Source organism: Hemiscyllium ocellatum, chromosome 28 (genome assembly GCF_020745735.1).
Source record: "Hemiscyllium ocellatum isolate sHemOce1 chromosome 28, sHemOce1.pat.X.cur, whole genome shotgun sequence".
Taxonomy (NCBI): domain Eukaryota; kingdom Metazoa; phylum Chordata; class Chondrichthyes; order Orectolobiformes; family Hemiscylliidae; genus Hemiscyllium; species Hemiscyllium ocellatum.
In genome coordinates this window covers 41,420,431-41,548,510 of record NC_083428.1, presented here as the reverse complement: position 1 = coordinate 41,548,510, position 128,080 = coordinate 41,420,431, and the positions used below count along the sequence as shown (strand labels likewise).

The 128,080-nt window shown below is 44.6% G+C and overlaps 2 protein-coding genes and 1 non-coding gene across 3 annotated transcripts; all 3 read left to right on the top strand.

Annotated features, from left to right (window-relative positions):
• Positions 1–9,332: 9,332 nt before the first annotated feature.
• trnag-ucc (transfer RNA glycine (anticodon UCC)) lies at positions 9,333–9,404 on the top strand. Its single transcript has one exon. It is a non-coding gene; the product is annotated as a tRNA-Gly (tRNA).
• Positions 9,405–34,805: 25,401 nt separating this feature from the next.
• Positions 34,806–65,919, top strand: LOC132829006 (procathepsin L-like). The gene is made up of 8 exons (XM_060846266.1): positions 34,806–34,843; positions 39,028–39,163; positions 47,369–47,491; positions 48,954–49,106; positions 50,364–50,588; positions 55,333–55,498; positions 64,336–64,441; positions 65,344–65,919. Exons 1-8 carry the CDS (start codon positions 34,821–34,823, stop codon positions 65,441–65,443), a joined length of 1,032 nt encoding a protein of 343 aa, XP_060702249.1. The 5' UTR covers positions 34,806–34,820; the 3' UTR covers positions 65,444–65,919.
• A 6,707-nt stretch (positions 65,920–72,626) lies between these two features.
• LOC132829004 (procathepsin L-like) lies at positions 72,627–111,530 on the top strand. Its single transcript, XM_060846264.1, has 8 exons — positions 72,627–72,727; positions 87,699–87,837; positions 90,181–90,303; positions 92,741–92,893; positions 96,905–97,129; positions 100,069–100,234; positions 106,230–106,335; positions 110,871–111,530. The coding sequence occupies exons 2-8, from the start codon at positions 87,706–87,708 to the stop codon at positions 110,968–110,970; spliced, it is 1,005 nt and encodes a 334-aa protein (XP_060702247.1). The 5' UTR covers positions 72,627–72,727; positions 87,699–87,705; the 3' UTR covers positions 110,971–111,530.
• The last annotated feature ends 16,550 nt before the right edge of the window (positions 111,531–128,080 follow it).

Sequence of the window (128,080 nt, the reverse complement as noted above, 5' to 3'; positions counted from 1 at the left end):
GTAGGGAAGAAGGGGGTGGTTCACTGAGTCAGACAGGTGGTATTTGTCATTTGCTCTGAAGTGTTCCCTTCGACCCTCATCTGGGTAGCAAGTGTGCAATGGAGATGGAGGAGGCTGCTACATCTTTTGTCATCTAAAAGAATGGCTCCATTTTCATGTGAAATAATGCCTTTCGAAAGGGGATAACATTAAACAGGCCCCCACATGGTGCAGGTGAAAGACAGATCACAAAATATGCTGTAAAGCATTGGCTTACTGTGTGGAATACAATCCCTAGCCATTGAGGGATCAATGCCAATAATGCTGTGACCTACAAGCAATGTATTGACGTGGAAAGATTCATCTAGTTGGCAAAATAACAAAGATCTTCTAAAGCCCCACAGTCTGTTTATGGTTTTAGGTGCTGCTCCCTTCACTCCCTAAACCATAAAACATTGGTTCGGCTTTCTACCTTTTTTCCTGTGGCTGCAGTTAGAATAGCATTCATTCTCTCGCTGAAGAGGTGAACAAATTTGGGAATGTGTTTGTGGCATATCACCTGTACCCTATATGGGTCCTCACTATTGTCTTCCTTTCCCTCATTATGTCTTTGTGCACTCTCTGGTCCACCCTATAGACCATAAGATGTAGGAGAAGAATTAAGCAGTTTGACGGGTATGTTTCTCAAACCCATTCTCCTGCATTTTCTTCATAACCTTTGATCTGCTTAAAAATTAAGCTATCTACCTTTGTCTTAAATCCACTCAATGACTAGGCCTTCACACCCCTCTGAGGCAATGAGTTCCACAGATTGACCACCCTCTGGTTGAAGAAACTCCTCCTTATCTCAGTTCTAAAGGGTTGTTTCTTCACCCTGAGGCTGTGCCCTCAGGACTTGGCCTCTCCTACTAGTGGGAACATCTTCTCCACGTCCACTCTAACCAGGCTTCTCCATATTCTTTAAGTTTCAATCAGATGCCCTTGTCATCCTTTCAAACTCCATTGGGTGCAGACCCAGAGTCATTAACTGCTGCTTATACAACAAGCCCCATGTTCTTGAGACCATCCTTGTGAATCTCCTCTGCACCCTCTACAAGGCCAGCACATCCTTCCTTTAAATATGGGCCCAAAACTACTCAATATTACAAATGCAATTTGACCAGAGCCTTATAGTGTCAGTAGTACATCCCTGCTCTTATACTCTTGGCCTCTCGGTGTGAATGCTAACATTGCATTTGCCTTCCTAATTGCCAACTGAACCTGTGTTTTAGGACTCCTAAATCCCTTTATGCTTCAGATTTGTGAATCTTTTCCCCATTTAGAAAATAGTCTAGGCCTCTTTGTACCAAAATGCATAACCTCACACTTCCACACATTATGTTCCATCTGCCATTTCTTTGCCCACTCTCAGCAGTCTCCCTGCTTCCTGAACATGAGCCATCCCTCCACCTATCTTTGTATCATCTGCAAATTTAGCAACATTGCCTTCAATTCCTTCATCCAGATAGTTAATGTATAATATGAATAGTTGTGATTTCCAACATGAACTCCTGCGAAAATGGTTAGCCTGACCTCAGTCATTGGTAAGATTTGAGAGTCCATTATTAAAGATGAGATGTTGGCATACTTGGAAGTGCACAGTAAAAACTGGGATGAGCCACCATGCCACCTCTACCTCCACAAACACATTTGTCAGGCATGACTTCCCTTGACGAAGCTATGCTGACCCTATCCTATTTTACTGTGCACTTCCAAATACTGTACTCCATAATCTCATCCTTAATAATGGGCCCTCAAATCTTACCAACGACTCAGGTCAGGCTAACCAGATTACAGTTTCCTACTTTCTGCCTCCCTCCCTTCTCAGAGGTGGGTGGGGTTACATTAGCCATTTTCCAGATCTCTGGGACCCTCCCTGACTAGTGATTCCTGAGAGATTGCCATTAATGCCTCTACAATCTCCTTCACAACCCTGGATGTGGCCTATCTGGTCCAGGTGACTTATCCATCTTCAGACCTTTCAGCTTCTCCAGCACCTTTAGTAATGGTCACTGCAATCCCCTCTGCCCCCGACTCTCTTGAAGTTCTGGTATGCTGCTTTTGTCTTCCATAAGGCCTGCCGAACCTATTGGCCTAGGTCTTTTGCTCATGTGACCTAGGGATGTTTGCGTCTCAGAGCTACAGGTGGCCAACCCAGAGGTAGGTGTACACTCTTTCAGTTTGAGGGTGACAGGTAGGGTGGAGGTGGAGGGCACGACCACCTCTGGAATGTCCTGCAAGATGACTTCTGGTGTTGGGAGAAGGGGCTGTTTGTGATTCTGGATAGGTAGCTCCAAGCACAGCCCTATCTCATGAGGAAAGTGTTCCTTATCCCACTGTTACTGTTGGTGAAGAGTACCAATGGCTTGAGCGATGGAAGGACAGGTTTGTGTATATATCCAACAGACTGAGACTGCAGTACCTTGCTGTCCATGGCAGCTGCCAACTGTCCATGAAAGCAGATGACACGTGGCACAGGCAACTAGCTACCAATAGCATTGGTGAAGTCTTCCAGCTTTCAACCCTGGGGCCTGATGGGATCTATCCCAGGATACTGAGGGAGGCAGCAAGGAAGAAGATTCTTGGGGCCTTGACAGAGACCTTTGTATCCTCTTTAGCTACAAGTGAGGACCCAGAGGACTGGAGAAAGTCCAAAGTTGCTCCTTTGTTTAAGAAGGGCAACAGGGATAATCCAGGAAATTGTAGGTTGGTGGAGCCTTACCTGAATGATAGCGAAATTATTGGAAGAGACTTGGGGACAGAATTTACTCGCTTTTGGGGAAAAAAATGGACTAATTAGAGATCGGCAGCATAGGTTTGTATGTGGAGGTCTTGTCTCAAATTTTATTGAGCTTTTTGAGGAAGTACTAAAGTATTCAGAGGGTGGAATCATAAAGATGCACAGCATGAAAATAGACCCTTCAGTCCAACTCGTCCATGCCATCCAAATACCCTAACCTAATATACTCCCTTTTGCCAGCACATAGCTACATTGCTCTTAAATCCTTCCTATTCATATACCCATTCAGCTGCCTTTTAAATGCTGTAATTGTTCCAACCTCCACCACTTCCCCTGGCAGCTCATTCCATATACGTACCACCCTCTGTATGAAAAAGTTGCCCCTTGGGTCCTTTTTCTATCTTGCCCTCTCACCCTAAACCTATGCCCTCTGGTTCTGGACTAACCCACCCCAGGGAAAAGACTTTCTCTATTTACTCTCTCCACGTCCCTCATGATTTTATAAACCTCTATAAGATCACCCCTCAGCCTCCAACACTCCAGGGAATGCAGCCCCAGCCTATTCAGCCTCTCCCTAAAGCTCAAATCCTCAACCCCGGCAGCATCCTGGTAAATTTTTTCTGAACCCTTTCAAGTTTCGCAACATCCTTCCGATAGGAAGGAGATCAGAATTGCACGCGATATTCCAGGGTAGGGCAGAGGATATTGTCTGCACTGACTTTACAAAAGCATTTCACATGATCCTGCATGGTAGGCTTGTCCAGAAGATTAAGTGACATGGGATCCACAGTGAGTTGGTAAGTTGGATACAGAACTATTGGTCACAGAAGATGGAAAGTAGTTGTGGAGGGATGTTTTTCCTGACCTGAGGTCTGTGACCAATGGTATGGTCTGTTTAGTAAGACTGTAGGCAACTTGCAAATTGGTGGAGTTGTGGTTGCTGAGGAAGATTGTTAAACGATACAGGATATAGATCAGTTGGGAAGACAAAAGGCAGGTGGACTTTGATCAAATGAGAGGTTTAGATTAGATTACTTACAGTGTGGAAACAGGCCCTTCGGCCCAACAAGTCCACACCGACCTGCAAACCACCCATACCTCTGCATTATGGGCAATTTAGCATAGCCAATTCACCTGACCTGCATATCTTTGGACTGTGGGAGGAAACCAGAGCACCCAGAGAAAACCCACGCAGACACGGGGAGAATGTGCCAACTCCACATAGTCAGTCACGTGAGGTAGGAATTGAACCCGGGTCTCTGGCGCTGTGAGGTAGCAGTGCTAACTGCTGTGCCACTGTGCTGCCCACAAATGGGAGGTGTTGCATTTTGGGAGGTCAAATGCACAAGATGAGTATACCGTAAATGGCAGGACCCTTAGGAACTTGATATACAGAGGGATCTTGGGGCGAAACTCCACAGTTTCCTTAAAGTGGCAACACAAGTGGATGAGGTGGTAGAGAAGGTGTACAATGTGTTTGCCTTCCTCAACTGGGACACTGAGTATAAAAATTGGCAAGTCATGTGGCAGCTGTATAAAGCTTTACTAAGGCCACATGTGGAGTACTGTGTGCAGTTCTGGTTGCACACTATAGGAAGGATGTAGAGGCTTTGGAGTGGATGCAAAAGAGGTTCACCACATTGTTGCCTGGATTGGAGCGTATCAGTTACAAGGAGAGGCTGGACAAACTTGCACTGTTTTCGCAAGAGCATGGAGAGACCATAAGACCACAAGACATAGGAGTGGAAGTAAGGCCATTCGGCCCATCGAGTCCACTCCGCCATTCAATCATGGGGTTGAAGAGGGCAATCAGACTGCGGTACATAAAATTGAGAGGCATTGCTCAGGTGTATAGTCGAGAGTGTTTTTCCCAGGGTGGAATTGTCAAATACTAAGGGGCATAAGGTTTAAGGTGAAAGAGAAGTTTTTTTTTAACACAGTGAGGTAGGTACCTGGAACACACTGCCAGGCGAGGTGGGAGAAGCAGATACAATAGCAACATTTAAGAGGCACTTAGACAGACACATGAACAGGCAGAGGATAGAGGACCATATGCAAGTACATGAGATTAGTTTAGAATCGCATCATGGTTGGTGCGGACATAATGGGCGGTAGGGCCTGTTATTGTACTGTACTGTTCAATGTTCATGTGCCTGCTTGTGTATTTCAATGACATTGCTCAAAGCTGACACTGCAGGGTCTCTGCTGCGTGGCACTGAGCAAGTGCCTGCTCTGTGGGAGTCTGAGTGCCGGCTGCAGAGACGTGACAGTGATGTTCTCACCAGCAAGTGTACCCAACTCTAATCCAGATAAAATACCCACTGAGGTCTCAGTACCCAAACTGGTGGAGGGTGCATAAGGCAGCTTTGTCAAGGGGCATTGTCTGAGTGGTCCAACCTCCTGTCCTCACAGGCGGGGGAGGGGATATCTTTTTGGGCCACCATCTTGATGACAGAGAAAAACCAAAAAAAAATGCATAACTAATGAGGCGGGTTTCGGCGTATAACGTGAAAAATCCCTCCAGGGTTCACCAAGAGAGAAACCCTCCATGAAACTCACCAAAATTGACAGCCGATTTCGAGTAAACATTCAGCCCTTGTGTTGGTATAATCTGAACCTGAGACAATGGCTATTTAGCAATGTCTTTCATTCTTGGAACTAGCAAATTATATCCAGCCCTTGAGTTCTTGGTGAATGGATGTTTCTCTGATTTGTTTAATCATTACTGGTTTTTGAGATGATGGGAAGGAATTTGCGAGTCTCTTAGTCCTTAATGTTACCAATCTATTTGATTTTTATCTGTCTGCTCGTCTGCCAAGCAGCTACTAAAATATGATTCATTTGTGCATTTGTGAATCTGGCTTCATTGTCTTTTCAAGCTGAATAGTTGTGGGCAACCTTTCACGGTTCAATCTGTGCAACTGAACAAACTGAGATCCATATTGCTTCCTTTTTAAAACAGCCTTAGCCCTTATTCCTGATGAAGGGCTTATGCTCGAAACGTCGAATTCTCTATTCCTGAGATGCTGCCTGGCCTGCTGTGCTTTGACCAGCAACACATTTGCAGCTGTGATCTCCAGCATCTGCAGACCTCATTTTTTACTTAGTCCTTAAAGGTTTCAGTTATTTCAAAAACACTAAGTTCTCCTTCAAACCACTCAACCTTCTGAATTGGAAATATATCACTGTTCCTTCTGTGTCACTGGGTCAAAGTCCTGGAACTTCCTGTTTCACAGCATTGTGGGTTTACAGGTATTCCCTGCTTTTTGTATGGTCGCTTTATGCCAACTCACTTTTATGAAAGACTTACTTTAGTGCCTGTTTTCGCTAACTGAAAGAGGATTTTTGCTTTTACGAAAAAGTGCACGCAGTGAGAGTGGCGCCACCAAGTGTCTTCCCCAGGAACTACACCCAGCATCTTAGCATCAAGCTGCCATAGTTTTGAACTGTGTCTGTGAGCAGCCGTGCTTTATCTCGATTTTTTGTGCATCTGTTAGCTACCCTAAGGTATTCTGTACCTCCCACCACCCCAACATCTGACAGCCTTTGCTCTATGTTAGTGTTAGTTTAGGTTTTGTGTGTTATTTGGTTTGATTTGGGGGGCTATGTTTTGGGTCTGGGAACGATCAAATATTTTCCTCATATAAATTAATGGTAATTGCTTTTTCACTTTATGCCACTTTGGCTTACGAACGGTTTCATAGGGATGCATTACTTTCGCATAGCAGGGGACACCTGTGCCTACACCAAATGGACTACTGCATGCCAAAACAGGCAGCTCAACACCACCTAGTTACTCAAGGGTAATGAGGGTCTCGGCAATAAATACTGGTCCAACCAGTAAAATCCACATTCCATGAATTAATAATAAAGTTTCAAAAATCATGATGCAGGTTGAAAGTTAGTGGTCTATATTTTATCGTCATGTTCCCTAGGGTGTGGTACTAACCTGATACTTTAATTGATATGTGCATTATTAACTTAGACTTGGGTTGTATGGCATTATTTTAGAATTTGCAGTTGGCGCAAAATTTGTATTTACACTGAATTGTGAGGACGATAATAATAGACTGCAAGAAAGCAGCTTGAATAGGTGGAGATGAGGCAGATGCCAGTTTTACAAGAGCCTTGAAGCATGGAATTCAAGTCAGAAGGTGGAGAGGAAATCTAAATTAAATCACACAATTCAACAGAGATTGGGAGAACAGAGAGGCTTGCTCGTATGAGAACAAATCACTAAAGAAAATGGGGTAATTTTGAGAATCTGGTTAATAAGGCAAATGGAATCTTGGGGTGTTTGAAATAAAGGTGTAAGATATAAAAGTGAAGAAGTGAAGAGGATTTAGGAAGAGCTGAAAGTTACAGAAAAGATCTGAGACTGGTTACAGATCTAGTTCCACAATGATTCAGGGAGGATTTGGGATAAAACCTTTTCACTCAGTGGGTGGTGGGAATCTGGCACACACTGCCTGGGAAGATGCCGGAGGCCAGAAACCTTTAAAAAATATTCGGATGTGCACTTCAAATATCATAACGTTCAAGGATATGGGACAAGTGCGGGAAATTGGGATTAGCACACTTTTATTGGTATTTATGTTGTTGCGACTTGATGGGCCTTTTCCGCACTACATGAATCTTTGGTTCCAGACATGGAAAAGTTCAGATTGAGGAAGCAGGGGTTATTCATCTTGGAGAACAGAAGGTTCAGAGGAGATTGGATAAAGCTGTTCAAGATTGTGAGGAGTCTACACAGGTTCAACAGGGAGAAACTATTCCGATTGGCAGCTGGATCAAGAACAGGAGGATAATAATTTAGTCACTGTCCAAAGAACCAGAGCCAGAATTTTTTTGAAGCAGAATATGGCCAGGGTCTAGAATGAACTGCCCAAGAGTCTAGTGGGCACAGATACCATTGAAGTTTTTCAAAGGTAAATTGAAGATATAAAGAGACTGCAGGGTTACATTGTTAAGGCAGAGATTTGCACTATCTAAGCTGTTCTTGCAGACAGCATTTGGGGCTGAGGGGCTGAACTGCCGTCTTGAATGCTGTAACCATTCAATGATTCACTAACTGCAGTGGGATGAACTCAATGTTTCTCCAATGTCTCAGAACTGATATAATAAAGAAAAAAAAATTATAACGCTATAGAATCAAAAGCACCAATTCTGTTATTAGCTACACGAGCATCGAATTGCAAAGGCAAGTCATGGGTGTGTATGGGAGACAGAATGGTGAAATAAAAGGAGTGATGGACGATTTCAATCCTCAGGGATGTGTCCTGGGTCCAACCACCTTCAGCTGCTTCATTAATGACCTTCCTCCCACCATAAGTGGAGATGTTGGCCGATGATTGAACAATGTTCAGCAACTCCTCAAATACTGAAAACAGTCCGTGTTCAAATATAACAAGACCTGGTCAATATCCAGGTTCGGGCTGGCGAGTGGCGAGTAACATTCACGCCACACAAATGTCAGGCAATACCTACCTCTGATAAGAGAGAATCTAATCATGTTACCTTGACATGCAACAATAAAAACATCTGCACTCTGGTTGGGGAGGGAGGGATGGTGTGCAATTGACCAAAAACTGAATTGGAACAGCGACAGAGTGAAATCGTGAACCACAAGGTGAATCAATATGATGAGTGCAGGATTAAAAACGTGGCTGTAAGAGCAAACCGGTAAGTACATGTTCTGTGGCTAGTAACTCATCTCCGGCCTCCCCAATGTTTTATCAGCATCTACAAGGGACAAGTCAGGAGTGTGATGGAATATTCCCCACTGTTGTGGTTCTGTTCGCCGAGCTGGGAGTTTTTGTTGCAAACGTTTCGTCCCCTTTCTGGGTGACATCCTCAGTGCTTGGGAGCCTCCTGTGAAGCACTTCTGTGCTGATTCCTCCGGCATTTATACTGGTTTGTCTCTGCTGCTTCCGGTTGTCAGTTGCTGTCCGCTGTAGTGGCTGGTATATAGGGTCCAGGTCGATGTGTTTGTTGATAGAACTGATTCTATTGATTGTAAAAAATATTGTGAGTGGTAAAAATAAATGTTGTTAGACTGGTGGGATGGCTGGATGAGGAGGTGGTGAAGTGAGGAGCCTTAGGCAGACTAGGAGAGGGTTAACTGAAAAATGGTCAGGGGAGAGATGGAGATTGGGAGGGATGGAGTGTAAGGAAAGGAATGGAGTAAGAGTGAGTGAACTTGGGAAAGGAGAGAAGGGGCATGTTGGGAAGAAGTGAGAGATGGAATAAAAGACGGATGTTAATAAGATGGAAAGAGAAATGGGATGCAATTTGGAGACAGTGGGGTGAGAGCTGGAGTGGCAGATAAGGAGGGCAAAAGAGAAAGATGAAAGAGTGAGAAAAAGAGAATATTGGGAGGAGGAAGGGGTGTGATAGAGATTGGAGGGAATTATTACAGGCAGTTCACGTTTTGGTTCCCTTACCCACGTGCCATCTTTATAAAATTGAAGTAATCATAAGCAAACCACTTTTACAACATTCAGTTTCCACCATGAATGAAAACAGATGTAAGCGTATCGATATGATAGCTATACTTACCACCTTCTTCAGCGCTGCGATGGTGGTATAGTGGTGAGCATAGCTGCCTTCCAAGCAGTTGACCCGGGTTCGATTCCCGGCCATCGCAAGTATTTTTTAACAAAAGCAGATTTGTATGTAATAGATGTTTTGTCTCATTCACTGGGAGCGGGATCGCGGCGCCTGATGTTTCATTAAACAGTAACATTGTAACAGCCGCCGATATTGTTCCATCCCTGAACTACCCACTGCCACCCGGTGGCTGCTGCTGGCATTGCACCCTATCAGCGGCGGCGGCAGGAACTTGATCCCGGATTCGCCTCAATGCTGCAGCTTCGGGAAGATGAAACAGTTGTCCAAGGTCCAGGCCAGAACCCGCCACCAAACCCAAACCCTTTTGCTTCTCCCTTGATAACTGTGGCAAGATCTCATCAACTGCGGTGGCTTCAGAGTTGGGCTGTACCTAACCTGTTCACTATATAAATTATCCAATTCAATGGGTAGGGAAGCAGTGTTTAAATACTCCCCTCAGGAGAGCACATTGAGTGCTTCCCTAAATCTACTGTGGCTTGTTACAGTTTTGTGAAAGTGAGATCAATTCGGAGCAGTGCAACAATAATTTGAGTGACAACTCGCCATGAAAATCTTTATCTGTAAGAAACCAAACAGCACAACATTCAGAAAGGGAGTGTATTTATTTTAACTAATGAACAAATATTTATTGTCTCTGCCTCATTGGCGTCAGAAGGTTGTGGTAAGCCTTCTTCTTAAAGCTGTTGGGCCACTTGTGGAGAAGTTGAACTCTGTTTTGCGGGACTCAATCAAGTGTAGACCTTGGCAAGTCAGGATAACAAATTTCCTTTCTTGAAGGATGCCAGATGGATTTTTATGACAATCTGACAGCTTCACAATTTTGTTTTTCCCTCATTCTACAAAGTGCTGCAGTTTACTATTAAAGTGGAAATGAGCGTGCTGAAATGTGGGCTGATTATTAATGATGGTGCGAGTACAACAACTTTCTTTTATGCTGAAGTGTTGGGTGTCCTGCTTTATTTGGGCTGGAAGACACTTCCTGACCCTATGGTGCTGAAGGGATTGAAGCAGTTTCAGTTCAGTGAGTTAAGGGATAAATGTGCAGTCATATTGCAAAAGCAAACGGGGATTAGAGATGTACAAAGGCTAGAAGGTGTAGAAGCTGCACTATCAGCTGGGTACCATTGGCCTTGGATGAAATGCAGACCATGCCTGTTAAAACAGTCAATAACATTCCTGATGAAGGGCTTATACCTGAAACGTCGATTCTCCTGCTCTTAGGATGCTGCCTGACCTGCTGTGCTTTTCCAGCACCACACTTTTTAACACTAAACTCCAGCATCTGCAGTCCTCACTTTCTTCCTAATAATTGTAACATTCATGTTGTAATGTTTTATGAAAAGCTTGGGGGCGTCCTAAGCCAGGAGTGTTGGTTTTTCACTTCATGTTAGATAGAAATTGCCTTGTTGGGCAGGTGCAGTACGGATTCATGAAAAACAGGTCATGCTTAACAAATCTTTTGGAATCCTATGAAGATATTATGAGCACAGTGGACACGGGGACCCAGTGGATGATGTGGTGTACCCAGATTTCCAAAAGCCTTTTGACAAGCGGCTGCTGCATAAGATCAGGTTGCATGGCATTATGGGTAAAGTAATAGCATGGATAGAGGATTGGTTGACTAACAGGAAGCAAAGAGTGGGGATAAATGAGCGGTATTCTGGTTGGCAATCAGTGACTCATGGTGTATCGCAGGGATCGGTATTGGAACTGCAATTATTCACAATTTACATAGATGATTTGGAGTTGGGGACCACCTGTAGTGTGTCAAAGTTTGCAGATGACATTAAGATGAGTATTAGAGCAAAGTGTGCAGAGACTGTGAAACTTTGCAGAGGGATACACATACTTTGAGTGGGCAAAGGTCTGGCAAATGGAATACAATGTTAATAAATGTGAAATCATCCATTTTGGTCAGAGTAACAGTAAAAAGGATTATTACCTAATTGTAAAAAGTTGCAGCATGCTGCTATGCAGAGGGACCTGAATGTCCTTGTGTAATGTTAAAAGGTTAAATTGTATTCTCTCTCTGGTCATTAATATAATGTTAAAGGGTTAAACTGTACTGTCTTTCTCCAAGAAGCTGAATATTCTGGAAGTGGGTGGGGGCAACATTTTGTCTCACAGACAGCATGCAGGAATGTGGATGATGCAGGAATGTGGATGACTCTCCATTGTAATCCACACTTCATTCAGGCAGCCATTCACTACGACTCTCCTGCTACTATCGAATTAAACTCTCATCCAGTGCCTTCCATTCAGAAATACTTTCATAGCCATCCCCAGCCAATCAAGTTCATTTTCATGATCAGCAGACAGAATAACAAACCAGGATTAAAGCACCAAACCCAGCCACCGGCTGAGAGCAAAACAGAGCTACCTCAGGACATGTCTGATCTGCCAATGTTGCAAATTGACGGCACTCTTGAGTAGGAGGAGGATTGGCAAATCCCGGCTAGTGCCCTTGCCGGCCACCCCCATATCGGCCACTACACCCTACTCCCCTGTGACACCCCAACCTCAATCCACCAGCCCACTACCACCACCCCTACCGTACCCTTCACTGCCGCCTGTCCACCCACCCACGCTCTATCCCTCAGCCCCAGGGGAGTATCGATCCCGTGTCCTGCCCAGAACCAGGCCTCTGAAATCTTCGCTGACCCAGTCGCTTTCAGGATGCAATCAAATTCTCAGAAAGACAAAGAGACAGGCCCCTTTTGAGATGCGAGTAAAAAGTGAGGTCTGCAGATGCTGGAGATCAGAGCTGAAAATGTGTTGCTGGAAAAGCGCAGCAGGTCAGGCAGCATCCAAGGAACAGGAAATTCGGTGTTTCCTGATGAAAGGCTTATGCCCGAAACGTTGAATTTCCTGTTCCTTAGATGCTGCCTGACCTGCTGCGCTTTAACCAGCAACACATTTTCAGCCCTTTTGAGCTGCACAGAGAACAGGGCACATTGTCCTATAACTCCACCACAGACAGTGGTAGCAAGTGTGACGGGTCTCACTGTTATGCCCTTAGGAGCAAGGACTGGCCCAGAGAGGTGGCAAATGATTCAGTTAACCCCGGCCCTTCTAACCAAAACAGAAAAGGCAAAGACGCCCATAGAGACAGTTTGTTCCTACCCGGACAGTCCCTAACCCAAACCCAAACTATACACGTTTACACCCACTGGAAACCCCAAGAGATGTTTTTGATCATGTCCCAACCGAAAGATGAGTCCAGAGGATTTCACTGATTATGTTACAGACACAATCCAAATGGATCCAGCCACATCTCAGGACCTGCTCAGTCTTGTGCTGCATGGCTTCAACCCCAAGCGAGGTTTCTAGGTGGAAAACCCAGTTGGGGGTTATATTGATCGGGAGGCCTTTTCCAGAGCCGTTCCCCAGCCTGGGGACCAAATCCAGGTGATTAGAGGGGGCTCTCCAGGGAACCCTACAGGTAGGGTAGCAGGTAGGTATAACCAGAGTCTTGGAGTGCCACTCAAAGTAGGAGGGGGCTGGTTCAAACTACTGGGATCGCTATTGCTCCACATACCCCACCCATGCAGGAGATACCACTTATAATGCAGGGAATCCCTCGCCCCTGGTTAATGCCCTCCTATTACAATGTATCCCGGGGGTAGCTACTGCATACAGATTGGCTGGATAACACCCGTTCACAAATGAGGACAGCACTCACTTAATACTGGCGTAGTATTAGGGACCCTAAACAGGCTACAGTCAAGCATGAAATGATACAGCGTTCCCCCCCCCAGTTGCCCCCTCACAAAGATTCTCATGTCCCTGTTGCAGGCCCGGATGCCCTCAGGAACTATCCAATGGAACCCCAGCATTGTCCCCAGGGGTGGGTCAATGGATGTGACCATGGATACGCTACTCACCCGAATGGCCTCAGTGTACCTTTTCATCGCTCCCCTCACACCCCTCCCCCCACTCTCCGCGACTATCACAGTCGCCCTCGGCCCCATGGTGGTCCACACCCCAATGGACAAGGACACAGCCAATGCAGACCTGTTTCTCTCTGCTGCGGATGGTCATTTGCAGTGGGATTGCCCACTGTTGCACCTGCAATACAGAGCCCCAGGCAGGGGGATGGGTGGCGATGCTCACTACACTGGAGACCCCTTCCCAGCCTGACTAACCTCCCGTCCACTTCACCCTGTCCTGACTAAAGACCCTGAGGATGAACTGGTAGTCTGCTTGACAGCTGAGGGAACTGATTGATACCAGTGCCACCGCCTCAACACTTGAGTCCTCCTGTGAGCCAACATGGGTTTGGACTCTTACCCAGCTCTATACTGTACACCTGAATGGTCTAACTGGGCAGGAAAGGCAGTATCCCCTAACAGAACCACTCACAGTTCAGTTTGGCCCCCAAACCTGTACTGTCCAATTCATTGAAACCCCTAATTTAGGCATTAACCTAGCAGAGAGGGATTTGTTGTGTGGCCTTTGGGTTGCGATTCTCTGCCTTGATGAGACCATTACAATTAGAAATGATCCTACCAAGAGACGGTTCTGGATCTATTTTGCCCCACCCCCAATGGTGGGCTGTCACATTACAGCCAGAGGATGTTATGCCTCCTCTGCAAGGCCCTAATCCCCGCATAATCCTTTGTTTTGGTTCCCCCGGAGCCTCCACTGAGCTGGCAGCCATCTTTCCCCTTCCCTCGAGCCCACTGTCGCTGTTACATGTAACGGGGCACACTGACGATAAACAGGGATCTGCCCTCTTGGTAGACATTCCTGTCTACCTGTGGAACCAACCAGGGTTAGTTTCTCTCCTCATTACCTTGTCTATGAACAAGGGATACAAAGTGAAGGTCCTGGGATTTTTATCATACCAGTCAGACCCCGGTATCACCGAACAGACCCAACTGCTGACCAATGGGAAGCTAACGTATTCCTCTAGCCCTTTCACTGTTGCAGGTTGACTTCACCATTATCAGCTCCGACATGACCCCTCAGCAAGAACCTTTCCCTGACCTCTGGTTGGCCTTTCACCATGAAGTGCACTCCTATGGATCCTATCAAGATCCAGATTACACCAGGAATAGAACTGCCTTCGATACCTCAATACTCCCTCAGACCAGAAGCCAAAGAGGGGATATCAGCTTTGATAGACTCATTCCTCCAACAGGGAGTTCTAGTTCCCTGCCAATCACCCTGTAACACCCCCATTCCACTAGCCCTGAAGCCAGGACACCCAGAGTGGAGGTTAGTACAGGATCTCCGACAGATCAACAGAGTACAACAGTCACTACACCTGGTCAGGTTGAACCCTGCGACCGTTCTCAGTAACATCGCTGCCAGCGCCTGGGTTTTCACCATCGTTGACCTACAGAATGCTTTCTCTGCTCTCCCCCTGGCAGTGGGGTCTCGATATTTGTTTGCTTTCACCTTTAAGGGTCAGTGGTGCACTTGGACACAGCTCCCCCAGGGATGTGTCCATACGCCCAATCTATTCTCCCAGGTATTACACCGGCAGTACTCTGAGCTTCACCTCTCGGATGGCTCGACAGTTGTCCGGTATGTGCATGACCTACTCCTAGCTAGCCCCTTGGAATCTGCTCACATTGTTGACACCAACTGTTTCCTAAACGCCCTCACTCTTGGTGCTACGTGATACCATCCAACAAGGTTCAGCGCACCCAGCACCAACTTACATTCCTGGGGACATTGCTCAGCGCTTCAGACCAGCAGTTAACCCCGAACCGCATCACGGCCATCCTGGAAACCCCTCTACCCATGCGCGCTGAGCAGGTGCATGCCATTTTAGGCTTGGTCAACTCCTGGTGACAGTGGCTCCCCCAATGTAACGTTACTTACCAAACAGCTAACCTCGTTAACCTCCAATAAGGCCTCAGGGACTTTCACCCTAGCGGAAGACCAGAAATCAGCTTTCAAGGAATTAAAAGCAGCACTTGCCATTGCCCTAGGCCTTGGGAGACCACTGTATGACAGACCCTTCCAGGTGTATGTCAGTATCCTAGAGGACTGTGTGACCTCTGTTTTAACTCAGCCCCAACGGAGATCGCAGGAGGCCAGAGGTCTATTACTCAACTCAACCTTGTCACCATGGGCAACACTCCCTGGGGCCTCACCATTATGTCAGCAAACTAATGCAGGTCAAGGGTGCAGTGTGTAACAGCGGGTCCATTTGAACGTATTGAGCATGATTTTATTGAACTTCCAAGTGTACATTGCTGTAAGTATTGCGTTGTTGTTATTGGTGTTTAGTAGATGGATTGAGGCTTTTCCCACGATAATAACACGGCCTCAACAGTGGAACGATTACTCCTAACAGAGATCACATCGAGGTTTGGGGTGCCCCGACAGCTCAGTTCAGACTTTGTCGGGAAAGTTAACACTGAGCTGTGTGAAGTGCTACATATTCAGCAGCAATTCCGTTGCGCCTACCACCCCCAGGCGGGCATAGCGGAGAGGGCAAACGGGACCCTTAAAACCAAATGGACTAAGCCGACATGTGAAACGGGCCTGAACTGGTTGAAGGTCGTGCCTTTGGACCTGCATCACATGAAGATTACCCCACACTCAACCACTGGGCTGTTGGCAGCAGAGATAATCCATGGCTGACCCAGGAGGACCCTTTGAATGTACCCACCCACATAGACCTGAATATTTTGGGAGAGGAAATACAGGTGTACTTTCGGCAGCTAACCTGGTCTCTAATGTTCCTTCACTCACCGGTTAGAAACGCCTTTGGATCACCTCCACAAACAGTGCCCCAGGACTCAAATGACCCGAATGATTTTCCCAACCTGCAGGCAGGAGAACTCGTGCTGACCAAAGACTGGCACCGCCCTCAAGGTCAGACTCAGGTGGAAAGGACCGTAGCCGAGTGCAGTCAAAGTCCCAGGACAAAGCAGAGGGGTCCATTTAAGTGACTGTAAATGATGGCCCCCCCCTCAAACAGCCTGACAACCGTACTCGCAGTCCACGGCACCGTAGCCGCCATTGCGGCATTCGGCCCTAAAGGACCGTTTGTTTTCTAAGGCTCGCATGGGTTTGCACGGTAATTGGACTGTATGTTCCCCACTCCCCAGTCAGTAGATGCATTGTTTGTTGCCATTCCCAGGTGGCATCCCCATAACCTATACATGGTAGATACCTCAGACACCCCTGACGAGGCCAGAGCGGGAGGTTTAGAAGGATGGCTACAGGTCGGTGTGTGGAGCTGATAAATTCAGGTAACACTCAGTCCCCTAACCCCATGGGAGCCCAGGGATGAGAAGGTACACCTTCCCCCTGACCCCACAAGCTATCAGCTTTGCTTCTCGGGGTGGGGATGGGGGTGGGGAATGGGGTTGTGCCTATGCCTTGGTCCCCATGAATGCCTTTTGTGCCCGGCAGCAATGTACCCGCAGGCTTTGCCAGGTCAGCCATAGAATGTTCACCTGCACCTATGATGAGCAGAGCTGCTGAAATGTTACTGCAGGACGGCAGTTCCTTTGCAGCATCACAAACGGTACCCATGTCAGCTTGGCCTTTTGGTCATACCCGTTTTCTGATTACCAGCTGATCGGATTGGGGGAACCTCCAGCCAGGACAGCAGTGGGTGGTACATGCAGTTCATGGCTGACAGCCACAAAACAGGTCAGTACTACCAAGCTAACAGAGGGTTTGTGTTCCTTCTCAACGGCCACCCTGGCTTTCCTTATCCTATTCACTGTAGGGACAGTATGACCACTCACTGTCCCATGCAGCCCACCGCAGCCCCTTACCCGCTGCAGGATAGCAGCCAATTGGTTAATGAGAGATTCTGTGCGGACTGGAGGGACCCAGTAAATCCGGGTTCGTCCATGGCCTGGGAGTTCCTGGGGACACTGTCCCGAGGGGATCGGGGGATGATCACAGCAAAGAATGGAAATGACCTCACTTGTGAGTTGACCATTCTTGGAAACAGTACCCTAAGGGGACTAAATGTAGTTGATTGTGAACTGACAGAACTAAGGCTGTACGCACAACAGACCAGATATGCTGTTTGCTATTTACTGGCCCAACAAGGAGGTGTCTGTACAATTATGGGAATATAAATACATTACCCACATTACAGATGAATCATACAACATAACACACGCCATTTAGTCCACTCAGCACCAGTTAGAGGATTTCAGACAGGGCACTCAGAATGTACAGGATTGGCTCGGGTGGTGTTTGGGGGATCCTGGGGGATCCTATCTGCTTCATGGGCTGGTATTTTTTGCTGTTCTACTTGCTCTATGCTGCATCTCAATGAAACACTGGCTGTGGGATCCTCATGAATAAGCTGCTGAGGACCTTCTCAGCCCCCAGCCATGGGTAAAAATCACACAACACCAGATTACAGTCCAACAGGTTTAATTGGAAGCACTCTAGCTTTCAGAGCGACGCTCCTTCATCAGGTGATAGTGGGGGGCTCGATCGTAACATGGAATTTATAGCAAAAATTTGCAGTGTGATGTAACTGAAATTATACATTGAAAAATTGATTGTCTGTTAAGCCTTTCATCTGTTAGAATACAGTGATAGTTTCACTTCTTTCATGTGTAAATCACAAATTAACTGCTGCTGAATATGTAGCACTTCACACAGCTCAGTGTTAACTTTCCTGACAAAGGTTTAACAATCAATTTTTCAATGTATAATTTCAGTTACATCACACTGCAAATTTTTGCTATAAATTCCATGTTACGATCGAGCCCTCCACAATCACCTGATGAAGGAGCGTCGCTCCGAAAGCTAGTGCTTCCAATTAAACCTGTTGGACTATAACCTGGTGTTGTGTGATTTTTAACTGTGTACACCCCAGTCCAACACTGGCATCTCCAAATCATGACTCATCCATGGGAGTTATCATGGAATGATAAAAGGGCGGAATGTAATGTTAAAAGATTAAATTGTACTCTCTCTCTGCACATTAATATAATATTAAAGGGTTAAACTGTACTATCTTTCTCCAGAAGGTGAAAACTCTGGACGTGGCTGGTGGGGGCGACATTCTGTCTCACAGACATCATGCAGGAATGTGGATGACTCGCCATTGTAATTCACACTTTATTCAGACAGCCTTTTACTACTACTCTCCTGCTATTATCAGATTAAACTCTCATCCAGTCCCTTCCATTGGCCATCCCCAGCCAATCACGTTCATTTTTGTAATCATCCCCCAAAACTGAAGTATTTCACACCGACATTGTGTGGGGAAGTAGCAGAGCCAGAACTCTTTTATAGGGCTGCCCCGAAGCTAAGACAGATCACACTTACATTGTCTTGGGGGATCACAGAGTCAGGAAATCGTTTGCATAAAGATTCCCCAGGATTAGGGCGTTTGAACGTTCAAAAACTGATTGGGGAGGGGCAGATGTTCACAGGAAAGTGGACGGCTGGAAAATGGGAAGCCTTCAGAAATGAGATAACAAGAATCCAGAGAAAGTATATTCCTGTTGGGGTGAAAGGAAAGGCTGGTAGATGTAGGGAATGCTGGATGACTAAAGAAATTGAGGGTTTGGTTAAGAAAAAGAAGAAAACATATATCAGGTATAGACAGGATAGATCGAGTGAATCCTTAGAAGAGTATGAAGGAAGTAGGAGTATACTTAAGAGGGAAATCAGGAGGGCAAAATGGGGACATCATGAGATAGCTTTGGCAAATAGAGTTAAGGAGAATCCTACAGGCTTTTACAAATACATTAAGGACAAAAGGGTAACTATGGAGAGAACAGGGCCCCTCAAAAATCAGCAAGGCGGCCTTTGTGTGAAGTCACAGAAGATGGGGGAGATAATAAACAAGTATTTTGCCTCAGTGTTTACTGTGGAAAAGGACATGGAAGATATAGAATGTGGGAAAATAGATGGTAACATCTTGAAAATGTCCATATTACAGAGGAGAAAGTGCATTAAGGACAAAAGGGTAACTAGGGAGAGAATAGGGCCTCTCAAAGATCAGCAAGGCGGCCTTTGTGTGGAGCCGCAGAAAATGGGGGAGATATTAAATGAGTATTTTGTATCAGTATTTACTGTGGAGAAGGATATGGAAGGTATAGACTGTAGGGAGATAGATGGTGACATCTTGCAAAGTGTCCAGATTACAGAGGAGGAAGTGCTGGATGTCTTGAAATGCATAAAGGTAGATAAATCCCCATGACCTGATCAGGTGTACCCTAGAACTCTGTGGGAAGCTAGTAAAGTGATTGCTGGGCCTTTTGCTGAGATATTTGTATCATCGATAGTCACAGGTGAGGTGCTGGATGACTGGAGATTGGCAAACGTGGTGCCACTGTTTAAGAAGGGCGGTAAAGACCAGCCAGGGAACTATAGACCAGTGAGCCTGACATCTGTGGTGGGCAAATTGGTGGAGGGAATCCTGAGGGACAGGGTGTGCTTATATTTGGAAAGGCAAGGACTGATTAGGGATAGTCAGCATGGCTTTGTGCATGAGAAATCAAGTCTCACAAACTTGATTAAGTTTTTTGAAGAAGTAACAAAGAGGATTGATGAGGGCAGAGCAGTGGATGTGATCTATATGGACTTCAGTAAGGCGTTTGACAAGGTTCCCCATGGGAGACTGATTAGCAAGGTTAGATCTCATGGAATACAGGGAGAACTAGCCATTTGGATACAGAACTGGCTCAAAGGTAGAAGACAGAGGGTGGTGGTGGAGGGTTGTTTTTCAGACTGGAGGCCTGTGACCAGTGGACTGTCAGAAGGATCGGTGCTGGGTCCTCTACTTTTCATTCATTTGCATAAATGATTTGGATGTGAGCATCAGAGGTATAGTTAGTAAGTTTGCAGATGACACTAAAATTGAAGGTGTAGTGGACAGCGAAGAGGGTTACCTCAGATTACAACAGGATCTTGACCAGATGGGTCAATGGGCTGAGAAGTGGCAGATGGAGTTTAATTCAGGTAAATGCGAGGTGCTGCATTTTGGGAAAGCAAATCCTAGCAGGACTTATACACTTAATGGTAAGGTCCTATGGAGTGTTGCTAAACAAAGGGACCTTGGAGTGCAGGTTCATAGCTCCTTGAAAGTGGAGTCACAGGTAGATAGGATAGTGAAGGCGGCGTTTGGTATGCTTTCCTTTATTGGTCAGAGTATTGAGTACAGGAGTTGGGAGGTCATGTTGTGGCTGTGCAGGACATTGGTTAGGCCACTGTTGGAATAATGTGTGCAATTCTGGTCTCCTTCCTATCGGAAAGATGTTGTGAAACTTGAAATGGTTCAGAAAAGATTTACAAGGATGTTGCTGGGGTTGGAGGGTTTGAGCAATAGGGAGAGGCTGAACAGGCTGGGGCTGTTTTCCCTGGAGTGTCGGAGGCTGAGGGGTGACCTTATAGAGGTTTACAAAATTATGAGGGGCATGGATAGGATAAATAGACAAAGTCTTTTCCCTGGGGTCGGGGAGTCCAGAACTAGAGGGCATAGGTTTAGGGTGAGAGGGGAAAGATATAAAAGACACCTAAGGGGCAACTCTTTCACACAGAGGGTGGCACGTGTATGGAATGACCTGCCTGACCAAGTGGTAGAGGCTGGTACAATTACAGCATTTAAAAAGCATCTGGATGGGTTTATGAATAGGAAGGGTTTGGAGGGAGTGTTTGGGCCAAGTGCTGGCAGGTGGGACTACATTAGGTTAGACTATCTGGTCAGCATGGATGTGTTGGACCGGAGGATCTGTTTCTGTGCTGTACATCTCTTTGACCCTATGATTATGACGTGTGTGTGTCTGAGTGTGGATGAGGGGTATGTATATGTGTATGAGAGATGTGTATACAAGTGAGTGAATGTGTATGAGGGGAGTGTATACGCGTGTACATGTGTGTGAGGGATGTATTCATGTGTGTGCATGAGGGATGTGTGAACATTCGTGGTATGTACGAGGGATGTTTGTACGTATGTGTGTGCATGACGGATGTGAGTATGTGTGAACATTGTATGAGTGATGTATGCTGGTGTGTGCATGTAGGAGGAATATGTGTATGTGTTTGTGTGTTTTTGTATGAGACGTGTGTATGTGTGTGTGAGGAATGTGCGTAACTGCATGTCTGAGGGATGTGTGCGTGTGTAGATGTGTTTGTGTGTGAGGATTGTGTGTACGCCTGTGTCTAGAAATGTATGAAGGATGTGTGTGCATGTGTAGATGTGTTTGTATGTGAGGACTATGTGTACACCTGTGTCTGGATGTGTATGAGGTATGTGTGTACATCTGTGTGCTTATGAAGGATGTGTGTACGTGCATGTATGAGTGCGGGATATGTGTGTATGAGGAATATGTATATGTGTGTGTGCACAATGGATGTGTGTATATGCATTGTGTGAATGCGCGATGTGAGTATGTGCGCGGGTGCATGTGTGAGTATGAGGGATGTATGTGTGTGTAGGAGGAATATGTGTACATGTATGTGTTTGTATGAGGGATATTTGTACATGTGTATGAGGGATTAGTGTACGTGTGTGTGTATACATGCATGTATGATGGATGTGTATACATGTGTGCATGCATGAGGGATTTGTATACATGCATGGTGTGTATGAGAGATGTGTGTATGTGTGTATGAGGGATGTTTGTACATGTGTATTCATGTATGAGAGACGTGTATGTGTGTTTGTGCATCTGTGTATGAGGGATGTGTGTACGTGTGTATGTGCCTGAAGGATGTGTTTATGTGTGTGTGTGTGTGTGTGGGTGTGTGTGTATGAGGGATGTGTGTATGTGTGTGTATGAGGGATGTGTGTGTGTGTATGAGGTATATGTGTGTGTGTATGTATGTGTGTGTATGAGGGATGTGTGTGTGTATGAGGGATGTGTGTGTGTGTGTGTGTGTGTGTGAGGGATGTGTGTGTGTGTATGAGGTATATGTGTGTGTGTATGTATGTGTGTGTATGAGGGATGTGTGTGTGTGTGTGTATGAGGGATGTGTGTGTGTGTGAGGAATATGTGTGTGTATGAGGGATATGTGTGTGTGTGTGTATATGTGTGTATATGAGGAGTGTGTGTGTGTGTATGAAGGATGTGTGTGTGTGTATGTGTGTGTGTGTATGAAGGATGTGTGTGTGTATGTGTGTCAGTGTGTGTATGAGGGATGTGTGTGTGTGTGTGTGTGTGTGTGTGTGTGTGAATGAGGGATTTCAAAGAGAACAAAGAATAAAGAAAATTTACAGCCCAGGTACAGGCCCTTCAGCCCTCTAATCCTGAGCCGATCCAAATCCAAACCTGTCGCCTAATGCCTAAGCATTTATATCCCTCTGCTCCCCACCTACTCATGCATCTGTCCAGATATATCTTAAATGAATCTACTGTGCCTGCCTCTACCAGCTCTGCTGGCAACCCATTCCAGGCACCAACCACTCTCTGTGTGTATCCCCCTTAAACTTTTCACCTCTCACCTTGAAAACATGACCTCTCGTTATTGAATCCTTCACCCTGGGAAAAAGCTTATCTCTATCTACCCTGTATATACCTTTCATGATCTTGTAGACCTTATCAGGTCTTCCCCCCTACCAATCTCCTTTTTTCTAATGAAAACAAACCTAACCTACTCAACCTTTCTTCATAGCTAGCACCTTCCATACCAGGCAACATCCTTGTAAACCTTCTCTGCACCCTCTCCAAAGAGTCCACATCCTTTTGGTAATGTGGCGACCAGAACTGTACACAGTATTCTAAATGCAGCCAAACCAATGTCTTGTACAATTTTACCATGACCTGCCTGCCCTAATACTCAATACCTGATCCAATGAAGGCAAGCATACCTTCTTGACCACTCTATCCACCTGTACAGCAACCTTCAGGGTACAATCGACCTGAACTCCCAGATCTCACTGCTCATCAACTTTTCCCAAGGCTCTTCCATTTACTGTATAATTTGCTCTCGAATTAGACTTCCCAAAATGCATCACCTCACATTTGTCTGGATTGAACTCCATCGGCCACTTCTCCACCCAACTCTCCAGTCTATCTATATTCTCCTGTATTCTTTGACAGTCCCTGATGCTTTCTGCTACTCCACCAATCTTCATATCATCTGCAAACTTGCTGATCGTACCAACAATGCCTTCTTCTAGATCATTTATGTATATTATAAACAACAGTGGCCCCAACACTGACGCCTGTGGGACATCACTGGTCACCTTTCTCCATTTAGAGAAACTCCCTTCAACTACTACTCCCTGTCTCCTGTTGCTCAACCAGTTCTTTACCCAACTAGCTAGAACATCCTGCACAACATGTGACTTCACTTTCTCCATCAGTCTACTATGGGGAACCTTATCAAATACCTTACTAAAGTCCATGCATATGACACCTACAGCTCTTCCTTCATCTATCAACTTGGTCACTTTCTCAAAGAACTCTACTAAATTGGTAAGGCACAATCTTCCCCACACAAAACCATTTTGCCTATCACTGATAAGCCCATTCTTTTCCAAATATAAATATATTTTATCTCTCAGTACCTTCTCCAGCAACTTTCCCACCATTGACGTCAGGCTCGCTGGTCTGTAGTTACCCAGAATATCCTTACTACCCTTATTGTACAGGGGGACAACATGAACAACCTTCCAGTCCTTCGGCACCTCACCTGTATTTAAGGATGCCACAAAGATATCTGTCAGGGCCCCAGCTATTTCCTTTCTCGCCTCCCTCAGCAACCTGGGATAGATCCCATCTGGTCCTAGGGATTTGTCCATCTTAATAACCTCTAGCCTACACAACACATCTTCCCTACTTATGTCAACGTGATCCAGAGTAATCAAACTTCTATCTCTAATCTCAACATTCATCATGATCCCCCCCTCAGTGAACACCGATGCAAAGTAATCATTCAGAATCTCACTCATTCTCTCAGGTTAGACACATAGCCTTCCTTCCTTATCCTGTAGTGGACCAATCCTTTCTCTAACTACTTGCTTGCTTCTTACATAAGAATAAAAGGTTTTGGGATTCTCTTTAATACTGCTCGCTATTTCTGTACATGTTTGTGTGTATGTGTGTAAGGGATACGTGTACATGTGTGTCTATGGGGGATGTGTATATGTGTGCGTGATAATGAAGGATGTGTGCGTGTGTTTATGTGTATGAAGGAAGTGTGTACGCGCGTGTGTGTGTGTGTGTGTGTGTGTGTGTGAGGGATGTGTATACCTGTGTGTGTGTGTGTGTCTGTGTATATGGGATGTGTCAATGTGTGCCAATCAGGACTGTGTGTTTGCATGAGGAATGTGAGCGTGTGCATGTGTGAGCGTGTGTGTGTGTGAGCGTGTGTGTGTGTGTGAGCGTGTGTGTGTGAGTGAGAGAGGGAGAGTGTGTGCATGCGCGCCGCGCACGCGTATGTGCGTATGTGTGTGTTTTCCTCTTCTGTCTTCCATAGAGTAAGGGCTTTGTGACAGAAAGGTCCCCTGCCTGAATCTGCAGAGAGACAAAACCTGCAGATGCTGGAGCCCAAGATGGACAAGCAGGAGACTGGGAGAGCACAGCAAGCCAGGCAACATCAGGCGCTGGAGAAGACAATGTTCTGGATGTAACCTTTCTTGAGAAACAGCTTGTGGATTATTCTTCCTTAAACACAGAACTGGGAACAGATTTTTCGAATCACTTGACACAGTGTTACCGTTGCAGTTCGAGTTGATAATCGTTGAAATGCCTTTGACAAGTCCCACAGATTCTGCTCTGTCAGTAGACCCTGTAACGTTCAGCTGAAAACCTGCACAGTAGATGTCAGGACTAACTCCACCACCGTTTAGTGTATATTTAAAATCCCTGGCGTGGTGAACCTGATTTAAGGACCCAAATGTCCTGGTCACAGGCAGCACCCACTCACTCTGGAAAAGGTGAAACCTTCCCAATGTTACCAGGGGCTTGGAAAGGCCAACCCCAGGCCAAATGAGAGAAGGCACAGCAGGTAACAAATGGTCAAGACAGAGTCAACCGGGCAGCTGGGGGGAGATGCTCATCCAATTCATTGTTTGACCAAAGCTGTCAGAAATATCACAAACATTTTAACTCAATTTCAAGTGTGCAAATAAAAAATGTAGAGAAAAAGTACATTTTGCGCCCATCTGACTGGATTCCAGTAATCCAGGCCATTACATAGTAATTATTCGTTGGTGAAGCTTGCCTGAAATGTTGACTCTCCTGCTCCTCGGATGCTGCCTGACCTGCTGTGTTTTTCCAGCACCACACTCTGACGCCATGACTCTGACTCTCCAGCATCTGCACTCCTCACTTTCTCTGAACATTATTCACACTGATTCTCACCTTACCCAGTGAGTGTTGACCACTTTAACCTAGAGTCTGTAAGGTATCCCCTGGTTAATCCCAGGGTGGAGGACTTTTACAAAAGCATTTCAGAAAAATGAGAACAACTCCCAAGTCCCTTTGTGTTTCAGAATTTTGAAGTCTATCCCCATTTAGAAAACAGTCTATGTCTCTATTCTTCTGACCATAGTGCATAACCTCACTTTTTTCCAGATTGTGTTCCATCTGCCATTTCTTTGTCCACTGTCCAAGTCTAGCCAAGTCTTTCTGCAGCCTCCTCAGTTCCACAACACTACCTGTCCTTCCACCAGTCTTTGTGTTATCTGCAAACTTAGCGACAAAGCCCTCAGTTCCTTCATCCAATTTGTTAATAGTTATGGTCCCAATACAGGCACCTGTGGATCTCCACTAGTCATTGCATGCCATCCTGAAAAAGACCCCTTGATCCTCACTCTCTGCCTTCTGTCAGTTCAGCCAATTCTCTATCTATGCCAGTGCCATGCCCCGAACACCACGGACTCTTTCTTTATTTAGCTGTCTCATGTTTGGCACCTTGTCAAACACCTCGGATAATCCAAATAAATCACGTCCACTGGCTCCTGTTTGATAACTTACTCTGTTTGTCTCTTGCCTCTCTCCCACCTTTTAGATATAAAAAAACCTCTTGAAATCTTCTTTTATATTAAAAGCTGGCTCACTCTTACATTTCTTCTCTCTATATATCTTCTCCCGCTTATTGCCTTTTTTCATTATCCTCTCCTGAGTTTTAAAGTCTTCCCGACCCTCTGGCTTCCCATTAACCTTTATCCCATGTTCTGCTTTCTCTTTTGCTTTTATTGCTGTCCCTGACTTCCCTTGTCAGCCATTGTTGCCTTGTTCTCCCCTGAACATGTTTCTTCTTCGTTGGGATGAAGTTTCGAATTACCCGCAGAAACTCCTGCCATTAAGCTCCACCATCTTCCCTGCTTAGCTCCCCTTCCAATCATCCCTGGCCAGCTTCTCCCTCATGCCTTTTTACTGACCTTTACTCAACTGTAAAGCTGTCACTATCGGATTCCAGCTTCCCCCTCTCGAACTGCAGGGTGAATTCGATCACATTATGGACACTGTCCCCTAGGGGTTCCTTCACCTTTGGCTCCCTAATCAAGTCTGCCCCATTACACTTCCCCAAATCCAGAACTGCCTGTTCCCTTGTGGGCTCCACCACAAGTTGCTCAGAAAAAAATTTTGTGACATTCCACAAATTCCTTTTCATGGAATCTACTACCAACCTGATTTTCCCAGTTCACCTGAATATGGAAGTCCTCCACGATTATTGTAATTGTTACATCCCTGTTCCATCTCCTGATTTATTTTCTTCCACACATCCTGGCCCTTGTTGGGAGGCCTTGCAGCAGGGTCTTTTCCTCCTTTGCAGTTTCTCAACTACTCACACGGAGCCTATGCCTTCCGACTGTATGTCATTCCTTGCTATTGATTTAATTTCATTCCTTCCAGCAAGTCAATCCCGCCCGCTCTCGCAATCTGCCTGACTTTGCCACAGGATGATCTCTGGGAATTTGCTTCCCAGCCCGAATCCCCTTTCAGCTCTGTCTCTGTGAGACCCACAACATTGTAGCTGCCAATTTCAATCTGTGCCACAAAGCACATTCACCTTGTTTTGTACAGCATCACCACTTAAATACAGCACCCTCAGTCCTGCATTGCCTGTCCCCTTCTCACAGTTGTCCCTTTATCTCCTGTCCCTGAAGTTACATTTCTCATCCATTCCATGTCCTCTTACTTGTTATAGAGACACAGAGTCTTGGAGATGTACAGCGTGGAAACAGACCCCTCGGTCCAACCCGTCCATGCCTACCAGATATCCCAACCTAACCTAGTCCCACCTGCCAGCACCCGGCCCATATCCCTCCAAACCCTTTCTATTCATATACCCATCCAAATGCCTCTTAAATGTTGCAATTGTACCAGCCTCCACCACTTCCTCCAGCAGGTCATTCCATACACGTACCATCCTCTGTGGGAAAAAGTTGCCCCTGAGGTCTTTTTTAAATCTTTCCCCTCTCACCCTAAACCTATGCCCTCTAGTTCTGGACTCCCCCACCCCAGGGAAATGACTTTGCCTATTTACCCTATCCATGCCCTTCATGATTTTGTAAACCTCTATAAGGTCGCTCCTCAGCCTCTGACGCTCCAGGGAAAACAGCCCCAGCCTGTTCAGCCTCTCCCTGTAGCTCAAATCCTCCAACCCTGGCAACATCCTTGTAAATCTTTCCTGAACCCTTTCAAGTTTCACAGCATCTTTCCGATAGGAAGGAGACCAGAATTGCACGCAATATTCCAACAGTGGCCTAACCAATGTCCTGTACAGCCGCAACATGACCTCCCAACCCCTGTACTCAATACTCTGACCAATAAAGGAAAGCATATCAAATGCTGCCTTTACTATCCTTTGTGAAAACTCTAATAATTGTTGCTGATCGCTCCCTCCCCCTTTACCTTTTCCCATAATTTTCTAGGTAACTCATCCCCAACTACCCCAAACCCCCTCCCCACCCCTCCAACTATTTAGTTTGAATCCCTACCTGCAGCTCTATTTATGCGATTCACCAGGACCTTGGTCCCAGCAAGTCTCAGGTGGAGCATTGGAACAACTCCCTCCTTCCCCAGTGCTGGTGCCAATGTCCCATGAATTCAAACCTGTTTCCCCTACACCAATCCTGGACCTCTTTAATCTTGTTGACAGTGTGTTCATTGGAGGGGCTCAGTGGTTCAGATAGTAATCTGGAGATTAATACCTTTTTGGTTCCGCTTTTCAATTCAGACCCTAATTGCTCATGTTTGCTCGGCAGAACCTCTGCTCTCTTTCTACCGATATCGTAGGTCCCTACGCAATCTGAGACAATGGGATCTTCCCCCTCCCACTCCAGGATCTTCTGCAGCCCAGATGGGATACCCTGAATCCCGGCACTAGGCAGGCAACACAGCCTTCAGGACACTCCAGGCCACAGAGAACGGTGTCCAATTGCCCTGACTATACTGTCCCAATTACACCTACATTTCTCTTGCCTTCCCCATTCTTGAATGGCTCCCTGTACCATGGTGCTTTGGTCAGTTTGCTCATCCTCCCTACAATCCCCACTCTCATCCACATGATAAGCAAGAATCCCAAAGCTGTTAGACCAGCTCAAGTCTCCTTCCGCACTATCTCCCGGATCCCTCTACCTGCTTCATCCCAAATCACACCCTCCTCTCCCTGACCACTGACTGAATTCATGGTAGAGTCATAAAGTCATACAACATGGAAGCAGACCCTTCGGTCCAACTTGTCCATGCTGACCAAGTTTCCCAAACTAACTAGTCCCACTTGCCTGTGTTTGACCCGTATTCCTCCAAAACCTTTCCTATTCAGGTACCTTTCCAAATGTCTTTTAAATGTTGTAACTGTACCCCCAACTACCACTTCCTCCAGTAGTTCATTCCAAGTACAAACAATGTCCATGCAGAAACGTTGCCCCTCTGGTCCCTTCTAAACCTTTCTCCTCTCACCTTAGGGAAAGGATTTTTGCTCTCTAATTTATCTGTACCCCTCATGATTTTATAAATCTCTATGAGGTCAACCCTCAACCTCCTACACTCCAGTGAAAAAAGTCCCAGCCTATCCAGCCTCTCCTTATGTTTCAAACCCTCCAGTCTTGGCAACAGCTTGATAAATCTTTCTGAACCCATCCAATTTAATGATATCCTTCCTAAAGCAGGACAACCAGAAGTTTACCTCAGGGTTGTGACTACATTCTGAAACACAGGGTCCAGGTAACTCTCCCTGTCCCTGATGTGTCGCAATGTTTGAAGCTCAGATTCCAGTTCATCAACACTGAGCTGGAGTTCCTCAAACAACCAACACTTGCTAAAGATGTGGTCACATGAATCACAATGGGGCCTATCAACTCCAACATCATCCAGGTGCAAGTGTAATAAGAAAGGCAGATAGAATCCTGGCGTTTATTGCAAAAGGACTGGGTTATAAAAGTAAAGACATGTTGATACAGTTATATGTGGTGTTGGTCAGACCACACTTGGAATATTGAATGCAGCTTTGGTCTTCTTACCTGAGGAGGGATAGAACAAAGAAAAAAGAAAATTTACAGCCCAGGAACAGGCCCTTCAGCCCTCCAAGCCTGGAGGGATGTGGTGGCATTGGAGACAGTTCAGGGTAGAGTCACCAGATTGATTCCAGGGATGAAAAGGCTGTCGTTTGAGGAGCTGTTGTATAACTCGGGCTAGTATTTGCTGGAATTCAGAAGAACAAGGAGGATCTGATGAGATGTACAAAATGCTAAAGGGGATTGATAAGGTGGATGTTGAATAGAAGACCCCCCCCACCCCTCCCCCATTGTGGGACAGTCTTGACCAAGAGGTCAAAGACATGGAATGACAGGAGGTTGGTTCAGAGCTAAGATGTGGAGAAACTGCTTCTCTCAGAGGGTTGTGAACCTGTGGAATTCAATGCCTCAGACAACAGTGGGAGCAGAATCAACCAACAGTTTCAACAAAGTAATAGACATGTTTTTGATGAGAAGTGGGATAAAGGACCAATGAGAGTAGGCAGGAAGATAGAGTTCACTCCAGGATAAAATCAGCCATGATCAGGCTAAATGACAGAATGGGGCACATAGGGCTGTATTGCTTACTCCTGCCCCTAATTCCAATGTTCTGATATTCCAACCCAGTAAGAACCAGTATTCATCCCACCATAACTCTCACATTAACCCCCCCACCCCAACCCTGTCAGGCTCGCTGCTCCTGACCAGGGGAAACATTGGCAATGCTGCCCCCTGGGCCCTTCACCAGCTCAGATACTGAGGCCTCAATGAGTGTGGAAGCATTAGCTGGTGAGCGCTACCAATTTCGCAGTTGGCCACGGAGGAAATGCCCCAGGTCGCTGCCACTTGGAGGACTGCCAGGGACCAGGCTCCTGCTCAGGTCCAGGCAGGAGAGCACTCTATGGTATTGGTAATCTCCAAGCACAGAGGAGCAGATAGAAGTATGAGACACAATGGAGCTTATTGCTCAGGAGCTGCAGGAGTGCTGTTACGCTGTGGGGAACCCATCTGCTGTGAACATGTGACCATGATGCCAATGGAGAGCCAGGTTCAATACCCTCACAGTCTGCTGGAGACACGCTATTGGTCCTCACCCATGCCACCGGGTTGCCCCTTCCTCACAAAGAGGCCAGCTGGTGCCAGGAAATACCCAACCAGGGGAAGAACCACACAAAGGCCCCTCAGAAATCTCCTCTCAGGACACTCCAGAGGTGGCTTGTCCCTGTAGCTAGTAGGACAAGGACAGCAGATACATGGGTACACCACTAGCTGCCCGTTCCCCTCCAAACTACTCACTACTCTGCTTTAGAACCAATGCCTGCCATTCCTTCACCATTGTTGGGTCCAAACCCTCCAATTCCCTTCTGAACAGCGCTGCGGGTCTAACTTGAATCCTAAGGACTGCAGTCATTCAAGAAATCAACTCACCAGCGCCACCTCCTGAGCATTTGGGGATGACAATAGAAACCCAAACAGTGATGACCACATCCTGTGAATGAATGAAGAAACCAAAATGGCCACCAACATTGAGTGTTATGGATATTGAGAGAATTATGGTTGATGCTAATGCCGTCCTCACGCACTTCACCACTAACAGCCCTTTATCAGGGGTGCTGGATATATTTACAACATCAACACTGCTCATATCAGATCATTGGGCCTTGGGTAGGACACAACAACAACAACAACAACTTGAATTTATATAACCCCTTTAACATCGGAGAGTGTCTCATGAATGCCTCATCCTTCATTGGATTAAATTTGAATAGCGAGCTAAAGGAGGAGACATATCCAAGGACAATATCTTCATCAAAAGAGTAGGTTTCAAGAGCATTGTAAAGGGGGACAAAGAAGGGGAGAGGGGTAAAGAGGGAATTCCAGAGACTGGGTCTAGGCAACTGAAGGCACAGTCCCCAGTGATGAGAAGGAGGAAGGATGTTGGGGATGAGAAAGAGACCAAATGCTGTGTTACGTTGGTGAAAATATCAGAACCTCAGCATCTTATGAGATAAACTTCCTCTTTAAAATAGATCGTGACGTGAACTTGGTTTTGCAATAAAAGAAAAATTGTGTCTGCTGACACATCATATGATTGAAAACCCATTTCACTTTGTTCACACACTGCAGGCTTCGAGATCAGCAGTGGGATAGTTTGAGTCAGCAGCCGTTGGGACCACAAGCTAAGCTGTGAGGAAACATCTCAAGCTGCTCTCACTGGAAATTTTAGCAACCTCACGGACTGATTCGAAACTATGAATTGGTGGGAAATGTAAGCAAAATCTATATGACCCGAGAGAGAACCCATGCAGGTCTGAAACAGCTCTGAAGAAGTTACACAAGACTCAAGTGCAATTGCAAAGCAGTGTCATTAGGGCAGCATATTCTAGAGGGATAATTCAAACACCTCATTTATTTAATGGCATCTGTGAGCTGTGTTCCGTTACAAGTCTGCACAATTACATAAAAAGATCTAGAAATGTTTTTTCCTGTTGGCTGAAGTTTGTCACCAATCATCATCACAGCGCCTGGGACCCAGGTTTGATCCTATCCACGGGTGACTGTCTGTTTAGAGTTTGCATGTTCTTCCCATGTGTGTCTGGGTTTTCTCCCAGAGGTGTGGAGGTTAGGTGGACTGGCCATGCTAAATTGTTCACAGTGACTAGGGAACGTTTGATTAGATTAGATTACTTACAATGTGGAAACAGGCCCTTCGGCCCAACAAGTCCACACTGACCCGCCAAAGCGCAACCCACCCATACCCTTACATTTACCCCTTATCTAACACTACGGGCAATTTAGCATGGCCAATTCACCTGACCCGTCGGAGGAAACTGGAGCACCCGGGGGAAACCCACGCAGACACGGGGAGAATGTGCAAACTCCACACAGTCTGTCGCCTGAGTCGGGAATTGAACCCGAGTCTCTGGCGCTGTGAAGCAGCAGTGCTAACCACTGTGCCACCGTGCCGCCCAAATGTGAAGGCTAGGGATCTGTAGGATTATCAGGAGAGGTCAATCATCTATTGTCAATGCTGGGATGAGGGGGCTGGATCTGCATGGGAATATTCAGAGAATAGGGAATCATACAGCACGGAAACACACCCTTTGGTCCAACCAGTCCACGCTGAACATAATCTCAAATTAAACTAGTCCCACCGGTCTGCTCCTGGCCCATATCCTTCCAAACCTTTCCTATTTGTGTACTTATCCAAAATACTTTTAAACATTGCAATTGTGCCCACATCCAGCACTTCCTCAGGAAGTTCATTCCACACACAAACTCTGTGTAAAAACAAAACCCCATGTCTTTTGCGAATCTTTCCTCTCATCTTAAAAATGTGCATGTAATCTTGAAATCCTCCCATTAAAGGGAAAAGACAACTACCATTAACTCTATCTGTACCCCTCACGATTTTGTAAAAATTCTGCAAGGTCTCCTCTCCACCTCCTACACTCCAACGATAAAAGCCCCAGTCTATTAAAGCCTTTCTTTCTTTCTGTGCTGTAGGGGCTCTGTGATTTGAAATGGTTTATACAAAGCTGTGGGTGGTAGCTCTGAAACCTTCAGAAACCCACCTGAGCCAATGTGAAGCTGACATCTCATTCTAAAGTCAAACTGCTTGGAGGTTAAGGCAGTTTGAAGGGGTGATGGAAGTGGAGTCTATTCTGAATCATGGAGTTAATGGCAGGGCAGATGGTAGGAATGACATTCAGAAAGTGGAATCGCAGGTAGATAGGATAGTGAAGAATGCTTTGGTATGCTTTCCTTTATTAGTCAGAGTATTGAGTACAGGAGTTGGGAGGTCATGTTGCGGCTGTACAGGACATTGGTTAGGTCACTGTTGGAATATTGCATGCAATTCTGGTCTCCTTCCTATCGGAAAGATGCTGTGAAACTTGAAAGGGTTCAGAAAAGATTTATAAGGATGTTGCCAGGGTTGGAGGATTTGAGCTATAGGGAGAGGCTGACTAGTCAGGGGCTGTTTTCCCTGGAGCGTTGGAGGCTGAGGGGTGAGTTTATAGAGGTTTACAAAATCATGAGGGGCACGCAGAGGGTAAATAGGCAAAATCATTTCCCTGGGGTTGGGGAGTCCAGAACTAGAGGGCATAGGTTTAGGGTGAGAGGGGTAAGATATAAAAGAGACCTAATAGGCAACTTTTCCACACAGAGGGTGGTACATGTATGGAATGAGCTGCCAGAGGAAGTGGTGGAGGTTAGTACAATTGCAACATTTAAGAGGCATCTGGATGGGTATATGAAAAGGGAGTGTTTGGAGGGATATGGGCCAGGTGCTGGCAGGTGGGACTAGATTGGGTGGGATATCTGGTCGGCATGGACCAGGGTCTGTTTCCGTGCTGTACATTTCTCTGACTGTGTGACTCTAAGTGGGAGAGAGGTGCTCAGAGGAGTATTATGGAGAACAACAGCAGGAACCAAAGTGGCACTGAGGAAGTGAACACTGCTCTGAAGGTCATGTACCCTCATACACCAGAGCAGAGTTGTCTAATCATAATTCATTGATATTGGTAGACCTTAAGTTGGCTCTTTGTTTTGTCATAGAGTCATACAGCACAGCAGACCCTTCGGCCCAACGTGTCCATACCAACCAGGTTTTCCCAACTAAACTAGTCCCATTTGTCTGTGTTAACCCTGAGAATTAGAGGTCACAGTGGGTCAGACATCCAGGGTGAGAGAGCAAGCTAACTCCAGGACAGTCACCTCGACCTGAAGCATTAGTTTGCTGTCTCTCCATGGAGTCTGTGATCTCCAGGGTGAAGTTCTCCTTCATGGGAACCGTGCAGGGTCTACTGTACAGACTCAGGGAAAACTTGGTTTCATTGAATTTCATAATCTGTTGCCGCAGGGTCTTCACAAGGAGGGTGGGATCTATGGGATTAGATGGTCAGATCTTGGAATCGATTGAAGTGAAGTATCTTTCAGCTTTAAGACCCAACTCATTGAGGGCCCTGAATATAAAACAGGGAATGGGGAATGACCATTCGCTGTAATTCATCCGAGTCACTGTTGGAATTTAAAGTGGTGTCGAGTGACTTAGAGACCCTTGAATAAATGTGTGGAGAGCACAAAAAATGGTATGGAAATTAAATGTTTCAATTCCTATGTTTCTTTTTTCTCGGTACATCAGTTAGTGTAATCCTTTCGTTACTATCAGAATCTGAAGGTTTCTCAGAGAGAGAGAGAGAGAGAAATCTCAGGGGCTTCCTGTTAACGCAGCGTGTGTGTGAAAGTGAAACAGGAACCAGCGGGTTGTGCTCGGGACAATTTCGGGCAAGGGCCAAGTCAGAAAGAGGAATCTTTGTACCAAGGGCTGTTCCACTTGGAAGGGAGCGAATATTTCGCAAGAGCAGCGCCCAGCGGTCCCAGGGAGCGGAGTCAGCTCGGGAGGAGTCACACAGAGAGAGGGAGAGAGCGTTAAAACCCAGCAACTGGTGACTGGGAACCAGTGTCTGCAGCAGGTTGCAACACACAGGAGAGAGAGAGAGAGAGGTAAGGGTTTCATAGAGGGGTATGGTCTCTGGGATAATGCTGTGTGTTTTGGGGAGCACTCCGCCCCCTTTCACTCTGGGTTTTTTTGTGTGTTTGAGGAGCCAGTCCAGGAAAGACGGGCCGAACGAGCTCCCGCGCCGCCGGAGTAATTCAAGAGTTTCAGGGCAGAATGGACGGGCTCCGAGGGGGCATCCAGGTCCCTCAGCTACCCCCGGGTACTGTTCCTAGGATCTGCCCCCTGTCCCTGGGCACTGCCCCCAGGATCTGTCCCCTGTCCCTGGGCACTGTCCCCAGAATCTGTCCCTGGGCACTGTCCCCAGGATCTGTCCCCTGTCCCCGGGTACTGTCCCCAGGATCTGTCCCCTGTCCCTTGGGCCCCAAGGATCTGTCCCCTGTCCCCGGGTACTGTCCCCAGGATCTGCCCCCCACCCCGGTACTGTCCCCAGGATCTGCCCCCCCTCCCTCCCCCTCGTCCGTGGGCACTGTCCCCAGATCTGTCCCCTGTCCCCCGGCACCCGGGTTCAATTCCTGACTCAGGCAGCTGACTGTGTGGAGTTTGCACGTTCTCCCCGTGTCTGCGTGGGTTTCCTCCGGGTGCTCTGGTTTCCTCCCACAGTCCAAAGATGTGTGGGTCAGGTGAATTGGTCATGCTAGATTGCCCGTAGTGTTAGGTAAGGGGTAAATGTAGGGGTATGGGTGGGTTGCGCTTTGGCGGGTCGGTGTGGACTTGTTGGGCCGAAGGGCCTGTTTCCACACTGTAAGTAATCTAATCTAATCTAATGTCCCCAGGATCTGTCCCCTGTCCCTGGGCACTGTCCCAGGATCTGCCCCCCGTCCCCGGTCACTGTCCCCAGGATCTGCCCCTGTCCCCGGGTACACTGTTGGGTTTGTACACTACTGGTTTGATACATTGGCCACATTGAGTACAAGGGAGCTGATCGTGGGTGTACAAGTAGGTGCCAAGTCTAGATAGTTACAAGTATGGGACATAAAGTTTAAGGTAGTGTACTGGGGCATCAGGTACAGGTTATGGACAATAAGGGGAGGGGACAAAGGGTGTACTGTTATGCCGGAGTGTGGGGCCTGGGGTCAGTATATCCAGCTGTAGGGCCTTGGGACTGTATATCGGAGTGTGGAACATTGTGTTGGTATAATTGGGGGTGTTGAGTGAATGGCTGTGCCTTTTCTTAAGATCCAAGGAAGAAGTTGCATTTTGAACTTCACTCGAGCTCAATTATGGTGCTGTTTATCACTGAACCGAGTACTGTAATGGGGCAAAACAACACCAGCTTGTATTTATAAAGCACCTTTAAATGTAGTTAAATGCCCATCACACTTCTCCAGCCCCATAAGGTGGTATTAACGTCACCAACCAAGTGATTAGTCAGTGAGATTCATTTTAGAGAGAGTCGGGACCAAAGAAAGGGAGGCAAAGAATCAGTTCCAGAGCTTCAAGCCTTGGTGACTGAAAAGACAGCCGGTTTATTTGGTCCATTTATATTCCCACCGTAGGTTGGTACATGGTCCAATATAAGGCCAGTTACAAATGGGTTCAATCCGTGTTCCAGCTGAATTCGATTGGGGGCCTACCTTCGTTACGAAAAGCACATAAACTATGATTTGCAGACCGTTGACTAATCAAAGATGTTATCTAGAGAAAAAAAACTCTCCCATGAAATACCTTGGGATGATTTGCTCCATTGAATGGACAATGCCAATGTTCTTATTAATATGCAAAATATCCTCGTTGCAAGAAATACATTTTAATTAGAAATTGAGAAGACTTTAACTCAGGAGAATGGTCGGCTTTTGAATATTCGGGGGAATAAATAGGTTTCTGAAAAAAACAAGATGCTGGAAATCGGAACCAAAAACAGAAATTGCTGGGGCAACTCAGCAGGTCTGGCAGCATCTGTAGAGAGAAAGCAGAGTTAACATTTTGAGTTTTCAGAACTGAGATATGGATAAATCTGCATGAACCACTGCAATCATTTGTTCAGATGATTTCTTGATTTTATCTTTACTTGCAAGAGCCAGCAAGCACTCTACAACATTTGAGCAGAGTGCAGGAATCTGGTCGGTTAGTTGTAAGGTTTTGCTGTTAGTCCATTTGTACTGGTTTCCTGCTGTAACAACACATAGGCTAGTTTCTTTGCAATGTTATATCATACCGAGTAAGTTAGAATGAGTCTGGTCTGAGGTTTTCTGCCCAGATAACAATGTGTGAGCATTTTGTGAGAATGGTTAGATTCTATTGAGAAAGTGAATGTTTTGTTTCAGAAGTTTCCATGACTATTAACAGATGTCGAACCATCACTATTTTATCTACTGTTACACTCTATCCTGTTGTTGATGATTATACAATGGGTAATTTGGACTTAATTTTCAAAAAACTTGGCTTAATAATCACAGTTAAAGTTTTGATTCCATTTTAAGGTGGTTTAACCACTTTGTTCTTATTAGCACCAATTTTAAAGGTGCCACATTTTCTTTGATAGTCTCAAACATGCGAAAACTGCCAACAAATATTTGCATCTCAGATTCTGTTGAAAACAACCTTGTTGTTAAACTGGTATCTGGCAGGTTTGGTATGTATTGGAAGGGTAATTCCAATCCAAACCTGTTTGGTTTCCTTCTCTCAGATAATGACTTGATTCTTGTCTCAATCTTTGAACACCTTTTAACTAGAATAATATTAGAACAGAACCTTTTAAAACAACTCACAAAACTGCAGGAGTGTTAACAAACCAAAACTAGGTATTAAGGCACATAATGGAGATGTTAAGGTGGATGACTAAAAGTTGCTCAAACACTGTGACAGTGCATACACCCCTTCCTTCCTGCAGTCCTCTGTCCCTGTGTGGGTAGAAGGAGGAAGGACATTGTCTCAATCAGTTCTGTGCTGGTGTTTATACTGCACACGACTATACACCCACACTGTGGTGTCCTCCAATCCTGCCCTATTTAAATTTTACTTCCTTCTGCTTGCACCTCTCTTAGAATGCTTGAATACAAACTGCTGTGAACATATCATGTGACAGCATGTTCTACATTCACATTACTCTCAGTACAAGGAAATTCTTCATTTGATTTGATGCTAGATATTATGGTAACCAACTGCAAACAATAAAATGTCTGATCCACAGTGTTAACCCGGGTTTCATTCTGGGATCTGACTTGTCCAGTATCGCCATCAGCTGGGATCGTAACAGGGGGCACAATAGCTACAATAACAACTTGCAGTACCACCTCATTCATATGTACTGAAACTGCTGTTTAATGTAGATGCACCATATAAGAACTGAGTTTCTTTGCCTTAGAGATTAGAACAAAGCAGTCACAAACACAGTGGCTCAGTGGTTAGCACTGCTCCATTACAACACCAAGGTTCCAGGGTTGATTCCACCCTCGGGTGGCTGTCTGTGTGGAGTTTGCACATTCTCCCCAAGTCTGCGTGGGGTTTCCTCCCACAGTTCAAAGGATGTGCAGTTTAGTTAGATTGACCACGCTAAATTGCCCTGCAGTGTCCAGGGATATGCAACCTCAGTGGATTAGCCATGGTTAAACGAGGGATGGGGTGGGTCTTGGTGGAATGCTCTTTGGAGGGTTGGTACAGACTTGATTGGCTGAATGGCCTCTATCCGCACTCTATGAATTTGATAGCATTAGATACAAACTGAAATCTCTCTCAAGCATTTCATTCCAAAGGAATGTACATGAATAGTTGTTGACCATCTCTCGCTGATAATTGTGTGTGAATTCTATTTAGGTTAAACACAATGAAGACCTCCTTTTCCATTTGCTTGCTGCCCTTCCTCGCTGTTGCCTTTGTGCATACATTTGAACCTTCATTGGATGAAGCTTGGTTGAACTGGAAGTCATTTCACAATAAAGAGTATGCTGAGGTAAGTGATTTAAAACAGGAACTTCAGCCTGAATCCAATCTCTGACTATTTAGGACAATAGGCAGCACAGTGGCTCAGTGGTTAGCACTGCTGCCTCACAGCGCCAGGGACTCGGGTTTGATTCCAGTCTCAGGCGACTGTCTGTGTGGAGTTTGCACATTTTCCCTGTGTCTGCATGGGTTTCCTCCGTGTGCTCTGGTTTCCTCCTGCAGTCCAAAGATGTGCAGGTTAGGTGTATTGGCCATGCTAAATTGCCCGTAGTGTTCAGGGATGTGAAGGTTAGGTGCATTAGTCAAGGGTAAATGCAGGAGAATGGGTTACTCTTCGAAGGGTCAGTATGTACTTGTTGGGCTCAATGTCCTGCTTCCGCACTGTCGGGTTTCTATAAATACCCTTACTCAGAAACTATGTCTCGCTCCCATGACTAAATCCAAGGTAGCCAGTGATGATAAAAGAAGGAGTGACATTGTTCTTCTCTTTATTCAACATATTCTATTATTTCTAGAATCCTCGTTGTTAATTTTTCACTTTCTGGGCCTGGGAGAGTTGCTTTGATGGTTATGTATCACATTGGGCCAGGCGAGCTCTCCACAATGGAGGTATGGAAAGGCCTGCATTGTGGCAGCTCAGCACAGTGCGATATGGGTTCGAATCCCACCATGGCAGATGGTGAAATGTGAACTCAGTAAAATCTGGAATTAAGAGCACATCTAACGGCACCCATCTAATACTCATGAACTCTAGTAATGATTCACTAATCTGAATCACTAATGTCCTTTTGGGCAGGAAATCTGCCATCCTGACCTGACCTGGCCTACATGTGAGTCCACAGCCACGATAATGTGGTTGACTGTGAACTGCTCTCTGAAATGGTCAAGGACCACTTTGGTTGGGTAACAAATGCCAGCCTTGCCAGCAATGTCTATATTCCATAAAGTAAAATTCACAACTCCTCACTATTATCTTAACTTATCTCATATTTGACACGGGGCAGGGAGGGGGGGGGGGAGAGTTACCCCCATTTAAAGCTCCCTGCAGGGCCAGCGGTTTAAATGAAGCTCTACTTAAAGTTGGACAGGCAAGTCTTTTTCTATTTGTAATCTTCCCTCATGGGTGGAAGGTAATCGAGGAGTATATAAAGTTCCAGGCTGCATCATAGAGTCATACAGCACGAAAACAGACCCTTTAGACAAGCCAGCCCGTGCTGACCATAATCCCAAATTAAATTAGTCCCTACTGCCTGCTCCTCGTCTATATCCCTGCAAACCCTTTCCTATTCATGCATTTATCTAACCATCAGCTCAGTGTGAAACAGCAAGTTTACTCAAAGCCCTAGGGGTGGCAGAGGAAGAATTTTAATGTGTTGAAAGCAATTCAGAGAAAATAGATTAATATCAGGACTGAAAGGGTTGTCTTCATGAGGAGAGACCGGTCTTCAGAAAAATAAATTTGATTTCCTACAGTAGGGAAACAGACACTTTGCCCCAATAAGTCCACACCGACCCTCCGAAGAGCAACCACTCAGATGTATTCCCCTGACTAATGTACCTAACACTATGGGCAATTTAGCATGGCCAATTCACCCTAATCTGCACACTTTTGGATTGGGGGAGGAAACCGGAGCACACCCATGCAGACATGGGGAGAATGTGCAAACTCCACACAGTCACCCGAGTTGGGAATTAATGCTGCTCCCTGGTGCTATGAGGCAGCAGTGCTAACCACTGATCCACCATGCCACCCAATAGAAGGTGTCTTGATTAAAGTGTATAAGATTCTTTTACTGCATTAATGTGGCGAAGATGCTTCCTTATATGGGAGAATTTAGAATTGGAGGTCCCTGTTTAAAATAAGGGACTCCCATTGAAGACAGAAAGGAGGAGAATATTTCCCTCTGTGAGGGTGATAAGGCAGTGGAACACCCTTCCTAAAGAGCCCATGGGAGCAGCTCTTGAGCAGAGGTGGATAGATTCTTGCAAAACAAGGAAATGAAGGTTATCAGAGTGGAGGAGAATGTGGAATTGAGACCACACTTATGACAGATATGATCTTACTGAATGGTGGAGCAGGCTCAAGTTCTGCCACTAGTTTGTGTGTTTTGGAAATATTAGTGAACACCAAACCGAATTTACACAGAGGCTGTATTACTGTGTTGTTACCTGCAGCATTATGTCCGATCTTTATCAGTTTGTAATTGTCAGAATATGGGTGTTGCCGGGTATTTATCATCCAGCCCTGATTGTTCATAGTGGCTTCCTAGATCAGTTCAGCCAACAGTTTAAAGTTATTTTATTTAATTTAATCTATTGTCATGTATCGTTTGTTACAAAACACAAAGAGAAGTGTTGTATAGTGTCATCACTCTCCAGCACCATCTTGCCTCCACCGACACCACTGCCACCATGATCCTCACTGGGCCTTGTGGCTGGGTCACATACTGGGCCCAAACAGGGTTAAGCAGGGAGACCGACACACCAACAGGAGATTGGAATCACTGGGAAGGGATCAACGGGATAAAAACGCCCGATTGGGTCAGAGAATGGGTACAGTGTGGTCTACCACAATGGCATTAATGTCACATAAAGAGCTGGAGCTTTAAGATTCTTTAAAGGGACATTCACAAACCATTGGGTTTCCTGAGCAACGTGACAGCTTCATGATTTCAGAACTAAAGTACTTGTCAAAAGAAGCAATGGTGAAATGAGGAAGTGAGTGTTTAGAGTCTGTGTGTTGTGGAGGGAGTTTTACTCGAAACATTGAAGAGAGAATTTAATTACTATTTATAAAGGATGGATGGTGCAGGGATACTGGCAGAAGGTGGGACAGTACCTGAGTTGCTCATTCATAGAGCTGCCACTGTGGAAGTGGGTTGAATGATCACATTTTATGCTGTAACTAGCCCATGATTCTGATTCTGTAAATCAATTGAAAATGTCAGCTTACCCCCATGGTGGGATTTCATTTTCAAGTTCGCGAGGAAGTAACAGGTGGAGTGCAGGAGCCTCCATTGCTACTGGAGCTTCAAAGTGTTTATGAACTAGATCACTGACTTGGATGAAGGGACTGATTATATGAAGTTCAATTTGGTGACGGTACAAGGATAGGTAGGAAAGCATGTTGTGAGGATGATACCAAATGTGTTATTTAATGCATATGATGCAACATGAGCCCTGGGACACCTCCTTTCAAGAAGGGCCACTATATCAAGTGGTACTTAAGTGGACACCTGACTTTGCCTGAGATCAAAGTCTGAACGAGTGACCTGCCAAGAGCTGCCAGGCAGTCAGAGGTTGACCAGATATTCATGACATGATGGTGTCTCTGGGACTGGGAAGAGATGGCTGTTTCCAGTAATACCTCTGTGGCTTCAATCCCAGGCACAGGTTAGTGAGGGCACTATGCAGTCCATAGACCTCCTTGGCTGATCTGGTCTGCTATTACTCAACCGCTGCCTCAGCGTAAGAACATAACCTGAAATGGAAGGGGTTTTCCTGGCTTCACACCTCTATTCCCTGCTCTAGGAGAGAAACCTAAAGGAGGTGGGGAATGTGTTGGGACTGACTGTCGGATGGCTGGCTTTTATGTATCCTTTCCTCAGGATCACACTGTACTGGACAAAAGCAGCCAATCACTATGAACACATGTAGGCATCTCTCTCTCAACTGGTGCAGCTTAGATTGGATAGGGAGGACAATTGGCTTTAGTAACCAGACAAACATCGAAGTTCTTACCTGGAACATTCTAGAGTTTCATCAAACAAAATAAACCCCTCTCCAAAATCTCATATGGTGTTGGCATTATCTTAAGAAGTGAAAATATGTTGCTGGAAAAGTGCAGCAGGTCAGGCAGCATTTTCCTGAAGAAGGGCTTATGCCCGAAACGTCGAGTCTCCTGTTCCTTGGATGCTGCCTGACCTGCTGCGCTTTTCCAGCAACGCATTTTCAGTTCTGATCTCCAGCATCTGCAGACCTCACTTTCTCCTCGAAGATTATCTTAAGAAGACATGCTAAACTGTCCTTGTATTGTAGAAGGTGCTTTTTTTCTTTGACAACTCAGTTCCCATTTGAATTTGGCCAAACAGGAAAATATAAAGTGGCTGAAAGGTAGTTTCACTTCCTTACTTTTTACCAAAAAAATTGAGCTTGGTGTATCAGATTTTCAGTCCCTGTGTATTTAAGGCACGGCTCTGTAACAATAACCAGGAATATGTTGCAACTACAGGGAAGTGTTTTTTTTATTTTTAGCTTTGTTTTTTTCTGTTGTTGAAGACCCAGATTGTCTGCTGCTAAGCTACAGTTTCTATTAGCACTTGCATAACTCAAGCAGTCATTTTTCAAAGGGGTGTTCCGATGCGATAATTTACTGTGGGGAAATCACAGTTGATCTCAACTCTGTCTTGTCCTTGAGCCACACAGATGCACAATTTCCTTCCCATAGATGTTGCTAAAGAGAAAAACTCGAGAGCAGGTCTCTAATCCATTGTTAGCTCATACCAGGGACGAGACCATTAGTGATTGTCTCAACAGGGGGCAAATGTATGTCAAACGTTGAATGGGGCAGCAATTGGCAGAAAAGCTATAACTGTAAAATAAACATAAGTAATAGAACATAGAACATTACAGCGCAGTACAGGCGCTTCAGCCCTTGATGTTGTGCCAACCTGTGAAACCAATCTGAAGCCTATCTATCCTACACTATTCCATTTTCATCCATATGTTTATCCAATGACCATTAAAATGCCCTTAAAGTTGGCGAGTCTACTACTTTTGCAGGCAGGGTGTTCTACGCCCCTACTTCCCTCTGAATAAAGAAACTACCTCTGACATCTGTTCTACATCTATCATCCCTCAATTTAAAGCTATGCCCCCTCGTGCTAGGCATCACTGTCTGAGGAAAAGACTCTCACTGTTCACCCTATCTAACCCTCTGATTATCTTGTGCCTCAATTAAGTCACCTTTCAACCTTCTTCTCTCTAACAAAAACAGCCTCAAGTCCTTCAACCTTTCCTCATAAGACCTTCCCTCCATACCAGGCAACATCCTAGTAAATCTCTTCTCAACTCTTTTCAAAGTTCCACATCCTTCCTATAATGCGGTGACCAGAACTGTACGCAATATTCCAAGTGCGGCCACACCAGGGTTTTGTGCAGCTGCAGCAAGACATCATGGCTCCAAAACTCAATTCCTGTATCAATAAAAGCTAACACACTGTATGCCTTCTTAACAACCCTATCAATCTGGGTGGCAACTTGCAGGATCTATGTACATCAACACCGAGATCACTCTGCTCATCTACACTACCAAGAATCTTACCATTAGCCCAGTCCTCTGTTTTCCTGTTACTCCTTCCAAAGTTAATCACCTCACACTTTTCCGCATTAAACTCCATTTGCCTCCTCTCAGCCCAGCTCTGCAGCTTATCTATGACCCTCTGTAACCTACAACATCCTTCGGCACTATCCACAACTCCATGGACCTTAGTGTCACCTACAAATTTACTAACCCATCCTTCTATGCCCTCATCCAGGTCATTTATAAAAATGACAAACAGCAGTGACCCCAAAAATTATCCTTGCAGTACACCACTAGTAACTGAACTCCAAGATGAACATTTCCCATTAACCACCACCCTCTGTCTTCTTTCAGCTGGCCAATTTCTGATCCAAACTGTCAATTCACCTCAATCCCATGCCTCCGTATTTTGTGCAATAGCCTACCGTGGGGAATCTTATCAACGCCTTACTGATATCCACATACACCACTTTACCCTCACCCACCTGTTTGGTCACCTTCTCAAAGAACTCAATAAGGTTTGTGAGGCACAACCTACCCTTCACTAAACCGTGGAGACTATCCCTAATGAACCTATTCCTTTCTTATAATTTTTCCAAAGCTTCCACACCCTTCTATATTAACAATTTATATTAATAATGGTGTGTTGTTCAAGAAACATCTTTGCAGTCCGAAAGCCAAATTGTGGTCTTAGTTACATTGAAGAATTCGTATATTTTAGATTTAGATTTAGATTCTGTTCGCTGAACTGGGAATTTGTGTTGCAGACGTTTCGTCCCCTGTCTGGGTGACATCCTCACTGCTTGGGAGCCTCCTGTGAAGCACTTCTGTGATGTTTCCTCCGACATTTATAGTGGTTTGTCTCTGCTGCTTCCGGTTATCAGTTCCAGCTGTCAGCTGCAGTGGTCGGTATATTGGGTCCAGGTCGATATGCTTGTTGATAGAATCTGTGGATGAATGCAATGCCTCTAGGAATTCCCTGGCTGTTCTCTGTTTGGCTTGTCCTATAATAGTAGTGTTGCGGCAGAAACAAACCACTATAAATGCCGGATGAATCATCACAGAAGCGCTTCACAGGAGGCTCCCAAGCTCTGAGGATGTCACCTAGACAGGGGACGAAACGTCTGCAACACAAATTCCCAGCTCGGCGAACAGAATCACAACAACGAGCAGCCGAGCTACAAATCTTCTCCCAAACTTTGCATTTAGATTTAGACTTTATTGTTACGTGTACTCAAGTGTAAAAGTGTAGGATTACTGTGAAAAGTGTATAATGTCACTGCATATGCATCATCTTATGTTCAAGTAGACAATAGACAATAGGTGCAGGAGTAGGCCATTCAGCCCTTCGAGCCTGCACCGCCATTCAATATGATCATGGCTGATCATTCCTAATCAGTATCTGCTTCCTGCCTTATCTCCATAACCCTTGATTCCACTATCTTTGAGAGCTCTATCCAACTCTTAGTACCTAAGTACAAAGACTTAAGAGCAAGGTTGAAAGAACCAAGGAACAAAGTTAAACGTTAAACATTACAGTCACTCTTAATATAAAGCAGAAAAAGAAATAAAGCTAAAAGTTTATACGTTATAGACTTTCTTATGTGCTTAGTCATGCTGGGACCGTATTCCTTAGTGAGTTCGAAATCTTACCCTTTGGCTCACTTTCCCTGCACAGGGCATTGCAAGAGTCCCACTTTGGGGCTGAGTAATCAGGTTATAAACATGCAAAACTGTAACAACTGTGCAGTCATAAACAAATTCAGCAGGTAATAGAGAAGTGTTGAATAGATGATCATAAGAAGAGTAAAATTGGATTGGAATTATCTTAGAATCACAAGCAAATACGTTATTACTTCATTCCAGGTACTAAGGTACACAAACATTTCACCACCAATGTAATTCTCTGAGGACCTGGGCCATGTATGGGATGGGGCTACTCACTAACATTCCCCACCTCAGCATTTGAATATAATTGACTTTCTGAGTTGCTAAGATTGTTCTGGGTGTGGTGGGATTCTGAAAAGGAGTGGACTGTGCAAGGGATTTTCCAAGCTGAGTATAATTGTTAACTCAGACGGAAATTGCTGGAGAAACTTAGCAGGTCTGACAGCATGTGTGGAGGGAAGATAAAGTTAACATTTCAGGATCAGTGACCCTTATTAACTCCAGTTGTTTGCAGCATTTTGAACTTTGTGGCTTGAACAATGCAGTTGTACATTTGGGTCTGGAGGTCAAAAAATCAGTCTCAGTGAATTTTCCTGGATTGTGGACAGTTTGTGTGTCTGAGAAGTGTCAGATGTAGATATAGCTAATGTAAATGGGTAATGGTTCATGTAAGGCAATTTCATGAGGGCTCTGACCATGAACAGTTGTTTATTTGCTTTTAGTATACTGTCCTCTTGACCATCTCACTTCAAGTCAGCTTGAACGTGTATTCCCAAGATGTTCAAAATATTTATCGTGTCACAATATAATTGCTTAACTTTATGTAAAGGGACTAGTACTCATGGCTGTTCTATGTCTCTGGATCAGTGGTGCTGGAAGAGCACAGCAGTTCAGGCAGCATCCAACGAGCAGCGAAATCCACGTCTCAGGCAAAAGCCCTTCATCAGGAATCTGTTATATGTCTGTTCATGTGGGATTACTTTGTGTCTAGTAGTGTTTAGTGTTTAACCTTCAACCTTCCCTTTCCTTTTGAAGCTATGAATATCTCATCACTTTCCCTCTCCGTGCCCCAGAAGGGGTTGGAGGTACCAGGTTATTCCCGGGTTTACCAAGCCTGGACAGGAACATTTCAAGGCTGAGAAGGGGTGCAAAGATTAAACAGCACCTATACCTCAATCGTTAAAAGAGTTTTATGAATGTAAAACCACTATGTTTCACATGACCAATTTCATTTTCTCTTTTAAGGATGAAGGCAATTATAGAAGGATGGTGTGGGAGAAACATTTGAAACAAATTCAGCTTCATAATCTCGAGCACTCGATGGGGAAGCACACGTACCAGCTGGGGATGAATCACTTCGGAGATCTTGTGAGTACAAATGCAATTGTTGTGTGTCACAGTAAGTAGTTTGGCTTCTCTGATAGAGTCCAGCATTGGTGGATGTGAGACATCAATCCTTAACCTATACTGCATATTGGGGGAATTAGTAGGGGCAGTGCACTTGACATCCATGTCCCCCAGAATGCTTCTCACTACCCAGTGTTTAACAGCTACCCTCAGGTGAGTGGTCAGCTCTGTCAGCTCCATGGTTGATATGGAGACAGTTCTGCTGCTGATATTGACGCGAGACCCGCTCAATTTTCATACTGGAGTCTTGTTTGACTTTCAGAGGCCAAATTCTGGAGTTTTTGGAGTTGCTGACGGGGAGCTCAGTGTTTGAGAGGTTAGGAAATATATCGCAGCCCTTTAAAAGTGGCAGCATTTGGGGTGAGGGAGTGGCAGCACCCATTGTCACAAGATGTAAATTTTGGAAACCTTTAAGGCTCAAAACACTCAAGGGACTGAAAAAGGAGTGAGGGTCACTCCTGCCCCTGATATTAACTGACTGTAGTTAAAGAGCCTTTTAAGTATAATTTATGCTTCCTGATCTTTCCCGATCTTTAGTTGGTCATGGTGGCATTAAGAAACTGTTAACTCTGACTTGTCATTTCTGAGCCAGGAGTATGACCTCTCCAAATCACGATCTGCCCAAAGATCAGATCAGCTAGACCTTCAGCAATAAACTGGATTGGTTTGCTGGATTTCTCTCCCAGTACAGTCATGTTAATGTTTAAAAGTGCACAGTACACAGATGAAAATCGTTCCCCATACGTCAAACTTGCCCCATGACACTTGAACTGTCTGATAATTTTGACCCAAAAGGTTTCTGAAAAGATCCACCCTCCAACCATTCCTTATCTCCAACCTTCCCTTTTCCTTTTGAAGCTATGAATATCTCATCACTTTCCCTCTCCGTGCCCCAGAAGGGTTTGGAGGGACCAGGTTATTCCCGGGTTTACCAAGCCTGGACAGGGACATTTCAAGGCCGAGTTCTGGCTCCTGATTCCCATTGAGAAGTTCCCAGTGAGGCAGTAGCAGGGTTGGTCCCAGCTGTGGTGCCAACCTGGTGAAATAACCTGCTCACTTGAGGCTTACCCTTAAAGAATGGCTTCTCAGAAATAGCCAAAATATGAATGGAAATATGAGAAGAAAAGTGGGGAAAACCCAGAGCTGGGAAAAATTCCAGTCTCAATACTCACACGAACTTATTGTAATTGTGCATGGAGGAAATAATTGAGATATTAAATGGGGAATGCTGGTTAACTGGTTCTGGGCTGTATTTGGTCGAAGTTCAAGTTCCATTCTACTTGAATATTTCCAGCTGTAGACTTGACCAATTGCAAGGTGTTTATGGCTGTAACATTACAGAGAGCTGTTGTGCTTGAAATTAGCTGCTTTGTGAGTCTAAGTTTTTTTTGATGATGATTCTAACTAAATGACTCGATTACAGACAACTGATGAATTCCAACAATTCATGAATCAAGTTCACCGGCTTGAAATGATGAACTCAACCAGGAAAGAGCATGCTGGGCCCAGACCATTCCGCCTTCCTCAGAGCATTGACTGGAGGGCCAAGGGTTATGTTACTCCAGTGAAAAACCAGGTAATGTGGCGAGAGTGCGAGCTGAACTCTAGGTCTGGCAGAATGTGTGGAGAGAAATCAAAGTTAATGTTTTGAGTCAACATGTGGGTACAGTAGGTGTATTGTAAGTGGTTTAGCACCTGCCTGGTTTCAGTTCAGATATTCAGAACATGGAGAATCCAGAGAAAGTGAGGACTGCAGATGCTGGAGATCTGAGTTGATTGTGGTGCTGGAAAAGCACAGCATTTCAGGTAGCAAGCAAGGAGCAGGTGAATTAATGTTTTGGGCATAACTCCTTCATCATTTGGAGAATCAGGGACTTGGTTATTTTACACTTCTGTCTGAATTGGGTCTCCCAAGATCATTTGAAGCTATTTCATTGATGTGCAGTAAGACATTCATCACTTTTTCATTGAAAATGGCTCATTGTAGAGTCATCAATGTAGCATTGTCTTTGACACGCCGTTCCAGGGTGTTCTGCTAAAATGCGACAGTTGCGTTCCACTGCAACCTCACATTATAGAAAATCACGCTATGGAAAACCACTATAGAAAATCGTGCTATGGAAAACCACTATAGAAAATCGTGCTATGGAAAAGTGCAACAGAACATTTGCGCTGTAGAAGATCACTATACCCATTCAGTAAAAAGTTTGCATTATCCAAACAACGTCTACAATTTGTCAATCGTGTTAGAGCCAAGTGGGTGGCACGGTGGCACAGTGGTTAGCACTGCTGCCTCACAGCGCCAGAGACCCGGTTCAATTCTCGCCTCGGGCGACTGACTGTGCAAACTCCACACATTCTCCCCGTGTCTGCGTGGGCTTCCTCCAGGTGGTCCGGTTTCCTCCCACAGTCCAAAGATGTGCGGGTTAAGTGAATTTGCTGTGTTAAATTGTCCTTAGTGTTAGGTGAAGGGGTAAATGTGGGGGTGTGGGTCTGGGTGGGTTGTACTTCGGCGGGTCGGTATGGACTTGTTGGGCCGAAGGGCCTGTTTCCACACCGTAAGTAATGTAATTCGTGCTCACGAATTGTGTGTTATAGCAGAACGATCTGTAATCCCAGAGGAGAATCAATGTAATGCAGATTGGGAGATTATGGATGTTTAATTAATTTTCATTGCCACTTGCTGGATCTCTAACATGCTCTGACCTTAATGCTCTTTCTAAACTTACAGTATGTTTACTGTGTCACTCTGAAGCTATAAAATAACTGAAAGTTTCACTTGAGGTGTTGCCGTTAGTACTGTATTAACAAGAATTGTTATCATTGCTTCCAGTATGCCTGTGGCTCCTGCTGGGCTTTCAGTGCAGTTGGTGCCCTTGAAGGACAGACATTCAAGAAGATAGGAAAACTAATTTCCTTGAGTGAACAGAACTTGGTCGATTGCTCCAATGCGGAGGGTAACCACGGATGCAATGGCGGGCTGATGGAATTTGCCTTCAACTATGTTCAGTCTAATGGTGGGATTGACACAGAGGATTATTACCCATACACTGCAAAGGTACGGTTTTATTCTCCAAATGTTCTCCCATTGCTTTCCTCCTTTTCGGAGTGTATTATTTTGTGCTGGAGATCCATAATCCCCAGCTCTTCAGCAGGACATCATACAAACATCTCTGTTATTCATCAGTGAATCTCAGTATTGGGCCCATTCAGAGTGGCATCATGAGAGTAAAGTTTGCTACTGTCTCCACTCAACTCCACACATGAACTTTTCATCAGGTAGGAGTTATAGCAAGATGTCCAGCTGATTTATTTCTGAGACACTGAGGGCAGTTGTATCACTTTGCCAATGGAGGTCAGTCAATCCTGTTAGACTTCCCAACACTTTATAAAAGAAGAGATCAGATGTTAACCTTTACAAAATATCACCAGTATCTGTAGATGTCTCTTCATACTCACTGAGTGAATCAAATTGACTGAAGAAACATCCTTCAGGGGCAGTGTAAGGAAGACCAAGCATTTTAATGGAAACTTATCAAATTAAGTATGTTTGCAAGATGGTTAACAAGCAATAATCCTCCTTAATTAGTAACTCGCCACTATCACCTGAGAACCTTGCTGTGCCACTTGTCAAGAACAGAACGAGGAGCAGGAGTAGGCCGTGTGGCCCTTTGAGCCTGCTCTGCCACTCAATAAGATCATGCCTGATCTTTTCATGGACTCAGATCCACTTACCTGCGCTCTCACTGTATCCCTTCATTTCTTTATTGTTCAAAAAAATCTATCTTAGCTTTAAAAACATAGAATCACCTACCTCCCTGGGCAAGGAATTCCATAGATTTACAACCCTCTGGGTGAAGAAGTTCCTTCTCAATTCAGTCCTAAATCTGCTCCCTCTAATCTTGAGCCTATGCCCTCTTGTCCTAGTTTCACCTGCCAGTGCAAACATCCTCTCTACTTCTATCTAATCTATTCCCTTCATAATTTTATATGTTTCTATAAGATCCCCCCCATTCTTCTGAATTCTAATGAATATAATCCCAGTCTACATAGTCTCTCCTTATAAAGCAACCCCCTCAACTCCGGAATCAATCCAGTGAACCTCCTCTCAAAAGCTTAAAAGATCTAGCGAACAGCTGTTATTGTCAAGATAGACCTCATCAGACCTCTAGTGTAATTCTGCCACACAACTCACCATAGGCCTGTAAGATTCGGCCAATTATTTTTACTGATCTGAATAGATCAGGAAGGATCAGGTATGATATTTCTGAATACAGGTTGTTCAGTGCCTTATCTTAAGTATGTTCTCCCGGTAATTGACTCCTCAACTAAGGAGGGAGGTTTATTTTGACATTCCGAATGATGCCACTCACAATGTTGTAGGCCTCAATCAGATCTACACTCAGAGTTCTATGCTCCAAGGAAAGCAGCCCTAGCCTATTTAGTCTATGTAGCTGAAACATGCAAAATGCTGCAATCTAAGCCCTTAAATAATGCTGGTCTATTTAATGGATAGATATTTTTCATCAACCTGCTCAGATATGTTACAACACACCTCAGTGCAGGTGGGACTTGAACCCAGATCATCTAACCTAGAGGTTGGGAACACCATCACTGTACCACAAGAGCCCTCTAGGATAGGACCTGATGATTAATCATTAACTTGATGAGAGATTATTGAGTACAGGAGTAGGGAGGTCATATTGCGGCTGTACAGGACACTTTTGGAATATTGTGTGAAATTCTGGTCTCCTTCCTATCGGAAAGATGTTGTGAAACTTGAAAGGGTTCAGAAAAGATTTACAAGGATGTTGCCAGGGTTTTCAGATGGCATCTGATTGGGACATGTGAACCTTTACACCCACCTGTTAAAAACTTCCCATGTCCAAAGTACATTTCCCCCAGGGTTCACGAACTGCTCAACCATACAGGATTCACACAGCTTTTAAGAATCCACCCACCTCCAGGGAAAACAACAAGGGAAAGTAGAATTTGGAGTGAGCATTGAAGCAGCAAATCTGACAACACTTTAAGAATATAAGAACTCGGAGTAGGAGTAGGCCTTCTGGCCCTTAGAGCATGCTCCGCCATTCAATAAGAAGCACTTTGATTGCTTGCTGAGTTGCAATCTGCTGTATTTCCTGACCTGCGGGGAATCACGGGCAAGGGGAATCGAAGAGTGACTGTGAGATTGCAGCCCCAGACACCTCCTACATGTGCTGAGCTCAAACTCAGGAGATAAAAATTCAGCCGTAGAACTAGGTGGCAAATTTTGTGAATGTGCCTCAAAAGGATAATTTTGTCAGGAAGAATAAGAGCATAATAAAATATTCTTCACAGAAGTATTTTGAAGAAATTATGTGGATGTGAGCATAAGAGGTATAGTTAGTATGTTTGCAGAAGATGCCAAAATTGGGGGTGTAGTGGACAGCAAAGAAGGTTACCTCAGATTACAATGGGATCTTGATCAGATGAGCTAATGGAGGCTGAGGAGTGGCAGATGGAGTTCAATTTAGATAAATGTGAGGTGCTGCATTTTGGGAAAGGAAATCTTAGCAGGACTTATACACTTAATGGTCAGGTCCTAGGGAGTGTTGCTGAACAAAGAGACCTTGGAGTGTAGGTTCATAACTCCTTGAAAGTAGAGTCACAGGTAGATAGTTTAGTGAAGAAGGTGTTTGGTATGCTTTCCTTTATTGGCCAGAGTATTGAGTACAGGAGTTGGGATGTACAGGACATTGGTTAGGCCACGTTTGGAATCTGCGTGCAATTCTGGTCTCCTTCCTATCTGAAGGATGTTGTGAAAGTTGAAAGGGTTCAGAAAAGATTTACAAGGATGTTGCCAAGGTTGGAAGTTTTGAGCTACAGGGAGAGGTTGAATAGGCTGGTGCTGTTTTCTCTGGAGCATTGGAGGCTGAGGGTGACCTTATAGAGGTTTACAAAATCATGAGGGGCATGGATAGGATAAATAGACAAAGTAATTTCCCTGAGTTGGGGGAGTCCAAAACTTGAGGGCATAGGTTTAGGGTGAGAGGGGAAAGATATAAAAGGGACCTAAGGGGCAACATTTTCATGCAGAGGGTGGCGTGTGTATGGAATGAGCTGTCAGAGGAAGTGGTGGAGGCTGGTACAATTCCAGCATTTAAAAGACATCTGGATGAGTATATATGAATAGGAAGGGTTTGGAGGGATATGGGCCAGGTACTGTCAGATGGAACTAGATTGGGTTGGGATACCGAAGATTCTGTTTCCGTGCTGTACATCTCTATGACTCTAAATCGTTTGATTTCTTAATTACTGATGATGGGCTCAAGCCATTAACTCTTCTGTAAGGGTGATTTCACATCTGCAACATAGATTGACAGGCTGCAAGCTCCTTTAAACAGCACAGAAGTGAAGCCAACACCTAATATAGCATTAGGTTAAAGCACCGATAATAAAGAAAGAGGTTAAGAATAACATCCATGAAGCACTTTCCAGAATGTCTGGATTTCCTAGCACACTTCATGCGTTAAGTTTTTTTTTTGAAAGTCTGTGTCTTTACTTTCAAACATTTTTAAACACAATTTTTTTCACGTCCGTGTATCCTCGGCCCGTTGAAATGTAAGTTTTCTATGATCTGTGGTATTTTCTAATTAATCAGCATTGATATTCCTCATTGCATTGAGGGTAAAGGCTTTCTTCACAACTGCACATTGAAGGCTAGTGAGGAGGATCCCTGCATAACACAATCCCCTTCTCACTCACTTTCTCTCTTTTTATTTACTTGAGATTAATATTGGACATATCCACAATGTCATATCCATCTACATTGTTCAGTATGCTGCGCCCAGATAGTTTCTCAACTCAAATGCAATCCACAATCTCTTTTGCTCATTAGGAGTGCACTTCAGTCTCACTTTTGGACTTTCGACATGCTCAATAATTCAGAAACGTTTACTTTTTGTTCATCATTCACAGGAATTGGGCATCGCTGGCTAGGCCAGTGTTTATTGCCCATCTCTAATTGCCCAGAGGACAGTTAAGAATCGATCACAGGCACAGCAGTTTCCTTCCCTAAAAGACATTCATGAACAAGATGGGTTTTTCCGACAATTGACAACAGTTTCGTGGTCAACATTAGATGCATGATTCCAAATTGTTTTTATTGAATTCAAATTCCACCAACTGCCAATGCAGGATTTGAACCCAGTCACCCCAGAACGCTAACTGGGGCTCTGAATTAACAATCCATTCAAAATACCACTAGACCATCATCTCCCCAGTCCCCTCATGCTATCGGAACTGATTGAAGTTCAGAATTCAACACAAAATGTGTCTATCTCTCATTTATAGCCTTTGTAAGAAAAATAGTTAAATTATAGATAATAAATTTTACACCTGTTTTAAATTGGAGTGGAAGTTTTACCAGTTCAAATTTTGACTGGACGTTAGCTTTGAGTCTGAGTGATGGAAATGTAACAGGTCTTCCATTGCTATGTTCATAAGGACTGTCTGCATAAGCATGGCTTTTATTCCTTTGGGTTTAGAAGGTGATCTAATCAAAGTGGGCTTTTTCCCAGAGTGGAAAGGTCAGCTACAAGAGAGCACATGCTCAAGGTGAGGTGCAGGGGTGGGGGTAGAGTATGGGGGAGAAGTGCAGGGAAAACTTTTCACCCAGAGGGTGGTGGCTGCCTGTGGAGATGGTGGAAGCAGGCATGTTAGAATCATGACTGATAGTTTGGGATTAGGTTTACAGTGAGGATTTGGCTTTTGCATATGGTTAAATGTTGCTCCTATCATTTTTTTTCTCTCTGCTACAGGAAGGCACCTGTAAATATAATCCCAATTACAGTCCAACCACTTGCCATGGCTCCAGGTTTGTAGCCAGAGGTAATGAAACCGCGCTAGCTGAAGCAGTGGCCACTGTTGGACCAATATCAGTCGCTATTGATGCAAAACAACCATCATTTCAGTTTTACAGATCAGGTAAAAAATGTAACTTTGTTCTTTGATACTTCATGTTTGTCTAGTTCATACATCACGACAATGGGTAGGTACCTGGCAACATCAAAGATCTAGGCCACATCCTGAAGCTTGAGTGATTTCTAATAGTCATGTAAACTCTGGTCTGTTAGACTATCAAGAAATTGCACCCACCTCTAATCCATGAAGAGTTTTACTCATTTAATAGGAAAAGTAATAGGTCATTCAGTCTTGCCTCTGTCATTGTATTAGATAGTGGCTGATCTATACCTGGACTCAATTTACCTACCGTTATAGTATGTCCCTTGATATCCACACTGAACAAAACTAGCAATCTCAAACTTGAACATTTCTACTGAGCCAGCATTCACAGTCAAGTTTGATAGAAAATATCAGATTTTCACAGCCCTTTGAAGTTTCCTGCTGATTTTACTCCTAAATGGTGGGATGGTGGCTCAGTGGTTAGCACTGCTGCCTCACAACACCAGGGACCTGGGTTCGATTCCTGTCTCGGGCGACTGTCTGTGTGGAGTTTGCACCTTCACCCCGTGTCTGAGTGGGTTTCCTCCGGGTGCTCCAGCTTCCTCCCACTCTCCAAAGATAGGCAGGTAGGTGAATTGGCCCTCAGAAATGCAGGGTTACAGGGATTGGGTGGGATGCTCTTCAGAGGGTTGGCTTGGACTCGATGGGCCGAATGGCTTGCTTCTTCACTGTAGGAGTTCTTTCATATGATTCTATGACAATGTTATAAAATGTTTAAAAATGGGTAGCACAGTGGCTCAGTGGTTAGCACTGCTGCCTCAAAGTGCCAGGGACCCGGGTTCAATTCCTGCCTCGGGTAACTGTCTGTGTGGAGTTTGCACATTCTCCCGTGTCTGCTAGGGTTTCCTCCGGGTGATCTGGTTTTCTCCTACTGTCTAAAGATGTGCAGGTTAGGTCAATTGGCCATGCTAAATTGCCCTTAATGTTAGGTGAATTAGTCAGGGGTAAATGTCTGCGTGGGTTTCCTCCGGGTGCTCCGGTTTCCTCCCACAGTCCAAAGATGTGCGAGTCAGGTGAATTGGCCATGCTAAATTGCCCGTAGTGTTAGGTAAGGGGTAAATGTATGGGTGGTTTGCGCTTCGGCGGGTCGGTGTGGACTTGTTGGGCCGAAGGGCCTGTTTCCATACTGTAAGTAAACTAAACTAAATACAGGGTAGGGGAATGGGTCTGGGTGGGTTGCTCTTCGGAGGGTCAGTGTGGACTTGTTTCCATACTGTAGGGAATCTAATTAAAAAATGGACTCGTATTATAACTCCTTAGGATGGATTGTCTGAGAAAAATATTTCTTTGCATCTTCCTTAACAAATTCCTTTATCACTTTGAACAATGCAAGCCCACAAACCTGCACTATTCCCTAATCCTTATTTAGAGCCACTATTTATTGCCCATACATGATTTCTATCCATCTGTTCACCTCCCGTTCATGTATATATTAATTATGCCTTAATGTTGTTAACCTGCCTGTTTCTATCACCTCCACAGGCAGTGCGTTCCAGGGCACCCAACATCCTCTCGGTGAAAAGTTTTCTCTTCACTTCTCCCCCATGCTCCACCCCCACCCCTGTGCCTCACCTTGAGCCTATGCTCTCTTGTAGCTGACCTTTCCACTCTGGGAAAAAGCCTACTTTGATTAGATCACCTTCAACCTTCGAAACCCAAGGGAATAAAAGCCATGCTTATGCAGCCAGTCCTTATGAACATAGCAATGTAAGACCTGTTACTTTTCTGTCAATTGTTCTGTATTGCCTCCAACTCTATCGAATCGTTTCTAATTTTGGTGCCCGACATTGAGTATAGTTCTCTAGATAAAGTCTGCCTGAAGCTCCGTACATACATTTGCCCTCTTAAAATAAATACCAACATTGCATTCACCATTTTGATTAATTCCTGTATGACTCCCCTTCCTTTTAGTGAGAAGTGCACATAGCTTTAACTATTCAAAATATTTTATGATTTGCCCTCCTCGGGTTCGAAGTATGTAATTTTACTTCTTCCGATAGGAAACTCCACTTGCTATAGCTTCTCATTTAGTTTGACTACTTTTATAACTTCTTGTTCCCATCTGCAAAACTTACTGAGCCTAACTTAATGTCACTTGCAAACGTGTATATACAATCCAATATTCATTCATGTATGTTATTAAGATTGATGGTGAATACATGGGGGCCTGGATCAGATCTCTGGGCAGCACCATTGCCTTTTTCTATTAACCAAAGCTCATTCCTTTTAACCCTATTTCTGTGTTGTAATCAATTATAAGCCATATCACTACTCCACCTTTAATTCCATGTTGTTTTCATTTTTGCTATAAGTTTTGAAACATATGTGAGAATGGTTTCAATGATGAAGAACTTTAGACATAAAGACAGATTGGAGAAATTGAGGAGTCTGAGAGGTAACTTGTTTGAAGTATTCAAAATCATGAGAGTTGTGGACAGGAATAAGGAGGAAAAAATTTTCCCCACTTTGTATGAAAGGCTGGAGAGTGAGAGTGGAATGATTTCAGGTGGTTAGTGGAATAAGCAGAAGTGATATGAGGGAAAGCTTTTTCACACAGCAAGTGGTTTGAATACTCTCCCTGGGAGTCTGGTGAAGCCGGGTTCAATGGAAATGCCTGAAAGGGAATTTGATGGTTATGCAAAAAAAAAGGGTGCAAGGTTACAAGGAGAAGGCTGGAGAGTGGCTGTAATTTAGAAGGTGGCCTCTTTCTGTACTGTATCAATTCTGTGATTCAGTGAAACCTTACCAAATGTGTCCTGAAAGCCCACATAGATAATATCTCAACGTCCAGTGACCCCCCCCCCCCCCACCCCCACCGCAAATTTTCAAAAGTGCTAATTATTTTTTGAATGTTATTTTTTTTGACCCATAAAATCACTTCTAGACCGTCACTGGAGGTTAAAGGTTACTGCTAATAGAGTCATAGAGTCATTGTCACAGCTCAGAAATGCACCCTTCGATCCAACCAGTCCATGCCTAACATAATCCTCAACAAAAACTAGTCTCACCTGCCTGCTCCTGGTCCATATCCCTTCAAACAGTTTCTATTCATGAACTTATCCAAATGTCCTTTAAATGTTGTAATCACATCCACCACTTCCACAAGAGGTTCAGACTCATGGTACACAGGAACAAATTTATTACTTTATCTGGTGTGATAAACCACATAAATGCAGTGGCGCCAAGAGTAGTTCAGAGGCTAGGATCACTGTGACGAGTAACTTACCTTCTGACTCCCCAAAGCCTGTCCACAATCTACAAGGCATAAGTCAGGAGTGTGATGGAATACTCTCCATGTGCCTGGAAAGGTGCAGCCCCAACAACACTCAAGAAACTTGACACCATCCAGGACAAAGCAGCCCACTTGATTGTCACCACACCCACAAGCATTCACTCCCTCCACCGCTGACGTTCAGTAGCGGCAACGTGTACTATCTACAAGATGCACTGTAGGAATTCACCAAAGATCCTCAGACAGCACCTTCCAAGCCCACGACCACTTCCATCTAGGACAAGGGTAGCAGATATATGGGAACTCCACCACCTGCGTGTTCCCCTCCAAGTCACTCACAATCCTGACTTGGAAATATATCGCCGTTTGTTCTCTGTCACTGGGTCAAATCCTGGAATTCCCTCCCTAAGGGCATTGTGGGTCAACCCACAGCAGGTGGACTGCAGCGGTTCAGAAGGCAGCTCACCACTACCTCCTCAAGGGGCAACTAGGGGCAGGCAATAAATGCTGGCCCAGCCTGTGGTGCCCACATCTCACTAAATGAATAAGTAAATAAATAGGAAGGAAAATGCTTTTTCTTACTGGAATCAATTGAAAAGAACCTTTTTAATACTGTCATATACACATCCATTCAAATTCTTTCAATAAAGATATATACGCTTTCCATCTCAATATCTTAATGGACTAAAACTTGCATTTATATAGTGCCTTTTATGGCCGCTGAATGTCTCAAAATACTTTACAATGACGTGCTTTTGCAATGGACTGTTCGTTGTAATACTGGAAACACTGCAGCCAATTTGCATGCAGCAAACTCAAGTATGTTTTTGCGATGTGGATTGAGGGGCAAATGTTAGACAGGCCCCCAGGGATAACTGTCCTGCTGTCCTTTTGAAATAGAGCTCAGGGACGATTTACGCTCATTTGAAAGGCAGATGTGGTCTTGGTTTAGCAGCTTTTCGAAAGCAGCATCTCTGACAGTGCTGGACTCCCTCAATAATGCATTATGAGCTTGGATTTTGTGCTTGAGCCCAGATGCCTACCTCATAGAGGTCTGAATGCCACCAGTTGGGCCACAGTTAACAACTAAATAAGCATGTTGGTCTTTTGTTTCTTTCTGTGCTTATTCTCGTCCCAATTTTTCTGGCCTGTTCTTTTATATCTTTCGTTCAAATATCTACTCTGTGGCAGGGGTCTAATCAAAGCCATCAGCAATGCTCCAGTTTGTATGGAGGCATGATTCTTCCTTTCGGAGGGGTCTCACTCATTTTTAATCTAAGAGGGCCTGACTTCATATCCTGTACAAGTTCCAAGTTAGCAAAATTGAAGCTACTAGATTCAAAGTGTTGCTTGTACACAAGAGTAGGAGAGAGCTGTTGTTTCCCAGTCTGGAGGGGTGTGTAGAGTAGGGTCCCCACTGTGATTTTGCAGGTTCTGCCCTTTTTGATACATACTAATGGCATAGACATAGCTATACAGAATATAATTTTGATGTTCTCAGCTAAAATATAAACTCAGAAATGTAGTGAACAGTGTGAAGATTAGTTACAAAAGGACCTAGATAGTTTGGTGAACTGGAAAGACTCATGGCAGATTAAATTTAACGCAGAGAAATGCGAAATTATTCATTTTGACCGGAAGAGGATAAACAATATAAACTAAATGGCTCAATTTTAAAGGAACAGAGAGAACTGGGAATGTATGTACAGAAGTCTGAAGGTGGCAGGATAAGGGGAGAACAAGACAAGCACTTGGTGTTATATTCCACCCAAATTTATTCAGCTCTGACCGGTGTATGATGCCTGGTTCTGGGCTGACATTTAAGGAAGATGTCAAGTCTTTAGAAAGGAGGTAGAGGGAATTTGGAAGGATGTGATGAGGACGGAAAACTTAAGTTACATACGAAGATGAAAGAAGCTGATGTTCTTCTTTGGAATCTAGAAGACTAAGTATAGTTTTAACAGAAACGTGAATTAGTCATGAATGTTTTGATCATATACAGAGGGTGAAACAATTCCCAATGGGTCTAGAATATTTAAATTGATTGTCAAAAAAACAGGGAAAAATATTCCTTATACAATTATTCATGTTGAAATTCCCCATCCTGAGAGGATGATGGGAACAGATTGACTGCATTTGAAATGAGATATATCACCTGAAGTGAGACAATTGAGTGGCTTATGAGGAAGGAAAGGACACTGGGACTAATTGTTGGGTACCTTGTTTCCTGAGTATTTCCAAGCCATAAGTAACTTTGAAGGTCTCACTTATTAAACCTACACGAAGGAATGTCATGGGAATGATGAAAGCATGTGTATGACTACCCTCACACCCTTGGCTACATTTATGTGATCCCAGAGGCAATGAGGATCCATTGGGAAATCTGCCAGCTGGAATGAATGGAAAGGACATGATGTGCTCTGCTTTTGCCCTTTGCTGCTGACACCACCAGAGGTCATTTACCATGGTTTCAGCACAAGATGAGGAGGTAGTCCACCAGAGCTACCTCAGCCAAGATAGGATTTTGTTTCTTTGCTCCTGGGATATGGGCATCGCTGGCCAAGCCAGCATTTATTGTCTGTTCTTAATTAGTACATAGAACATTACAGCGCAGTATAGGCCCTTCGATCCTTGATGTTGTGTTGACCTGTGGAACCAATCTGAAGCCCATTGATCCTACACTATTGCATTTTCACCCATATGTCTATCCATTAACCATTTAAATGACCTTAAAGTTGGCGAGTATACTACTGTTGCAGGCAGTGCGTTCCATGCCCTTACTTCTCTCTGAGGAAATAAACTACCTCTGACATCTGTCCTATATCTATCACCCCTCAATGTAAAGCTATGTTCCCTCATGCTAACCATCACTGTCCAAGAAAAAAAGGTCTCACTGTCCACCCTATCTAACCCTCTGATTATCTTATATGTCTCAATTAAGTCACCTCTCAACCTTCTCTTCAACGAAAACAGCCTCAAGTCCCTCAGCCTTGCCACATGAGACCTTCCCTCCATACCAGGCAACATCCTAGTAAATCTCCACTGAACCCTTTCCAAAGCTTCCACATCCTTCCTTTAATACGGTGACCAGAACTGTATGCAATACTCCAAATGCGACTGCACCAGAGTTTTGTACAGCTAAAGCATGACTTCATGGCTCTGAAACTCAATTCCTCTACCAATAAAAGTTAATACACCATATGCCTTCTTAACAGTCCTATCAACCTGGACAGCAACTTTCAAGAATCTATGTACATGAATACCGAGATCTCTCTGCTCATCTAGACTATCAAGAATCTTACTGTTACCCCAAAATATATTCCTGTTGTTCCTTCCAAAGTGAATCACCTCACACCTTTCCACATTAAACTCCATTTGCCAACTCTCAGCCCAGCTTTGCAGCTAATCTGTAGCCCTCTGTAACCTGCAACATCTTTCAGCACTATCCACAATTCCGTGGGCCTTAGTGTCATCTGCAAATTTACTAAACATCCTTCTATGCCCTCATCTAGGTAAAGAGTGTACTGTGAGGCACCTTATCAAACACCTTACTGAAATCCATATACATCACATCAACTGCTTTACTTTCAACCACCTGTTTGGTCATCATTTCAAAGAACTCAATAAAGTTTGTGAGACACGACCTACCCTTCACAAAACCATGTTGACTATCCCTAACCAACTTATTCCTCTCTAGATGATTATAAATCCTATCTATTATAACCTACTCCAACACTTTACCCACAACCGATGTAAGGTTCACAGGTCTATAATTACCAGGGTTGTCTCTATGCTCCTTCTAGAACAAGGGGACAACATTTGCTATCCTCCAGTCTTCTGGCACTATTCCTGTTGACAAATACAACATAAATATCCAAGCCAAAGGCTCCGTAATCTCCTCGCTGGCTTTCCAGAGAATCCTAGGATAAATCCCATCTGGCCCAGGGGACTTATCTATTTTCACACTTTCCAGAATTGCTAACATCTCCTCCTTGCCAACTTCAATCTCATCTAGTCTAGTAGCCTGTATCTCCATATTCTCTTTGACAACATTGTCTTTTTCCAGTGTGAATACCGACAAAAAAAATTCAGTTAGCACTTCTCCTATTTCCTCAGACTCTGCACACAACTTCCCACTACTACCCTTGGTTGGCCCTAATCTTACTCTAGTCATTCTTTTATTCCTGATATACCTATATTTAGGGTTGTCCTTGATCCTACTTGCCAAGACTTCTCATGTCTCCTCCTGGCTATTCTTAGCTCTCTCTTTAAGTCTTTCCTAGCTAACTTGTAACTCACAAGCACCCTAACTGAGCCTTCTTTTTCCTCTTGACAGAAGATTCAACTTTTTTAGTAAAACACAACTTCCTTGCTCAACCACTACCTCCCTGCCTGACAGGTACACTGTTATCTAGGACATGCAGTAGCTGTTCCTTGAATAAGCTCCACATTTCAATTGTGCCCATCCTCTGCAGTTTTCTTCTGCATCCTATGCATCCTAAATCTTGCCTAATTGCATCATAGTTGCCTTTTCTTCAGCAATAACTCTTGCCCTTATTATATAGCTATGCCTTTCCATTATTAAAGTAAACATAACTGAATTGTGGTCACTATCACCAAAGTGCCCACCTCCTTCCAAATCTAACACCTGGCCAGGTTCACTACCCAGTACCAAATCAAATGTGGCCTTGCCCCTTGTTGGCTTGTCTACATAAACCATCCTGCACACATTGGACAAAACCTGACCCATCTAAAGTACTCGAATTATAATATTTCCAGTCAAAATTTGGAAAGTTAAGGTCCCCCATAACAACTACCTTATTACTCTCGCTCTTATCTTTGCTACCCTTTCCTCTACATCTCTGGAACTATTTGAAGGCCTACAGAAAACTCCCATCAGGGTGACCTCTCCTTTCCTGTTTCTAACCTCAGCCCATACTACCTCAGTAGATGAGTCCTCAAACATCCTTTCTGCCACCGTATTACTGTCCTTAACCAACAATGCCACACCTCCCCCTCTTTTACCATCTTCCTTGTTCTTACTGAAACATCTAAATCCCAGAACCTGCAACAACTATTCCTGTCCATGCTGTACCCAAGTCTAGTTGCCCTGGAGAAGGTAGTGGTGAGCTGCCTGTTGCTACCTTGGGTGAAGGTAGCCTCACATTTCTGTTAGGGAAGGAGTCACAGGACTGAAGAGAATGACCAAGATAGTTCTGAGTCAGGATAGTGTGTGCTATTGACAGCATCACACTTCTTCAGCTGAGCTAACTTCCCCCAGGCATTCTTTCAAAAAGTTGGTCCAAGCATAATGGGATGATTGATCTTTTGTGCTGTTTAATCCTACATGGGATATATGAGAATGATCGAAGAGAGATTTTAAACAAAATTGTTGACCTTAAGAAAGAATGGCCTAGTACTGTTATAGGGGCATTTGGTTCCTTAAATGGATTAATTTGATCCATGTATTATCTTACAACTCGATATAAATTGAGAACTGTGTGTATAAATATTTGCTGAAGTTATAGTCGCTAATGCTTGTTAATATAAATGTTTATCATTATAGGTGTTTACTACGAACCAAACTGCAAAAGCATTGATATCAATCATGGAGTGCTGGTAGTGGGATATGGAACTGAAAATGGTCATAACTACTGGATCGTTAAAAACAGGTACAGCTGAATCTAGCATCTAAGATACCTATCCATACAATCAACCAGATGTAGGCACTTATGCAACAATAGATAGAAATGAACACATGAGATTTCTACTTCTATGTTAATATTCTATGCTAGTAAGAATGGTTTAATAGGTAAGATTTCTATTTATCACATAAAAGTACAAAGTCAAATTGTTATTGGGATAAAATTAAGGCCTTTTTAGAAAATGATGGGGGTAATTTTCTGCATTAGTTGTTGGAATACAGGCAGTGTTGAATACCTATTCTACTTTCAGGCTGACTTTCATTATTTTGGTGCTAGTTTAAAACAGACTGATTCTCTACCATCATCATTCCATCCCTGCTGTCATTGGAAAGACCCCTTTATATACTTTCTGTTTCGTACTGCACTCATTCTAGGTGACCTGCAGTGAGGCTCCTGCTAAAACTGCTCTATTAACCAATTGCTGTGATCACCCTCCCATATGGGCATTGCCTAATTCTACATCCTTTGTTCTTCAATAGGGATACTTTCCTCTTGTCTCAAAGTCAATTGGGATTAGGAGGCATAATGTCCAATCTAAAGTGCAACATGTTGGAGCTCTGCAACATAAAGCAGAGGTGAAGTCTGTGAGGTTGTGATTAGCTAAAACACACACAGCCCAGCAGCCTTGTAGAGTCTCGGTTGTTCTAAGTGTTTTTCCCTCCTCTGTTAGTCACTTAGCCTGTGATAACATTATGGGGAAGGGCAGGATGTGATTATAGTGAAGGCTAACCTCTCGGACTGGCCAGGAATTAATCCACACTCACCTGCTCAGCTTCATCTCCACAAATTACAATCCAGTTCAGCAGATTTGTGACAAACCAATGTAATTGGCTTGAATTTTAATTCATCTTTAATGTTTCTGCCCACAGTTTTGGACTATGGTGGGGTGACAAAGGCTACATCAAGATGTCCAAGGACAGAGGCAACAACTGTGGAATTGCTAACTACGCAGTGTACCCTCTTGTTTAGAAAGCCGAAGAGAGCAATTTCTCTATAAAACAAAACTTCCTGCACTTTTTACAATGTTAAACATTTTTACTTGCTACAGTATGATTGTTCCCTTATTACAGGCCCTGGATTATGAGGAAATTCTGGCTTCTTCCCTGAAAAGATCACTCCAGTTTATGTGATGTTATTCTGGCAAAGTTAATGATTTCAATTGTGGACTCACTCAGAATGAACCTGTTGTTAAATTTGATATGAGATAAGCCCCTTCCAAGGAGTGAAGTTACCATTAAATGTACATTTCTTTCAAGAATGCTGCAGTGAATAGACCACATTAAATTTAAGCAGTGGAAACGCCAAGCTACTATTTTCAGTATTCCTGACCATTTATCTTTCCTTTCAATTTTGTGAAGTCATTCCGTACTGGAATCGAGAGTCCCTCACAATGACTTTGATAATGAATTAGGGATCTGTATATAAATAAAAAGAACCAAATTACATTTTGTCAAATGCATTCTACATTAAGAGCTTGGCTGGGTGTGTGAGCTACTGCATTTAATTTGATAATAAACAGCATATGTGGGATTCCCAGAAATCCCTGACTAATGTAACTTTTTTCTAAACAGACTTCACCCTGTTCAATGGAAAATGTTTGAGGCAACTGGCAGTAACTTAGCAGAACTCTGCCCCCAAAATGAATGTTTAAAAATGAACTCTCCTGTCGTTGGATAATCTTGTGTGGCACTGAGACATACACAGCAGATAAGTGTCACAGTTGATTCCCGGTTGGGTTAATTATATTGGGTGAGGGCAGTGACAAGGGATTTCCATTTGTTCTGAACATTTCATGACCAGGAAGCAGTTATTCAGTGATGACTCATGCTCCCAAGCTTTTTATAGATTCTCCGGAAATGTACCAAAGTTTTAAAATCAGTTGGGACAGCTTTTGTTGTTTTCACTGGCATTGGCCCCACTCAGCACTTGAGCATATACTCGAAGAGTAGCCTCTTGGGTGAGACATTGGAAGGAGCCTTGGGGGTCAGACTGTGAGTTGGGAGTTCAGCAGTAACTAATGTCTCGGTTAGTTTTCATGCAGAACTTGCTTGATCTTGGTTTTTGAGTCATAACACGTCTCACTTGCGTGTGCCATGGACCCACCAGTGGGCTCTTCAAACTAATGATATCTTGGTCAGCAAGTTATAGGAGGACATTATTATGATGTAGGAGGGAGATTCAAACTGCCTACAAGATCAAGTGAAAGAGATAGAAAGCAAATTGAATGCTGTCTACTCATTTCTACATTTTTACATGAAAGGGTTAATCATCGAACTAATCAAGCAAAATGAAATTGATGTGCAGCCTGTAGCAGTAGCAATTGTTATGGGGGGTTAATTATGCATCATGATCTCTGTGCCTGTTTTCCATTTCCCCCACTATTTAAAAAATGATTGTACATTTCTAATAACCACCATTGTGAAATAACAAGATGAAATTCACAGTATCTGGGGAAAAGAGAGAAAAGAATTAGAATGATTTGGAAGTAATACTGAGCTCCCTAAACAGCCAGTCTCTTTCTTGTCTTCACAAAGCAGATCAAGTCAACATGATCTAGATTGATATTTTACTCATCTTATGTCATTTTATATGGAAGTAGTACTGTTTCTTACTAGTGTTCTCTGATCCATGTTTTGTAAAATAAAGATCTTCAAAAAAAAAACTAGTTGTCCTCCGTGTAAATGTGTAAAGTGTCTTTAATCAAAGTGATTTGATTTTTAAAAAAACACATTTCTCCACTCCACTCCTGAATGTGATGTGAATTTTGCTGGTTCATTGTGCACTGAAAGCTTTCTGGTATCTCTTCTGTGACAATCCTTTGGCTTTAAGATGTGTATTTTGTCCATTTTTTTTCAATGAAGAGACATCGAGACAGAGGTAGCAAGTGGTCTACTCCAAGCCAGTGAGGTAAACAGTTGTGAGGCCTCCGGTTTTTAAAAAAATTTGGAACAATAGAAGCAGCCTGAATGGGTGGAGTCAGGCTCCTGCAGAAACAGTTTACAGTTTCGCTTTCAGTAGTTGCTGGGATTTTGAACCTGGATTTGGAAGCTCTTATTCCTCTTTCTATTATAGCTAAAAGCTGGAGTTCCCTCTGTCTCACACACAACAATCTGTTTCACTGAATTTGCCTTTGCCAAGAGTGTGTTTGTGGGACGTTACTATATTGGAAGAATCGTTGTTCAGTAGTTAAATAATCTATCATGCCATTAAGTTTTCCAGTAGAGGTAAGTTATTCTAATTCTCCTTTCCTTTGTTTGTGATTTAACGATAGTGTAAGAATAAAGTGCACTTAGCTTAAAGTCTGGTAGTATAACATTCGAACTATATCTGGAACACCACACCTTACACTTACCTTTAAGTAAGAAAATGATAGGGCCTTGGTTATATCTTTGACATATTTGAAGTGGGTTTGGTCTGGTCCATAACATATCCTTTTGGCTTGCGACAGTGAATTGTATCAAGCTCTTCATTCTGTTCTCTTTCTACACCCTGGTGTTCCTGAAAGATGCCACTGGATAGTGATCAGAAATTCAGAGCTTGGGTTGATTTTTTTCACTCTCAGACCCACAGCCGCTTCATGGCACTGACCCAAGAATTGGCTCATTGAGGCTGATTGAACACAGGTCAAAGACCTTACCATAGGGTTAACTCGTGTCACTCACATCACCATCACCATCTTGATGTTCTCCTCCACACAAACCTGCAGTTGGAATATTGGAATATTTTAGAAACATGAAGGATTTTAAAACTAAGGTTGCCTTAACTGGAACTTGGTCAACAAGAACACTTTAGCTTCATGTAGTTCAGACTCATCTGTGTGTGATACAGGATTCTTCTTTAGCTAACCGAATCTTAGTGCTTTACAAACCAGACTTACATTTTCTTCAAGTATCCAATGCATATCAAAGGAGGAATGAAACATTAGAGCATAAGCTTTCATCTCCATTGCCTGGGGGCTAACTAGGTGGAATAGATTGTCTGTATACCCCACCACAGGAGTAGATTGTGTAAAGATTGGATGCTCTGGCCTGTGGCTGCTTTGTCAGAGGTGGAGGAGGAGATATTGGTTTCAATCACCTTCTTGTGGCAGACCTTCTCTCCAGACTACCAACACCGTACTGTGCCGAGAAGCAAGTTCTGACCAGGTTGTCAGGATCTGGTCTTGTGTTCTCCTCTGGTGAACACTCTTCACCTCCTGTCTATCAGGACCTCCAGGTCTCTCTGTCAGTGATCCAGGGAGCCGGAATCCCTTTCTCAGCCATCTCTGGAACAATCTTATTTTTAATTTTATGAGCAGAATGGCTGCTCCCTACCTATTCTATCCAGTCTGCTCATGATTTTGAAAAGCTCTACCAAATCTCCTGTCAGCCACCTTCTCTCCATGGTGATATCAGTCAGATCAGCCACAATCTTATTGAATGGCCCATCAAGTGTAAGGAGCTGAATGGCCTCAATTTACTAAGCTGCAAAACGGGTGAAAAAGGAAATGCAAATCAAAGAGGCGATGGCTCAGTGGTTAGCACTGCTACCCCACAGCACAAGGAACCAGGGTTCAATTCCAGATTCAAGTGACTGTCTGGAGTTTGCGCATTCTCCCCGTGTTTGTGTGGGTTTTCTCCAGGTGCTCTGGTTTCCTCCCACAATCCGAAGATGTGTAGGTTAGGTGAATTGACTTTGCTAAATTGCCCATAGTATTCAGGGATGTGTAGATTAGGGGCTTTGGTTAGCGGAAATGGAGAGTAATAAGGTAGGGGAATGGGTCTGGGTGGCATAATCTTCGGTGGGTCAGTCTGAGCTTGTTGGGCCAAATGGCCTGTTTCTCCAGTGTAGGGATTCTATGATAATCAGGTTTACTTCCAGAGAGAGAGAATTGTAAAGATGTTGTGTTAAAATAACATTCTGTGTCTGTGCACTTCCCTCCACTTCACCTGATGATGGGGCAATGCTATGAAAACTTGTGATTTCAACTAAATCTGTTGGACTATAACCTGGTGTCGTGTGACTTCTGAATTTTTTACGTTGCAAAAATATACTTTATTGATAAGAAATCTTTATCTAGTACATTCATAGGTACTAAAGTAGGATCTGGAAGCTTTAGAGAGCATGTAGAGGAGATTTACCAGGCTGCTGCCTGGACTGAAGGGCATGTCTTATGAAGGAATGTTGAGGGAGCTAGGGCTTTTCTCATTTGAGTGAAGAAGGATGAGAGGTGACTTGATAGAGATGTACAATATGATGAGAGGTATAGACAAGAGTGGACAGCCAGAGACGTTTTCCCCAGGGCGGATATGGCTATCACGCAGAGGCATAATTTTCAGGTGATTGGAGGAAGGTTTAGGGGAGATGTCAGAGGTAGGCTCCTTACACAGAGAGGTAAAAACAATGACTGCAGATGCTGGAAACCAGATTCTGGATCAGTGGTGCTGGAAGAGCACAGCAGTTCAGGCAGCATCCAAAGTGCAGCGAAACGTCTTTGGTGGGTGTGTGGAATGCACTGCCAATGACAGAAGTAGAGTCAGATACATTAGGGACACTTAAGTGACTCTTGGATAGACACATGGATGATAGTAAAATGAAGGGTATATAGGTTCATTTGACCTTAGACTAGGATAAAAGGTCGGCACAACATTGAGGGCCGAAGGTCTGTACTGTGCTGTACTGTTCTACGTTCTATGTAAAGTAGTTCTGTACAGTCTTTGTGTATCAAGAAAAACAACATTGGAATCTGACTTTCCCTGCAGTTGCAGAAACCAAAAGCATTTCCTACTCGTGCAGGACACTATCTCCATACATTGGGGCAGCAGGAGGGTCTGATCCCAATTATATTTTGATTGAAAGAACTTAGACGGTAGTCTTTCCCCACTAAGCCTTGATGGCAGCTGCCCCAAGCTTCAGTGCATCCCTCAGCATGTAGTCCTGTACCTTGGAATGTGCCAGGCTACAACATTCGGTCGAAACCAACTCCTTGCTCTGGAAGACCAAGACATTTCGGATAGAACAAAGAGTGTCTTTCACCGAGTTGATGGTCCTCCAGGCGCAGTCAATGTTTGTCTTGGTGTCCGTCCCGGGGAACAGATCGTAGATCACAGAGTCCTGCAGCAGGAAGCTGCTCAGGATAAATCTTGACAAAAACCACTGCATATCTCTCCAGGCTTCCTTTGCAAAGGCACGTTCCATCAGGAGATGTGTGACAGTCTCTACCTCCCCACAATATTTCAGGGGCAGCATGTGTTGACACATAGAGTCCGGATGTCCATAAAATATATGACAGGCAGTGCCCTCCTCACCACCAGCTGAGTGACGTCTTGCTGCTTGTTGGAAGGTTCTGATGAGGCATTCTGCCAAATGACTTTGACAGTCTGCTCAGGGGACAATCTGACCTGTTCATCAACACTCTCCTTTTCCTGATGGTCTTGCTGACACTACATGCTGACCACTTCCTGATGGACTGGTGCTCGAAGGTGTTGCTCTTTGTAAATGTCTCTGCAAAGGCCAGCTGGGATATTCAATGGTTCACCTACTTGGAGCGTTCCACGGCAGCAAGGCCAGGCCCATCCCTCCCAAAACCAGGAACAGTTGGAACCTCAGTGACACCTGGTGTTTGGGTATTGAGGATCTGTACATAGCTTGTTGCAGCCAAACACAAAGGTAGTTATCAGAATAAGGGCACTGTTGGGTATACCTAGGTGATGGAATTTTTTAATTTCAAAATTATACTTTATTCATAAAAAAACTTTTATCTACGTACTCAGTTACTAAAGTAGTTCGGTTCTGTATAATGTTTACACAATAAGGAAGAAAGAAACATTGGAGTTTGACTTTCCTGACAGTTCCAACAAACCCAAAGGCATTTCTTCTGTATGCAAGATACTATTTACATATAACTGAGGGTCTGGTAACGAAATGGATCCCCATTGTATTGTAGTTGAAAGACCCTTGGTACTGGTGTAATGGTGCTTGAAGCAGTCAGCACAGACGGTGCAGCTTTATCATTCTCCAGGGAGCAGTGCAATGAGTCCAGCTCCACTTTAAAGTCAGATTTGTCCGCTCTGAGCCACACTTACCCAAGCTCGCAGTGTCCGACTGGACCTTCTAGTCACTGCCCATTTCAATTCCCTTTCCCACTCCCTTTCCGACATGACCATCCTTGACCTCCTCCATTGCCACATGAACCAAACTGCAAATTGGAGGAACAACACTTCATCTTCCACCTGGTTTGGACTGGGGTATACAAAGTTAAAAATCACACAACACCAGGTTATAGTCCAACAGGTTTAATTGGAAGCACATTAGCTTTCGGAGCGACGCTCCTTCATCAGGTGATAGTGGAGGGCTCAAACCTAACACAGAATTTATAGCAAAAATTTACGTGTGATGTAACTGAAATTATACATTGAAAAATTGATTGCCTGGCTTGCTGTGTTCTTCCAGCCTCCTGCTTGTCTACCAGGGAGAGGTGCAAACATTGCAATCAATTTTTCAATATATAATTTCAGTTACATCACACGTAAATTTTTGCTATAAATCCTGTGTTAGGATCGAGCCCTCCACTATCACCTGATGAAGGAGCGATGCTCCGAAAGCTAGTGTGCTTCCAATTAAACCTGTTGGACTATAACCTGGTGTTGTGTGATTTTTATCTTCCGCCTGGGCAGCCTACAGCCGGTGGACTCAACATTGAGTTCTCCAATTTCAAATAACCCCTCTTCTCATCCCCCGATTCCCACCCCAGCCCCTCTCCCTCCCTTCTACTGCTCCCTGCCACCAATCAGATTCATTCCTCCCATTGACCAACCGGATAGTAACCTCTGCCTATCACCCTGCCTCCTCCACCCTCTTTATCTGCAGCTCCACCCCCACCCACTCCCAGAACTGAAGAAGAGTTACATCCAAAACATTGACTTCTCCACCTCCTGATGCTGCCTGGCTTGCTGTGTTCTTCCAGCCTCCCGTCTACCAGGGAGAGGCGCAAACATCCAGAGGTTCATCCACACAGGCACTGGGACCACAGAGAGCTGCATTCGCGTCGCTGATACAGGGGGGAGGTTTATGCAATATGCAACTCTGACCTTCACACACACAATGCATATTCATGAGAGGGTTAATCACAGACTGACGTGAGAGTTTGGAATTTCCCTGTCACATGAGGACGGGGAGAGGAAGTTGTTTTATTGTGTGCTTGCACAGTATTGGTCCAGTCTGGAGAATTTAATTTGAGAGGAGACGTTGTGGGGAGAGGAAGTCGACCACAAGGTAAGTGCTGGCTCTCTGCAGTACTGACAGCTGAGAGACAGATACTCTGATACTGACGGACTGTCTGTCTGACTGACTGGGGAAGCTTAGTGATTTACTGCTCCCGTAACATCTCAATTAACCAAAGTTGGAACTTTGGAAAAGTCAACTTTCTCTGTATCTGGTTCTGCAGTTTTTAAGTGTAAATGTTTGAGAATCAATGGAGATTTTGTTTTAAGTTGATTTTTTTTTCCCTACAAAATCTTACCTTTGAGAATTTTGGGATTTGTACATGTTTTTAATTCACTCCAGTTCCCAGTTAAAGTGACTATGAACATTGGGCTAAGAGTCTAAATCTTTGAGGGAGTGTACTCTTCGTTTTCTTAGTTTCACAGCCAGCAGACTATGCAAACTGCTGTCCAGTCGATGGTGGGGTGGGTGGGGGGGCGGTAATTAGCTTCGTCACTATTACAATGTAGTAAATGGGCACAGCAATCCAATGTGCTGAATCTGTGCCAGGCAACAGGACAAAAGCAGAAACTGCTGGAGAAAATCAGCACGTCTCGCAGTATCTGTGGAGAGGGGGAAAACAGTTAAAGTGTCAAGACCATTAGTCAGACTTGAAAGTAACTGGGAAACAATGGTATTTATGTCGGTGAGTTAGTGGGTTTGGAATGGGGAGTAGGTGAAGGAGTGAGTTGTATACTGGATATGGAGAAGGTGCCCAGGGAGAGCAGACTAAAGGCTGGCTGACAGTAAACCAGGGAAGAGGTGACTGCTGAGGAGGTGATAATGGGAAATATGAGGAGTTAGAATGGGTTGGTAGTGCTCGGAGCAACTTGCACAGGACCAGAGCTATGGAGGTGGAGAAAACATTAGAGGGTGTACCCTCTGAAATTATTAAACTCCGTGTTGAGTACAGTGTGGAAGCAGGCCATTCAGCCCATTGAGTCCACACTGGTTGTCCAAAGAGCATCCTGCCCAGATCTAGCCCCTGATCCTGTAACTCTGCATTTCCTGTGGCTAACCCACCTACCCTGCATACTCCTGTAAACTACGGGCAATTTAGCATGGCCAATCCACCCTGATCTGCACATCTTTGGGCTGTGGGAGGAAGCCGGAGCACCCGGAGGAGAACATGCACGGGGAGAACATGCAAACCCCACACAGACCGTCACCTGAGGCTGGGAATGGACCTGGGTCCCTTTCCTGTTGAAGGGCTTTTGCCTGAAACATCGATTTTCCTGCTCCTCGGATGCTGCCTGATCTGCTGTGCTTTTCCAGCACCGCTCTAATCTCCAGTATCTGCAGTACCCACTTCTGCCTGGGTCCCCGGTGCTGTGAGGTAGCTGTGCAACCCCCACTCCCTGAAGGCTGTGTTGTTCTTGAAGCTTGTGTTGAATCTCACCAGAGCAGGCCTGAGAGAGCAGTGTTGACTTGAGAACAGTGGTCTTTTAGGCAGCTGAAAGCTTGGGGTAGTTTCTACAAATAGAGAGAGGGTGTTCTGCAAAGTAGTCACCCTGTCCGTGTGTTGTCTTCCCGGTTTAGACAAGACCGTGCAATAAAGTGGCTATGGCCTTGTGAAACAAAAACACACAAATAGCTGGAAAATCTCTGCAGGGAGAAGGTCAGGACTGCAGATGCTGGAACTCCGAGCCAAAAAGTGTCGCCATGGAAAAGCACAGTGTGTCAGGCAGCATCCGAGGAGCAGGAGAGTCGACGTTTTGGGCATGAGCTCTTCATCAGGAAACTCTGCAGGTCTGGTACCATCTGCGGTGAGAGATGGAGAGTTAGTGTTTCAGATCCAGTGAGCTTTCTTTAGGACAATGTTCTTGTGATGTTGGTTGAAGGATAATATATCAGTCAGGAGACTGCGGAGGACTTCCCTTTTTCTATGATTATAATGGTATGAATCAATGAAATCTGTTTGCTGGAAAGTCTGTTTAACATCTCACCTAAAAGGTGGCAGCTCTGACAGTGCTGCACTCTCTCTGCTCACCAGTGAGTTACCCTTGATTTCTGTGACTCAGCTTCACATTGGGATCAGATGTCAGCCTGAATTTGCTGATTTTTATTTTCCCTCCTGGGTACTGGTAGCCAATATATAACTGGTGGGGTTCAGTATTCCGGCCCCAACTGTTTACAATCCCATTAGTGACTTGGATGCAGGGATAGAAAAGACTAAAGCCAAATTTGTAGATGACATTAAAATAGGTGGGAAGAATGCAATGAAGAAATAAGTATTTTACAAATGGATATGGCCAAAATTTGGCAGATGAAGCTTAATGTGGATATTCACAATGTGAGATGATGGGAAGTAGAAAGACAACCCATCATCTAAATTGAGAGAAACTTCAGAGTGATTGATTGGGTGCAGAGGGATTTGGTTGTCCTAGTGCCTGACTCCTGGAAAACTGGTTACAGCAGGTGATAAGGAAGGCAAATGGAATTTTGGCTTTCATTACTGAAGGAGTCCAAAAGTAGAGAAATTTTGCTGTGACTAGACAAGGCAGTCGTGCGACTATAGCGTTGTGTGTACAATTTTTTTTTTATTTTGGTTCCCTTGCATGAGGATCATTGAATCTCCACAGTGTGGAAACAGGCCCTTTGGCCCAACAAGTCCACACCAACCCTCTGAAGAGTATATCACTCAGATTCATTCCCTGAACCTATTACTCTACACTTTACCCCTAATTTGCATGTGTCTGAACACAATGGGAAATTTAGCATGGCCAATTTACCTAACCTGCACATCTTTGGGAGGAAACTGGAGCATCCAGAGGAAACCCAACCCATGCAGATGCAGGGAGAATGTGCAAACTGCACACAGACAGTTGCCAGAGGCCACTGGGATGTAATTGCATTGGCAGTTCAGATAAGGTTCACTTCGGATAGCTGCTCCTTTAACTTTTTTATGTTCTCCAAGTCAATAAGTGGGGCAGTAGGTACCTGCCTGGGTCGCAGATCTGCCTGGCACTCTATGGATAGATGGAAAAGTCCTTGTTCTACACCTCCTCAGGCCCACATGCACAGTGCCTTCTCCAATACACTGATGATGGCTTTGGGGCTGCTCCCTGCTCTCTCCCAGAATTGGAAAAATTAATCCCTTTTACTTCCAATTCCCTTTCTTTTGTCACCATTACCTAGTCCATCTCTGTCTCTTCACACCTTAATTCACACCCATTTCAAACCTTGTTCTCTTTCACCACCTTTGTCTTTTGCATTGGGTGTCTCCATCATTGCTGTAAATGTGTTGCTGGTTAAAGTGCAGCAGGTCAGGCAGCATCCAAGGAACAGGAGACTCGATGTTTCGGGCATAAGCCCTTCTTCAGGTTACAGAGATAGGGCTGGGATGAGCTGGGTAGCTATTTGGGGAGCTGGTTCAGGTGTAATAAATGGAATGATGTTACAGTACAGAAGGAGGCCAATGTTAAAAAGGTATCAACATGGCTTCTTGCCTACACCTTGTGCAGGGGGTTAGGTTTCAGGGTGACTTTCAGTACATTGTAAAATCACTGGTAGTGTAATCTGACAATGGAGCACTCTTCCTCCATCTACCCATTACAGTTAGACTCTGTTATTAGCTGTCATCATAAGGGGGATCATCTTTCCCCATCCCCATTGATTAGTGGATTTTAAGCGAGTTTCCATCAGTTACTGATGGAATCAACTTCCCTTTTACCCCTGGATATTTCTCTGCAAATCTTTTTTCTTTCTCTCACACCCACCTTGAATTTATTTGATTTGTTTCTTTGGGCATTGCTGGCAAGGGCAGCCCAGGATTCTGCCATGTTGCTGTGGGTCTGGAATCTAGAGTAGGCCAGACCAGGTGAAGATGGCGGATTTCCCACCATATGACAAAGGCCAACCTTTTACTCCCTGTCCTCTGGACCTATCTACATCAGAGGCAGTAATTAGACTTGCCCTGTGCTCATCCATCTCACTATTAGTATTGTAGCATTTTATTTATCATTAGTGAAACATTCTAGGAAGTTTTTAATTCTGATATAATTTACATGGAGCTTATGTTGGATGTGGTTTCTTTCAGAACTGTGGTAGTTACAGAACCATTAAGATATTTCACTAAATGCGTGATGTGCAAACAGTTGGCAATTACCATGTGATTAAACATCATGTGGATGGTATCACATGCACACTGCCATGGGATCAAATGTCACATGATCAATCTTCTGGGGATCTGAATCCAGAGTCAGCAACGTTACCTTCCAACCTGTCTGTTACTGACGGTTGAGGGAAGGGAGGGGAACTCAAACTTTTCAATGTTTGACCATTGACTTTTTGAGTTGGCAGCAAAAAGGTGAAAGTGTTTTTTTAGCATATGCTTTGGGAGGAAGTGATGCACCAGCTTTCTGGTAACTGCTATTCCACTTACCCAGCCCCTGTCACCCATTCAGCACATGGGGCTCAATGTTACCAGAAATCAGAAGTGTCCATTTTGGTGAATTTCATAGAGGGTTTCTCTCTGCGACGAGAAGGAAGTGTTCTCACATGAGCTTCCAAATCTCTCCTCATTACTGAAAGACTGCACCTTTATGGTACCCGGCTCATCCTATTCTCTCATTCACTGGCGCTGTGAGGATTCAGGGATACATGTAGTGGGAGAGCAATCACAGACCAGCAGTCACAATCTAACCCCCATCCCCCACCCCCACTGATACCTGCTGCAATTGTGACAAAGTCAGAGGACTAGGGTCATACAGCAGACTGTGCCCTGTCCAGACTGGTCCAATTGTTGTAACGTCACCTTCAGACATTTCAATGGCCCTGGGTGGGGAGAAAGGACTCTAGTTTTCATACTCTGCCCCAGTCAGGGCCAGATGGAAGAGTTGTCAGTCCTGCTGGCACTGGGTAGCCCTGTCTGCCAGGAAGTATTCTTGGTTTAAAAACAAAGAGTGCAGATGCTGGAAACCAGAGTTGAGATTAGTGGTGCTGGAAAAAGCACAGCTGGTCAGGCAGCATCCGAGGAGCAGGAAAATCGACGTTTCGGGCAAAAGCCCTTCATCAGGACTAGAGGCAGGGTGCCTACCGGGTGGAGAGATAAATAAGAGGGGGGTGGGGTTGGGGAGAAAGTAGCTTAGGCCCAGGAAGTATTCTGTAGAGCATCCAGCCCTTTGAAATGAAGCAGGAATGTGGGAGTTCTTAATGCAGCTCCCATGGTGCCTAGTACTGACATCTCCGATGTGGTACTGACAATCGCAGCTGAAGTTTACACTGATGGAATGGGCTCCTTTTTTCTATTGATGAGCTCCTCTGTTTTTATGATCTAGCTCTCTCAATACAATGTGCGTAAGTCTAGCATGTCCTCTCTCCGGTCAGGGGTGACAGCTATAAGTCCTACTGTCCAATGGCAGCGCTGACATTGTCACGGGGAAATGAGATGGAGTGTTGTGATCTGGCACCAGATTGCATTGCTAAATCTTGGTGCATTTATAGGTTGAGGATTGAGAGATCCAGTGGATTCTTGGTAGCAGCCAGTCCCAGAAACGTTTGGCACAGTTGTCAGCCACTAAGCTAGGATGTCACCTAGTCCTTCTTGGAGTTATACAGCATGGAAACAGGCCCTTCGGCCCAACCTATCCGTGCTGACCAGGTTTTCTAAACTGAACTCGTCCCATTTGCCTGCATATCATTCTAAACCTTTCCAATCCATGTATCAATCCAATTTTTTTTTTTTAAAATGTTGTAATTATAACAGCCTCCAAAACTTCTGACAACTCGTTCCATACGTGCACCACCCTCTGTGTGAAAAGCTTGTCCATCAGGTCCCTTTTAAATCTTTCCTATCTCACCTTGAACTAATGCCCTCTAATTTAGGACTCCCTGACCCTGGGTAAAGACCTTTTTTTTTTGCTATTCACCTTAGCTATGCCCCTCATAATTTTATAAACCTTTTGTATGATCACCCCACAGCCTCCGATACTCCAGACTGACTGGAGACAGACCTTCCAGCCCAAAATCACCAAAGAAAGGTGCCATTGCAAATAGGAGCATGTTGTGAAATATTTACAACACAAGGTGAGAGGGAATCTGTTCCTTGCTCAGCAGCTGAAGGAGACCTTGGGTTGTAGATTAGATTACTTAGCGTGGAAGCAGGCCCTTCGGCCCAACAAGTCCATACCGACCCACTGAAGCGCAACCCACCCGTACCCCTACACTTACCCCTTACCTAACACTACGGGCAATTTAGCATGGCCAATTCACCTGACCTGCACATCTTTGTGACTGTGGGAGGAAACCCACGCAGACACGGGGAGAATGTGCCTGAGTCAGTCGGTTGCCTGAGTCTGGAATTGAACCCGGGTCTCTGGCGCTGTGAGGCAGCAGTGCTAACCACTGTGCCACCGTGCCGCCCATTGTCTTTGTGAATTGTGGCCACAGCTCCCACTTTTAAACTCATCTGTGATTCCTTCAACTTCAGAGATGACCAGCTTCAATCCGTATTGAACAATGAGATGGTGAAGATTGCTTGTGACCAGGACTTGTGGTCACTTGGTTGGACACTGTGTATTTCACATGTAGAGGTTTATGATTTAAGGATGAGTTTGTGCTGTACTGTGGAAGTGCCTGGTTAATGCATTTTCCCATTGAAGATCCCTTCTTCAGTTGCTCCTAATTAGAGGCCTATGTGCTCGGATGGCAGACAAACACTGATCCTGTCTACTCTGGGTGTGGTGGCAGCCATTTTTCATTTCCCATGCATACTTGAGTTGTGCGTTTAGAAGGTGATGCCAATCTTGCTTGGCACAGGGAGTCATTGGGTCAACCTGGTAATCGAGGGGTTGCTCCTGCCTATCCCCAGGCCTCCATGTTCCTTTCTTTCTGGTACTCCATGTCAAGCCAGTCAGTACTGAGCTTCCAAACATTCCCACGTGCTTCTTTCAGTAAGGACTTCATCTCCCAGCGTTGCCTTTTGAGCAACATCAGTGCAATTTAATCAAACCGATCATCATGGTGCACTGTCCCCTTGTCATGACAATGGTTACTGTCAAGAATCTCATCTCCTGCAGTATCCTGTATCTTCTAATGCACAGTCATGTCAGATGCCAAGGTCTGTGGGTGAAGGCAACGGGTAGGAGGTGGTGTGGGGACGTTTGCCTGAGGAGTAGGCACTGTGCTGGTGTTATCAGGTAATCAGCCTGATTGTCACATCAGGGATTGTTGCCGTCCAGTTCTCAATGCAGGCACTGCTCGCTGCTGACTAAGGGGATCCTCATCTCTATTCCACTCTTGGGCAGAAACTGGGACTACTTGCTGTCACTAGTGAGAAGTCCCTTTCTCGTCCCCTCCCCCTGAATTTTTTTGTTTTTGTTGCTTTATTTATTTATTTGTTGATTGATTATCTCATCTATTTCAATATCAAATATGATGAAAAGCATTGCATAGTGCTCCACTCTCTGGTGCCATCTTAACACAGAAAAATAAACCGAAACATAGAATATAAAGGCAGAAGAGTGAAGAAATATACAAAAAAGTTCGACTTTGCAGTCCTTGTTTAGTGCTCCATGATGGACCGAGTGGCCAGGCATGAGCACCCCTTTCCAAAGTGAAGGTTGCCATTGTTCAGCGCCATCTCGTCTCCACTGATGCCCTCGCCACGATGAGTCCTTGTGGAACCCCACCAACATGGATGCCACCAATGCTGCTGGGTACTGCACCAGCCCAAATTCCACTCCTCCACTGCCATGAGTCCTCCTTGGGCCTACCTTACCAATGCTGCAGGGTCTCATACTGGGCCCAAGCTCTCCTCTGGCTTCATGAATTTGTGTTGGACACAGATGCCACCAGGAACCTAAATTATGCTTTGTAGCAGCCAAAGTTGGTGCTCGGACTGCCACATCAAATTTTAGGTTCATGAAAATGCTTGCAAGTTAAAGAAATAATTTGTTCAATTAAATTTTAACTTTTTTTTTTACCCCAAACTAAGCTGACTCACTTAAGGACACATATGCTATCTGCTATTGTGAACTTAGTGTTGCTGCTGGATTCAATTCACTGAAGTCCACCGGCAGGGAATGCTGGGTCTTCTTAGAATGAAAGTGGGTCTGACACAGATTCTTCACCAGCTGAATCTCTAATCCAACTTTGACTGACATAGGCAATGCTGACAATGCCTGGGAAGATTCTCCCAACAGTTCCAATTCCAATAGCAACTCCTAACATCCATAAGTGAAATAATGCTGACATCTGTTGGGTCTGGATGAGGAGCCTGGGTCTCGGTGTTTGCTGACTATGTCTAACAGACAATGTTGAATGTACTGATCCTTGTGTTTAAAGATGACACCTAATCCAAATTTAATGTTTCATGTGAACTGATGCGTTGTTTGAAGATTCAACAAGAATGCTTACACATTTTGAAACATGAGCTTTGACAATAAAAGGGCTATTTGGAAACATTCCGTTTTTCAGAAAATGGAAATGAGAATAGATTTTGACATCTCTATTTTAAAATCTGGGAATAAGAAACCAGAACAAAGCAGAAGTAATAGCTGCCAAAGACACATGAGATCGAGAGGCTAAAATAACTTTATTTCGCTGACAGGAAGTAGTTTGAGTTTCTTCTATCTCTTTGATTAGAAACACATTTTCTTTAGAGTTAATTCAACCCAGTTGTTTGTACCAAAACGTTGCTTTATTTAAAGGGCTATACCTTTTTTGAAAAAGATTTAATGCACACATGTTGGTGAAGACTTCACACTTTTTTTTTAATGAAGATGGGAAAGCAGGCTGTATCTTGAGATTGATGTTCATTGTTGCAAAACAAACACAGTATCACACAGGGATTACTCTGGAGTTCAGGAGGATTTCGTGCAAATACGTAGGATCACAGAAGTTCCCAAAGAAATCATTGTTTTCCCCATTAGCTACTGAACAACCAATGATTTTAATCTGCTCTTCCCCATAGTCTAGCATTTATTTCCTACCTTTTTGTCAATTTAATTCCTTTTTTTTTTTGAAAGCTTGAATTGTATCCACATACTCTGTCTTGAAGCAGTGGTGTTCTAGATAATGATGACTTTTTTTGTTTAAAAGTTTTGTTTGCTACTTTTGGTTGTCTTGATGACTCATGGTCTGTGTGCACTCTGTTTTACCATTGAAGACAATTTCTTCTTATTGGCTTATGGTGAATGGCAGGGCCTTAGAATGTGGTGGAACAGAGGGACCTTGGAATTCAGGTGCGTGGGCCTTCAGTCAGGACGTTGAATATAGAAGTTGGGAAGTTTATGTTGCGGTTGTACAGGATGTTGGTGAGGCCACGCTTGGGAGTATTATGTTCAGTTTTGGTCACCTTTTTATTATAGAAAGGATGTTATTAAACTAGAAAGAGAATGCAGAAGAAATTTACAAGGATCTTGGCAGGACTCTAGGGTCTGAGTTGTAGGGAGAAGTTGGACAAACTAAATCCTTTTTTTCTTTCTCTGGAGCATAGGAGACTGAGGAGGATCTTTTATAGAAGTGTATAAGATCATGAAAGGCATGGATAGGGTGAATGCACTCAGTCTTTTTCCCATGGTTGAGGATTCAAGGATTAGAGGGCACTGATGTAAGGTTAGAGGGGAACGAATAAAAGGGAACCTGAGGGGCAACTTTTTTCAGAGGGTGGTATCCATATGGAATGAGCTGCCAGTGGAAGTGGTTGAGGCAGGTACGTTAACAACATTTTTAAAAGGCATTTGGACAAATACATGGATAGGAAAGTTTAGAAAGATATGGGCTAAGCGCAGGGAAATGAGGTTAGCATGGATGGACATTTTGATCAGCATGGACCCATTTGAGTCGAAGGGCCTGTCTCTGTGACTCTATCCATGCCTTTATCAAAATTCTCCATGATTCTGAACAACACCAATAAACCACCTCCCCTTTAAGTTTCTCTCATCTACTCACTTGTAAAGTGAGTTTTAAAAGACTATCTGTTTGCTTGGTGAACATGACTGCTGTACACTATTATAGTTGGGTCAAGTTTTGTTGGGCAGAGCCACCTCCTGGTATGCATTGTCAACACACTGATCAGAATCATAAAGTTTCATGTTCACTTTTTAGATCCAAAATGTGTTTCTCAAATGAAATCTGCTGCAGCCAAGAAAGTAACTTCAGATGTAAATTTAATTGCCGATGGCAAAGTGGGACTTATAGAATGTCACACTCTCACTGTGACAGAGAAATTTCAAATAAAGAGAATGTAACAGGAAGAGATAACAAGGACCTTTTTATTATCTCTGAAATCCCTCAGTAGAAAAACACCAGTACACTTTCTGTTCTGGCCTTATACTGCAGTGTCTTGGTCCAATATGCTATGAGGGTTACAGTTGGGAGAACAGCCAATTTAACAACCCAGCTTTGTCAATAAAGAATGGAAAATAACTCACTTGAGTGTTGCCAGTCCACCTCAGCTGAGAGGATTTGGGGCAGAGGAGTTTGGAAGCACACTAGCTTTCGAAACCTCGCTCCTTCATCAGGTGGTAGTGGAGGGCTCAATCCTAACACATCTCCACTATCACCTGACGAAGGAGTGACGCTCCGAAAGCTGGTGCTTCCAATTAAACCTGTTGGACTATAACCTGGTGTTGTGTGATTTTTTTTTTTAAACTTTGTGCACCCCAGTCCAACACCAGCATCTCCAAATCTGTAAAGCTAAGTACCTCAATTTAATTCAGCCAACAGCAACAATGGTATAAGTGACGTTCTGTGGCTGCCATGACTTTCAACTGTCCATTAAGAATTCAGCGATCAATCAGTGTATGTACTTGAGCAAAAGTCGATCCTCGATTTTTCTGGCCAAAAACATCCTGGAATTTACCATTTATCCCATAAAAGTCAACCTTTATTCTTCGATAACAGATCAATGTTTTGGGACAAGATATTATTCTACATGTAAATGTTACAATGAGGAAATGAATTTTTTTTGTGCTGTTTTATTATTTTTAATCCATTCACAGGATGAGGACATCAGTGGCAAGGTCAGCATTTATTGCCCATCCCTAATTGCCCAGAGGGCAGTTAGGAGTCAACACATTGCTGTGGGTCTGCAGTCACATGTAGGTCAGACCATAAGGATGGCAGTTTCCTTCCCTAAAGGTCATTAGTGACCCAGATGGGTTTTTCCCACAAACCTATTCACAGTTGTCGTCATCAGCCCTTGAGCAGAGAGTTGTGATTTGATGCCCAGTGCATATCAATTTGGTGTGAAGGAATCTGGTGCCAACCAACCTCCTGGAATACAATCATATTCATAAGTGAGGTTTTAAAACTTCTTTTGAGTAAAAAATGCCCTACCAATAAAAACACAAAATATACAGCAGTGCTAGAACTGGAAGTTATTGAAGTTGCAGGGAAGGTGAATAACAGGGGAGCAGCAAGAGAATTTTGTGTTTCAGAGAAACGTGAGAGTCTGGAGAAAGGTATTGAACCAACTTCAGACAATGCTAAAATGAAAGTGTGCCAACAGAGGTCAACCTGGCAAGAGGCCACAACTGGAGGGAAAAACTGCTGAGCAGGTACTTGAAAATTGTCAACACGGAAAATGTTGTGAAGCCATTCGAATCCATGCACAAAACAAATCCAAGAAGGATGGAATTTTGGATTTTGAGGGAAGTGCTGGATCGTGCACAAGGGCCATGAGAAGGCATGACTTAGCACTTCAGTAGAGAACTCTGATTACACAAAAACTTCTTGCTGAACTAGAAGGTAAGGTATTACAGTTTTACCGGTTTGTAATCAAAACGTCAGCAGAAGGAAGGCTACAAGTTATCATGCATTGGAAACTTGGACGAAACGCCTATTACTCTTGACATGCCAGAGAATCGAACCGTGAACCAAAAAGGAGAAAAAACAGTATTGGTATTGCCACTGGCCCTGGCAAAAGTCAGGTTTGCTTTCATTCTTGTGTGGCTGAGGGCATTAAGTTAAAACCAAAGGCTATATTTAAGAGCAAAACTTAGCCAATGGAGAAGTTTTGAAAGGGACTGGGTCATCCATGTGCACCCATAAGGCTGGATGGATGTAGAAAATGGATAAAGGAAGATTGGAATTCACAACCTGATGGCGAAACTCTTTTCCTTGTGTAGTCCGTCTGGGGCCAGTTTAAATCAGTGAAGAATGTTGTTGATGACACCCGATCACATAACACTGACGTAGCTGTAATTGCTGGCAGATTTACGAGTGTTTTGCAACCAATAGATGCTGGTATCAACAAGCTGTTTAAGGACACAATGAGAATAAGTGGAATAACTGGATGGAGAAAAACATATACACAAGAGGAGACAGTATGCAGGCTCTATCACTGCCACTGATCTGTGAATGGATTGCTGTTTTGTGGAAGGAAATAAAAGCTGATACTATTTTCAAATAATTCCACAAATATGGAATTTTAAATTCATTGGATGGTACTGAGGATGCTCATCTATGCGATGACACGGATGAAGGGGATGACGTGTTACTACGGCCAGTGAACCCGGAGTGGATCCGTAAGGTGATATTATTCATCCTGACTGAAGCTTTATTCATTGGTTGAAGATGTTGAACAGTGTGATTTTTGCAGGACTTCAATGAATTGTTGTATTTTGACATCTTAGATTAAAGATGTAACATGTAATTGTGATTTAAAGCTATTATATTTCTTCACTTTTTTTCAATAAAAGCTTGCTAATTCATTTTTTTAAAATTAGCCTTTATCCAGTAATTTACCACAATTTGTCTGTTTTTATTTGTAAAGATTTCAGTTGGGCTTCTGCTAATGATATGGTATTTTTGGGCTGTAGCATGAATTTGAGCTCCTCAGAAGTAGTATCCATGTTATTGTTGACCCCCAGAAATTTTAACTTTTTTATTTTAAAGAGTCTAAACAGTTCCACTTTTACACAAATATATATATGGTATATCTCTTTGGATTTGCCTCTTTTATTTGTGTGTTTTTGTTACTACTAATTCTGTTAGTTTAAGAAAGCTTGGTAAACTTTGTCTTCTTTTAAAACCTGTTTGATTTAGGTCTAGGAGAAGGTATCCACAAGGGAATCTCGCATTGAACTTTGCAGCTAACCGAGTGATTGAAAAGCCAAGAGGGGCCTGTATTGGTCTCCACCTGTGAGGTTACCCAGTTCAGTGATTCCATCTGGAACTCTAACAAACCTGAGGAAACTCACCTGGGGGCTGACTTCAACAACACCATTCACTGATGAACAAATTAACATCAGCTCTTTGCAAAACAACACTGTTCTAATAAGAGCAAAAAGGACTGAGTTGATGGGCTTTAGTTGACAGAGTCATAGAGATTTACAGCACAGAAACAGATCCTTTGGTCCAACTGTTCCATGCCAAACAGATCTCCTAACCTAACCTAATCTAATCCCATTTGCCAATACTTAGCCCAAATCTCTCTCAACCCTTCCTATTCTTATACCCATCGAGCTGCCCTTTAAATGCCAAAATGTTGTAATTGTACCAGCCTCCACTACCTCCTTCCGCAGCTCATTCCATACACTCGTCACCCTATGCTTGGAAAAGTTGCCCCTTAGGTCACTTTTATATCTTTGGGTCACTTGTTTGATTTCATGGTGCCCAATACTTGGGTAGATTTCCTTTTGGTGGCATTGGCCTAGAGTGCCCTATGAATGGAGAAATAAAACAGAGGTAAACAAATCTCTTGACTGCTGCCTGATTGCTTGTTGTTTGTACAGTGATTGGTGAATGACAGACTGTTTTATAGCATTTTCCATTCCACCTGGGTCATTAGGGCATTTGACAACAAACCCCCCCCCCCCCCCCCCCCCCCCCCCCCCCCCCCAAACTGTCGTATGTCCCTTTCTGGGAAGAATAGCGTACCAGAGGGTGAATGAAGAACAGTGAACCCTCATCATAGAGACCGGTTCCATACAAACCGAGGCAACGCCCCAACAACTTGATCATGATTGATCTTCAACCTCCCAATTCACTATTCCACCTGTATCCATATTTCCCTGAGAGACCAGAAGCCTTGCATGTTCTCTGTTTTTGGCCATCATCCACCCTTTAGGGTAGAGAATTCAAAATATCCACAATCCATTCAGCAAAGAAATCTCTCTTCATCTTCATCCTGAGATCTTGCCCCTTCTAGATTCTCCAATTGAAACCATTTCTACCAATCCAAACCCTCGTATGCTTCTTTGGCATTGCTCTGTTTGTCTAAAGTTAGAGCTCTGTCTTCTTAGATCTAATGAAGTGAACCTTTGTGTACTGCCCCAGTGCAAGATCAAAACTGACTTTCTTACTGTAAAGTACATGTAACAATTCAATAAGATGCATTGAAAAGCTTTCATTGGTTGACATGACATGACGCCGTTTTGAATAACTTACGAATAAGGAAAATAAAAGTTATATCTTGAAAAACGTCCAACAGTCCTGAGCCAGCTCATCACTAAACGGCGCACAGCACTCCAACAGTGGTCCCACCAAAGTTCTGTACAATCGCAGAGGCTGAGGGGTGACTTTATAGAGGTTTATAAAATCATGAAGGGCATAGATAGGATAAATAGACACAGTCTCTTCCCTGGGGTGGGAGATTCAAGAACTAGAGGGTATAGGTTTAGGGAAAAGACCTAAGGGAGACCTAAAAGGCAACTTGAGGAAATGGTGGAGGCTGGTACAATCGCAACATTTTAAAAGGCATCTGGATGGGTATATGAATAGGAAGGGTTTGGAGGGATATGGGCCAGGTGCTGGCAGGTGGGACTAGATTAGATTGGGATATCTGGTCGGCATGGACGGCATTTGAACCAAAGGGTCTGTTTCTGTGCTGTACATCTCTAGACTCAAATTGTAGCAAGACTTCCTAGTCCTTGTGCGTGAGATATTGTCCGATAATGTTTGTTTTCTAACAGCAATGTTGATATGTGAAAGACTAAATGCTTCTAATGCAATTCATGGAATGAAGAAACTCCTAACAATCAAAAGAAGACGTTATGAGATGTTTTCCTGATTTTTTTTTTTCCCCCACCCCCAGAAAAGCCATGATGATGGTCCTGCTGATTCTGGGGACTTTGCAGATTGTGGCTGTTACTGCTTCGCCGTTGTTGGTTGATCCACTGTTGACTGAAGGCTGGGAGAAATGGAAGGTGCTTCATCAGAAACAGTACACCGAGGTGAGTGAACAGAACAGTAAACTTCCTGAGGGTGGCTCAGAAAATGCTGCTGTGGTGATAATGTCACTAGCAATAATCTAGAGCAGGGATGGCAAACCTCGTGTCACAGGATTGTGTGGGGAGCACATTTTTAAAATAATCTTTCTGTTCCCCTGGAGATTATGACTAAATTTCAGAAAGAGAAGGGGGCTGCTACTGTGACCATGGATTTCTTATTGAGAAACCTCAAAAAAAAATACATTGATAATTTAAATGAGTAATTAATTGACACTTCTGGATGGTAGTTTCTATCAGCCAGTTTTTTTGCCTTTTTGGTTCAATAAGCAGAACTAGAGAGAGATGAAGAAAGATTTAGCCTTAATTTGTGTAAGGGCAGGGCATGGTGACTGGGCTGAGTTAAAGGGTTAGGTGTAACGAGTGCTCTCTGTGGTTCAGCTCTGATCGGTGCGCTCTCTCTGCTGGCCCCAGCAGAATTTACATGGAAGTGAATTTGGGAAGTGAGTGGGCCATCACCCTGAGCTTTCCCTTGCTCTTTCTTTCTTTTGCGTTCCTCGCTCCGTCTCGCTCTCTCTGTGTCCCTGTGTGTGTGTGCCTCCCTCTCTCTGTCTCTCTCGCTCTCTCTCTCTGTGTCACTCTGCACATCACTCTGGCTCTGGCTCTGGCTCTGGCTCTCGCTCTGTCTTTGTGTGTGTATCTCTAAATCTCTCAACTCTATCTAAAGAAAGAAAAGTTACTGGGAGCATGACCGCAACCTGAATATCATTTCATCCTTCTCCCTGTCAAGTCCCTTCTCCATCATCTGAGTCTCCCCTTCCCTTGTGAAGTGATGCTCTCGCTCTTGTTCTCGCTCCTCCCTTCTTGGGGATAAATTGCCACAAGTGACCTTTTAATTCGGCTACTTAGCATAAAATCTCTCAGACAATCAAACATTGAAACAACTATTTAAACATTATTGCACGTGGCAACCAAAATAAGATCTCGCAAGTAAACAAGTGAAGCTTCACAACCTGACTTGGCTATTAACTAATTAATAGTGGAATTTGGCTACAATTCCAACCAACTGTGTCTGTGCCTGTGTCCAATTTCAGTCATTTTGCAGTGTTGTTCTTTGAAAGTTTTTGCTGCTGAAGGGTCCTGGAGTTGAATTCTTTGCAACTTTTTGTCTTTCAAGTTTGTGGTGTGACACTATGGATGATTCTTTTAGATTCTTTCATCCACGATATTCCAAGATGGCCGAGATGGTGTTTGGTTCCTCACTGCAGAGCGTGGCTGGGTATGGGCTCACGGGGCAGGTCCAGCCACAGCCACACTGCTCCAGCATTGTCTTTCCAGCTCCAGTCACGTTTTTCTTTTGTTTTTTTTTTGTTGCCCTGGAGCTGCCTCCTGATGTACCTCCTACAGGAGGACGTGGCCCTGTGTATCTCCATTCCCTGACTCCCATCTTGGGTGATGGCATTGGCTGTGTTTGTGTACTAACTGTCTAGCAATAATACCACTTGGCCACCACTTCCCAGTATTCCTTGCCCCTAACCTGCTCTTGTAGCCACTGTCTTTTTGTGGCAAGTTCAGTAGAGATTTTGGTCAATGGTGACCTCCAAGGATGTTGACAGTGGACGATTCAGTGATGGTGTCAACATTGAACATCAAGGGGTGGTGATTAGCTTGTCTGTCTCTTATTGGCGATGGTCATTGCCTGGCATTTGTGTGGCACAAATGGTACTTGGTACTTGCCACTTGTAAGCCCAAGGCTCGGTATTGTTCAGATCTTGTTGCATTTGAACATGGACATCTTCGGTGTCTGAGGAGTTGAGTGGTGTTGAGCATTCATTGGCGAACATCCCCACCTCTCTCCTTCTGATGGAGGGATGGCCATTGATGAAGCAGCTGAGGATGGTTGGGTGGAGGCCACTACCCTGAGGAACTGCTGCAGAGATGTCCTGGAGCTGAGATCAATGACCTCCAACAACTGTAAACATCTTCCTGTGTGCCAGATTCCAAAATTCTGGTCACCACACAGTGGGAAAGCTGTGATTGCAATGGAGAGGGTGCAGTGGAAATCCACCAGGATGTTGCCTGAGACTTAGCAGCTCAGCAATGAAGAGAGACTGGATGAGCTCTAGTTGTTTTCTTTAGTGTAGCGAAGGCTGAGAGGGGCCTGATTAGAGGTGTATAACATTGTGAGGGGCAGGGTAGAAAGCAGCCATTCCCCTTATTGGTTGTTCCAACTAACAAGGGGTGTAATTTTAAGGTGAAGGGTAGGAGGTTTAGAGAGGATTTGAGGAAAATCTTTTTCACCTTTCAAACTGACTCAAGTAATTAATTTTGTAACTTTTTTTTCCTCAGAATGAAGAAGGTGTTCGGAGAATGGTGTGGGAGAAAAACTTTAGATTTATTGAAAATCACAACTTGGAGTACTCGCTGGGTAAACACAGCTTTAATCTTAAGATGAACCACTTTGGAGACATGGTAAGTGAGAATGTATTAAGCTGGGAAAGGCTTTGAGTAGATTAAAATCCTAAGAGTGTGGAAGCAGGCCATTCAGCCCATCAAGTCCACACCTACCCTATCCGCATAGATCCATACCCTCTGCCTTATCCCTGCATTTACCACAGCTAGCACACCCTCCCTGGACACAACAGGTAATTTGGCATGACCAATTCACCTAATCTGCACATCATTTGGTCTGGGGGAGGAAATCAGAGCAAACCCACACAAACATGAGGAGAACAAAACATGTATCATGTTGCAGTTGTATAAGACTCTGGTGCGGCTGCATCTGGAGTATTGTGTGCAGTTCTGGTCGCCGTACTATAGGAACGATGTGGAGGCACTGGAACGGGTGCAGAGGAGATTTACCAGGATGTTGCCTGGTATGATAGGAAGATCGTATGAGGAAAGGCTGAGGCACTTGGGGCTGTTTTCATTGGAGAAAAGAAGGTTTAGAGGTGACTTGATAGAGGTGTACAAGATGATTAGGGGTTTAGATAGGGTTGACCATGAGAACCTTTTTCCATGTATGGAGTCAGCTATTACGAGGGGCATAGCTTTAAATTAAGGGGTGATAGGTATAGGACAGATGTTAGGGGTAGATTCTTTACTCAGCGAGTTGTGAGTTTGTGGAATGCCCTGCCAGTAGCAGTGGTGGACTCTCCCTCTTTATGGGCATTTAAACGGGCATTGGATTGACATATGGAGGATAGTGGGCTAGTGTAGGTTAGGTGGGCTTGGATCGGCGCAACATCGAGGGCCGAAGGGCCTGTACTGCGCTGTATTTTTCTATGTTTCTATGTAACATGCAAAGTGCACACAGTTGGCCAAGGGTAGAATTGAACCTGGATCCCTGGTGTTGTGAGGTAGCAGTACTCCCCACTGATCCACCATTCCTCCCTCTCCTTTAGCATTATGAAATATTGGGGTTAAAAAAAACTGATGGGGAAAGTAATCTACAGCAGACTATGGGAGTGACTAGTGAACAGCAGACACCGAGTTAGAGCTGAAACAAAGTACTTCCTCAGAATATTGGTGCCCATCTAAACCTGATGTTAAATCCCAGAAATGGGAAGGTTTGGATCTGGTGACCTGTAAAAAGTTTTTAAAATTTGAAACCTGTTTCAATTTTGGGTTTAATTGGTTTGCCATTAGAATGGGATGGGGGGGCTGAGCAACTAATTCACTCCTAGGAGATAAGTGTGTTCTTTAAAATCTTCTGATACTTTTAATGAATTTAAAAAAGTCAAGTTGTCACAGTCTTACCAGACCATAGGGGCCACGCTTTTATTAGAGAGAGATGACTGGTGGTGTTTAAAACTGAGGGTCGTCATGCCTGAGATGAGGGGAGAGGTTGAGAAGGAGAGTCCTTTGTGGTAACCTCAGCTGGTGTTGGAACAGAACCCACACGTTGGCATCACACTGCATTGCAAACCAGCCATCCAAACTAAACTGACTCCCATATGTATGTTATAGATACATAATATGTTAAAAAATTTAAAAATTATAATTGTTACTTGACTCTCATCGAATCAAGTTTCCATATTTAACTTTGGTCTAGGTTATGGGAAGTTCAGCAACTAAAGAGAGGCAAGGATTTATCTTTTGATAAGTTGACAGCCTCCTTTGGATTGCTTGTGGGCCAAGAGGGTCAGGCACGCTTCTTCCCTCCCTGCACTCCTAGAATGGAAGACTGGGCCCTTTTCAAAGCCTTGGAGAGGGTACAGAAGAAGTTGACTAGATTGGTACTGGGGATGTGGGCAGTGAAGAGCTGGAGTTGCTCTCCTTTTAGAGGGGAATATATTTAGACGAGGTATTTATGAAGAGTGAGTATCAAAAAACTGTTTCCAGTAGCAGAAAAGTCTAAAAGTCAAGGGACATAGAATCTCTGCATCATGTTACCTTAAATCTGTGTTATGACTTGGGCTGCAATTCCTGAGTTGTTGGAAACCAATTTTCACAAAGGAACCTGGATAGATGCTGGAGGGGGAAAGTTTTATAGGCCACGAGTTTGGGCCAAACTGGATCACTCTGCCAAAGAAAGGGTGCAAACTGTACAGTCACCTTGGGTAAAGTTTTACAGTCCCCCATTGCTGCAGACATTGAGGGGTGGGGCTTGTTCCTCTATTATATGGTTGTGGGACTGTGATTGGTCAGGATGGGAGTCCCACCTGCTTTTTGGATGATGGGGGCAGGAATGCTCCTATGTTCTGAAGTAGCGCTTCAGGACCTTTTGGATTTCACAGTAATTTCACACTTTGTTATTTCTTGTTGCTTCAAGAAGGGCTGGGGATGTTCTCCCAGCAGCTTGGAAAATGGATTTTCCTGAGGACGTTTTGGGAGCTCTTAACTCCGATTTTGGTTCTTTCTGTCGATTTGATGCTGACCCCTTTCTGGGAATCTTGTCATCTTTCAGACCTTGGAGGAGTTCAATGAGCGGATGAATGGATTCCGACACTTTAAACCCAGGAACTCGTCCAGACCACTCGCAAGGATCCCTGAGCTGGCTGAGATTCCCAAGAATGTCGACTGGCGAGATGAGGGATATGTCACTCCAGTGAAGAACCAGGTACAAAAGAGTTTCATTTGAAGAATAAGTTGGAGAACCGATTCCTTATCAGTGGTAGGCAGAAGTGTGGCTGCACTGACAATTTGGATCCAGACAGAGTGAAGCGTTTTACGCGTTCCTGACCTTCAGTTTATTTTTAGTGACTTCAGTCTGACGGTGTTTAAGAAGGTCTACCCGAGTTACAATCCAAAGTATGTGAATAGAGTGGCTTTATTTAAGGGAAAATGGACAAGAGTGTCAAGCTAAAGGAAATAGGATGCTGCTATGATAAATTTATAGAAGAGATGGGTGGAGATTTGATTCCAGCATAAATATTCGCTTGGACTAGTTGGGCTATTTCTGGTGCCATATATCCAGCAGAATCTTCTGTAAGTGTGGAGTACTGCTGAAGGAAGTAATGCAAGCCCCACCTTTTAGTTTTAATGCTGACATTCCACTTGTACCGGAACCTGCACCATTGCGTAGTGACAGTGAGGACAAGTACTGAGCTGGGGAGTTGTGCTGAGACCTCCCACCAGCAAGTGGTGATGGTGAGGGAGTGCAGCTAGAGCAGTCAAACTGACTGATGGTCTGGGGAGGGGGGAGAAAAGATGTCTTTGGGGGTAACAAGGCCTTGTGAGAAGAAGGTGCAGACAGGATAAAGGATTTCTTAGCCCAATGTGAACCACAGGTTTCATTCCCCGTACATTCTGTAAATACTTCCTTGTATAACCTTCATTTTCCTTAATATTTGTAATGACTTGATGCTCTTGGAATAAAGAATCCTTAATTTATGATCTTTGGGACTTGTTTGGTTCAAATCTCATTATGCGTGTGGAACATCAGACTCCATATAATTAGGGGAATGATCCAATTGATGAAAGGAAGGACCCTTTGTGGGCGGCACGGTGGCACAGTGGTTAGCACTGCTGCCTCACAGCGCCTGAAGACCCGGGTTCAATTCCCGACTCAGGCGACTGACTGTGTGGAGTTTGCACGTTCTCCCCGTGTCTGCGTGGGTTTCCTCCGGGTGCTCCGGTTTCCTCCCACAGTCCAAAGATGTGCGGGTCAGGTGAATTGGCCATGCTAAATTGCCCGGAGTGTTAGGTAAGGGGTAATGTAGGGGTATGGGTGGGTTTCGCTTCGGCGGGTCGGTGTGGACTTGTTGGGCCGAAGGGCCTGTTTCCACACTGTAAGTCTAATCTAATCTAATCTATGTGTAGATTGACAGAGATTTGAGCATTTGATTAGTAAATCAGGACATAAACTCATTGGGGTTTGCTGCCAAAATCCTACATTTGGGGCCTAATTTTCACGAAAGAGATGGGAAGTAGAGTCAAGAAATGATCCATGTTTGTTATGGGTGTCCTATCCTCCGTATATTCACAGGGAGATTGGATCAGGCCTGCTGGTTCACCAGGTATGATTCTGAGGAGGATAGTAAAAGACAAGAGTGTGATGGAGAAGGTCTTGAAATGGATGTGAAAATAATGAACTTGTAGAACGCATTTCATTCCAAAGTAAAACTAAGCCTTGAAAACAACTGATGTCTTTTAAACCAGGTAGAATGTGTTGGCTATGAGATACTTGATTGGGGTATGGTGCTGGAAAGACACAGCCGGTCAGGCAGCACCCTAGGAGCAGGAGAGTTGACACTTCAGGCTTAAGCCTTTTATCAGGATTCCTGAAGAAGGGCTTATGCCCGAAACGTCAATTCTCCTGCTCCTCGGATGCTGCCTGACCTGCTGTGTCTTTCCAGCACCATACTCTTGACTCTGATCTTCAGCATCTGCAATCCTCACTTTTTTTTTTACTGCCAAATACTTGATTGGCCCAGGTTAATGGCTCCAATCAAAGTCCAGGCCGACCAACATAACCAGTTCAGGCAACTGACTGAACTCCCTGCCTACAGCTGGCAAATAAAGGGTGACTTAGTGAGTGGGTTACTGTCCTCTGTGCAGTTATTTCGTCCCCTCCATTGGTTATTCAGTTGTACCAATGAAGACAATTTATTCAGTAACCACATGAAATACAGATAATCATTTGATAACCCCTTTAAAACTGTCAGTCCGACTGTGTACACAAGGCTGCTTTTGAGTTGTGGTTCATCAGATTTTTTATATGCATTCTGCCACTCGTATTTTAAACAGCTGAACTCATTATATCTCCAAGTACTATAGTCCAATGAAACTCATTATTTTTTCCAATTTCAAAACAAATGGTTTGTCAGTCAAGAATGCAGGAGCAGATGGCTGTACTAGTTTGGTTTAAGTTTAAAAATCACACAACACCAGGTTATAGTCTAACAGGTTTATTTGGAATTACAAGCTTTCGGAGCAACGCTCTTGTCAGGGAGCTAGTCATTAGAAATGCTCTGAAAACTTGTACTTCAAATAAACCTATTGGACTATAGCCTGGTGTTGTGTGATTTTTTTTACCTTGCCCATCCCAGTCCAACACCTCCACATCATGGCTACTTTGGTTTAGCGAGGAGAAAGTAAGGACTGCAGATGCTGGAGTACCAGAGTTGAAAAATGTGGTGCTGGAAAAACACAGCAGGCCAGGCAGCATCCGAGGAGCAGGAGAATCGACGTTTCGGACTTATGGATGCTGCCTGGCCTGCTGTGTTTTTTTTCCAGCACTGCATTTTTCTATTTTGGTTTAGCCTTTGTTATGAGGCTTCCGTGACATTCACGGCTCCTCTTCCTAACCGTGCCTCCAAATGGGATGGGTCCAACTCTTTCAACATTATGGAACTTCCCACAGTAGTGTGGAGAAGGGCAGGAGCTCTACTTGTGAGCTGGCATCTGAACGTTAATACCAGATTGACAGAAAATCCTGGACTTGGATCCCAACACACCTTCCTCCCCACCATTTGATAGACCTTCCTCAGCCAATGCACTGACAGTCTGGGCCAAGACCAGTACAACAGTGAGGCCAAAGGTTATTGAATCTTTCAGAGTTTTGCTCACCTTGTTAAAAGAAGGAGATTGTTAAGCCAGAGAGGGTTCAGAAAAGATTTACCAGGATATTGCAGGGAATGGAGGGTTTGATTTGTAAGGGGAGGCTGGATAGGGAGAATGTTGAATATTGACCATGTGGTATTATATAGATTAGATTACTGACAGTGTGGAAACAGGCCCTTCGGCCCAACAAGTCCATACTGACCCACAACCCCTACATTTTACCCCTTCAACTAACACTACGGGCAATTTAGCATGGCCAATTCACCTAACCTGTCCATTTTTGGACTGTGGGAGGAAACCGGGGCACCTGGAGGAAACCCACGCAGACACAGGGAGAATGTACAAACTCCACACAGTCAGTCGCCTGAGGCAGGAATTGAACCCCGGTCTCTGGCGCTGCGAGGCAACAGTGCTAACCACTGTGCCGCCCATAATAGGCTGGGACTTTTTTTCACTGGAGGTTAAGAGGTGATCTCAGAGATTTATAAAATCATGAGGGAGGTGACTGGCAGGTATTTCTTCCCCAGGGTGGGGGATTTAAAGACGAAGGGACATATTCTTAAGGTGAGAGGAGAATGACTTTAAAAAGGACCTGAAGGGCAAGGATTTTTTTTGAGTGGTCCGTGTATGGAATGAACTTCCCGAGGAAGTGATGGATGTGGGTACAGTCACAATGTCTAAAAGCCATGTAGATAAGTTCAGGAATAAAAAGTGTTTGGAGGGATATGGGCCAAGTGCAGGCAGATGGGACTAGTTTAGTTTGCGAGCATGGTCTGCTTAGACCAAAGAGTCATACAACATGGAAACAGAGCCTATGAATCTCTAACTCTGTCTTTTTTTTTGTTTAACGGGAGAGTTTTAGATTGAGGAACAAGAAACCCGTTGGTTGTGTGTCCGTGATGCTATCCTCAAAATGGCTCATTTTCTGGATGAATCTCACTTGGTCGCAAACCTAATGGCAAGGTTTTGAAACAGCGATGGTCAAGTGATATTTAAACTGTGGTGGATTTTGTAATAAAATGGAAAGTTTCTCCTCTTCTGAAGCTGTGGAATTGTGTGGTTTCAGGGTAGCTGTGGCTCATGTTGGGCTTTCAGTTCAACGGGAGCATTGGAGGGACAGACCTTTAAGAAGACAGGAAAGCTCATCCCACTGAGTGAGCAGAACCTGGTAGATTGCTCAGGGCCACAGGGGAACCAAGGCTGTGGTGGTGGATGGATGGAAAATGCCTTCTTATATGTACATGAAAACAACGGGATTGATTCTGAGACTGGATACCCATACACCGGCCAAGTGAGTAAATCCATTTCTTTTTGACTCCACTGGATTAATCTTACAATGATTGTCTTGTTGTATATTACAGATACTACTTGTTCTGTTGACACTTGAATAAGTTCTTTGTAGGTCCAGCAATATCCATAAGTGGTTGGGTTGTTGCTATGGGTTAGATGCTGCCCTTCAACCCTTTGTAACCATAGGTTCAAATCCAGCCCAGACTAATATATTGGTGTGAGATAAGGCAGGAGGATTACTTTAATTGACCACTGTCAGCTAAACTACCTATTTTTGAGTTGAGCCCTGATGGAGCCTGTGTGAGGAGATGGAGAGGGCACTTGGGCCTACACATTCCAAGTGTTTTGGTTAATTTTGGGGAAAGGTGACCACAGATACAACTTGGCAAAGTGTGCCTGAGCAACTGGGCTGGGTAGTGTTCTGAAGTAGGGTTGTCTTCCTGCAGTTATACAGTGGCCTTGGTGAGACAACTCCTGGAGTAATGTATGCTGTTTTGGTCCCTGTACCCAAGAGGGACTGTTGTGGAGGTTCACCGTGATGATACCAGGGGTGGCAGGGCTATCTTGTGAGGAGAGATTGGTTTAACTGGGTCTGTATTCACTAGGGCTTAGAAGGATGAGTGGGAATCAGGTTGAAATGTATAACATTCTAACAAGGATGGACAGAGTTTTTGCAGGGAGGATGTTTTCCTTGGTTTGCAAGTCTAAAACCCTAGAAGATAGTCTTGGATAAGGGAAAGGCCTTTAAGGATTGAGATGAGAAAACACGTCTTCATTCAAAGATGAGTAAACCTGTGGAATTCTCTACCTCTAAAGGCTGGGAACCCCAAGTCACTGAATATATTCAAAATATGGAAGACCATAAAGTAAATAAGCCCATAAGATTTAAGAACAGAATTAGGCGATTTAGCTTGTAGAGTAAAATTTGTTCTACATTCGATCGTGGTTGATATATTCCTCAACTCCACATTCACCTATCTTCTCACCATAACCCCTGATCCCCTTACTAAACCAACAATCTATCTATCTATCTCTGTCTTAAAGACACTCGATGACTTGGCCTCCACAGATTCATCACCCTCTGGCTGAAGAAATTCCTTCTCGTTTCAGTTCAAAAGTGTTGTCCCTACTCTCTGAGGCAGTGCCTTCAGGTCCAAGCCTCTCCTACTAATGGGAACATCTTTTCCACATCTATTCTATGCAAACCTTCTCAGTATTCTGTAGGTTTAAGTTTTATATCACCCCTTATCTTTCCAAACTCCAAGTCCAGATCCAGAGTCTTCAACTGTTCCTCATATGACAAGCCCCTCATCCTCAGGGTCATTCTTGTGAACCTCCTCTGGACCCCCTCCAAGGTTAGCACATCCTTCCTTAGATGTGGGGCCTAAAACTGCTCACGATATTCCAGATGCAATCTGACCAGAGCCCTATACAGTGACAGCGGTACATCCCTGCTCTTGTATTCTAGCCCTCTGGAAATGAATGCTAACATTGCATTTGCCTTCCTAACTGCCAACCGATCCTACTTGTTAACCTGAAGAGAATCCTGAACTAGGACTCCTAATTCCCTCTTGTGCTTCAGATTTCTGAAGCCTTTACCATTTAGAAAGTTGCCTACACCTCAATTCTTCCTCCCAAAGTGCATAACCTCACATTCACCCACATTTGTATTCCACCTGCCTCTCGCGCTCTCGCTCTCTCTCGCTCTCTCTCGCTCTCTCTCGCTCTCTCTCGCTCTCTCTCGCTCTCTCTCGCTCTCTCTCGCTCTCTCTCGCTCTCTCTCGCTCTCTCTCGCTCTCTCTCGCTCTCTCTCGCTCTCTCTCGCTCTCTCTCGCTCGCTCTCTCTCGCTCTCTCTCGCTCTCTCTCTCTCGCTCTCTCTCGCTCTCTCTCGCTCTCTCTCGCTCTCTTGCGCGCTTCTGTAGTCTCCCTGCTTCCTCAACACTGCCTGTCCCTCCACCTGGTTTGTTTGGGTCATCTGGTTAGATGTTAGATTAAATGTTTAGAACTTAAAGGCATCGGGAGATGTGGAGAGAAAGCTGAAATATGGATCAGCCATGATTATATGGAATGGTGGAGCAGGCTTGAAGGGGCTGAATAGCCTCCTTCTGCTCCTGGTTTTTAGGAATTTCTAATAAATCTGATAGACAGAGTATAGTTTGATAAATGTGGGTGGTGCGACTTATAAACTGGATAGAAAATGGAAAGGCTGCAAGAATAGAGATGTAAGATGGCCCTAGACTTTAATATCTGTACAGTCTGTTAGCAGTCAATGTTGTATATGTGGTAGTTTTTAAGAACAGGAGTGACACTTGCTCATGATGTGAGTCTGTGCACTTTTGATGTGAGGAGGCTGGAGCTTGACCACGGGGGGGTCTGGCTGGCCAGGGAACACTCTCTATCTTGCCGTTCCCACGGGCATTCAGGGTAGGATTCACAGATTGTCATCAATCAGCTATTTGGCTGCACTACCTCACACTTTCTGTGGCCTCCAAGCCCTGAGGACTTAAACCCAGAGCTTCTGGCAGAGAGGTGGGGGTGCCCACCCACTGTGCCTAAAGATCACTGCCAGCAATATGGCCCCTCTTTGCCTGATGCCAAAATTAGATTTACACAACAGTCTGGATTTAACTCCCATCTTTACAGTGGGGTTATTGTGTTCAATCAAGAGAACCTTATTCATCTGAAGGCATGGCTTCGTCCTGTTTGCTTTTGGGAATTTTTATTCATCTATTGGTATGGGGGAGTGAGGAACTGCACTGAAGGATAATGTGGTCAAGGGGATATTTAAACTTGCGCCATTCACGTTTCCTTTTGAATTTAGCTGCATTTAATTTTCTCTTAATATTCCACAACCTGCATTATTGGAATAAATTAATTTCAGTTTCTTTAACAGAATGATGATGACATTATATTTACTGCCTGTTTTCTTTTCAAAATAGGATGATCCCTGTAATTATAAGGTCAAGTACAAAGCTACCAATTGCACCAATTACTTTTTTGTTAAACAAGGTGATGAAGGAGCCTTAGCTCAGGTGGTTGCTAAAGTTGGACCCGTATCTGTTGCCATTGATGCTACTCATTCGTCTTTTCAGTTCTACCATACAGGTAATTTATGACTGGAAGTCTCCGTATTCAGTTCAGGGAAGTTTGTTCATCTGAAGGTATGGCTTCTTCCTATGTGCTTTAGGGAATCTTTATTCATCCCTGATGCTTGTGAGCAAACTGAAATTGGGGATTAAGAAGGCTGATGTCATGGATCATGATCCAAATCTTGCAATCTAACTCTGAACCCCACGTTTAGACCCAGATGTGTGGACCACATCAAACCCACTCCAAATATATTAAGAAGATAGTCTTGACCCTAACTGTTTCTTATTTTAAAGCTAAGTGTGAGACATTGCGTTACAAATCCAATTCGATTCGTCAAACTACTGGATTTTAAGCAAAATACGCTAATTTTACACCATCGTTAAAATACAGACAAAATGAAAATAAAAAAACTGGCTGAACTGTAACTCTATTGAAATACTTAACAAAATAATGTAACAAGCTGATAACAATCAACTGTTGCAATGTAGTAACATCCCATAAACACACCCTTGGGAAAGGCAAATACAGTAAAATAGCTTCTCTCACATGCAATTCTAGCAGCAGGAAAAGATTCTCAACTTTTAGCTGTAACAGAGAGAGGAATAAGAGTATCTTAATCCAACTTCAAGACCCTAGTAGCTGCAGAAAGCACGAACCAAAAATCCTGGTTGTATGAGAACTTGACCCCACCCATTCGGGCTGCTTCTATTGTTCCAATCTTTTGGGGTAAAACAGAAAAGGGCATCTAGCTGTTTATTTGATTGGCTTTGAACAGACTGCTCAGCATTTCTGTCTTCACCCTCCTTTGTAAAACAGAAAAAAAGGTCAAAATACACCTCTTAAAGCTGTCATATCACACAAACTGTACAAAAAGGTACATATTTACTTGGCTGGAATTGTTTTGTGCTTCCAATGGAGGATCCAGTAGACCTGGATGCAGGTGCAGGCATCCTGAGAGAGAGTAATGCAGAGAAGTTTCTAGAAGTCCCAATGCCTTTTCATAGCATAGGCTGCTGCATTTCTGTAATATAGGAGCAGAGGGAACCCAAAGCCCCCCTCAGAGGCAATGGAGAGAAGATAATTATGAGAGAGGTAGAGTGCCAGGTTTAGAATGTCAGGTGAGTAAAGGGTCAGGATGATGGGTAGACGGGGGAGGGAGTAGAATGGTGATTGGGTGAGGGGTTTGGGTGGATCAGGCAGACTGTGGTCAGATTGGGTGCCTGAGGTGTATGTCAAGCACTAATTATAAACACCATGTTGATTGAGATGTAACTGGGGAATAGAGTCATAGACATAGAGATGTGCAGCATGGAAGTAGACCCTTCGGTCCAACCCATCCATGCTGACCAGATATCCCAACCCAATCTAGTCCCACCTGCCAGCACCTGGCCCATATCCCTCCAAACCCTTCCTATTCATATACCCATCCAAATGCCTCTTAAATGTTGCAATCACGAAAAAGTTGCCCCTTAGGTCTCTTTTATACCTTTACCTTCTCACCCTAAACCTACGCCCTCTAGTTCTGGACCTCCCCACCCCAGGGAAGAGACTTTGTCTGTTTATCTTATCCATGTCCCTCGTGATATCTTGATTTTTAAACCAACATTTTGATTTTAAAATCTCCCATACTGGCATTCAAATCCCTCCATGACCTTAACCCATACTGAGAGCCTGAAGCGTGGAGAGATAAGCTAGAGGAGGGTGGGAGTGGGGAGAAAGTAGCATAGAGTACAATGGGTGAGTGGGGGAGGGGATGAAGGTGATATGTCAGGGAGGAGAGGGTGGAGTGGATAGGTGGAAAAGGAGCTAGGCAGGTTGGACAAGTCATGGAGACAGTGCTGAGCTGGACGTTTGGAACTAGGGTGAGGTGGGGGAAGGGGAAATGAGGAAGCTGTTGAAGTCCACATTGATGCCCTGGGGTTGAAGTGTTCTGAGGCGGAAGATGAGGCGTTCTTCCTCCAGGCGCCGGGTGGTGAGGGAGCGGCAGTGAAGGAGGCCCAAGACCTCCATGTCCTCGGCAGAGTGGGAGGAGGAGTTGAAATGTTGGGCCACGGGGCGGCGTGGTTGATTGGTGCAGATATCTCGGAGATATTCCCTAAAGTGCTCTGCTAGGAGGCGCCCAGTCTCCCACTCCAACCCCTCCTCTCTGACCTATCACCTTCATCCCCTCCCCCACTCACCCATTGTACCATGAGCACCGAGTTATTGTGTTGAGGCCAATATGAGTTGTCTTCATGACTCGTTTATTTTTAGGTGAGTTTGTCATACAGTGACCAACATTTATGGAGATTGTGTTTCCTTCAGTACCCTGAGGAGTGGGGAAGTGCCCCTTTTGAAATTCAAACTGAGCTCAGAGGCTGTTTCTACAGAGGTCAGCACATGGGGATTTCTGCAGGTCCTGACACACATCCTGGGTTGTACACCCCGTCTCTGACAATCCAGGAACAGAGAAATCTGGACCTTTGCCATTTTTATGCTCCTGCTTACATTGCCCAGAATGTTGACAATCTTTCTTTCATCTCTGTGATTGTCTGTTGTGTTTACCTGAATTGTTATAAAATAGTTAAGACTCCAGAGAGCTTAGAGCTTAAGTGAGTTGGGTAATTATCATGGCTAGGAAGCTGGTTAGCAATGTAGAGTGACGTTAATTATATGGGTTCAATTCCTGCACCAGCTGAGGTTAATTGGAAGGATTTTCCTTCTCAACCTCTTTCTTTGCCTGAGGTGCGGTGACCCTCTGGTTAAACTGTCACCAGTTCTCTAAGTCTGGTGAGAAAGCAGGTACAGTAGGCCCATAGTGACTTTATTTGACATTTTATAGAGGTTCAGAGTCCTATTGATGGCGCAAGTGATTCTGTCAACAAGTCTTCATGCTCTGTGTGAAACTGGTTAATGAGCAAAAGATAACAAGTCCTTTTCTGAGGTCTCCTGTGGCACAGTGGTAGCGTCCTGAGTCCTGGGTTCAAGTCCCACCTGCCTCAGAGGTATGTACTAACATCCCTGAGCAGGTTGGTTAGAAAAATAGATCTAAAGTTTTAAAAAAAAAAGCCCATTTCTAAGGCTCTTCTGTGGCACAGTGGTAGCATCCTTGCACCAATTCTAGGAGGGCTGGATTCAAGTCACATGTGTTCCAGAAGTGTGCAATAACATCTGAATGGGTTGGTTAGGAAATATGATTAGAGTGGTGCTGGAAAAGCACAGCAGATCAGGCAGCATCTGAGGAGCAGGAAAACCGACGTTTCGGGCAAAAATCCTTCATCAGGAATCGTCATTCCTGTTGGATTTGTCATTCCTGATGGAGGGCTTTTGCCCAAAACATTGATTCTCCTGCTGCTCGGATGCTGCCTGACCACCTGTGCTTTTCCAGCACCACTCTAATCTTGACCCTAGACTCCAGCATCTGTAGTACCCACTTCTGCCTAGTTAGAAAATAAGTTAAAGAGAAAAGTAAATAAATTAGAAGGCCCATTTCTGGATGTCACATCAATTCTTCCCGGAAACCAAAGTGACCAACAATTGGCTGTGACTTTCTGGGATTGTGACTATAGCTGCTCACCATTAATATCATGGTCCACAGCAAAGATGATAAAAAGGGTTTGAAAACGACAGCTGTTTTGTCCAAGTATAGACACTGCTATCGTCACTTCCTTCTATCCTTGCTTTCTAGGAAGCATCCATCATTAATACTGTCATCTACAGCCCTAACCAATCCCTAACTGGCTAGTCATTTGCCTTCAATTCCACGAGCTGTAATTATCATTAGCAATTTCTGGGTCTAATGTTGCGATTCCGTTTCCTCTCATACGGCGCGCACACACACACACTACAGTGCCTCCTGGAAATGCCTCACCGCCACTCTATGCAAGTGTGGCACCTTATTGGATGTCTGTCGGAATTTAAATTACACCTTTAGACATTCCACTGTTGACTATAATTACTTCCTCAAAAAAAACTCGACCAGTTTTGTTGGACGTGAATGACTTTGAATTCTTATCGACTCTCTCTCTCTCTCTTTTAAACAATCCACATTTCTCTTAGTGCTCAGGCACTGAACCTGGATTATAGATTCCAGTAGCATTGCTGATAGGTGGAGTAATTACTAACCAGATTTGCCGTTTCCTTAATTTCACTTCGAACATTTCTCACATCTGTTTTATTGTGAGGCCTCTTTCTCTTTGTAAAACCATTTTGTAGGAATCCTGATATCTCTCTAAGGTTTCTTTACAAACTTCCTTTTTGAAGCTTTTACTGTTATTATGTTGTCTGCTGCTTCCCTTTATAACTGTCCCAATCCCCAAAGGTGACATGAATCTTTTCAGCGTGTGCTGTATTCCTCCATTTATGCAGTCACTCACCCCACTTCATTTGATATTGGAGCCCTTTCCATTAGGGTGTATTCTCGTCCTAATTCTCATTTTTTTTTGTTGAACCCCTCTATATTTTTACCTGTTTCTACTTATTTACCCATTTTGATCAATTTGCTGATGTCAGTTGCTCCCTCAACCTGTTAAATTTAGCTTTACTTTACTCTAGAGCCTTCATACTTAATCTTCACCTTCTCAGACTTAACAGTGAATTGAACCTATTTTTTGCTACTGTCACTAGCTAAATGATCTCCTGTTGGTAGCTTATTAACCAAGTCTGATTCAAAGTCATGTTGCTAAATCTAGTAGGCCTGTCCTGTCAGTCAAGTCCATATTGGTCCAGGTACCTATTGTCAGTTTAATCCTACCTAATACTAACTGCAATCTATGAACAAAATTTGATTTGTCCAAAAAAAAAGCCCTCTTGGCTGCCAACTGGCAATATTCAATCCTAACTTTATAAAGCAGCTTCCATGATTTCAGAATGCTCCAAAATGCCTTGCAGCCAATTGAATACTCAGAGTCATAGAGATGTACAGCACAGAAACAGACCCTTCAGTCCAACCCGTCCATGCCAACCAGGTATCCCAACCCAATGTAGTCCCACCTGCCAGCACCTGGCTTATATCCCTCCAAACCATTCCTATTCATATACCCATCCAAATGCCTCTTAAATGTTGCAATTGTACCAGCCTCCATCACTTTCTCTGGCAGCTCATTCCATACATGTACCACCCTCTGCGTAAAAAAAGTTGCACCTTATGTCTGTTTTATATCTTTCCCCTCTCACCCTAAACCTATGCCCTCAAGTTTTGGACTCCCCCAACTCAGGGAAAATACTTTGTCTATTTATCCTATCCATGCTCCGCATAATTTTATAAACCTCTATAAGTTGATCCCTCAGCCTCCAATGCTCCAGGGAAAACAGCCCCAGCCTGTTCAGCCTCTCTGTATAGCTCAAATCCTCCAACCCTGGCAACATTCTTGTAAATCTTTTCAAGTTTTACAACATCTTTCTGATAGGAAGGAGCCCAGAATTGCATGCAACATTCCAACAGTGGCCTAACCAATGTCCTGTACAGCCCCAACATGACCTCCCAACTCCTGTACCCAATACTCTTGACCAACAAAAGAAAGCATAGCAAATGCCTACTTCTATAGATTTTGATGAAATGCAGCAGACAATGTCCATAGAGCAAGTTTCTGTAAACAACAATGTGATGATAATTAAAGTGATCTATTAGGGTGCTGTGACTAATATTAGTCAGGACACTGAGTGCAACTAACCCGCTGTACTCCCAAACTGGACCAACACCAGACAGGGCCTCTGTTTACATTTCATTCAAAAACACAACATCTCTGACAACACAACACACCCTTTAATGCTACACTGAAGTACCAGTTAATGCTACACTGAAGTACCAGTTTAAACAATGTACTTGAGTCTTTGATGTGGGACTTGAACCTGAACTTTCTGACTGGGGGGCACTGTGCTTCCAGCTAGTTTACTGTGAGCATATTTGATGAATTGAGGCAGAGCTTTTTTTTTAACTTTTTGATATATTTCAGTTGATAATTGGAGTACGCGGAAAAGTTTTGATTTGTAACTGACAGCTTATTGTCGTTTGCATTGTACTGCTCCCCAGGTGTTTACTATGAACCCAGTTGCGAGCCCTTTGTTATGAGTCATGCTGTTCTGGTCGTTGGATATGGAAGAAAATTTGGTTCAAAGTACTGGATTGTTAAAAACAGGTACGCTGTCTTCACCTCCTCCTTAATGCTTTTAAAATCTTTCATCAGTGTGAGCCGCAGGGTTTTTATTGTACGTATAAGTAGTGAAGGGAAATGTGACTATCTTGTTGAGATTGCTGGTCGACTTGGGAAATAGGAGCACTCATTCAGGGCTGTTCTGGGAGTGCCACAACATCAGACTGTGGAAGGTGGAAAGTTTGAGCAAATCTGTCCTGTATTTAGATTAGATTACTTACAGTGTGGAAACAGGCCCTTCGGCCCAACAAGTCCACACCAACCCGCCAAAACGCACCCACCCTACACCGAATACTACGGGCAATTTAGCGTGGCCAATTCACCTGACCTGCACATTTTTTGGATTGTGGGAGGAAAGCGGAGCACCCGAAGGAAACCCATGGGGAGAATGTGCAAACTCCACACAGTCAGTCGCCTGAGTCGGGAATTGAACCCGGGTCTCTGGTGCTGTGAGGCAGCAGTGCTAACCACTGTGCCACCATGCTGCCCACTGGGGAATGCCTGACTTTTGGGTGCAAGGTGACAAGGTTCTTCTGATCTAATACTTCCATGGCATCACTGGCAAGGCTGGCATTTGCCCATCCCTAATCTCTCTCTAAGCCATTTCAGAGGGCAGTTGAGGGTCAATCACATTGCAGTGGGTGGACCAAGCAAGGATTCCATTCCAAAACAACAATGGTCGTTAGGGATGGCTTTTAGTTTTAATTGAATTCCTATCTGAAAGATGTTGTGAAACTTGAAAGAGTTCAAGAAAAAATTTACAAGGATGTTGCCAGGGTTGGAGGATTTGAGCTACAGGGAGAGGCTGAACAGGCTGGGGCTGTTTTCCCTGGAGTGTCGGAGGCTGAGGGGTGACCTTATAGAGGTTTACAAAATTATGAGGAGCATGGATAGGATAAATAGACAAAGTAATTTCCCTGGGTTGGGGGAGTCCAGAACTTGAGGACATAGGTTTAGGGATATAACAGGGACCTAAGGGGCAACATTTTCATACAGAGGGTGGTGTGCGTATGGAATGAGCTGCCAGAGGAAGTGGTGGAGACTAGTGCAATTCCAGCATTTAAAAGACATGTGGATGGGTATATAAATAGGAAGAATTTGGAGGGATGTGGGCTGGGTGCTGGCAGGTGGGACTAGATTTGGTTGGGATATCTGGTCAGTATGGATGGGTTGGACTGAAGGGTCTGTTTCCATGCTATACATCTTTATAGCTGTGTGAATTAGAATGTCACACCCTGCTGTAGTGAGATTTGATTGCATTTGTACAAGACATGAGCCTGACGGTTTGAATTATCAGGACAGTGACATTACCTTCAAACCACCTTTGCAGCCCCTCCACCCCGCCAACAGGCAGGTGTCCTTCAGCTTGATGAGAATAAAAAGGTCGTACTTACCTATAAAGGGAATAAGGAAAATGTGACCGTGAACAATAAAACTAAAAATGATGCGTTGGCTTAATAAAAGGTCCTCTTGAATATTGATGCCACTTCAGAAAAGTCATGCTGAAAATTTCTTGCCTGCAGGATACTGAGTTTGTAAAACCAACATCAGTAATTTCTTGTCACATTTTTAATTTATTAAACTGTATGACAGAAGTGGAATTGGACGTTAGTTAAGGGAACTGAACCCTTGATGAATCAGTTCAGTTTTGATGGTATAAAGATGTACAACATGGAAACAGACCCTTCAATCTAACACCTCCTTGCTGAACTAGATACTCATAACAGATCTAGTCCTGTCTACCACATCCCTCCAAACCCTTCCTTTTCATATACCTATCCAGATGCCTTTTAAATGATGTAATTTTACCAGCCTCCACCACTTCCTCTGGCAGCTCATTCCACACACGCACCACCCTCTGCATGAATAAGTTGCCCCTTTGGTCTCTTCTGAATCTTTCTCCTCTCACCTTAAACCTATGCCCTGTAGTCCTGGATTCTGCTGCCTTGGGGAAAAGACCTTGGCTATTTATCCTATCCATGTCTTTCATGATTTTATAACCTTCCATAAGGTCATTGGATGGTATTGGAGGAGAGTTTACTTAAGACGGAGAAGAATTTGGAGAGAGGAAGTGTGAGGCTAAGATATTTACATTTGAAGGTTCGAGCAGGGGAGAGAGGGCTGCAAAAAGGATAAGGACATAGTAAAGGTGTTTGACATCATAAAAAGCTGAAAGAGAGCTGGGGTGGGAGACCTGCAGAAAGGGAGAGCCAGTGGCAGAAAGAAGAGAGACAGGGAGTGTTGGGGCATTGTACAAGGAGAGCTCAGAGGATCAGAGAGAGCTGGAACCATTGAAGAATTGTAGAGAAAGCCTACATTGTGAAATTCAGTGCTTGAGGGAGTACAGACCACTGGGTGTAATGAATATTGACAAAACCGGAACCAGTAATCCATTTTAGACAGCTGAGTCTTGGGTAAGTTTTAAATTCTGACAAAGCATTGAGAGAGTTTTTGCTCATCTGTAACTTCAGGTTTGATGAGCAAATTAAGAGCAAAATGATAGTGATGAAGTATAATTCAGTTTCATCAGCAATACCATGGAAGCTAGGCTCATTACTTACTGGTCGTCTTCATTTAAAAGAAGGGACAACTTCAAACTGATGTTTCGGTGATATACTACAAGGAGTGATGCACCAAAATAGGCTATTTGGACTGACCTTCCCTTCTGGTGTTAGTGCTGCATTTGAGCCGAAACATACTCCTGGATATAGCAATGGACAAACAACCCATTCAAGAATTACAGACTGTATAAGAACTGTATCTCAAATCAAAACAGCACATTGCACATCTGAAAGCAAATTCATCAACAATATTTCCTTTTGTTCCTGGGGGAAAAAAGTAGTTGATTACTTATAGGTAATTTTGCCTCAATTTCCCTTTTGCATCCAGCATCATTCCAAATTGTTACTTTAATTCTCTTCACCTGATTAGCGTCCTTATCTGTTGGTTTTGAAAGCTGGCTGTCAGCTCATACTATGCATCAAGTTGTTAACTCTCACCAGACTGTCCTTGAGTTTTTTTTAAGAATTAATATCCCAGGGTAACCAGGAGAAACAAAATGCAGGCATTTATTAATTGTGTTTTTTTTGTCCTGTGTTGCTTTTGAACAATTTTGTTCATAAGCCATTTGGAGATGAGAAAGGAGCTGTTTGATTGGAGGTAAGAGATCAAGATCAAAATTTAATTCTGATAAATATGAGGTGCTGCTTTTGGGGAAGGGAAATCAGGCAGGACTTACACACTTAGTGGTGAGGTCCTGGGGAGTATTGCTGAACAAAGAGACCTTGGAGTGCAGGTTCATAGTTCCTTGAAAGTGGAGTCGCAGGTAGAGGGGATAGATAAAGGCTTGCCTTTATTGGTCAGTGCATTGAGGAGTTGGGAGGTCATGTTGCGGCTGTACAGGACATTGATTAGGCCACTTTTGGAATATTGTGTGCAATTCTGGTCTTCCCGCTATAGGAAGGATGTTGTGAGACTTGAAGGGGTTCAGAAAAGACTGAAAGGGAATTGCCAGGATTGGATGCTTTGAGCTGTAGGGAGAGGCTGAATAGGCTGGGGCTGTTTTCCCTGGAGTGTCGGAGGCTGAGGGCTAAGGGTCAGAGTTTAATCTTGGAGGTTGAAAAAGCAGGAGGGACATGGATAGGGTAAATAGACAAGGGGAGGGTGAGTCCAAAACGTAAGGGCATAGGTTTAAGGTGAGAGGAGGAAGATTTAAAAGGGATCAAAGAAGCAACTTTTTCATACACAGGCTGGTGCATGTATGGAACTAACTATCAGAGGAAGTGATGGAGGCTGGTACAATTACAATATACAGTATATACCCATCCAGATGCTGTTTATAAATAGGGTTTAGAGGGATATGGGCCAAATGCTGGCAAATGGGACTAGATTAATTTAGGTTATCTGGTCAGCATGTTTCTTTGCTGTATATCTCTGACTCTATGAAACCTGTGTGACTTCAACTGGTGAGTGTAATGATATGACTTGGTAAAGGAGTTGGAGTAAATTGGGCAGTGCTGATAGAATGATCTAAATGTGATCTTTAACAACCTGAAGATTATGGAAGAAAAGAAGGATTGAGACCGACAAAGATTTAATATTTGACTTACTGGAAAAGGATGAGTTAAAGCACGCTGTTGCATGCTGAATATCATTTGAGGTCATTAGAATGTAGTTCCTGGCCAAATTTGCTGATTTGAGGAAGGTGGTTGCTAAATGTCTTGGAATCCTGGTTAGGGGGAAGAAAAATGTGGATTTTGATTTAGAATCCGAGAGTCATAGACCTCTTCAGTTATGGCAAAGCAAACAGCCTGATCTTGTATCAATGCAGAGGAGATATACAGACAGACATGAGAGAATCTATACCAGGTTGTTCTCAGCTGAGAGTGGCAAGAGGATGTAGGAGGAATAAAACAGAAAAATACAATGTTGCACTTTAGCATTATTTACATTTCACAATCTCAATCACACGCTGTATGATTGCACAATTAATTCTTATTTTATTTTTAAATGTTTTACAGCTATGGTGTTGAATGGGGAAATGAAGGCTACATTTTAATGTCCAGAAATAGGGAAAATAACTGTGGGATTGCAACCCACGCCGTGTATCCACAGGTTTAAAGTCATTCGGAGAGAATGTGGAGGCTTCGGAGGCCAAAGATTTCTAATCTTCATTTTATCTTTTCACTTGGTTTTACAGTTTTAATCAGAATGTCAGCCTGTCATTTCCTGTGTTACTACAAATCTAAAAATAGTGTGACCCGAGATTGCATTTGTAAATGGTCGGAGTGGGCGAATTGAACATTCTGATGGGTATTGATTGCTGAACAGGGTTTGTCAGTCAGGGACTATGGTTGACCACTACAAACCCAGCACACTGTCCTGCTGGTCAGGACCACACTCCTCTCCCTTCTGTTTGGGATGGGCAGTCCTATTAACGTTTCTGAGTGTGGCATCCGGACACCAGCATTATAGATGGGCAAGGCCGGGTTCATTGCTGCTGTTAGCATGTGGTTCTGGTGCTCAGAACACCAAAGAGATGTTCTCATTTTAATTGAGTCAATCAGCATCTGCCAAATTCTGAATCTAGTGTTGATGAAAGGCAACATCTACTCTCCAGGTATCTGCACAGTATCTACTTCATGTTTATAAAAAAACAATAAATGTATGATTTCCAATAACTGACTGCTTTGGTTAATTTCTTAGATTAGATTACTTAGTGTGGAAACAGGCCCAACAAGTCCACACAGACACTCCGAAGCACAACCCACCCAGACCCATTCCCCTACATTTACCCCTTTACCTAACACTATGGGCAGTTTAGCATGGCCCATTCACCTAACCTGCACATTTTTGGATTGTGGGAGGAAACCGGAACACCCGGAGGAAACCCACTTCATTGCTTTTATTGTTGACTCAGTTGGTAGAGCTTCTCTCCTCTGAGTCAGGAGGTCATGGTTTCGGGTCCCCAGCCAGAGATTTCATAGAATCTCTCGTGTGGAAGGAGACCATTTGGCCCATCGAGTCACACACTGACCCTCCCAAAGAGCATCCCACCTGGGATCACCCCCTTACCCTATCCCTGTAATGTTGCATTTCCCATGGTTAATCCATCTAGCCTGCACATCCCTGGATACTATGGACATTTTAGCATAGCCTTTATACCTAACCTGTGTGGGAGGGAACCCACGCAGACACAGGGAGAATGTGTAAACTCCACACAGACAGTCACCAAAGGCTAACCACGATACCACTGTGGAAAATGGACTGCAGCTACTGGAGATCAGAGTCGAGAGGGTGGTGCTGGAAAAGCACAGCAGGTCAGGCAACATCCGAGGAGCAGGAGAATCGATGTTTCGAGCTGTGCTGCCCATAACTTAGACAAAAACATTCAGCCTTTCAGTCTTGTGTGATACTGAGATAATGCTGCACTGTCGCAGAAAGTGCTGTTGCTGTTACTGGAAATTAAAACCAGAGCATGTTCTGGTGTGAGTTTGAATTCCACCAAAGGAGTGAATTCTAGAAAAGATCTGGAATTTGAAAAAGCCAGTCTAATGGTGGCCATGTCCCATGCTTGACTTTATATTGCACTCATTTCTTTACTAACCATTACCATCAAGCCAGGGGATCAATGGGGAGTGCAGGAGGGCATGCTGAGAGCCTGGGGCATACCTGAAGAGGGATCTGGTGAAGCCACAGCACCTCTTAATTAATTGTCCCCCACCGTTGACAATTGGATGTGGCAGGATTGCCGAGTTCAGATCTGATCCATTGGTTGTGGGTTTGCTGAGCTCTGTCTATTGTACACTGCTTCCACAGTTTGAATGAAGGGAGCCCCATGTTGTTCCTCCACCAGGTTGGCAGCTCATTTTCACATCAGCCTGATGTGCCTGGTGCTGGGCCTGGCATAAGCCATCCTGTACTTTTTCATCACTAATTAAAACTCCGGAGGAAAGGGTCCAGTCCCTTTTTCACCTTGTGTTTGTATAAACTGGCTGCTGTGTGAAGGGAGCTCCAGGGAAACAGCAGCAGTGGGGGAATTCCAGCTTCACTGAGCATAACCGTTCCAGAAGAAAGCCACGCCCACAGGCCCAGTTGTGCCAACATAACTTCACTGCTGTTAACTCTCTCTACGCTGGAACTGCTTTTCAATATTGCATTGTCTCTTGTTAAGTTCAGAGATGGACACCGTCACTTTCCAGCAAGTCTGTCGGGGAGACTGCTCCGGTTTCAATGTTCCTAGTGGGAGAATTGAACAGGGACTCGAGTTAATCACTTCAAACCCAGTACACTGTCCTGCTGGTCAGGAGTGTACTCCCCACCCTCCTGTTTGAATTGGTAGTCCTATTAATGTTCCTGAGTGTGGTATCCACAGACCAGCATCATAGATGGGTAAGGTCGGGTTAATTGCTGCTGTTAGCATGTGGTTCTGGTGTTCAGAACACCAAAGAGATGTTCTCATCCTAATTAAGTCAATCAGCCTCCGCCAAATTCTGAACCTAGCATGATAAAAGGCATTATTTACTTTCCAGGCCTCTGCACCAAATCTTTTACTTCATGTTTAGAAATAACAATAAATGTATGATTTTCCAATAACTTGAAAGAGTTTTTGTGATGTTATGAAGGTGCCTCCTGCCCTGCTCTCACCTTGTGAGGTCTCTGAGATACCTTGTGATGTAAATAAGCTACTACCAAAATCTCCATCTGGGACAATATCATTAATTTAGCAATCACAACCTTTTAGGGATAGACATAGTCATTCTTAGAAAAAACCCTTTCCTGATTTCAGCCTGAACCAGTTCTGCTGTCTCTCTGTGTACCCTATCACATTGTTTTCTCACTTAAACTGCTCGATTGGAGTCCATTTAAAACAGTCTAAACACCTCACCTGACAAAGGAGCTGAGCTCTGATCGCTTGTGATTTCAAATAAACCTGTTGGACCATAACCTGGTGTTTTGTGACCTTTGACCTAAATTCAGGGTGATGTGCATTTCTATAACTTGTGTTTACAGCCGTCTTTGGCCTGGATCATTCTGATAAATCGTTTTTTTAATTTCAAAAATATACCGAAGAGATAATGGAAGCTTTAGTAGTGATTTTTCAGGTATGGGTGGGGTCAGGGAGGGTTCTAAAGGACTGGAAAACTGCTATTGTAACCCTCCGCTTAAGAATGGAGTAAGGTAAAAGACGGGAAGTTACATTCCGATTGTCCTGACCTCAGCCATTGGAAAGATTTTGGAATCCGTTGTGAAGGATGAGATTTCTAAATACTTGGAAGTGTATGGTAAAACAGGGTGAAGTCAGGATGGCTTCATGAAGGGCAGGTCATGCCTGACAAATCTGCTAGAATTCTTTGAGGATGTAATGGACAGGTTAGACCAAGGCGAGCCAATGCTTGTTATCTACCTGGACTTCCAGAAGGCCTTTGAGAAGGTGTTGCACCAGGAGGCCGCTGGGTAAGTTCAGGGCCCATGGTGTTAGAGGCAAGGTGCTAGCATGAATAGAAGCTTGGCTGTCTGCCAGAAAGCAGGGAGTGGGGATAAAAGGGCTCTTTTTGGGAAGATGTTACTATTGGCAGGAGAGACTAGGACCCAAGGGCACAGCGTCAGAGTGAAGGGAAGACCTTTTAGAGCAGTGATAATGAGAAACGTCTTCAACCAGAGAGTGGGGAATCCATGGAATACTTTGCTATAGAAGGCTGTGGATGGCGGCTGGTGACTAGTGGTGTTCCGTAAGGATCAGTGTTGGGAATCACGACTTCTCACTTTATACATTAACAATCTAGACGAAGAAACCGAGGGCATTCTGGCTAAGTTTGCCAGAATGATACCAAAGATATGTGGAGGGACAGGTGGCATCAAGGAGGTGAGGAGGCTGCAGAAAGATTTAGCTGCAAATGTGTTGCTGGTCAAAGCACAGCAGGCCAGGCAGCATCTCAGGAATAGAGAATTCGACGTTTCGAGCATAAGCCCTTCATCAGGAATAAGAGAGAGAGAGCCAAGCAGGCTAAGATGAAAGGTAGGGAGGAGGGACTAGGGGGAGGGGCGATGGAGGTGGGATAGGTGGAAGGAGGTCAAGGTGAGGGTGATAGGCCGGAGTGGGGTGGGGGCGGAGAGGTCAGGAAGAGGATTGCAGGTTAGGAGGGCGGTGCTGAGTTGAGGGAACCGACTGAGACAAGGTGGGGGGAGGGGAAATGAGGAAACTGGAGAAATCTGAATTCATACCTTGTGGTTGGAGGGTTCCCAGGCGGAAGATGAGAAAGATTTAGACAGGGAAGGCGAAAGGGCAAAGAAGTGACAGATGAACAAAGAACATTACAGCACAGGAACAGGCCCTTCGGCCCTCCAAGCCTGTGCCAATCCAGATCCTCGATTTAAACCTGTTGCCTATTTCCTGTATCCCTCTGCTCCCTGCCCTTTCATGTATCTGTCTAGATACATCTTAAATGACAATAACGTTCCCACCCCGACCACATCCGTGGGCAATGCATTCCAGGCACCCACCACCCTCTGCGTAAAGCTCCCATCAACCTTTCCCCTCTCACTTTGAACTTGTGACCCCTAGTAATTGAGTCCCCCACCCTGGGGAGAAAGCTTCTTTCCATCCACCCTGTCTATACCTCTCATGATGTTGTAGACCTCAATCAGGTTCCCCCATCAACCTTCATCTCACTAATGAAAATAATCTACTCAATCTCTCCTCATAGCTAGCGTCCTTCATACCAGGCAACATCCTGGTGAACCTCCTCTGCACCCTCTTCAAAGCATCTACATCCTTTTGGTAATGTGGCGACCAGAACTGTATGCAGTTTTCCAAATGTGGTTGAACCAAAGTATTATACAACTGTAACATGTCCTGCCAACTCTTGTACTCAGTACCCTGTCTGATGAAGGAAAGTATGCCATACGCCGTCTTGACCACTCTACTGACCTGTTTTGCCACCTTCAGGGAACAATGGACCTGAACACATAGATCTCTCTGTACATCAATTTTCCCCAGGGCCTTTCCATTTACTCTTGAATTGGATCTTCCAAAATGCACCATCTCGCATTTGTCCGTATTGAACTCCATCTGCCATTTCTCTACCCAACTCTCCAATCTCTCTATATTCTGCTGTATTCTCTGACAGTATCCCTCACTATGTGCTACTCCACCAATCTTAGTGTCATCTGCAAACTTGCTAATGAGGCAACCTAAACCTTCCTCCATATCACAAACAATAGTGGTCCCAGGTGGGACACCACTGGTCACAGATCTCCATTTTGAGAACCTCCCTTCCACTACACTCTCTGTCTCCTGTCACCCAACTAGTTCTCTATCCATCTAGCTAGAACACCCTCGACCCCATACAACTTCATCTTCTTCATCGGCCTACTTTGGAGAACCTTATCAAATGCCTTACTAAAGTCCATGTATATGACACCTACATCCCTTCCTTCATCAATCAACTTTGTCACCTCCTCAAAGAATTTTACTGTGTTTATAAGATATGACCTTCCCTGCACGAAACCATGCTGCTTATCACTGATAAGCCCATATTCTTCCAAATGGCTATATATCCTGTCCATTAGTACCTTCTCCAGTAGCTTCCCTACCACTGATGTCAGTGAAGTACAACGTAGGAAAGTGTAAGGTCATGCACTTTTCTAGGAAGAATAGAGACACAGACTATTTTCTAAATGAGGAAAAAAATTCAGAAGTCTGAAATGCAAAGGGAATTGGGAGTCCTAGTCCAGGATTCTCTTAAAATACACTTGCAGGTTGCATCGTTAGTTAGGAAGGCATATACAATATTGTCATTCATCCCAAGAGGACTAGAATATAAAAGCAAGGATGTATCTCTGAGGTTTTATAAGGGTCTGGTCAGACCACATTTCGAGTATTGTGAGCACTTTTGGGCCCCATACCTGAGGAAGGATGTACTGGCACTGGAGCAGGACAACAGGAGGTTCCCGAGAATGGTCCCAGGAATGAACAGCTTAACATATGAGAAATGTTTGACAACTCTGAGACTACACTTAATGGTGTTTAGAAGGGTTGGAGGATCTGATTGAAACTTGCAGAATACTGAATGGCCTGGACAGAGTGGATTTTGGAAGATGTTCCCATTGGCAGGAGAAACGAGGACATGAGGGCACAGCCTTAGAGTAAAGGGTAGACCTTTCACAACAGAGATAAGGAGAAACCTCTTCAGAGTGGGGAATCGATGGCATTCACTGTCACAGAGGCCAGGTCATTGAGTATATTTAAGATGAAGATAGATACCAGGATCAAAGGTGATGGGGAGAAAGTGGGAAAATGAAGTTGAGAAACCTATCAGCCATGATTGAATGGTGGAGCATACTCGATGGGTCAAATGGCCTAATTTCTGCTCCTATGTCTTAAGGTCTTATGGATGGAATTGTATTTCTATCTTCATTCATGGGATGTGAGTGCTACTGGAAAGGTCAACATTTATTGCCCACACTTAATATCACTGGACATGGTCAGAGTAGGCTACTGTTGTGTGTGTGTGTGTGTCTATGTTGTATGCGTGTGTGCATTGTTACAAAGGTGGTACTGGCATTTTGACCCGCTGTTCCAAGTCAGGCTGGTGTGTGCTTTGGTGTTGAACTTGCATCATGACCCCATGTATCTGCTGCCCTTCTTGGTGGTAGACACTGCAGGTTTTGAAGGTGTTGTAGACAGAGCCTTGGGGAATTACTGCAGTTCATCTTGAAGATGGGACATACTGCTACCACTGACTGTTGGTGGTGATGGGAGGGTCTCAATCAAGCAGTCTACATATTATTGGGTGTGTTAGAGCTGTATTGGTCCAGGCCAGGGGCAGACCATTACAATCCTGACTGTGCCTCTTGGACTGGCTCTGGGAGTCAGAACGTGAATAATTTGTTGAAGGATTCCTACTCTCTGACCTGGTTTTACAGGCACTGCATTTATATTTTAAAAAAGTCAATTCAATTTCTGATCAGTGGTACCCAGCGGGAGGTTGATTATTGGGAATTTGGGGGATAATAACGCCATTGGTCGGGTAAACATGCTGGCTGTTGGCATGAACAATAACTGCATCATGACCAAGTTATAGCATAACCCTGACACCTCCCTTCTTCATTTATTCACACTTTGTAGTTTGATATAGATTCCTGTTTGTCTACACTTTCACCATTACTGAATTCAATCATCAGGTGTTACTGACTACTCATCGGGAGCAAATACTGCTGTGGGTTTCCAGCACAAAGACTGTCGACAAGGTCAGTGCAGCAAAGCCCATGGGTGGTACACACAGGGCAGGGGTTATACACAGGGTGGGAGTTATACACAGGGTGGGTGTTACACACAGGGTGGGAGTTATACACAGGGTGGGAGTTATACACAGGGTGGGTGTTACACACAGGGTGGGAGTTATACACAGTGTGAGTGTTACACACAGGGTGGGAGTTATACACAGGGTGGGAGTTATACACAGGGTGGGTGTTATACACAGGGTAGGAGTTATACACAGGGTGGGTGTTATACACAGGGTGGGAGTTATACAGAAAGGGTGGGTGTTACACACAGGGTGGGAGCTATACACAGGGTGGGTGTTACACATAGAGTGGGAGTTAGACACAGGGTAGGTTTTACACACTGGGTGGGGGTTATACCCAAAGGGAGGGTGTTACACACAGCGTGGAGGTTATACACAGGGTAGGTGTTACACACAGGGTGTGAGTTATACACAGGGTGGGAGTTACACAAAGGGTGGGTGTAATACACAGTGTGGGAGTTATACACAGGGTGGGAATTATACACAAGGTGGGAGTTATACACAGAGGGTGGGTGTTGCACAGAGGGCGGGAGTTATACACAGGCTGGGTGTTACAGACAGTGTGGAAGTCACACAGGGTGGATGTTACACACAAGTTGGGTGTTACACAGGGTGGGAATTATACACAGGGTGGGAGTTACATACAGGTTGGGAGTTATACACAGAGGGTGGGTGTTGCACAGAGGGTGGGAGTTATACACAGAGGGTGGCTGTTACACACGGTGGGAGGTATACACAGGGTGGGTGTTATACACACAGTGTGGGAGTTACACATAGTGTGGGAGTTACACACAGGTTGGGAGTTATACGCAGGGTGTGTGTTACAGATAGTGTGGCAGTTACACAGAGGATGGGTGTTACACAGAGGATAGGAGTTATTCACAGGGTGGGAGTTATACACAGACGGTGGATTTTACACACAGGTTGGGTTTATACACAGGGTGGGAGTTATTCATAGGTTAGGAGTTATACACAGGGTGGGAGTTACACACACGGTGGGAGTTGTACACAGAGGGTGGGAGTTACACACAGGGCAGGAGTTATAGTCAGGGTGGGTGTTACAAACAGGATAGGAGTTAGACACAAAGGGTAATTGTTATACACAAGGTGGGAGTTATACATAGGGTGGGTGTTATACACAGGGTGGGAGTTATACACAGGGTGGGAGTTACACACAGGGTAGGGGTTATACACAGGGTGGGTGTTACAGACAGGGTGTGGGTTATACACAGGTTGGGAGTTATACACAGGGTGGAAGTTACACACAGGGTGGGGGTTATACACAGGGTGGGAGTTACACAAAAAGGGTGGGTGTTACAGTGTGGGAGTTACACACAGGGTGGGTGTTACACACAGGGTGCAAGTTATACACAGAGGGTGGGTGTTACACACAGTGTGGATGTTACACACAGGGTGGGAGTTATACACAGAGGGTGGGTGTTACACACAGGGTGTGGGAGTTACACACAGGGTGGGTGCAACACACAGTGTGGGTGTTACACACAGGGTGGGAGTTATGAAACAGGGTGGGTGTTACAGACAGTGTGACAGTTACTAAAGGGGGTGGGAGTTATACACACGGTAGAAGTTACACACAGGTTGGGAGTTATACACAGAGGGTGGGTGTTACACACAGTGTGGGAGTTATACACAGAGGATGGGTGTTATACACAGTGTGTGGGAGTTACACAGAGGGTGGGTGTTACACACAGGGTGCGAGTTATTCACAGAGGGTGGGTGTTACACACAGTGTGGATGTTACACACAGGGTGGGAGTTATACACAGAGGGTGGGTGTTACACACAGGGTGTGGGAGTTACACACAGGGTGGGTGCAACACACAGTGTGGGTGTTACACACAGGGTGGGAGTTATGAAACAGGGTGGGTGTTACAGACAGTGTGACAGTTACTAAAGGGGGTGGGAGTTATATACACGGTAGAAGTTACACACAGGTTGGGAGTTATACACAGAGGGTGGGTGTTACACACATTGTGGGAGTTATACACAGAGGATGGGTGTTACACACAGTGTGTGGGAGTTACACACAGGGTGGGAGTTATACACAGGGTGGATGTTATACACACAGTGTGGGAGTGATATACAGGGCAGGAGTGGAACACAGGGCGGGGGTAATACATAGGGTGGGAGTTATACACAGGTTGGTTGTTATACAAAGGATGGGTGTTACACACAGGGTGTGGGAGTTACACACAGGGTGGGGTTTACACACAGTGTGGGTGTTACACACAAGGTGGGAGTTATACACAGTGTAGGTGTTACACACAAGGTGGGAGTTATACAGAGGGTGGGAGTTATACACAGAGGGTGGGAGTTACACAGAGCGTGGGTGTTACATACTGTGTGGGAGTTATACACAGGGTGGGTATTACACATTGGGTGGGTGTTACACACAGGGTGGGAGTTATATACAGGGTGGGTGTTACATAGTGGGAGAGTGTTACACACAGGGTGGGAGTTATGCACAGGGTGGGTGTTACACACAGGATGGGTGTTACACAATGAGAGGGAGTTATGCACAGGGTGGGAGTTATACACAAAGGGTGGGTGTTACACAGTATGAGAGTTACACACAGGGTGGTTGTTATATAAAGGATGGGTGTTACACACAGGGTGGGAGTTATACACAGAGGGTGGGTGTTACACACAGTATGAGAGTTATACACAGGGTGGTTGTTATATAAAGGATGGGTGTTACACAAAGGGTGGGAGTTATACACAGAGGGTGGGTGTTACACACTGGGTGGATGTTACACACAGAGTGTGAGTTATTCACAGGGTGGGAGTTATACACAAGGTGGGTGTTATACACAAGGTGGGTGTTATACAGAGGGTGGGAGTTATACACAGAGGGTGGGAGTTACACAGAGGGTGGGAGTTATACACAGGATGGGAGTTGTACACAGGGCAGGATTTACACACAGAGTGGGAGTCATACACAGCGTGGGTGTTACACAAAAGTTGGGTGTTACACACAGTGTGGGAGTTATGCACAGAGGATGGGTGTTACACACAGTATGGGAGTTATACACAGGGTGAGAGTTATATACAAAGGGTGGGAGTTACACACATGGTGGCTGTTACACACATGGTGGGAGTTATACACAGAGGCTGGGTGTTACATACAGTGTGGCAGTTACACAGAGGGTGGGAGTTATACACAGGGTGGGTGTTACATAGTGGGAGAGTGTTACACACAGGGTGGGAGTGATACACAGTGTTGGTGTTACACACAGGGTGGGTGTTATACACAGGGTGGGTGTTACACGCAGGGTGGGTGTTATACACAGGGTGGGTATTACACACTGGGTGGGTGTTATACACAAAGGATGGGTGTTACACACAGGGTGTGGGAGTTACACACAGGGTTGGTGTTACACACAGGGTGGGTGTTATACACAGGGTGGGTGTTATACACAGTGTTGGAGTGATACACAGGGCAGGAGTGATACACAGGGCGGGAGTGATACACAGGGCGGGGGTAATACATAGAGTGGGAGTTATACACAGGGTGTTTGTTATACAAAGGATGGGTGTTACACACAGTGTGGGTGTTACACAAAGGGTGGGAGTTATACACAGGGTTGGTGTTATACACAGGGTTGGTGTTACATACTAGGTGGGTGTTACACACAAAGTGCGGGTGTTACACGCAGGGTGGGTGTTACACACAGGGTGGGAGTTATACACATCGTGGATATTACACACAGGGTGGGTGCTATACACAGGGTGGGTATTACACACTGGGTGGTTGTTATACACAAAGGGTGGGTGTTACACACAGGGTGTGGGAGTTACACACAGGTTTGGTGTTACACACAGGGTGGGAGTTATACATAGGGTGGGTGTTATACACAGGGCGGGGGTAATACATAGGGTGGGAGTTATACAAAGGGTGATTGCTATACAAAGCATGGGTGCTGCACACAGGTTGGGAGTTATACACAGAGAGTGGGTGTTACACACAAGGTGGGTGTTATACAGAGGGTGAGAGTTATACACAGAGGGTGGGAATTACACAGAGGGTGGGTGTTACATACTGTGTGGGAGTTATACACAGGGTGGATATTACACATTGGGTGGGTGTTACACACAGGGTGGGAGTTATGTACAGGATGTGAGTTGTACACAGGGCAGGATTTACACACAGAGTGGGAGTCATACACAGCGTGGGTGTTACACACAGGTTGGGTTTTATACACAGGGTGGGTGTTACACACAGGGTGGGGGTTATACACAGGGTGGGAGTTATACACAAAGGATGGGTGTTACACACAGGGTGGGTGTTACACACAGGGTGGGGGTTATACACAGGGTGGGAGTTACACAAAGGGTGTATGTTATACACAGTGTCGGAGTTATACACATGGTGGCTGTTAAACACAGTGTGGGAGTTACACACAGGGTGGGAGTTATACACAGAGGGCGGGTGTTACACACAGTATGGATGTTACACACAGGGTGGGAGTTATACACAGAGGGTGGGTGTTACACACAGTGTGGGAGTTATACACAGAGGATGGGTGTTTCACACAGTGTGTGGGAGTTACACACAGGGTGGGTGCAACACACAGTGTGGGTGTTACACACAGGGTGGGAGTTATGAAACAGGGTGGGTGTTACAGACAGTGTGACAGTTACTAAAGGGGATGGGAGTTATACACACGGTAGAAGTTACACACAGGTTGGGAGTTATACACAGAGGGTGGGTGTTACACACAGTGTGGGAATTATACACAGAGGATGGGTGTTACACATAGTGTGTGGGAGTTACACACAGGGTGGGTGTTACACACAGTGTGGGTGTTACACACAGGGTGGGAGTGATACACAGGGTGGGTGTTACACAATGAGAGGGAGTTATGCACAGGGTGGGAGTTATACACAAAGGGTGGGTGTTACACAGAGGGTGGGAGTTATACACAGAGGATGGGTGTTACACACTGTGTTGGTGTTGTACACAAAAGGTAGGTGTTACACACAGGGTGGGAGATATACACAAGGTGGGTGTTACACGCAGGGTGGGTGTTATACACAGGGTGGGTATTACACACTGGGTGGGTGTTATACACAAAGGATGGGTGTTACACACAGGGTGTGGGAGTCACACACAGGATTGGTGTTACACACAGGGTGGGAGTTATACACAGTGTTGGTGTTACAGACAGGGTGGGTGTTATACACAGGGTGGGTGTTACACGCAGGGTGGGTGTTATACACAGGGTGGGTATTACACACTGGGTGGGTGTTATACACAAAGGATGGGTGTTACACACAGGGTGTGGGAGTTACACACAGGGTTGGTGTTACACACAGGGTGGGTGTTATACACAGGGTGGGTGTTATACACAGTGTTGGAGTGATACACAGGGCAGGAGTGATACACAGGGCGGGGGTAATACATAGAGTGGGAGTTATACACAGGGTGTTTGTTATACAAAGGATGGGTGTTACACACAGTGTGGGTGTTACACAAAGGGTGGGAGTTATACACAGGGTTGGTGTTATACACAGGGTTGGTGTTACATACTAGGTGGGTATTACACACAAAGTGCGGGTGTTACACGCAGGGTGGGAGTTATACACATCGTGGATATTACACACAGGGTGGGTGCTATACACAGGGTGGGTATTATACACTGGGTGGTTGTTATACACAAAGGGTGGGTGTTACACACAGGGTGTGGGAGTTACACACAGGTTTGGTGTTACACACAGGGTGGGAGTTATACATAGGGTGGGTGTTATACACAGGGCGGGGGTAATACATAGGGTGGGAGTTATACAAAGGGTGATTGCTATACAAAGCATGGGTGTTGCACACAGGTTGGGAGTTATACACAGAGGGTGGGAATTACACAGAGGGTGGGTGTTACATACTGTGTGGGAGTTATACACAGGGTGGATATTACACATTGGGTGGGTGTTACACACAGGGTGGGAGTTATGTACAGGATGTGAGTTGTACACAGGGCAGGATTTACACACAGAGTGGGAGTCATACACAGCGTGGGTGTTACACACAGGTTGGGTTTTATACACAGGGTGGGTGTTACACACAGGGTGGGGGTTATACACAGGGTGGGAGTTATACACAAAGGATGGGTGTTACACACAGGGTGGGTGTTACACACAGGGTGGGGGTTATACACAGGGTGGGAGTTACACAAAGGGTGTATGTTATACACAGTGTCGGAGTTATACACATGGTGGCTGTTAAACACAGTGTGGGAGTTACACACAGGGTGGGTGTTACACACAGGGTGGATGTTATACACAGAGGGTGGGTGTTACATACTGTGTGGGAGGTATACACAGGGTGGGTATTACACATTGGGTGGGTGTTACACACAGGGTGGGAGTTATACACAGGGTGGGTGTTATACACAGGGTAGGAGTTATACACAGGGTGGGTGTTATACACAGGGTGGGAGTTATACAGAAAGGGTGGGTGTTACACACAGGGTGGGAGCTATACACAGGGTGGGTGTTACACATAGAGTGGGAGTTAGACACAGGGTAGGTTTTACACACTGGGTGGGGGTTATACCCAAAGGGAGGGTGTTACACACAGCGTGGAGGTTATACACAGGGTAGGTGTTACACACAGGGTGTGAGTTATACACAGGGTGGGAGTTACACAAAGGGTGGGTGTAATACACAGTGTGGGAGTTATACACAGGGTGGGAATTATACACAAGGTGGGAGTTATACACAGAGGGTGGGTGTTGCACAGAGGGCGGGAGTTATACACAGGCTGGGTGTTACAGACAGTGTGGAAGTCACACAGGGTGGATGTTACACACAAGTTGGGTGTTACACAGGGTGGGAATTATACACAGGGTGGGAGTTACATACAGGTTGGGAGTTATACACAGAGGGTGGGTGTTGCACAGAGGGTGGGAGTTATACACAGAGGGTGGCTGTTACACACGGTGGGAGGTATACACAGGGTGGGTGTTATACACACAGTGTGGGAGTTACACATAGTGTGGGAGTTACACACAGGTTGGGAGTTATACGCAGGGTGTGTGTTACAGATAGTGTGGCAGTTACACAGAGGATGGGTGTTACACAGAGGATAGGAGTTATTCACAGGGTGGGAGTTATACACAGACGGTGGATTTTACACACAGGTTGGGTTTATACACAGGGTGGGAGTTATTCATAGGTTAGGAGTTATACACAGGGTGGGAGTTACACACACGGTGGGAGTTGTACACAGAGGGTGGGAGTTACACACAGGGCAGGAGTTATAGTCAGGGTGGGTGTTACAAACAGGATAGGAGTTAGACACAAAGGGTAATTGTTATACACAAGGTGGGAGTTATACATAGGGTGGGTGTTATACACAGGGTGGGAGTTATACACAGGGTGGGAGTTACACACAGGGTAGGGGTTATACACAGGGTGGGTGTTACAGACAGGGTGTGGGTTATACACAGGTTGGGAGTTATACACAGGGTGGAAGTTACACACAGGGTGGGGGTTATACACAGGGTGGGAGTTACACAAAAAGGGTGGGTGTTACAGTGTGGGAGTTACACACAGGGTGGGTGTTACACACAGGGTGCAAGTTATACACAGAGGGTGGGTGTTACACACAGTGTGGATGTTACACACAGGGTGGGAGTTATACACAGAGGGTGGGTGTTACACACAGGGTGTGGGAGTTACACACAGGGTGGGTGCAACACACAGTGTGGGTGTTACACACAGGGTGGGAGTTATGAAACAGGGTGGGTGTTACAGACAGTGTGACAGTTACTAAAGGGGGTGGGAGTTATACACACGGTAGAAGTTACACACAGGTTGGGAGTTATACACAGAGGGTGGGTGTTACACACAGTGTGGGAGTTATACACAGAGGATGGGTGTTATACACAGTGTGTGGGAGTTACACAGAGGGTGGGTGTTACACACAGGGTGCGAGTTATTCACAGAGGGTGGGTGTTACACACAGTGTGGATGTTACACACAGGGTGGGAGTTATACACAGAGGGTGGGTGTTACACACAGGGTGTGGGAGTTACACACAGGGTGGGTGCAACACACAGTGTGGGTGTTACACACAGGGTGGGAGTTATGAAACAGGGTGGGTGTTACAGACAGTGTGACAGTTACTAAAGGGGGTGGGAGTTATATACACGGTAGAAGTTACACACAGGTTGGGAGTTATACACAGAGGGTGGGTGTTACACACATTGTGGGAGTTATACACAGAGGATGGGTGTTACACACAGTGTGTGGGAGTTACACACAGGGTGGGAGTTATACACAGGGTGGATGTTATACACACAGTGTGGGAGTGATATACAGGGCAGGAGTGGAACACAGGGCGGGGGTAATACATAGGGTGGGAGTTATACACAGGTTGGTTGTTATACAAAGGATGGGTGTTACACACAGGGTGTGGGAGTTACACACAGGGTGGGGTTTACACACAGTGTGGGTGTTACACACAAGGTGGGAGTTATACACAGTGTAGGTGTTACACACAAGGTGGGAGTTATACAGAGGGTGGGAGTTATACACAGAGGGTGGGAGTTACACAGAGCGTGGGTGTTACATACTGTGTGGGAGTTATACACAGGGTGGGTATTACACATTGGGTGGGTGTTACACACAGGGTGGGAGTTATATACAGGGTGGGTGTTACATAGTGGGAGAGTGTTACACACAGGGTGGGAGTTATGCACAGGGTGGGTGTTACACACAGGATGGGTGTTACACAATGAGAGGGAGTTATGCACAGGGTGGGAGTTATACACAAAGGGTGGGTGTTACACAGTATGAGAGTTACACACAGGGTGGTTGTTATATAAAGGATGGGTGTTACACACAGGGTGGGAGTTATACACAGAGGGTGGGTGTTACACACAGTATGAGAGTTATACACAGGGTGGTTGTTATATAAAGGATGGGTGTTACACAAAGGGTGGGAGTTATACACAGAGGGTGGGTGTTACACACTGGGTGGATGTTACACACAGAGTGTGAGTTATTCACAGGGTGGGAGTTATACACAAGGTGGGTGTTATACACAAGGTGGGTGTTATACAGAGGGTGGGAGTTATACACAGAGGGTGGGAGTTACACAGAGGGTGGGAGTTATACACAGGATGGGAGTTGTACACAGGGCAGGATTTACACACAGAGTGGGAGTCATACACAGCGTGGGTGTTACACAAAAGTTGGGTGTTACACACAGTGTGGGAGTTATGCACAGAGGATGGGTGTTACACACAGTATGGGAGTTATACACAGGGTGAGAGTTATATACAAAGGGTGGGAGTTACACACATGGTGGCTGTTACACACATGGTGGGAGTTATACACAGAGGCTGGGTGTTACATACAGTGTGGCAGTTACACAGAGGGTGGGAGTTATACACAGGGTGGGTGTTACATAGTGGGAGAGTGTTACACACAGGGTGGGAGTGATACACAGTGTTGGTGTTACACACAGGGTGGGTGTTATACACAGGGTGGGTGTTACACGCAGGGTGGGTGTTATACACAGGGTGGGTATTACACACTGGGTGGGTGTTATACACAAAGGATGGGTGTTACACACAGGGTGTGGGAGTTACACACAGGGTTGGTGTTACACACAGGGTGGGTGTTATACACAGGGTGGGTGTTATACACAGTGTTGGAGTGATACACAGGGCAGGAGTGATACACAGGGCGGGAGTGATACACAGGGCGGGGGTAATACATAGAGTGGGAGTTATACACAGGGTGTTTGTTATACAAAGGATGGGTGTTACACACAGTGTGGGTGTTACACAAAGGGTGGGAGTTATACACAGGGTTGGTGTTATACACAGGGTTGGTGTTACATACTAGGTGGGTGTTACACACAAAGTGCGGGTGTTACACGCAGGGTGGGTGTTACAC

Coding starts and splice junctions, on each gene's coding strand:
- LOC132829004 (XM_060846264.1), top strand. CDS start 87,706: ATGATGATGGTCCTGCTGATTCTGGGGACTTTGCAGATTGTGGCTGTT. Junction 97,130..100,068: donor GATACCCATACACCGGCCAA/GTGAGTAAATCC, acceptor TTTTCAAAATAG/GATGATCCCTGTAATTATAA. Junction 106,336..110,870: donor TACTGGATTGTTAAAAACAG/GTACGCTGTCTT, acceptor AATGTTTTACAG/CTATGGTGTTGAATGGGGAA.
- LOC132829006 (XM_060846266.1), top strand. CDS start 34,821: ATGTGTGGAGAGCACAAAAAATG. Junction 55,499..64,335: donor ATTTCAGTTTTACAGATCAG/GTAAAAAATGTA, acceptor TTATCATTATAG/GTGTTTACTACGAACCAAAC. Junction 64,442..65,343: donor TACTGGATCGTTAAAAACAG/GTACAGCTGAAT, acceptor TTCTGCCCACAG/TTTTGGACTATGGTGGGGTG.